This window comes from Delphinus delphis, chromosome 7, assembly GCF_949987515.2.
Source record: "Delphinus delphis chromosome 7, mDelDel1.2, whole genome shotgun sequence".
NCBI classification, from domain to species: Eukaryota; Metazoa; Chordata; class Mammalia; order Artiodactyla; family Delphinidae; genus Delphinus; species Delphinus delphis.
Window position 1 is genome coordinate 24,198,704 of NC_082689.1, and position 144,179 is coordinate 24,342,882.

At 38.0% G+C, this 144,179-nt stretch overlaps 1 protein-coding gene across 1 annotated transcript; it reads right to left on the minus strand.

The window, feature by feature from the left end:
* Window positions 1-5,840: 5,840 nt before the first annotated feature.
* On the minus strand, window positions 5,841-8,357 carry LOC132428777 (PC-esterase domain-containing protein 1B-like). The gene is given in 3 exon segments (XM_060017076.1): window positions 5,841-6,766; window positions 6,769-7,297; window positions 8,334-8,357. Coding segments are annotated over 3 exon segments (1,479 nt in total).
* Window positions 8,358-144,179: the final 135,822 nt, after the last annotated feature.

Consider the following 144,179-nt stretch of genomic DNA (forward strand, 5'->3'; position numbering starts at 1 on the left):
TCCAATAAAGATGTTAAAAACAACATAGAGCAAGCATCAGAACCAGATCAGATATGGTAGAGTTGTTAGAAGTACCAGACTAGGAATTTAAAACAACTATGATTAATGCGCTACAGGCTCTAATGGGAAAAGCAGACAACATGCAAGAACAGATGGGTAATGTAAGCACAGAGACAGAAATTCTAAGACAGAATAAAAAAGAATTGTAGATATAAAAAAATGCTGTAACAGAAATGAAGAATGCCTTTGATGAGCCCATTAGCAGAATGACATGGCTGAGGGAAGAATCAGTGAGCTTGATGATATGTCCATAGAAATTCCAGAACTAAAAAGCAAAGAGAAAAAAGGCTGAAAACAATATAACAAAATATTCAAGAACAGTAGAACAATTATAAAAGATTTAACACAGGCATAATGGGAATACCAGAGGAGAAGAAAAAAAGGAAACAAAGAAATATCTGAAGCAATAAAGGCTGAAAATTTCTGCAAATTAATGCCAGACACTAAACCACATATCCAGGAAGCTCTGATAACATCAAGCAGGATAAATGTAAAAAAAAAAAATCTACATCTAGGCATATCATATTGAAACTGCAGAAAATCAAAGATGAAGAAAAAAATCTTAAAAGAAGCCAGAGGAAGCACCTTACCTGTAGAGGAGCGAGGATAAAAAATACATCAAACTTCTCAGAAATCAGGCAAACAAGAAGAAAGTGAAGTAAAATATATAAAGTTTAGAGAGAGAAAAACAAGGAAACACTAACCTAGAGTTTTGTATCCTATGAAATTATCCTTCAAAGTGAGGGAGACATACTTTCTCAGACAAAAATTGAAGGAATTTGTTGCCAGAAGGGACTTACTTTACAAGAAATGTTAAAAAAAGAGTTTTCTAGAGAAAAGGAAAATAACATGTCAGAAACTCAATCTGTATAAAGAAAAGAAGAGCATTAGGGAAAGGATGAAAGGATGAGTGAAAGTAAAATAAAAACTTTTAATTTTTATTCATGATTGATTTAACCTATAACAGTTTGTTTAAAATAATAATAGCAAGAAGGTCTTCAATGTATGGATAACCTTGCTGTACCCATGAAGCAATATAGGTTTACCTGAAAGTAAATTGGATAAGTTGTAATGTATACTGAAAACTCTAGAGCAGCCACTTAAAAAGGTTAAAAACTGAAGTAATAATTGATATGCTAAAAAAGAAGAAAAAATAGAATCATAAAAATGCTTGATTAAAACCATGAAAGACAGGAAAAAAGTGGAAGACAAAATCAAGAACAAAGAAAAAGGGCAACAAATAGAAAACAGGTACAAATTGGGAAGATATTAATCAAAATATATCAATAATCACATTAAAAGTCAATGCTCTAAGTAAACCAATTAAAAGACCAATTAATAGATTGTGAATCAAAAGACCCAACTTTATGTCATATATAAGAAACCTGGTTTAAATATAAAGACACACGTAGATTAAAAGTTAAGGGATGGAGAAAGATATATCATGCTAACACTAGATGAGGCAAGCTGATGTCAAAGCAAAGAAAATTATCAGGGATAAAGAAGGGCATTGCATAATGATAAAGAGTCAATTCTTTAAGAAGTCATGACAATCTTTATTAGATATGCACTTAACAAGAGAGCATCAAAATACAGGAGGCAAAAACTGGTAGAACTTCAAGAAGAAACAGATGAATCCACCATCATAGTTGGAAACTTCAAGACCTTCTATCCGTAATGGACAGATCCAGCAAGCAGAAACTAAGTATACCATAGTTGAACTCCACAGAACCATAAAATAACTGAATATAAATGCCATGTACAGAATACTTCATTCCACAAGAGCAGAATAAACATTCTTATTAACCTCACATGGAACATTCACCAAGATAGACCACATTCTGACCCATAAAAATATACCTTAACAAATTTGAAAGAATAGAAAGCATACAATGTCTGCTCTCAGACTATAGTGGAATTATCCTAGAAATCAATTACAGAAAGATAGCTGAAAAATGCCCAAATAGTTGGAGATTAAAGAGCACATTACTAAATAATACATGGCTCAAAGAACAAATCTCAAGAGAAATTTTAAAATGTTTTAACTAAATGAAAATGAAAATACAATTTATCAAAATTTGGGGGATGTAGTGAAAACAGTGCTTAAAGTGAAATTTATAGCATTGATTGCAAGTATTAAAAAAGAAGAAAGATCTAATAATCAATAATTGAGGCTTGTGCCTTAGAGAACTAGAAAAAGAAAAGGAAATTGAATCTAAATGAGAAATAATAAAAATAAAAAATAAAATAATAAAAATTAGAGCAAAAATCAAAGAAATTGAAAATAGAAAATCCATATAGAAAATCAATGGAACTAAAAGCTGCTTCTTTGAAAAGATCAACAATAGCCTGGAAAACTAAAAGAAGAGAGAGGACAAAAATTACTAATATCAAAAATGAAAGAGGGGGCACCACTACAGACCTCATGGACATTAAAAGAACTAGAATAATTAAGGAACATTATGAACAACTCTACACCCACAAATTTGTTAATCTAGATGAAATGGACCAATTTCTTGAAAGATGCAATCTGTCAACATTCACAGAAGACAAAATAAACAATCTGAATAGGCCTAGATTTATAAAAGAAATTGAGTCAATAATTAATAACCTTCCAAAACAGAAAGCACCAGGCCCAGATGAGATCACTGGTGAATTCTACCAAACGTTTAGGGAAGAAATTATACTCGTTGTCTAGAATTTCTTCTGGAAGATAGAAGTAGATGGCCTCATTCTATAAGGCCAGCATTACTCTAATACCAAACCAGACAAAAACCTTACAATAATAGAAAATTACAGACAAGTATCTTTCAAGAATATAGATGCAATAATCCTCGACAAAATATTAGCAAATCAAATCGACAATGTACAAAAAGAATTTTACACTATGACCAAGTGGGATTTATTCTAGATGCAAAGCTGGTTCAACATCCAAAAATCAAATTAACATAATCCATCACATCAACAAGAAGAAAAATCACATAATCATATTAGTACATGCGGAGAACGCCTTTTACAAAATCCAGTCCCATTCATGATGAAAACTTAGCAAACCAGAAACTGAGGAGATCATCCTCAACTTAATTAAAAACATACCCAAAAATCTACAGTTAACATCTTACTTAATGGTGAGAAACTATAAGCTTTCTCCCCAAGATCAGGAGAAAGGCAAGGATATCCCCTCTAGCCACTCCTTTTCAACATCATACTGGAAGCCCTAGCTAATGCTACAAGACAAGAAAAGGAAATAGATCATATACAAATTGGGAAGGAAGAAATAAACTGTACTTGTTAACAGATGACATAACTGTCTGTAGAAAATCTGAGAGAATCAAAAAAAATACTCCTGGAACCAAGAAGCAATTATAGTAAGGTTGTAGGATACAAGATAAATATACAAAAGTCAATTGCTTTCTTATACGGGCAATGAAAAATTGTAACTTGAAATAAAAAACGCAATGCCATTCACATTAACACCCCCCTCAATGACATAGTATAAACATAACAAAATATGTACAAGATATCTATAGGAAGAAAACTATGAAATCTTGATGCAAGAAATCAAAGAACTAAATAAATGGAGAGATATTCCACATTCATGGATAGGAAGACAGACTACTGTCAAGATGTCAATTCTTCCCAACCTGATATAGATTCATTGTAATCCTAATGAAAATCCCAGCAAGCTATTTGTGGCTACTGACAAACCGATTCTAAAGTTTACACAAAAAGACAAAAGAATAAGAATAGCCAATACAACATTAAAGGAGAAAAAAAAGTTGGAGGACAGACACTTCAGGCAACAAATGGTGTGAGAAGAACTGGATCCACATGCAAAAAAAATGAATCCAGACACAGACTTTATACACTTCACAAATATTAACTCAAAATGGATCATAGACCTAAATGTAAAATGCAAAACTAAAACACTCCTAGAACATAACACAAGAGAAAATCTAGATGACCTTGGGTTTGGTGATAAATTTTTTTTTTTTTTTTTTTGCTGTAGACGGGCCTCTCAACGCTGTGGCCTCTCCCGTTGCGGAGCACAGGCTCCGGATGCACAGGCTCAGCGGCCATGGCTCATGGGCCCAGCCGCTCCGCGGCATGTTGGGATCCTCCTGGACTGGGGCACGAACCCGCGTCCCCTGCATCGGCAGGCAGACTCCCAACCACTGCACCACCAGGGAAGCCCTGGTGATAAATTTTTAGATACAACACAAATAGCACAATCCATGAAAGAAACTGATATGTTGGACTTCCTCAAAATTAAAAACTTCTCCTCTGCGACAGACACCACCAAGAGAATGAGAAGATAAGCCACAGACTGGAAGTTACTTCTAAAAGACATATGATTAAATACTGTTATCCAAAAGATACAAAGAAATCTTAAGGCTCAATAAGGAAAGGAACAACTGATTAAAAATGGGCACTTCATCAAAGAATATATACAGATGGCAAATAAGCTTATGAATAATAATAAATAAATATAATAAAAATAATAAATACATAAATAAATAATAAGCTCAATGTAATGTCCTTAGGGAAGTGCAGACTGAAACACCAAGATACCTTGTGCTTATTAGAATGGTGAAAATCCAAAACAGTGACAACACCAAATGTTGGCAAGGATGTAGAAAAACAGGAACTCTTATTAGTTGCTGATGGGATGCAAAATGGTAGAGTCATTTTGCAAGGTAGTTTGGCATTTTCTTACAAAACTAAACATACTCTCACCATATGATCCACCAACTGCATTCCTTGATATTTACTCAAAGGAGTTGAAAACTTATATCCACACAGAAACCTGCACATGAATGTTTAAAGCAGCTTTATTCATAACTTCCAAAACTTGGCAGCAACTAAGATGTCCTTCAGCAGGTGACTGGATAAACAGTGGTACATTCAGACAACACAATACTTTTCACCACTAAAAACAACCGAGCTATCAAGCCATGAAAGGACATGGAAGAAACTTAAAGGCAAATTCCTGGGTAAAAGAAGCCCATCTGAAAAGGCTACTTACTGTATGATTCGAACTATATAACATTCTAGGAAACACAAAACTCTGGAAACCATTACGGATGGGTGGTTGCGAGGGGTTGGATGGAGGAGGAATGAAGAAAAGGAGCAGACAGGAATTTTAGGGCAATAAAACTATTCTGTATGATACTATACATGTCATTATACATCTGCCAAAAACCATAGAATGTACAACACCAACAGTGAACCCTAATGTGTAAAATGGACTTTGGGTGAAACGATACATCAGTGTAGTTTCACTGAAGGTAAACAAATGTACAATTTTGGTGTGGAATATTGCTACTGGGGGAGGCGGTGTATGGGAAGTATATGAGAACTCTCTACTTTCCTCTCAATTTTGCTATGAATCTACAATTGCTCTAAAAAATGAAGTCTAGTTTTTAAAATATGCTAGGTATTTGATGAGCTCAAGAGTAGAAAATATGTCTCTAACAGAAAATAAGGACTCTTGTGTTAGTGAATGGAATACTTTTTTTAAGGATAAATATTATGTTGAAGCACAGATGAATATAATTAAGGAATGTGCAAGACAATTTGTGGTGAAAGCTTTGGGGAGTAAGTTCTATAAATGTATGTAAAAACTAATGGTGATACTGAAGTCACTAGAAACGTTTTGGTAAGTGTTAAGGTTCAAAAATGTTCCCTTTTCTTTTCAGGAAAAATGTCTAGGGAGAATACTGTTGGAAGACTTACAGTTAGGCAAGGCTTAACTGTATGTGTACTTTTTCATTTAGAGCTCATTTCTGCACAAACGTTAATTGGAGAATGGTGTGAGAAGTGGGGTGAAGGCTCTGGCAAAGAATGTGTGAGGTTGCTGACCGGTGAAAGTAAGAGGGTGAAGGAGTCCTTACCATCGCAGGGTTGCTGAAGGCCACGCTTGAGTGAGAGAAGTCGGGCAGTCTGTCCAGCCTATTGACTACGTTGGGAAGGAGCCCAGGTCCAGGTCTGGCTACTGGGGTCTTGCCTCTGGGTGTGCTTGGGTCCGTCTGTTGGTGCGCCTTCGCTGGCGTCTGCATGGCCCTCTGGGGCACTGGGGAGGGTAGGGAGGCGACCTTCTGCTCCGATGTTGGGTAGAGGTTCTGCGAATCGGGCCCACACGTGTCTCCCGGCCAACCATTGAGTTTGCTTCGCCAGTGTGTATCTGACCTGGCGCGCTGAAGAATCACTGGAGAATTGCCCACGCTGTGAAGATGAGTGGTAGGGCACACAGTTGCCTTGGCAGTAGGGCTGGAACGGAGGTCGCGCCTGGGGAAAGGGTTCCGAAGGTCGCCGCGGAGGCATGTGGACGTGGCTGGGAACCAGGACAACGGCTGTTCGCCCGGGTCACCTCTGCTGTCCCGGGGCTGCCTACCGTCCACCGGGCCTGGAAGTCCCCTGGTGGGACAATCCCTGATCCACCTGCCCACGGGGTAGCGGCGGGGGAGGTCCACGCCCCAGGCATCGGCCAGATGCGCCAGCAGCAGCTGGGAGAGGTGGCAGTGTGCGCGCTCGTCCCAGTGCACGCCATCTCGCTGCTGGTGCTGTCCTGCATGCCGGAAGTAGAAATGCAGGTCCAGCATGTCAAAGCCGTACCTGCTGGCCTCTGCCGAGCTGTAGAAGTGGGCCTCTATCACTTCTTCCCGCAGGCGCGCACCTCAGAATAGGTCTTCCGGCAGGAGGAAGCCCCGGAGACGACCTCCGCCATTGGCAGGGCCGTGTTCCACACCAGGAGGCAAGCCTCGGGTAGCACTTCGTCCAGGCGCCCGAACAGGTTCTCTAAACCCTCCAGGTAACTCCTCGGGAAATCCTGGCCGTACCTGGAGAGGTCCCGGAGGCAGGAGTTCATGACCACCACGTGCGGGGCGTGTTCGCACGAACACGTCTTTACGTACGCGGAGTACGCACGCACGAGGAAGTAGAAACGCACCAGGTGGTGGCCGGAGCAGAACCGGCAGACGTCGCGGTAATACGTGCAGCTGTGCAGGCGTTCCCACCCGCAGCCCTTCTGCGGCACATCACGCTCGAAGCTCAGCTCGCCCTTGGCCTTGAGCTGGCTGGAAAAGAAGAGGCAGCCCTTCTGCAGCAGAAGCACCAGGTCCTTGCACACGGCCCTCTGCATGGGGTCCCCCACGACGACCACAAACTTGTTGCGCAGCAGCTGCCGGACTTCGCAAGCCGGCAGGTAGGCCGTGGTGGGGGAGGGCAGGCGGGAGGCCTAGCTCCTGCCTTTCCTCGGGCAGGTCGGAGGAGAGCTCGGGGGAAGGGCAGAAGTGCACGGGAAAGAGAGGGCGGTGCGCAGTTGGGCGCGGGCATTACTGAGCGCGCGGGGGTCTCGGGCAGCGAGGAGAAAGGAGGCAGCGTGTTTGCGCCCTGAAGTCCGCCTCAGCCAAAACTGACTTTGGCCCGGGACGTGACCTCTGACCCGCGGAGGTGAGGCGCAGGACCCCCACGGGAACCTGCCCCGCTCAACTGCAGTGAGCGTTCTCTTTCAACGGATCCGTGCTTGCTTTCTCATATCTCGGGCTTGGACTGCTATTACGCTGCACTTCTGGGCACATCCAGTCCACTGTCCCTTCTTTGTTTTACCAGTATCTCAATAACGGGGCGCATCTGGGATGCCTCTTTTTGCCCCTGGCTCTTGCTTCCTGTCTGCGTTCCCACCTCTACTTGAGAATTTCTTTATTGCTGGCTTGGTTCTCCTTTTGTACTGCCACCTCCTTTACTAGAGGCATTTGAGGAATGTCTCCGCCTGGGGAGAGACGCCATTCCCAGCGGGAGAATCTCTCTGGGGACTGATCTACAGCCAGGATTTACAAGCAGTGATTGGCAGAACACTCGGGTCTAGTGCAAATAGTAGAGGGTTCAACTCTAATTTTTTTCTTTTAATTAAACTACTTATTGTCACCTCATTGTGGATTCTCATGCACTTGTAAGAAATAACACAGAGAGATCTTCGTATACCCTTTACCCACTTTCCCCCATGGGTAACTCCTCCTGCGCCATTCCCCTAATGCCTGGTAATTGCTAAACTGTCCGGATTTCGAGAATTCTATATAAATAGATTGTACAGAATATAACTTTGGGGGATTAACTTTTTCCCTCTACATCATTCTCTGGTGTTCATCCAGTGTGTCCACTTTATAAACCCTATACTGTTTTCTTCATTAGAAAATTAGTTTTCCAGTGGTACAATGTGTCAATACTCTGTTCCCTTTCTACTCACTGAGTACTGTTCTACGGTATGGACGTACTACAGTCACAGTCACTTCAACCATTCACCCGAAAGTATGTTGGGTTGTTTCCAGTCTTTGGCTATTACAAATCATGCTGCTGCGAATATTACTGTACAGGATTTTGTGAGAACCTAGATTTTCATTTCTCTGGGATGAGCCCTGAACTGTGATTGCTGGGTTGTGTGATGGGTGCAAACTTAGTGCTTTCAGAAATGCCCAGACTGCTTTCCAAAGTGGCTGTACCATTTCACATTCCCAGGAGCAATGAATGAGTGGCCATTTTCCTTCTTTAGGATGTAGATATGAACATCCTGGGTATGACCTTTCTGGTTGCATGAATCCTGGTCTCTTCTGCACTTGGATATGGATATAAGCTTGAAGTTGTATAATGCAGGCCTCCTTCATCTTTAAGCATGGGTGTGAGCTTCTAGCCAGTGCAACCTGAGCCTTTTCATCTTTGTAGGGATATGAACTTCCTTCGGAATAAATCCTCTCCCTCTAGATCCTTGGCTGGGGATGCAAACTTCCCAGACCTATTTTTAACCTTTTTTTTTTTTTTAAAACAGGTTAATAAACAATCCCCTCTTAAAATATATCTATGATAGTCAAGTTTATCAGCCATGAAGACTTTCATGTGAAATAGCTTATTTTAGAGCCTCTATACTTCTTATTTTATATATATATATATATATATATATATATATATATATATATATGGCAAGAAATCACCTGGTTTGGTAATTTCTCCTCATATTTTACAGAGTTATCAGTGGGATCTTCAAAGTCTTTTACCTTCACTACAAACAAAAGTATAGTTTACATTGGTGTAGCAATTTACTTTTGAACCCCTAAAACCAATAGTTTTTTTTCACTGCCAAGAAAGCAAATAGAAATTATTCAGTAGTGCATATAAGAATTAACTGAAATTTTATGTTATTTTATAAAAGCAAAGTGGTTATTTCTATATTGCATTTTAAATATTATAACTACATAATGGAACTAAAGTCAATTTAGAATAACTTACATAATCACCTTCTGTTAATATTGCTGTTACTTCATGGACATGCTGCCCTTTCTTTGGGAGAGATTTTCCTGCTTTCAGCATAAAATGGAGAAAAAAACTTTGAAACCAAGTTTTGGTGATATCTTAAAAAGTCCCTTATACTACATCTTAAAAACACATATGTATGGCTAAAGAAGTATTATATTTATTAGAATATCACTGTAGCTTTTATATGCCCAAATACTAATTACAGGAAACTAAATTTTTAATCTAATAAAATTAGAGGAAAGAGATCAGTTTCAGTTTTTTCTTAAGGAGCTATTTTTTGTTGTTGTAAATATAAAGAGCTTGTCTGTCTTCAGAGCACAAGTGAAATAAATACTGCCATTTAGCCAGTTAAATTTTTAAGAAGAGTTTTCATCTACTTGTTTATTCACATTGATTTTTTTAAAAAATCAGCTAATTGACAGGTTTGCACTTCCTTTTGTGTTGTATAAACACAACCTTGCAAGACATTGCTTTGTGTTCTATTCCCTACCAGAAGTTCAGAAAAATTTCAATTTAGCACGAGTGAATGTTAAAGCAGATAGAAAAGATGTGAACATTTACTTTCTTTAACTCATTTTCCAATATGACCATTTTTCAACTGCGCCTAAAATTCTTTATCAGTAATATAAAAATCTGAAACATGTTCAGTTTGAAGTATTATACCATCACATAGCTTATTTTATAATATTTTACTTTTTTAGTGTTCTTTGAAATTACAAATATAATAGATGACCTTCAAAACTTTTAAATAGTGAAGTAAAATATATATTCAAAGTCTTTTCTTTACTCTTACACATTCTCAAAGATTTATTATGTGTTGATTCAGACCTCTTTTTATACCTTGACAAAAATATGTTTAGATATGAATATATACGTTTTGTTACATAAAATTTGTCATTCTCCATATTATTCTGTAACTTACTTTTTCATGTAACTTTTTCATGTAACATTATATAATAAGTATCTTACCTTAGACCAAGTTCTCTAGAAAACAGCTTAAAGAAAAAGCTGATGTGCCAGTTTATTAGCAAGTGTATTCCCAGAGGAGTGAGAATGAGTCAGGGAAGAAAGGAGAACAGACATGATGGGATGCATCACTGGACTGGCCACTGTGGCCATTGTGGGTGTCAGTTGCAACTGATAGTGTGATCTCATGGGATCATCTTTCCAAAGACTGTATAAACTTCTCTGTTTCAGGACAGTTTTCCTCAGGATGAGGGGAGAAAAATGTATCTCCCAGTTCCTATCTCCCGTAAGTCAAAAGTTCATTCACTGCCTGGGGCATTCATTCCCCGCCCCCCCCCCCACCCCCACCGACAATTCCAGATTGCCAGTGTGTGAGCACCAAATGGATCCCCTAGCCACTCATAATTCAGCAGCCAGTCCAGTAATGCATCAGAGCTCTTCTCCCCTCTACTTAGGGAATTTGGGGACTTAGTTTCTCTGCTGTGGTTTTTCCAATGATCAGATCCGGTCTGCTATTTCTCTCCTAGTATTTTCTTAAACTGTCATCAGGATTTCTGTTTTGTATTCCACTACTGCTAATTAATTTTTTTTTTTTTTTAATTTCAGTGTTACCATGAGTAAGAGGAAAGTAAATTGTTCTCGTTCTTGAGCTGAACTCCATCCACTTAACTTTTTGATTCTGGAAATAGGTATATGATCTTGTACAATTAACTTCACCTTGCTAAGATGTTTCTGTTAAGACGGTACTGGTGGCAGGAAAAGTTAAGGTAATTTTCACCTCATTACGTTGTCTGACTCTATGCATCTTTGATTAGAAAGTTAAACCAACAACTTGTTAGCATATTATGTTAACAGAAAATTATTTCTTATCCTAGTGATCTTTTCAACCTTCTGATCCTCCAAATACCTTCCTGTCCTTCAGTTGTATGAATACACTAGTTTAAAAAGAAAGAAAGAAAAAGAAAAAAAATAAAGGTCATAGGCTATTTTGTGTGTGGGTGTGTGTGTGCATGTGCATGTGTGTGTGTCTATTTTGGGTCTGTAATCCAACTGTTTTGTCTTCCTCTTAGCTTTGAAGCTTGGGGTATGACACTGCTTTATTTTCCTACTTCCCTTTGTCCAATAGTAGATTTGATTAGATGTTGGCATCGAAGTATCATGGAATAAAAATTTCCAATTAAATATCAATAAATTTCATGTATTAACTAAATAAAAGGAATGACATAGATAAAGAGGAGATAAAACTTTCTTGAGATGGGCAAGAGGCACAGATAAATAAATGTTTGTGCCCCCTCTTCAAAGAAATAAAAATCTGAGATTAGGAAGACAGGCCTGAGCCCAAATATTACAAAGCATTGGTTGGTGGGGAAAAAGAATTGTACTGTATCCTAGATGTATGAAGATACCCACATCATGGTTCTACATGAAATTGTGAGTATTGGGCACATCCTGCTCTTAAATTACACTATGATAGGTTTACTACTAAATTCTTACGAGTTTAAAAATTAAAGTTATTCTGGGTTTAGGAGTTAAAGAATAAACCAGAGGGACAGTAATTAGTATAAAGAAGAAAAATGATATGAGCCTGAAGAAGAGACCAGGACTGAAGATTTAGAGAAATTTAGTATGATAAAGACATGAGCTTATTAGCCAGGGAGGCCTATACTCCTTCTCTTAATCCATTACTGGAGCTTCTGACTCTGCTTTATTTTTTTCACATTTACCACTACTGCCTGACATTTTATTAATGATTTGTTTATTATCTACCTATCCCATCATAATTTAAGCTCCATGAGAAATGGCTTGTTTCTGTTTGTTGTTGTATCCTCAGTTCTTAAGACCATGTTGGAATGTGGCTGGTTCTCAATAAATACTTATTGAATGAAAGAAAGAATGAACTATGGAAGCTCAGTATTAGAAGCAATCATTAAAAACTACTTTAAACACTATTGAATGCTGGAATTGCCTAAATAACACACCTGTTAAAGAATCATCTAGACTATGTCCTATGTTATTCATGTTTAGTTATTGGGAACCTTATGCTTTCCATGGCAGTCTGTTTTGTTCTCAGGAAATGGGACTGTTAAAAATGCCTCTCTCTCTGATTTTTTAAAATGATACTGTTTTATTTCTTGATTTAGTAAAGGACAGTGATAATTATTTTTCCATATGGCAGTCTTTAATATATTTGGATATAGTTTGTATACCATTACTCTCCAGAGTGGTCTTTTATTATAGGCTACAAATCTCTTCAATTATTACTACTAAGGAATAATTTCTATTCTGTGTTAGTACTTGGCTTTCTTCAAATAGGCGTAATGACAAATAAGAAAGAGCATTCAGAAGTATGTAACTGTGGCCTAGCAAGAATTTCTTTATATGGTAGTAAAGTGGATCCCTCTGGGAAAATGCACCCCTCCCCTTTCCTTTCAAAGGCAGTGAGCTTTTAATTCTAGGGTCCTCTGTCCTTGTAGATTCTTAACCCTGCAAACTCAGGGGGAGGAACTAAGGCAAGAGTTTCCTCATCCACTCGTATGTCTTTGATCTCATTTATGTCCTCTGCTCTTCTTTTGTTTGCTGACTGAGCAGTAATCTCAACACTGTCACATTCATGTTGTCATTTGCATCAGTTATTAAAGCCAGACCAGCTTTTGGGGTTGGTCCTAGTTCATAGGTCTCTTCTCCTATCCTAGTTAGTCTTCTCAGAGTACATCATGAGTCATATATGACATTCACATAAACCCAGTTTTCCAGGTGTGGTTTGATCAACACAGTCCCAGGTTTGGATTATCACCTCCCTTGTTCAATTCATTCTGCCTAAAACCTAATATGCTTTTCTCGAGGATCCACCACACTCATGACCCACATTGACTTTACCTTCCCCTAAACTGCCTGAGTCATTTTCAGACATCATAAGTATTGTCTCCCTTTCCCAAACCTGTGCTACTGGCTTTTGAACCTGAGAGCGAATCCCAAGATGTACTACTATTATATTTAGTCAGTTGTTCCAACTGGTCAAGATCTTTTTATCCCATTGCTACAGCCTGTCAAGATCTTTTTGGATTCTAATTCTTTCATCCTGGTTAGTCACTGTTCCATTCAGTAATCTGTAAACCATGCTTTGATAATCATTCGTTCTATATCTGCAAGTCAGTAGCAAAAATGCTAAACTGGGTAGTACTAGTTTTCAGTAGACTTTGGATGTAATTATTTTACCTATTATAGATCCACATAATTATCTTTGCTTGTAGGCCATCTCTGTCCATTTTGTCCAAAAGGAGCTCCTGAGCAGTTGTGGTAAACACCTTCCTAAAGTCCTTCTAGAGTAGGGTTACCAGGTTTCATGGGTTTCACAGCATTGTGACTTCATAAAGGTGTGCAAAATATTCTTCCTGACTCTCCCAATTCACTCTCCACCCTGTTTTGTGCTTCTGGAACCTGTCCTCCATGCACTATATTAACTGGATTCCATTGTCTGAGATTATAGAAGGGCAGGAGAAGAATGGGATTAAGGTATGAATTTCACCAGTCCCTCTCTTCATAGCCACAGGTCATCAGTGTAGTAATTAGTATAAGTGGCTTAGCTCTTCTTTTGTCTCTCCAGTGGACTCTCCTCCACCTAAAGATACAGCTACAACTCTCTCCAGGTTCTAGTACATGTTTCCCTTCTTGACCCTTGAAACTTAAGGGTCAAAGATGGCTGCAATGGGCTTGCAGCCTGTGTGGTCATACAGGACCTCATGCTTGGTAATGCTTTGCTGCTCCTGTCTTGAAATTCTTAGTGGATTTTGAATAAAGGGCTATGCATTTTCATTTTGCCCTTGACCCTGTAAATTATGTAGCTAGTCCTGTGTTGGGTGGTGCCAGTTCTCCACAGTTGCTTCACTATCCCTCTAAGTTTCCTTTAACCCTACCCCATGCTAGTATGAAGAGTCCCTGCTGTAAACTCACCTCAATTACCATCTGGTTGTGTGTGCCATTTGCTCCCTGCCAGGACCCTGACGTACAGAAAGAAGTGAGAGGAGTCTGATTTTGCTTTGTGAGCCTTTATTGGTTCCTAGTGATCATTGCTTCTTTAGGCTTCCAAACCTATTCATCTATATTAAAGATTCTGAAATCTTAGCTGAAATCAATGTAACTTGTATCTGTCTCTAATTTGTCAAACCTCCCTTCATCTCATTTTTCAAAATTGGATGGTATTTGCTTATCTCCAGTTTTATTACCCTTTATTGTTCTTGACAGTCCCTCAAATGTCATTGGCAATGTTTGGTTTAATGATCTAATTTGCAAGTTCCTTGGAGACCTTTAGAGATGATTTGAGACCAGAAGCTTACCTATCCTTCCCTAGCTACACCTCCAGTTAATTCCCTTTTACCAATCTGTTTTCTCTTTTTTTCAGTACAAAGAAGGGTTTGCTTTCTCTTTTGTTATTAGTCAATGTATTATTGGCCTCAAACAGAGAACATTCTCTTCTCTATCTTCTACATCAAGGCTTAAAAAGACGTGTGTGTGTGTGTGTGTGTGTGTGTGTGTGTGTGTGTGTATGTGTGTGTGTAAATTTTGCAGTTTATTGGGTGCTTAGACTTCCCAAATCTATCAATTCTCTGCCACCCTCTAATATGAATCCTTGTCTATGTTTCTTTCACCTCATGTTTTGAACATGTGGAGAGGACAAAAACATTAATACACAAATTCTGAGACTTTGGGCAGCCCCCATTCCCCTGTAGCTCTAAGAAGGAAGAATTCTTTATTATTCTTGCATCTTTAGGGCTGGGCTTTGGAAATTTCCATTTGGGTCCTAGAACAGAGAAAGATCAAATTTATTTTCAACAGAAAAAGTCCTAGAAAAAAAAGTGGTCATAGGCGTTTGAGTTTGGACTAAAACAAGTGAAAGAGTTTTAGGGGAGAAGTGTAAGAAAGAATCCAGAAAGGTGGTAGGTGTTAGGGAAGCAACTGCCGTCAAAATGGATGAGAGGTAAGAGAAGGTATAGGTAATTTTCATAAAGTGTCTTTTAAGAGAATTCCAAAATATCTGAATTACTTTTCAGTACTTTCTTGGAGGTTGCTGTGTTGCATACATCACCATCTCAGGCCAGCCACAAGAAGGGCCAGTGCTGTTTGGCTTTTATATGTGTCCCTTTAAAATCTGAGCTCAGAAACCAAATTGATTTGTATAGAATACCTGGAATTTTTCTTCCTCTGTAGCTTCATTTGCAGTTGCACAGTTAGAATTACATTTATGTGAACTCCTGGAATTATCTCAGTATCTCCTGGAATCAACTCAGTATTTCCTGGCATAAAAATCAAGCCTATTTTTTTCCTTAGTTAATATTTAATTAATTAAAATATCTTTGAGATAATATTTTAAACATTTGCTTTATTCCCTCTACTGTTTCTCCAAAAGTTCATACTTAGTTTTTTTGTATCAAATAGTGGAAATGCTCATGTCATTTCCAGTCAAGGGACCAACTCCTTTCACTATCAAATGAAGGAAAGTAATCTTACAGTGGCATTTACCAATCCCAGACTAAGTAGATGACCTGTTATTTGTAGTTGTTAGCCTGTTCTGTTGGCTAATAAAAAGTACCCAAGCTCTGTTTGGCCATTCAAATTATCTGTGCATGAAAATAAAATGCTGTTTTAACTGTTGTTTACTTTTAGTAAGCAGTGTTTCTTGCCTCAGAAGAGTAGCATCTAATAAGAGCATTATCACTATGTAACAATTCAATACTGACACTGTAGGGTAAATTGAAGACATAAAATACATGCACGGCTCATTTTATTAGCTAAGCAACATATCTCCACTAGAAAGATTCCCCTCCTTTTGTATCATCTACTTCACTTTCCTCCTCAAACTACTGGCGCTGTGAACCTTCATTCTAATCACTGATGCATTCTGGTTGTGCCTAACTCTTGAACCAAATTCCAGCCCAGTGTGCCTTTGTGCAAGTTGCTTAAGATGTTACTGTCTGTGTGCAGGGAAATGCCAGACTGGGATTACAGTTACTTTCTGTTTGGGTTTTATATTTACAACCTCTTTTTAAAATGAATATCCTAAATTCATTTTATTTTATATTCAGACGAAAAAATAAAAGTGTTTTTTGTGTACTTTTTCCTTGAAAATTGCATGTCCATTCATGTATTAAAGAATCTGAAAAACACCACTATTAAAACATTTGCTGAACTTTGTTTGACTCTGGAATTCCTAGACTTACGTTGAGAACCTTTTACACCTGCACATTTATTGTCTAGATTCCATATTAACATGACTTTACTACGTAGCTTTCTTCATTACATGGTTTTACTCTTCAGGAAAATTGTCCAGGATGTTACAGTTACAAATAACTTCGTTGTTCATTTTAGGAACTTACAGAAAATCCATTTATCCAAATATTCCATTTATCCTGATTAGAATAAATACCCTTTCTGAAGATAATATGGTATCAAAGGAGGGCTAACTCTTCAAGATTCTCTTTGAAACCATATCCATGCTCTACTCACCAATCCTATTATATCATGAATCTCTTGCAATCCTAATCAATCCCCAACTTTAACCAGACTCCCCAAATCTCATAAATGTCTTCACTTTGTCCTCCATCATCTTGAACTGATCAAGATGTTACTAAGACTGTCAGAGTAACCATTTTCCTCACCACAGTAAGCAATAAACTCAGCTCTGCTTTGTGAACAGAATATTTTGCAGGACCAGCATTTGAAAATCTGATCACAGAATACTCTTTTCATGTAAACTTATTTATATCTAGAGGAACCATTGTTTCAAGGAATACGCTTAAAAGCATAAAGGCTCATAGGATAGTGTAGGACAATTCAGTGCCCAAGAAAGTCTGGATCCAAGCTGTTAAAAATCACCTTTTCGGGCTTCCCTGGTGGCGCAGTGGTTGAGAGTCTGCCTGCCGATGCAGGGGACACCGGTTCGTGCCCCAGTCCGGGAAGATCCCACATGCCGTGGAGTGGCTGGGCCCATGAGCCATGGCCGCTGAGCCTGTGTGTCCGGAGCCTGTGCTCTGCAACGCGAGAGGCCGCAACAGTGAGAGGCCCGCGTACTGCAAAAAAAAAAAAAATCACCTTTTCTTCAAATTACATGATATTTCTTCAGGAAATTTTCCCTTTCAACATGTTTGTATATACTAAAAGAGGATAGCCCTTCCTTCATGTCTTTTCTGTATGGATAATTTAACCCCAGGGTACAGTTGTTCTTTTCAATCTTCACTGAGAGGAAATTCGCTTTTTCTTCTGTGTGCTCCCATATGTAGGGTGGTTTCCAAAAACTGTGTCCAGAATTTATTTGGAAAAGAAGAAGTGAGGTAAAGCTCTCTGAAAGGTCCTCCAATTGGAACTTTAAAATATCCATTAACAGGATAAAGAAGTTCTGATACATATATACAATGGACTGCTACTCAGCCATAAAAAAGAATGAAATAATGTCATTTGCAGCAACATGGACGGACCTAGAGATTATCATACTAAGTGAAGTAAGTCAGAAAGAGAAAGACAATACTATATGATATCACTTATATGCAGAATCTAAAATATGACACAAATGAACTTCTCTACGAAACAGAAACAAACTCACAGACATAGAGAACAGGTTGCTAAGGGGGGCCAGGGAGGGTTGGAGTGAGAATGTGGGGTTAGCAGATGCAAGCTCTAAGAATGGATAAACAACAGGGTCCTACTGTATAGCACAGGGAACTATATTCAAAATCCTATGATAAACCATAATGGAAAAGAATACAAAAAAATATATATATCTGTGTGTGTATGTATAACTGAATCACTGTGCTGTACAGCAGAAATTAACACAACACTGTAAATCAACTATACTTCAATTTTTTAAAATATCCATTAACAAAAGTGTTATAATAAGCCTCATATTAGTGAGACAACTCTTGGTCCCATAGCTGACTGGGACTTCCAGGAAAACTATACTGATTCTAGGCATCTCTCAGTTAATTTACCAGTGATCTGTTCTATAGGCTTTATATAGGGAGACAGATCTGGGAGAATACAGGTGATGCAGGACATTCCCTCTGCCTCATATCTCCATTTCCCCAGCAGGGTTCCCTGTCATCTGCTCTTTGTCACTTATTCATGTCCTTTACTCTGCCATCCCCTCCTCCACCTCCTCTCCACCAACCTCTGCATAAGATGAGATGGGCAGAAAACAGGAACTTGATTCACATTGTTGCATGATTTTACTATCTCATGATTAAAATTTAAAGAATTAAAACAAAAAATCATACATCTATACCTACCTGGACCTCAGTTTTCTCATTTGGACAATGGAGGTTTTTACAGCTGCTCTGTAGTATTTCAAAGGTTGTTGTGGTGATCAGTTTATAAAAGTGCTAAGAGTAGGGCTTCCCTGGTGGCGCAGTGGTTGAGAGTCCGCCTGCTGATGCAGGGGACGTGGGTTCGTGCCCCGGTCCGGGAAGATCTCACATGCCGCAGAGCGGCTGGGCCCGTGAGCCATGGCCGCTGAGCCTGCGCATCCGGAACCTGTGCTCCACAACGGGAGAGGCCACAACAGTGAGAGGCCCGCATACCGCAAAAAAAAAAAAAAGTGCTGAGAGTATAAAGCTTTATGTAACTGTAAACATAAACCACTACTGATATATAAACGTGGTGATAGGTACGGGTGCTACTTCACATTAAGGTAGAAGTAAGAGGAAAAATGGTTTGCTATTCTGGCCACTCTAAATATTTTCACTAAATTAATATGGCTTTCAGCAAAGTCTTAGTTTAAGATAACTACTGTCATTTATGTCTACCAGCTCAGCTTTAGGTTTGAATTTAATTCATTCAGACTAGAAAACTACAGCAGTGATCAAAGGCATAATTATAACATATTTATAGCCCATTATTATTGTAACATTCTGAAGTAAAGGGCAAAAATTCTACCCAGTGAACTTGTTCTTCCTGTTACTGACACAGATTGAGACATTTAAATGCTAAGACATGGATCCCTGAGGCAGAACATAAAATATTTATAATGAAGGGAGTATGGACCAATAAATTTCAGTTATGAATGTTTTTAGCCAGAAGAAATAATAAATAACCTTCCACAGGCTATATTTCAGTTTACATTTATTGCACCTCATCACATCAGATTTTCAGGAAACAATAATGATTGTATAATAGGACACTAAATTACTCTCATGTTTAATGAACGATTAAACTGTTAAGCTTTGATTAAGATATAAGAGCCTCCCTAATTTGACTGTGAAATGTGGTTTGCTTGGAAAGGTACAGTTTGTAATAGGACCAATAAAGAGATTGTAATTTATATGATTTCTGTTGAAAAAAGAATGATTTCAGATACAGGTAAATTTTGAAAAAGAAATATCAAACTCTTCGGTTTGGGAAAGGAGGAAAGGAGTAGCATTGAAATAATAGGGTGATGAATTATGAACTTGGAATGCCTTACCTCTAGTCCATTTAAACAGTTTTAAAAATTGGTAGGGAAAATGGCTTAAATTTTATCTGATTATGCATAGACTTTGCTAGGAGATATTACGGCACCTAGGAAATAATGCAGGATTGGGCATCAAAAAAGATTTAAATCAAGTCCTGTCTTTGTAGTTTATTAGCTGTGTGACCCTGGGCAAGTAATTTATCTTCTCTGAGTCTCCTGTTTCTTCATTTATGAAGTAATAATAGATATCTGGCATGGTTGTTGTAAGGATGAAGTGAGATAACTTACGTGTCTTAGCCTGTGTTCTCCAGGAAGCAGAACCTGAGTGCAGGTTGTTTGTTAGCATTTGTGATCCTGGGAGCTGGAAATGGTGAGGGACAGGGAAACCAGCCAAAGAAGGAAAGAGAGTCAACACCAAGATGAGTCGCTAGTGGACCATTGCTGTAAGTGCTGCTTGCTTGATCACCAAGTACTGTCTAAGAGCCTTCACATGAAATGTGAATCAGGACTGCCTGTCTAGAGGAAGAGTGAAAGAAAAATTTATTCATCAGTTTCCTTCCCCTGTTGGTCACCCATGGGGTGTTTATAGGCTGGATAGTATTCCCCCAAAATTCATATGTTGAACCCCTAACTCTCAGCATCTCTGAATGTGACCATATTTGGATATAGGTGATTAAGTTACAAGTTACAATGAGGCCGTTATGGTGGGCCCTAATCCAATCTGACTGGTGTCCTTATAAGAAGAGGCAATTTGGACAGACAGAGAGAAACACCAGGGATGAGTATGCACAGAGGGAAGACCATGTGAGCACATAGCAAGAAGGCAACCAAGGAGAATGATTTTGGGAGAAATCAAACCTGTCAAGAAATCAAACCTCGATCTTGGACTTCTAGCCTCCAGAATTGTAAGAAAATAAATTTTTGTTGTTTAAGCCACCCAGTCTATGACGTTTTGTTATGGCAGCCCCAGGAAGCTAATACAGGTGTTAATTCCCTCACACTCTAGGTTGTACATGTGTGAGTGGAGAGTAGGTTCCCTACCTGCCCCCAGCTTGAGGAGTTGACAGAAAAGCCCCGAGTGTGAAGCCAGAGATGGGGTCCTAGGGTAAAGTCTGTCTAGCTGCACTTGTGAGAGGCTGACCAGAGCCCTCACTGGCCAGGTGGTCACTTTGGTGTCTGGAATTAGATAAGTGAGACACAGAGTAAGTACCCAAGGAGGTGCACAGGAGGTATTAATACAATATGCAGAAACATGTTAAAGCTACAAGGTTTTTATGATAATAATCAAGGATAAAACTCCTTATTGCTACTTCATGGATTTATGTAGGATTCATTAGGAATATATATAATTTATGAACTCATAATTACATGAATAAATTTTGTTTTAAAGCATGTTTATGCAGAGCTCTTCTAAGACCAAAGGGAAATAGCCACATGTTTCCTTCAGAAAGCAAGCAAAATTTAGTCTTTATGAGTAAGCAAGCTATATACTTGAAAAGACAAAGCCTTAGATAAAATCTGTCATTGCTTTCATTGTTTTTGTATGTATGCATGAAATCCATTAACACCAAAATATAGCCTTCAAATTCCATGCACCATGCAAAGAATCCTGAATTGGACACAGTAGAGAGATGAGTGATTTTCTTGGTCATGTGAGGCATGTATATGGTTGTAAGTTTGGTTACATGAGACCACGAAAGCTTTCTGTTATATTTGTGGAGATGTTGGGAAATAGGTCCATATTTCAGGGGTAGTTAAAGGGTTTGTGGATTGGTGAAGTGAGAAGGAGTGAGAGGAAATGTGGTTTCTGTGGGTGAAGAAATGGAGTCAGGAGTCCTGTGTGCTCTGACATGTACGTGTGTGTGTGTATTGGGGGTGGGGGGAAGGTGGCTAGGACATGCTCATGCAGAAACCAGTGATTGAAAACTAATCAGTTTTGAATTTTTCGTGTCAACAAATCTGACACCTGACATGCTTCATGTATATATCCTGGTCTAAGAAGAAAAGAGGTTGAAATCCATCCTCAAAGATAGCATTGAGTAGGAAGTTAAACTGGTTTTCATCACAAATATTGTCATATTCATATCACAAATTGCCTAACAAATATTATCAAAATGTTTCTTGCTGAGGAGCCTGATAATGTTGGTAAGATGAAATGGGAACACTAAAATTGCAGGCTTTGCGTAAGTCATCATTTAATAGCTACCTTATTTACCTAATAACTACCCTTTTTACCTAATAGCTGAGAAGTAGAAAACAAGAGGAGACAGATGCGCTTGCTCACCCACTGTTTAGCTTTGTGTTCATCCCTGGCTGGATGCCATTTCCAGGTGTTTGGTGTTTAGCCAGATACTAAAATTAGACATTTGGTACAGCCCTTGTTGAGATACAGGGGTGGTGTAGGAAACCTTGTTCAATCCTTGGCCCTCAACACTGCTATTACGGCCTCTTTCCAGCTCTTTCCAGGGCTGTCAAATTCACCCACCAATTTAAAGGAAAATATAAATAAGATTGAAATGTGATCATAAAAAAAAAAAAAAGATTAGATCTCAGATGTTAAAGCAAGGTCACCCTCAAACTGCACTTGTTTACTTAAAAAGTTTAAGTTCTTTTTTCTTTCTTTGGAAAAACATGGAATTTGAATGATGCTTTTATCTTTTCCAGGGTTTGGTTTAAATCTTATTCTAAAAGTTCTCATAGATATATAACACTGTAAAGATAAAATCTGGAAAAGCAGAACCAGAGTTTCAGATATGAAAAGAAAATAAAAAAGGAGTATGCCTGTATGTGAATTTATCAGATTGTAGAATCTAATCTTCAGTTTTGCAGATCCAGAAACTCTACTTCGGTAGTATCCACAGAGGGTACTGCAGAGTGATGCTGCCTGACCAAATCCACAATAGAATGCTGTCTAGTATGCATTATAATGAATCTTGATTAATTTATCACTTACATTGAAAGGTTGGCATTTTTTTTACTGTCCACATATTATAGGATAAAATGATCTTAGCAAGCGCTCATCGTCTGGACAAGTATACCTCATTGCTTTGAGTATTTGTGCCATGTATTGGGGAAAAATTAAGAAAGGTGGAGATATTTATTGAATAAATGTGAAGAAAAGTAATAATAGTTCAAAAATAAAGGGTCAGAGGATTTCTAATTATGGCTGACCAGTCCTTCAGTTTTGCTATTGAGAAGTGGAGAGTAAAGACCCCTAATCAATCAGGTCAGTGAGGCTTCCCTGGCTGGCATCTCTCCACCATTATAGAAACCCCAGGGACAGCCATGGCATGGATTTTCTATGCTAACTATCAAAAAACTGTAAGGGCTCAACAATAACTACTGGGTGACTAGGAAGGGTCAGAGAAGCACTTGACTTGTAGCTTACTTTTCTTGTATCAGAGACTAAGTCTGGACACAGCCCTTTCACTCTCTCCCATCCCCAAAGTTAAGAAATGCCTAATGTCTGTGGTTGAGGGGAAGAAAAAGGGTAGAGGGGGAATTACATGTTTAATATTTTGATCTCTGCACTACAATTAACAGGGCTCTGCTTTAAGATCCCAAATATTAGCGGTGCTTATTTGCTCTCACACGTATTAGGAAGGGATGTTGAAAACAGGACAAGGGCTGAGAGATATAAATCCTTTTTGTGCCCCAGACCTAAATTGGAACCAAAGTCAGGCCTAAATTGGAACCAAATTCAGGCCTAAATTGGAACCAAAGTACCCTCTTTTCCAGGCTTGAGATATCTGAAAAGCAGGAATTAGCAGTCATGAAGGTTTCCCCAAGAGCAAGAATTTAAAGCCAAAGGGAGGTGGTTGGCCTTGAGGGGTATTTCGCCTCATACACGTGGAGGCCTGATAAAATGCCCCTGACCCAATGTACTCATAGATTGAACAGAATCCCTGTCCCCAGTTTTCTCTGTCAAGTGCCATACAGTAACTTTTAACTTTCTTGGTTAGCATTTTATCCTCCTACAATCACACCTTCCTTTTTCTCCACACACTTGTCTTTCCCTAGCTTTGTTAAAATTATTGGTTGATTCTAGTTAAGCCCTTACTTTTGGTTTTTGGCATGAGCAGCGTTGGATCTTTATTTTTTTTATTTATTAAAAGAAATTATTTTTTGGCCGCACCGTGTGGCATGCGGGATCTTAGTTCCCTTACCAGGATCAAACCTGCTCCCTCTGCTGTGGAAGCACAGAGTCTTAACCACTGGACCAGGAAAGTCCCAGCGTTGGATCTTTTATCATTATACTTTATACAAAAGAGTTTGGAATCATAGTTAAACATATTTTCACAAAATGTGTTCAATATATGTTTTTCTTCAATTTCCAAACACATTTTCAGGTGAAGTATTTTGAAATGTTAAAGCAGTGGGTCCAAGTGCTAATCTGAAAGAAGAAAACAACCCACCTCACCCAAACGACAAATCAATAAGCACATTATTTTTCTGTGTTTCCAGACATTTTAGACAATCCAGTGTATGTTCATTGTACGTTTTCAGATTCAAAATTAAACCCATTGCTTGAAATTGAGAGGTATTACATCCAAAAATACTTTGAGCCTGTTTTTTTTGAAAATGTAACGTACAATTTAAAAATAAGTTTACCTGTGTTTCCCAACTTTTCAGATTTCTTGTGAATCCTTTAGACAAACAGTCAGGGTCATACTGCTTGAAGCTTCAAACAGAACAGGGCCTAACGGTATTTACTGTCACTTAACACTGGCTACTGACTGATTTATTACTAAGGCTTTGTCTTTTTTATTTTTTCCATGCCACTTAATCAGATATTTTTAAAAAGGAATTTTGCAGTTCCATTCCCAGCATAAATAATGAATGCTTGCAAAGAATCCCAAATGTTCTGCCCTTGACTCTGTATAGTTTGTGCCAGAGCAATTATTGCAACACCTAAAGCAGCAGGAACTATTCACTTGAGGTTTGAATTCTAGAAACAAATCCACCGTATCCCTCTTAGCAAAGCTGTTGTCAGCCTCTGTGGAGCTCATGTTTATAATAAATAAAAAATAATAATGCCATAAATGAAATTTATGTCTCGCAAAGTAAGAACATTGTCAGTGTTACTCAATATCTTCTGGGTGCAGAGAAAGCCTTATTATGACAGAAGAAATAGTAAGAGTTGGGGAACAGAGAGCGTGTGGAGTTGAGAACCTCTCCGTGAGTATTTTAGCACCTCAGCTGAATTCATGCTTGCAGCTTCTCTCAAGTGTGATTTAACTCTTAACCAGTGTCTGGCTCAGTCTGCAGGCCTCTAGGGCAAGCCCTGGAGCTTCACTGACTTGTGTAGGGCCATCGAGTGGCTGCAAGTAATGGCGGCCCCTGTCTGGGAATCAGAGTCAGACAGTCTCCAGAAGCTGGTGAGCTGCTTCTGTTTGAAATCTCTTTTCTAAATGTTCTTGGACCAGTGATGCTTACCTCCTGAAACCTGAATCCAGGGTCTGACAAGTCCCAACATACCATGGCTCCTGATACCAACAAAGTCTGTACTCATTCTAACCTATTGATTCCCTGAACTTGTTCCCTGAGGCATAGAGGGAGCTAATTAAAAGAAAATGGAGCTTTGAAAATCTCTGAGAATCTCTCTGAGATGCTGCCACTAACCTTGGGAATTTGAATCACTGCCCAGCACGGGAGCTAACAACAAATCTTTCTCCATGCTGCTGAACTAGGAGTGAGATGCCTTAAAATGGGGAAAGAAAAATCATAAACCTCCCTGCTCTCATCTTAATTTTTCCCTAGGATTTTGAGGGAAGTAAAAGAAATTTGAGGGTTAAAAAAAATGTAGTTGTGCCTGTCTATATGTGTGTGTATTGGGGATAATCATGGTATTTATTTCCAGGGTGTTTATAAATATCAGTTAATTTTAAAAAATTTTTCTCTGTGCAATAAGGGCAATTTCTTCCATTTTATGGGTAAGTAAAAGGAGACAAAGATAAGTAAGGTAATTTTTCTTAAGTAATCTGAGTCAGCCAGAAAGACAGTTGGATGAGATTACAACTCAGAGTTGCTGACACTCAAATACATGTGGAAACCACTAGACCACATCGTTATCTTTCTTTTTCGAATCGACTATAACAAAACAGCACTTACATGCTTATAAAATCCTTGCCTGTTTTGTTCTGAGGTAGTTTCTAGGTAGATAGAACAAACAAGTCACAAAATCATTGCTAAATACTAGCCATGGTGGCTCACCCCTTACTTTTTAATCACACCATGACCATTGCAGAGTGGCAGAAAGATTCAGAGTAATTTTGAGACCCTAATATTTCATTGGTTGCACTTATGGCCATGTTCAGATTGTATCGCTTCCAAAAAGCTGCAAAGGCATTTTGCCAGAATGGCTCCTTCTTCCCAGGCAAGGGCCAAAAAGATGAGAATAGACCACAAAACTATCATTAGATGAAAACAATAGACTGGGACTCATCGTCCAAAAATCCTAAACTTGCTTCCCACATCAGATAGTTTGCTAGTAACCCATGGGTATTCATCGTTCTACATCTTCAACAAAATTATGGGTAAATAAAATTGGAAGATAGAAGTTTATTCCCGAATAACCGAATTAGGCCTTTTTCCAATGACCAAGAATGATTCACATTCAAGATTCAAAACTCTAAACCTCAGCTACAGATCTTAGCAGCATAGGGTAAGCCAGGAGAAGTTGAAAAGCATGAATCGATCCAGGTTCAGACTTTTGTATTCTCACTTTCTCCAGAGCTGGAGAGGTGAGAAGCATATGCTGCCATTCCAGATACACCAGAAAACCACAATGAACTGGAGGAAATGGAACTTTCACAGAAGATATACCAGTTATCTATGGCTATATACAAATCCCTCCAAAATTTAGTGGCTTTGTTTAAGAGAAGACTGATTTATTATTTCTCATGATTCTGTGGACTGGCCAGGTGCACCTTCTGCTGCCTTGCCTTGGGCCCTTCTGGTGGCTGTCCTTCTGCTAGAGGGTCAGCTGGAATGGCCAAGATGGCAGTTGGTGCTGGCTCTCAGCTGGGTCACTTCAGGTCTTCACGTGACTTCCTGTTTCTTCCGTAGTCTCGACTGGCTTCCTTACCTGAAAGTCTCAGGGAAGTCTTCCAACAGGGCAAAGGAAGAAGTTGTAAGGCCTCCTGAGGTCTAGACACCTGAACTACTCATCTCTTCTGCCACATCCCCTCAAAGTAAGTCACAGGACAGCCCATAGTCAAAGCAGTAGAAAAATGAACACCTGTAGATGGGAGAAGCAGCAAAGTCACATTACAAAGAGGCCTGCTTTCTAGGATAGGAAGAATTTGAGGCCATGAACCATCTACCACGTAAGATGTACAAGGGAAATGAGGAGATGAAACAAAGAGTTCTGCATCCTGTGTTGTCTTCTGGGAAGGCAGAGATTGTGGAGAATGGAATCCCAATTTAGCCCAGTATAATAAACACATCAGATTACACATAAATAGGGTGAGTCTTGATCGGTTTTGGGGGGAGATAGAGGTAGTGTAAATACTTCCTCATAGTGTAAATACTGCCCCCAAACTCCCAGGGTTCTTCAAATTTTTACTCAGATAATCAAAATTTCTAGCAGATACTACATTCTCTGTTTATAAACAAAACAAAAGAAACTGTGCTGAGGCAGGCCAACCCTACCATATTTTCAATACCTGTTTCTCTGGAATATTCAATAATATGAGAGGTAACGGTCAGTTAGGACAATGAGCTGGAAGGAAGCTAACACACATGCCCCAGGTGGTGTGGCTCACCAGGACAAACATTCCTGGTACAAAGCCTGCAATTTCAGAACTTGTCTACTAGCGGCTTTAATTTAGGATTCTCAAAACAATCTATGAACTAAGACTTCCATTGCCTTTTATAGGGTATAGGAAATGAAGGGTTTGAGAAAGAGTTGAGGCTAAAAGACTTACTCAACATTATAAAATAAAAGAGTAGAATTTAACTCAAGATTATAAAATAAAGTTGAAGACTCTCTGAACAAATGTTCATGAAAAGATTTTATTTTATATATTTAATAACTTAATATGGGGGACATTTCTATCAACCATAGCTAGTCTACCTTTTGTTTACTAGCCTCCAAAGAGTCTTCTTTTTTCTTTCACAAAAAAGGAAGAGACAAAGTAATTGAAAAGTCTACCTAGCAAAGAGAGTTTTAGAGTTTTCATGTGTAATTACTCTGGGAAGTTAAACCAGTTGGTTTACCTTTTAGAAGGCAAGTCCCTCATACTCGTAGCCTTTAATATACACGCAGATGACAAGAATGTTACAACAGAGAGACTGTAAAACCAGAAATAGACTATTATATGGATTTGGTCTGGGGAAAGCCACCTTATAAATAATACCACTTAAGAGTTCCAAACAGAAACTGCAAATAGTGTTTCCTAAGAAGCAAATTTTAATTAGTACACAACAGAAGAGAGGGGAGTATGGTGACAATTTAAAAAATATACATGTGCAATTAGCTTAGTAAAGCTGTCCTTTTAGGATTACAACTTGTCTTCATTCTTCTGGGAGAGAACAATTTTGTGCTAATGGAAGTTTTAGTTTTCTGTGAAGTTTGCATTTAAAGAATAGTGCAATAAAACCTACAAATTTTTTAGAAATTTATTATTGAATTTCAATTCCTGCACTGTCATTAGAGAACTTTCATAGTGATTCTTCTGCTTGAGCGATTCAATTCAACCTCTGTACCAATTTCTTTTTCTAAATCTTGGATTTATGCAACCTAGAATACTGCTAGAAAATATAAAAATGGTGGTGAAACAAGGAATACAATATAATATAATAGCTTTGTCAGGAGAAAAAATAGAGTTCTGTTTCTACATAGAGTTCCTGTGTGTCCGTGGTTAGATACATATCTGGGGAGGAGAGTGGTGGTGGGCCGGGGGTACTGGATAATATGGAACATTGGAAAAAAAACAGGGCTTCTTTCCAGACCAAACCTCAGAAGTGGGCCTTAGTAAATTGTTGTTTGACTTTTCTTTATGGGACATGCAGGTTCTTGCAAAGTATTAAATGAGAATTTAGAACTTCCTTATACTTTGTCATATTTTTCAAACTTTCTTTTCTGCAAGATCCTCCTACCTATGCACATGGTAAACTGAGTATCAATATTATGACCCTCCAGTATGTGTTATCTAGACTGTGAAACCCAGAAAGGATCTCAGCTAAGGAATAATATTGGCAGACAGAAAGTTGGTGCTCATGTTCTGTTATGGTTCAAGCCAGCCTGTAGCAGTGTCCTCTTCAGATAAATAGTTATGGCTATTATCTAGTTCAAAGAGACACTAAAGAAATAGTTAAAGATAAATCTTCTCTTTTGCCAACTTGGATCAATATTTAGTTTTCTACCTCTGAAAGGGAGAAAAAAGTTTAAAAATTTAAGAGATTTGAGGTTCTTAGTAAAGATATTATATATAAATTGTCACTTGCTATCACAAGGTGGCTCTGGGGAAGTTATGGAATCAGAATATCTTAAAATTAAAAAAGTAATCTCTACTATTTTCCAGAATAGGTAGCCACTGCTTGGTTAGATGGTATCATTTCCAGTGGTGTAATATTTACCATTGCAAGACAGCTAATTACACTGTTGGATAGCCTAAATCATCAGAAAGTCATTTTTCAATTGAATCAAAGTATGCTTTCTAATACTCACACTTACTGGACCTGCTTTTACCTAGTGGATTTAATAAAAATATTAATTTTTATTATAGCAAACATCTCTGTAACACATACTATTTTAAGTGTTTCACATATGTTACTTCATTTATCCCTCACAACAACCCTGGGAGTTAGGCACTTTTATCAACTCCACTTTACAGATGTGGAAACTGAGGCCTTGAATGTTACAATGCCCAAGGTCATACAGCTATTAAGAGACAGAGTTGGTATTTGAACCCAGGCAGCTAGATTACTAAATACAGGTACACATCAAACTGTTAACAACTGCCAACAGCAGTATTTAGTAATTGATATAAGGAAATACACACATCAGCAGGTGTTGCAACCAACAAGCTTTTTTTCTTTTCTTTCCTTTTAACATTCCCAGCATCTGCAAAGTCAGAATGCAATTAGCTATAATACACTGCAAAGAGCAGCTCAGTTATGATGCTTACTTTTTTCTTTAGCTGGCACTTGCACACTTGAGAACAGATGTCCTGACTTCCTTAAGACTTCTCCTTTCAAGACCAAACATCCCTAGCTGTTTAATAATATTTCATATTCAGCTGGAAAATATTTTTGAGCACCTACTTTTTCCCCCAGGAACATTGGTAGACATTGTATAAAAATAAAACACTCAAAGATTAATTTGTTGGGTAGCTTAAAGGTCTTGGGGGGAGAAATTAGTTTTAACTGATTATAGTACATGAAATAATTATGATGCATTTATGCTCAAGATTCTTTGGGAGCAAAGAGAGACTTCTAAGTATTACTGGGGCATTAGAGAAAGATTTCCAGTGATGGTTATAGTTTGGGACTTGAAGGATGGGTAGAAATAAGGTGGGTAGAGAGGATGGAGATACTGTAATAGCAGAAGGAACAAATGGGCAAATCTTGACAATATGACTGGTTATAATGTGGGTAGGAAATTGCCAGCAGTTTAATTTCTTGGACTGAAGAGTGCATCTAGGGGAATAGCTAGAGGAGTGATTGGAGAGGACAATAAGACTTTCTGTCCTAAACTGTGGTAGAGGGGAGCCTTTATAATAAGTTTAGTTTGTAAGTGACTTTATTCAACAAATATTTATTGAGTTCTTACTATGTACTGGCCTATGCTAGACATTTGGGATTTGTTGTGAACAAAGACATCATCCCTGTCTTCTTAATACTTACAGTCAATAGGAAAATAAAGACTGACAATAACAACAAATCTGGTACTAGGATAAGGGACATATGGAAAGCTATGAGAACATGTATTTCCGGAATCTAAAATGTCCTGGGATTAGAGTCATACTTCTTAAGGGAATAATCTTTATACTAAGACTAAAAAGGCAAACAAAACTTAGCTAGGAGAACCAAGAGGTGGAGGTTGATGGGGTGGGGAGAATGTACCAGAGAGGAAACAGAGCAGGGAGTATCTGAGGATCTGAAATAAAGCTCATATTGTCTTCAGTTGGATTCCTCAGAAGTAGATCTTGAGGCAGGAATTTGAGTGAAAGTGTTTTATTTAGGACATGATCAGAGGAGAGTGGAGAAGAAAGATTGGGAAGGTAAGAAACTAGGTACAGAATGTATTAATGACCAGGTTATCTCTTTGAACAGCTGGAGCTCAATCCCTCTGTAGAACCCTGGAAGACTGTGGAGAGCATGCCTCATAACTGTGATACCTGAGAGGTAAGGAAGCCAAGTTATTTATCCATCAGATTCCATCTGTAAGTGATTTGAAGGCTGTTCTTAGGGATATTAACTCCCCAACATTTCCAGATTGGCCAGTAGGTTGAACAAGCTCCAGGGAAAGCTCTCATGCAGTCATGGGTGCTTGCAGTAGAATGTGCGCACTGTAGCGTCCCATACTGAGTCCTCTGTGTTCTGTCAGTGGATCTTCAAAGTTGTTGGTCACAACTTAAGAAAAGAAAGACTTGCAATGGAAGAGATTGTGGGATAAGCCATAGTCCCTGCTGCTGTAGTTGGTCAGAAGCCCAAATAGGAAATATATCATTTGTGTCCTCCACCAGTTATTCTAGATTCCCCTCATCTTGTTCAACACTTCTTCCTGTCTGGTGGTATTACCCAGAACTTTTTCCCTTCATCGCTGAGCAGTCTGAGCTTTTGATTCTTCCTCCACATGATGCTGATGACCAGGTATACTGGTCAATTTGCCTCACCGCCATCTTTCAGAGCCCCCTCTGACTTGGGCTATAATGCATCATCAGTAAACTTCTGGCTTACCTCAACATGTAGAGCTGACCTATCAGGCTATAAGGAACGCCTCATGGGACCATATGTGTGAATGGAGGGAAAGGGTAGGCCTGAGCCACTTTTTCATGTTACCTTGTACCATTTGGGCCTTTTAGGACTCAATTCCCAGTTATACTCTTCTATGGATTTGTACTGTTTATGGCATAAGGGATCTGAAAATAACCAATTATGATGGGCATTTTCAGTTGCATTATCAATTGATTTCCCATGGACTTCCATTTAGCTTCTACTAGGGCCCATGCACTTTGTCTCTACCGGTAATATGCCAGAAACTGTTTTTTTTACTCATTCTCTGTTGTATATCAGATGACCTTGCTCAAAAAAAATCTTAGATTCCACACAGCATTCTTATCTATCTGGAATATCTGTAGAAAAATGGAAGCTTGTGTGTAAGGTGGCCAAGTAGAAGGTCTGCTTGCACTGCAGCCTTAATCTGCTGCAGAGCCCTCTCTTTCTCTTTCTCTGTCTCTAATCAAATTTGGAAGCTGTGTCCATATTACCCTATAAATGTAGAGGAGCAGTAGTTCCAAATGTGGTATAATCTCTATCTAAAATATAAAGAGGCCTTTTAAGTGTTATGCTTCTTTCTTAGTAGTAGAACAGGCAACGTGTGAGCCTGTCCATTAGCTTTGAGAAGATATCCAAGAATATCTGCAGACAATGAACTTCTAAAATCCTCACCAATACGTCAGGATCTTGAATCATTTTAAGGTTTATCTGTCACCCTCTGGTGCACGTGCATCTTACCAGTGGCACGTGTAATGTCACTTCCTACTCTTCAGATTCATCAATAAAATGTCAGTGTGGTGCTTGTGAAAATGTCAAGATTATCAAAGCTCTTTTGGACTACATTATGAGAGATCAAGGGCAGTAATTTAGGCTTTAAGCAAGACTGTAATATGTATTGTTGTCCACTCCAGGTGAAAGCAAACTGCTGTTGATCCTCCTTGTTTGATGGAGATTGAAAAGACCTCAGTTTGTAGATGAATAGCCTCATGGAACAGTCCCGGCCTGAAGGTAGTAGGAGCAAGGATGGCAGTGACTTTATGCAGACCTTATAGTAGGTCTTGGATAAGACCTGAGATGATTGATGATATCTTCAGGTGAGAGTCAGATTTTGCCTAAGGTCAGGAGAACATGTGGTAAAGAATTTAGAATTTACAGAATATTTTAGTTGTGAGGGAAATTCAGAGATAAGAGTGTTAATTTAGGTAGAGAGAAAAGTGGCTGAGGTGAGAATCCATGCTGTGAGTAGCAGCTGAGTGGGCCAGGAACTGGCAGAAGTAAGGACTAGCAGGCAAAACATTCCTCCTAATCCAAGGATAGCAGCTCAACAGAAGTTTCTATGATGGTAATAGCAGGAGGATTGATGGCCATCTCCGTATGGAGTGTTGTGCCTGGAAGTGTGGGCTGGAGCAATGTGAGGGTTGAGGGGTGTAGGAATATTGTGTATATGAGGAGAGGGTGTTCCCTTCCTGCCTCATCGTCAGATTTGCTTTTTATAAAGATCATTCAGACAGTTGCAGGTGATGGTTTCTGAGGACCAGCCTGGCTCCAGGAAGATAATTTAGAAGGCTACCGCAAAAACCCAAGTAAAAAGTGATGGGTCCTTGAGCTAAGGAAGCATAAGAGAGAATAGAGAGGAGTCTGCACATGTGAGAGCTATTTAGGTAAAAGAATCCATAGGTCTAGGTGATTGATTAGGTGTAAAAGATGAAGGAGAATGATGGCAAGGCAAAAAGTATAGGATGGCTTCCTAGTTCTGATTTGTTAACCAGGTAGAGGATGCTGTGAATCTCACTGTTAGTGAATGAAGCAAGAGGAGCAGATTTTGGAAGGTGAAAGGATGGAAGAAAGGTTCTCTTTTGAAAATGTTTATTTTGAAATGTCTTTGGGATATCCCAACAGCAGTGTCCAGTAGGCACTTGGCTCAAGCATTATGGATAGAGGAGACCTGAGCTGAATTTAACGCATGTGTGAGTTGTTAGAAGATATGTATCTATTTAAACGATGGGTATGGGGAAGATACTGGGAAAGACTAAATAGATGAGAAGAGCAGTGGTTGAAGATGGAGACCTTGGTCACGTCATCATTTAGGATATAAATGAAGAAATACATGAAAGCCAAAGAAGATAAGATCAAGAGGCGGAAGGAAGGTCAAGGAAGAGTAATGTCACAGATGAAATGGAACGTGATTTCAAGAAGGAAAGGGTTCTGGAGAATCTTAAATGCTAAAAAGAAAAATGAGAGACAAGAAATACCACATTGGATTTGATGACATGAAGGCTAGTTGTGACTTGAGCCAGCGAAATTTGGGGGAAGGACTACAGCACAATTAAAAATGCATGAATTGAAAAGTTATTCGAGGACCACAGCATGCTCAGAAATCAATTCCATGTGGATTAAGAGCTTAAATGTGAAATGTTTGAAACTTTAAAAAAAAATATGTAGGAGAGTGTTTCATGCCTTCTGGGTAAGGGCAGACTTCTTAAACAAGAAATAAAACATGCTAACATAGGAGAAAAGACTGATAAATTTAACTACATTGGATTGAAGAGTTTCTGTTCATCAAAAGGTACATAAATAAAAAGACAAGTGGTAAACTGGAGACACAATTTGCAGCACATTTAACTAACACAGGATTAGTTTCCTGTACTTATATATCTTTATAAATATATATATAACCTTTATAAATCAATAAGAAATATAAGCAACCTAATAGAAAAATAGATGAATGACATGAACATACATGAAAATGAGGAATAAATGAAAAAAATGAATCAATCTCTTTAATAATCAGGAAAGTGCAAGTTAAGAATATAATCAGATATAACTTTATACCCATTAGATTGACAAAAATCAAAAAATCTGACTACATCAAGTATTGGGAAGAATAGAGACCTGTGTAAAAATTTATATGCTGCTGGTGGGATAATAAATTGATATAATAATCTCAAGAAAAATGTGATATTTCTGTGAAAAGTTGGGCATTTGCATTCCCTAAAACCAAATAATTGTAGTCCTAGATGTATATTTTAGTTTGTAATACCTCCAAACTGGTTATCTCCTTTTGTATTATCAAATATTATAAATTTTTCAATGAATAGGCCATAGTCAATCAATGTAGACTATTCCTTTTGGATGCTTGGCTATAAAGGGAAAGAGAGAGATAACTTGTGGTTTATACATGATTTGCTGGTCTTTTCTGGACATATTCCTCCTCAAACATGGCCTCCAGTAGTGGTACCTGACCCTCTTGCCCCTGGTTTGTTCTGACTCCTATGTAGTGTCCACTGTCAGTGCTGTCAATGATTTCCTTAACTTTCTGAGCATCCCCTTCCCATTTTGTCTCACACGGAGCTTGCTGTTACGTTTTGGACAAGTCTGAGAATCTAGCCAGCATTAAAGCGTAGTTTCTATGGGGAAGAGGGATTCTGGACTTTTCTACTAACTGAAAATTTCAATAATAGATTGTGAGTAGTGGTGCCCAATTTACTAATTTCTAGAGCTTTCTGACATTCCTGGAAAATAGCTCATTTATTCAAGGCCTTTGGAATGAGAAAAATAATAATAGACAAGGATGATTCTATTGTTTATAGAATTTTTATATGTAGTGTTCCAAGTGTTCCTCAAATGTCACGGCTGTCTGGAAGAGATGCCGCAATAAGTATTGCCAATATCATTTTTTATTTTTAGTAAATATTCAGTAGAGGCTGAATCAATGCCCCATTAAAAACACTTTCAGAATTGAGTCTGAGTCATCTTGGTTTTTCTTCTCTAATCCATTTGTTTTCTAGACAGTGATGGAGTGGTTTCTTGATTGAGTGATTTCCAACCTTGACTCAAACTGACTATCACATGTTAAGCTTGTAGCTTGATTCTATCAGCTAAAGTGAGCAAAGTGAGAACAGCTCTATAGGTGGAAAATCTTCAAAGATCATCATCGTCAGAAGGCTCTGGTTGAACCTACAGCCATCTGTGGTACTGTGCTGTGTTAGTTCTGTGCAGTTTCAGAAAGGCTGCTGAGGCTTCAGAATAAGTAACGAGTAACATCCCAAGGATAAAAATTTAAAGAACATGTTACAGAATGCAGAGTCTGAAGTTTCCACCATTTGTGTATACTAAAATTTTTATTATTTCCCTTACATGTATACTGCACCTTTCAATGTATGAAAGTCTTCTGCATATACTTTGATTCTCAGAATCATCTTACGAGATAAACAAAGGGTTAAATCATCACTCCCATTTTAAAGATAAAGAAGCTGAGATTTAGAGATGGTAAATGACTTGCACAAAGTTACAGACCTAATAAATAATGGAGAAGGAACTTGAACCCAGCTTCTTATTTTGATTCCAAGTTCAGTGTTCTTTCAACTGTACAACACTACAAAGTTGTCAGCCAGATATGGTAAAATGCAGTTAAGATCATCGTGTTCTTAAATTTTAACTAGGTGTATTCTTCTTCTATACTCCATGTAGCTATGTTACAATGTTTAATTAACTGGCCATTAATTCTATATGATTGTTATCATAATGGTGATATAAATTCATTCTATTTAGCTTTTTAAAAATAACTCATAAAAAGGTCATTTATATATTTTACCCTGAGCTAGTCTTTGAATTAGGTTAATATTACTTCTCAACGGCAGGGATATCACAAAATTTCATCTCTGCGGTCTCTTATAGTTTAAACTTCTATGATGTGATTTTAAAAAATTGACTGTATATTTTATAGTAGCAGTATTAATACGAATAAAGACACACTTGTTACATGACTAAATAGGTGATGGTATTTCCTAAATGTTATGCAGGCATCATCTAATTTAATACAACAACCCTTTGGGGGTAGGTACTGTTATTGTCTTTTACAGGTAATAATACAGAATCTAGGACCCAAGTAATGTCTTAGTCTACCCAGCTAATAAATATACTAAGGTGTGAACAGTCAGTTTTATTTCTCTGCGTTCATAGCCCTATGCTCTATTGCAGAACTTTGATATTCATAAGACAAAAGTTTGAACCTAGGAAACTGGTATCGGGGAAGTTGAGAAGCAACACTTAAATGATACATACTAGAATTTTGTGTCAGGACTTCCAACTTCTGGGGTAATGCAGGCTTTTGGGTCAGACCCATCTTTACATGGGGAGCAAGTATGAACCTCACCAGGTTGTTATAAAAATCAAATCAAATAATGCATATGAAATATCTGATATGTAGTATGACCTCAGTAAAATCAGTTTTTTCTTGACCTTTACTTCCACAATAAGCCACTTAGAATACTTTTTGTTTAAAGAAACAGAAACTCCAATAAAATGAATCCAAGAAAGGAAATTATCTCATGAAACCAGAAGACTGAAGGTAGGCAATTCTGGGTGTAGCGAATTCAGAGCTTCAACAATATTACTCACCCATAAAAAGAAACAAAACTGAGTTATTTGTAGTGATATGGATGGACCTAGAGTCTGTCATATAGAGTGAAGTAACTCAGAAAGAGAAAACCAGATAGCGTATGCTAACACATATATATGGAATCTAAAAAAAAAAGGTCATGAAGAACCTAGGGGCAGGACAGGAAGAAAGACGCAGACATAGAGAATGGACTTGAGGACACAGGGAGGGGGAAGGGTAAGCTGGGACGAGGTGAGAGAGAGTGGCATGGACTTATATACACTACTAAATGTAAAATAGATAATGGGAAGCAGCCGCATAGCACAAGGAGATCTGCTTGGTGTTTTGTGACCACCTAGAGGGGTGGGATAGGGAAGGTGGGAGGGAGATGCAAGAGGGAGGGGATATGGGGATATATGTATACGAACAGCTGATTCACTTTGTTATACAGCAGCAACTAACACAACAATGTAAAGCAATTATACTCCAATAAAGATGTTAAAAACAAAGAAACAAAAAAACAATATTCCAGTGATCCAGATTTTTTCCCTCTTTTTGCTCAGCAGTCCTGTCTTGCTTTTTCATCATCACTGGATGTGTCCTCATACCAGGTATTCTGTGTAGACACAGCTACGTAAAGTAGAGATAGTTGAAATCTCTTCCGGGGCTTCTCCTTTCCTAGAAGACCAGCCGCAGATGAGAATTTTGACATATCCCCTTTGAAAACAGCATAACTAACCGTGCTAAGTAAAATTCCTCTTCGTGGGATGGCAAGGGGCTCAGTTTCCCTTAACACATGTTATCATATCCCTTAACAATCACGTGATTAGAATTGGGGCTGTATTAACCAAGAAGAAGGGGATGGGGAAATGGCTATGAGATTAGGCAGTTAAAAGCATATATACCACATCTGAGAAGGAAGTGGAGCATGAAGTGAAAATCTCATTTCTAGAGAGAACAAGGATTCTTGGATATTAATCAAGGTGGGAACTTCAAATAGTAGAATAATTTGTATTGAATAATTAGGGCTCAAGTTAAGGGCTTGATCACAAGGGATAAAGTCAGAGCCCAGGAACTAGTGCCTGTAACAGAAAGTGGCAGAAATCAGCAAGGCTGACTTGGACAAAGAATTAGTCCCAGAATCTAGGTGATAGTTGAACACACAGGTAGGATTCAGAATGGACTTAGCACTCTTCTCTGTCAACTATGTCTTTAATCTGTCTTCTTCTCCTGGCTCCTTTTGTTTAGGCAATGAATATACTTCTTTCTCCAACTCTTAAAAAAGTCTTCCTTGACCTTGTTTCCCTAGAATTCTTCTCTTTGGCTGTCCCCTGTCATTTTTGTGACAGCTCTCACTCCCATTTCCATCTGAAGTGCAGATCCTCTCTATTCATACATACATACCACATACCTTATCCGCCTTTTTCAACTCTGCTGAAGCTACTTTATGATGAAAATTAACATTGTCCTAATTTTCATTGCTGATGGTCACTTTCAGGCCTTTTTATATTCAATTTCTTTACTGAGCAAGTTTCTTCTGCCGTATTTAATATACTCTTCTTGGGAAAAAAAATCTGTAACCCTTCTGCTTTCATGACAGAGTTCTTTATGGCTGTCTCTGAGCTTCTCTGACCATTCTTTCTCTGTGCCTTTCTGGCTTTCTGGGCTCCTCTTCCTTAGCTCACCCCATACTATTTAGTGTTTCTAGGGTTTCTAATCCTAAATCCATTTAATTTTTTAAAAAATTTGTATACAATTTTTTTTTTTTTTTTTTGCGGTACGCGGGCCTCTCACTGTTGTGGCCTCTCCCGTTGCGGAGCACAGGCTCCGGACGCGCAGACTCAGTGGCCATGGCTCACGGGCCCAGCCGCTCCGCAGCATGTGGGATCTTCCCAGACCGGGGCACGAACCCGTGTCCCCTGCATCGGCAGGCGGACTCTCAACCACTGCGCCACCAGGGAAGCCTGTATACAATTTTTAAAGGCTACCTTCCAGTTATAGTTATTACAACATATTAGCTATATTCCCTGTGTTGTATAACACATCCTTGAGCATATCTTATACCCAATAGTTTGTACCTCCCACTCCCCCACTCCTATCTTGCCCCTCCCTTCCCCATTGGTAACCACTAGTTTGTTCTCGACGTCTGTGAGGCTGCTTCTTTTTTGTTACATTCACTAGTTTGTTGTAATTTTGATTCCACATATAAGTTATATAATACAGTATTTGTCTTTCTCTGTCTGACTTATTTTGCTTAACACAATGCCCCCCAACATGCCATCCATGTCACTGCAAATGGCAAAATTTCATTCTTTTGTTTAGGGTTTACAGTGTAATGATTTAACATATGTTTAGATTGTGAAATGATTATTATAAGCAAGTTAATTAAGGCATCCATTACTTCACATAGTTACCTTTTTGGGTATGTGTGTGGTGAGAACACTTATGATTTACTCTCTTAGTAAATTTCAAGTACACCATACAGTATTATTAACTATAGTTGCCATGCTATACATTAGTTTCCCAGAATTTATTCATCTTCTAATTGAAACTTTGTACCCTTTGACCAACATCGCCCCATTTCCCCCATCCCTGAACCCTTGGCAACCATCATTCTAATGTTTGGTTCCATGGGTTGGACTTTTTTTAGATTCCATACATATATATTTATATGTATTTCTCATGTATATATAAGTGAGATCATACACTGTGTGTCTTTCTATGCCTGGCAGATAATTGAAATAACACTTAGCATGATGTCCTCCACACTCACCCATGTTGTTCCAAATGTTCCATGTTTTTCCTTCATTTTTATGACTGAATAATATTCCACTCTATGTATGTCACATTTTCTTTATCAGTTAATCTGTGGACAGACACTTAGGTTGTTTCCATATCTTGGCTTTTGTGAATTATACTGCAATAAACATGGGAGATCACATTTCTCTCTGAGGAACTGATTTCATTTCCTTTGGATAGATAACCAGATGCTGGATTGCTGGATTATATACTAGTTCTATTTTTAATATTTTGAAGAACCTCCATACTGTTTTCCATGATGTCCATGCCAATTTATATTCTCACCATCAGTGTACAAGGGTTCCCTTTTTTCCACACCCTTGAGAACGCTTGATATCTCCTTTTTATTTATTTATTTTTTAAATTTATTTTTGGCTACATTGGGTCTTCCTTGCTGCGCACAGGCCTTCTCTAGTTACAGCGAGCGGGAGCTACTCTTTGTTGCGGTGCACGGGCTTCTCATTGCAGTGGCTTCTCTTGTTGTGGAGCATGGGCTCTAGGTGCATGGGCTTCAGTAGTTGCAGCACGCGGGCTCAGGAGTTGCGGCACACAGGCCCTAGAGCACACAGGCTTCAGTAGTTGTGACACGTGGGCTCAGTAGTTGTGGCTCGCAGACTCTAGAGCGCAGGCTTAGTAGTTGTGGCACACGGACTTTGTTGCTCTGTGGCATGTGGGATCTTCCCGGACCAGGGCTTGAACCCGTGTCCCCTGCGTTGGCAGGTGGATTCTTAACCACTGCACAACCAGGGAAGCCCTCTCCTATCTTTTTGATAATAGCCATTCTAACAGGTGTGAAGTGATATCTCACTGTGGTTCTGATTTGCATTTCTGTGATATTAGTGATGCTGAGTAACTTTTCCTATGACTTTTGGCCATTTGTGTGCCTTACTTGAATGTATTTGTAATTTTAGATCTTCATGATATTCTTTACCTGTTTTTGAATATTGTCTAGTGGACAGAAGTTAAAAGAAACAAGATAAGGAGGGAGCACTGCATTGTTAAAGGAAGAGAAGCCAGCTTTACCCCCTTTTTTTTGCCAAGGTAAAAATGGCTGTCCTGTCCTCATGTCAGTCCAGTTTCTATCATTTTATGTTGACTGCTGCTTAAATCAGTGTAAACTCATCAAACTGTTGTGATAGCATGGTGATGTAGCATGCAGGAGTAGTATGCCAGAAGGCTTCTCTTTATTGAAAAGAAATGAAATAAGCAATGACTGTTGGCTATCAAATTGATATATCCTGGTACCAAACCAAACCAAGCCTGGGGCCTTTTGAGGATTTCAGGGCTGTGTAAATTGTCTTAATTATAATGTGCTTCTTTATACACGTTTTTCAGAGGAGCTCATGTAGCCTTACCCACAACTTCACAATTAGCCTTTTTATGCTTATGTAGGACACAAAGAGTTGACATTAGGGTAGAGTGAGGAAATAAGGTAATCTAACATACTCAGCAGCAGCAGTGCTGGCTAAAATGGGGGAAAAAAACCTGCATTCTTCACTATAACTGTGGTACAGAGCTTGAGTCCATGATTTCTTTTCCCTTAACCTCCTTACTACTCATTCCAGATCCCACCAATAGGGTATGAAATATGCATAGAACTTGGCAGATGATAGCATTTAACATTTTGTTGTGTGAGAAATTATTTAGAAAAATTTAGCTAGACAAATTTCTTTATTATAGAGTAAATAATTGCTATTCAGTTCACATTGACTTATGGAAAAGTTTTGAATGAGCAGGCATTGTATGCAAAGATGCTCACATACTTTAGGGAAAGAAACTGTCACTAAGGCAAATATATTGTATAATTGGGTACAATATGTTTAGGAAATTTAATTATGAGTGTTAAATAAAAGTCTGTAGCTCTCTGTTAAAAGTATTGAACAAAAGTACCTTTATAGTGCTGATTCACTCTGCAAAGCAACCAAGGTTTCTTAAACCAAGAAGGGAGGTTTCTTATTACCAGAATAGGAGGGACCCTGTCCTTGCCCTAGGATCATTCACATCTTCCTGTTCGGGCTGCTTGTTTATACCATACTAAAATGATTTTTAGGTTTCTTGATCCAGAATCTATCCAGTAGCCCATCCTGCCCATCACTATTTTAATCTGGATCCCTGACCCCCTTAGCTTGTTTCATCATGACTAACTTGCATCTGTGTTCATAGTCAACCTCCAGCTGGTTGGCTCAAACTCTGTGTCATATATATCTCTTTTGATTGGATCTAGATCTTAGATGCCAGCCCAGATTCTTCCTGAATTAATTCATGATACCCATGGCCCCTGTCTATATGAACTTCTCAAGACATGTTCTCTTGTATGCCATACTTGCCCTCACATCGTTCTGGGCTGGTCCTCATGTTCTAGCCTAGCTTTTCTCATTTCCCTGGTGACTCAACAGTGAAGTAACAGGAGAGTTAAAGATGGGATTGGTTTGGGGAATGGAGTATTAGAAAGAGAGTAGGGGCAGAGTTATCCTGGAGTCTAAAAGAAGAGAGTTGTAACTGGCCAAGAGATGGGTGAACAAAACTGAGTATATTGGAGGTCAAGACAGTGTCCAAAAATGAGAGTAATGTTAGGGTAAGTTATCCAAGGAATTATACAGAAATCCAAATCTGAAAACGGGTCTGATACTTGGCTAACAGTTCATAGGAAAAAGTCAAGCAGGTATGATGTTTAATAATCTTTCAGAGTTATAATCTGTCAGAGTTTTTCTCTCACATATATTTTTTCAAACCTTTTTCAGAGTATAGGTCCCAGTTTAGGAACGTGAATCCATTGGTGATTGTAGTTATGGGAGAACATGAGCATAGAGAAGGAAGCTGGTTTCAGGGAAAATTGGATGCAAAGCAAAGTGAAACAAAACAAAAATAGTTCCTGAAATATGAAGGTATGGGAAGATCAGAAGCAATTTTGATTTTGCCCTAGTGAGCTATGGATCTAATGTTTCTTATGTGCCTTCTAAATATGGAAAGACTTGGTACTAGAGTTTGGAGGGTGGGGGAGTTGACTGTAGGATTAGACACAGAGAGGTGGGTGGATATTTCTTGTGAGTGGGAGCTTTTTCTAAGGTTGCCATTCTGAATCCCTGATTTCTCACTTCCACCCCATTCCTTTTTCTCCTGGGTAGATTGTTTTAATCATTGGAATTCCACTATGGGAAATGATTCTAACTGCTGTTGCATATTCCACTCAGGTTAAATTCAAGTGCCTCTCTGCTAGGTATGCCTCTACCTCATTGCCACCTCTTAAAAAAAAAAAAAGGATTTCAGAATTTGAATGAGTGACATTATTATAGGCATATATTTGACTCTGCTCTAATCTACAAAGGAAAAGGAATGCATTTATTCTTAAACTTTGGTTCTTTAATGGTTATTAGAAACAAATTACATGGGGCCATATCTCAGAATGGCCATGATGTATACTTTAGCATGTATATAACAAGTTGAAGCTGATTCATCTAAGTATATCCTGATTAGCATGGTGATATATCCATAGTTAACAAAATCCAATCCCCCAAATTCTTGAAATGTAATGTGGGTCTCTCCTAAATATTTTTTTTGAGAATGTGAAAGATGGGATTACACAGCTCACCATCTCCTCTTTCCCAAAATTCCTCTTCTCCAGCTACATAAATGGCTTAATCTCTCCTCTTTTCCTGCAAAGCCTTCAGCACCTACGAACTCTATTCTTAATTCTTAGTCACTTCTCCATCCCAGCCCTCAGAGCCTTTTTTTGTTGTTCATTGGGCAGCTGCATCTTACTTTATAGGTAGAATAAGTTTGCCTCTCAGCCCTGTGTGGTTCTTTTCCCCACTGCTTCCCCTAATCAGCACAAAGAGTTTAAGTACCTGAGTAGTAAGAACGAAAGAACTCTCTGAAAGTTTGTTATTTTCTTTATGCCTGACATGTAAGAGTTCAGTTCCTAAGAATTCAGAGTCTAAGCATCTAAAGCAGAGGTTGGCACGTGGTGGATGCTCAGTAGACGTTCATCGTATCTGAATAAAATATTTGAATATTTCACTTTTATAAGGAGGTAGGACAAATTCTGTAACTTCTTTGATCTTCAGGGTGAGGTGATTATTCTTCTTTCACATGTAAGTGTGACTGGCTCAGTGATCATGTTCCAGAGCCTGGCAGAGCTGAGTTCAAATTCTGCCTTAATGTTGCTTACTGTCTCTAATTTTCAATTTTTTCACTTGAAAAACAGGGTCATAACTGTAGATGCGTTGTGGTCTTAACTAGGTAATGAATGTAATATGTAACATTTTTACCATGCTGTTTGGTAAGTGCTCAATAAATATTAGTTTATTATTAAAATGACTTTAATAAATATGTAAATATAATATTGAGCATATGATTATTATATAATATTTTATTATTAATAAATAGTAACATGTTCTATAGAGGCAATTCTATTTATCTAGAGACTGTCTTAGGTGAGGTAACTTTAAAAGCCCTTGTATTGATTCATTATTATCAGAAACTTTAGTGAGACGTATTCTAAACAAGTTGCCTTATTTTTTGAGCGGATTCCTCTGAGCCCAAACCTAGTCCATTTCCCCATGCTGGCTGTTGATTTTCTCTCTGCAGCCCCTTTTCTTATCTGTGCACTCCTATTTTAACTCTTGTAGCTCAGGCCTTCATTGGGGTTGACATACATGTCCTCCTTTTGTCTCTTTCCTTCTCGTCTGCCCCCCCTCCCAATTCATTCTCTACAACGTTGTCAGAGTAATCTTTTAAGAGCCCAATTCTGATCGTGTTACTCTCCTACCTAAAAACCGTCAACTTCTTGACTTGCCAAGAGCAGCTCTCAACACTCCTGCCAAATTGCATTTGCAGCATGATTGTTCTTCTGCACTACATTATGCCCTAACCAAGTGGGATTAACTGCGGTCCTGAGCACACAGACCCCCTGCCTCATCTCATATGGTTCTGTATGCATGGAATACCAGGACTTTTGGTTCAAAAATTAACCCAGTCCTTTGTCTTGCATCCCAAAGACACCTAAACCATGACCAAAAGATAAGAACACTTTCTTTTTTTTGCAGACTCCATGGAAATAAATATGCCTCAGTAAATTAGTAAGATGCCGAGCAACCTGCATATTTACAATTTTCATGTTCAAATATTAGAATAGCTAATTAATTTTACATTTTGTGTGTTTATTTATATATATATATATATATATATATTTTTTTTTTTTTTTTTAACTGACACCCTAGTTAAAGGACAGAGTTGATGTAACCGTCAAAGTACTGCATTGTTTTCCTCAACCACAGGACCTGGCCCTGTATGTCATATATACCAAGAAGTTGTGACTATTCATTTAATTTTATAATTATATTGACATTCAAAGATGCCTTTGCACATTGTTTTTCATTCTTTGTGTCTATTTTTTCCCCCACTGTATTTCCAGTGTAATCACAGAGCCTATTAGCCTCTCAATAAATATTTGTTGAGTAAATGAATAAATAAATATGTGAATAAAAGAAAGGTACCTCAAAATAATGAACTTTTTGAATAGAACTATATAAATTATCTGATAACAAAAGAAAAATTAAGAAAACTTTAAAAATAAAGGTGCTGAGGGAGGGACTATTAATTTGACACACACAGTCACTACTTATTCTTTATCTTTGCCAAACGGAATGAAATACTTAGTAAGAAACCAATGACCCTTTTTTTAACCCATGCAAATTAATATTGCATACAAACTTAGTGTAAGAGTAAATTATACAGGAGCTTAAGAATATTGGGCAATGAATCTAAAAAACAAGTTAAGTTGTTTGATCTGATACCATATGAAAAGATGGTAACAGGATCCCATACAAGGAATAGATCACAGTCCAATTTTTATCTTCTTTCAAACCTAAATACGTCTTCTCAGTGTTAACTGCCTATTGATTTCAAAGGGTGATATGGAGTTACAAAATACATGTGATGAGTTGGAATGAATTAGACCCCAGCTATATATCACTCACTCTCTATGGGAGAGAAATTCATAGAAGTGCCTTAAAATGCATGTTTTACAAAAAGATGGCAACATTTTTTTCTCTGTTAAATAGGCTTAGGACACTCTTATGAAATTTAAATTCTACCACCCCAAGGACAACATTAATCTTCATTAACCCCCCCCTTTTTTGGGGGGATATGCATTTATTATTCAATATGTTTTCAGAGTTTGGCATCCAAACCTTACTGAAGCTTTGCATCATTTAAGTTCTTAATTTAGTGATTATTAACTTGATCGTTAGAAGAGGGAAGTAGAAAATGGGTATTAATGATAAAAGAAAATGGAGAAAATAATATTTGAAGTGTCAGAAAGAGTGTCGGAAGAGTAGATATTAAAGGCCTCTGAAACAGAGCTGTTGGGTGACTAGGATTCAAGTGAGTAGGCACTTATTATCTATGTGACTCTGCGTAAGACACTTAACAATTCTTTGCCTCAATTTCTACATCTATGAGCTAGGAATGGTATAATGAGACCCAGCCAGGGGTATATTGAGAATTCCACAAGATAAAATCACAACGTCTGGTACTTTTTATTAATGACCGAGACAGAGAGATATTTATTAGTGGGCTGCATTCGGTATCACAGAAGTACTTTTTATCCCTGTTTTATTTTATTTTTTAACTGGGGTAGAATTGATATATGTCATCAGTGTCAGGTGTACAACATAATGATCTGATATTTGCATATATTTCAAAATGATCACCACAGAAGTTTTATCTTGATATGTTTAATTACTTTTAGTAATGTACTATGATCCTCAATTTTAAAAATACTTTAATAGTTTTAATATTTAGTCTTTTTTTGTTCGTTTTTAAAAATTTCTGTTTACTAGACAACTATTTTCTCAGGTGCCACAGTGTGCCAGACAGTATAGTCAAAGTTGAATTGAGATGTAGGCTTTACCCTACTTAAGGAACAGACAGAGTACTGGTGGCACTAGAACATGGAAATTCACAATTGTTGTACAGTATGAAACTAGAATGAACAAAAGGTGGTGGAAACACAGATGTTCAACTACTGACCTCCTTTACCAGCATTTATTCAACAAATATATGTGCCAAGTGACTGCTGTGTGCTAGGGACCTTTCTAGGCTCTGGGAATAGATGAGTGAATGAAATAAATTTCTGGACTCACTGAACTAATATTCCAGTGGGGTGAGAGATGGTAAATACATAACCAAATAAATAATATAAACTGAGGTCCAGGTAAGTGCTGTGAAGAAAAACAAAGCAGCATTAAAAGACAGGATGATTGGAATTGCTGTTTTAGGAAGGGTGGTCAGCTAAGGCCTTTGTAAGGAGATAACATTTGAACCAGGACATGGGGAAGTGGAGTGAGGAAGTAAGCCTTGCAAAAGTCTGAGAGGAAGAGACCTACCAACAGTTAATGGTGGGTAAAAATGCCCCAGGCTCTTGAAAGAAAAAAGAAAAGGGAATGGTGCCAGTATGGTCTCAGTCGAGTGATTAGACATAAGATGGTTTGAAATAAATTGGGAGAGGTAGATGGATTTGCAGGAGAACTCATAGTGGGAGAGCTACATAACTCAATTTTTATTTCAGCCAACATGTGAAGAACAGTCTCTACAGGGAGTCAAACAGAAATCAAAGGCAGGGAGACTTTCTGGTTCTTCTTTCCTCTGGCTTTGAATTTGCTTTGAAGACCTGAGACTTCCATGCTGTGAGACTTTGGGAGATGGTGGTTGGCTAGCTCTTAAGTCTAGTTCCTGGCCACCTCCCTGACCATTTAGCTTTTCCATGCCCTCTCCTTGGGCCTTTTGCACCTCAGGTGTAATCCATTTGTGTTTTCTTATTTCTTTAGTGTAACAGACACTTCCATAGACTTTACTATAAGTCAGAACCTTCCTACATCTCTGTCTCATCTTCAAGTCTATCTTTTTTTTTTTTTACTATTTATTTGGTTGCACTGGGTCTTAGTTGCGGCAGGCGGACTCTGTAGTTGCAGCTCACCAGCTCCTTAGTTGCAGCAAGTATCTGGGATCTAGTTCCCTGAACAGGGATTGAACCTGGGCCCTGGGAGTGCGGAGTCTTATCCACTGCGCCACCAGGGAAGTCCCTTCAAGACTATCTTAATTGTTGTCTAAGACTTTGACTCTCTTGCAGCTGTTGTCATTTAACTGTGTCAAATGATGAGACATGTAACATTAAAGGTATAAGGTACATCTAAGCTGTTAGACGCAGAACTTGCTGTCCTTCGGTGTAAAAGTTTAATTTGCTGGAAATATTGAACAGCAAAGTAGATCACTTTAAAATATGGTCAATATTGTGGAATATTTTTATATATTCAAAGTCAGAGGAAAGAAGAACCAGAAAGTCTCCCTGCCTTTGATTTCTGTTTGACTCCCTGCAGAGACTGTTCTTCACATGTTGGCTGAAATAAAAATTGAGTTATGTAGCTCTCCCACTATGAGTTCTCCTGCAAATCCATCTGCAGTGTTTTTCTTCTCTTAGTTTGTTATGTTTATTTTATTCAACAAATATTCTTGAACACACAAGGCACTGTGCTGGTTGCTGGACCTGCATGTTACGTGGTGTTATCATTGTGGTCAGGGGATAGTCATTTTAAGGAAAAGACTTGGGATAATACATGAATGTTTCCTGAGGTTTTGGTTAACTATTTTTTTTCTAAGTTATATACATGTAATGCATGCATATATGTGTGCGTGTGTGTGTGTATATACATATATATGTGGGTGTGCTATGTATGTGTGTGTATGTGTATATATATATATATATATATAGGTGTATATATCATGTAATAAAATAGTTACTGTTTATTTAGCTATCTCTTTGTGCCAAGCATTTCCCTGACATGCGATTTAAACCCCTCGGTAACCATGCAAAATGTAGGTATAATTCATATTTTAAAGATTAGGAATTTTAATCTTTAGAAGTTCATATTTTAAAGATGAGGCAAATGGATCTAACTTGCCCAAGATCAGGAGATGAAAAAGTTGAAGAACCAGAATTCAAGTCCAAGTCAGTTTGACTCTAAAGCCCACACCAACTCCCCCAAAGCGTGCTAGTATTAGCAAAATGCAGACTGGATTTGGAGCAAATAAATTTACTTCTAAGAAAAGTAAAACCAGGCTTAGAAGTCTTTGCCATCAAATCACATTTCTGTTAAGTCGTTTAGCATTTCCCCAGAGATTCCAAGTAAAGAGAGGGTATTTCATTTTAAATGAACATGTATGGAGATTTATATCATTGACTTCAGTTTCTTTTGTATTCTGCAGTCCTAATCTGCATTTTCTTTTCTTTGTTAGTCTGTTACCTCTCTATAAATAAAAAACTGCAAAAAGCTGTTACACCACATTCAAGATAATACTCAATCCCCCGACTTTTACAAGCTTTTGTAAAAGTGTAGTAGTGATCTTGGTGGAAAACATCCTGGCTGGTAATATAGTGAACAGATGAGCTCACCGCTGGTATGCAAAGCTGCCGAATTAGCTGGTTAAACAGGCTGCTGAGATAATTACATTGTCTGTTTTGTGACACATTACACCGGTGCACTTGGGATTAACCTGTTCTCTTGTGTCTACTTCTGATCAGTTTTTTAGACAGCCTTTTATCTGATGAAGGAGCACAGACATCAAAAGAGAAGGGGGCGTGGGTGAAAAGAAAGGGCTCACATAAAGCTGAAGAGTTAAATTTTCTATTCAAATTTCTGAGCATATATCCCTTATTTCCATAATTTTAGTTGCTCTCTAGAGACCTCTGCTGGAAGTGATAGGTATAGATTTTCCTTTCCAATTTATTGTGTTTTACTGTGGCTAATATATTGTAAACTCAGTAACTAATTAAAGAATGAAATATCAAAGTCATGTCATACATATGACACATTAGATATAAAGCCTTACTCAAGACAGAACAATTTGCATTTTAAAAGTTTTGAAAGGCACTGTCATGCTAGAAGTACACTGTGATAGTCAATCAGCACACATTTCTACATTTATTAAGAGCCTACTATGGGCTTAGCAAGTATAATTTTCAGTTTGTTTGTTTATTATTTCCATATCGTTTTAATGCTGTTGAAGCCCAAGTGGAATTATTTATTTTAAAATTAAACGTGGCACATTATAAAAACAACAAGAACAAAAACTATCCCTAAAGATTTCTGTGGGCCTTTAGTTCTATGTCATCATCCTGAAGAGGAAAAATTATTTAGACATGATTATGTGGGAATGTGGTGCAAATAAGATTTCATCATCAGTGATAATTTAGATAGAGAACAATTAAGAGAATAAATAGAAAAACCTACCCATTAACAGCCCCTGGCAACTCAAATTGAATTTAAACAACTATGGAGCCTCTGGCTATAGGGAGATGCAATTTAAAGCAGGTATAATAGATTTTAACAACTAAAATTTGTTTGTCACACTGTACCAACTAAGATATTAGTTAAATGGGGCAAGAAATTTCCCTTCATGTTAATGAACATCAAATTTAACACCTGCTGTCCATTTTTTTTTTTTTCCTGTCTAAAATAACTGTGCTTGACTTGATAGGCCAGCATTCAAATGAGGTTCTTGCAAACAAGTCTGCAAGCTTTTGGGATGAAGTTTGCCTCAGCTGATGCTTCATCCTTTAGATATTTCCAATGTTTAGGAGAACTTAAAAATATTAGCATATTTCCTCCTTATAAATGCATCTACAATATAATGTCACGTGCAAAGGCTCTGCTAACTTTAATTGCAAATCTCTGTAGAAATGTTAGAGCACATGTTGATATGAGACCTCATTGAAAAGTAATATGTTTTCTTAAAGATTATTTTAAACATTCTCATCAAGAGAAGTAAAGTCTATGTTAATCATTTTTCCTGAGTCAGTTCTACTGGTTGTAGATGTGTCAAGCTTTATTTTCATTACTTAAATGCACACAAAAATGATAAAAAGTTTATTTCATGTTTTTATTATCTCTGCGAACACACAAGATTCTTAAAATATGTCTTTGTGACTCAGAGAGTCTCAATCACTCTTTATGACTTGAGTCTGAATATTTCTTGCTACTTATAATTTTAATAAATGTTGTGATAAAACAGAAACGAGTGATTGAGATAACCTTATATGGTGATAAACTTATTTTCCAGTCAATCCAGAAAAAGGTGATTTTTCCTTATAGATTTTCAAAAATATTATTTGCTGTGCAGCCATGACTTATAACCATAGTAGTCTAATTAGTACTCTGACAGTGGACCTACTACGTATCAGAGACTAAGACTAAAGGAAATTAAAATAATACTGTTCTCTTTTCCAAACCTTTTTGCTTTCATTTAGTTTCTATGTTTATGCAGAATTATTAGTATACTTATCACATAGATGCCTATTTTCTATTTATCCAGTGGGTATGAGTACAAATGATAGATGGTTTTGTGTAGCACTTACTGTGGGCCAGCAATATCCTAAAAAGTTTATGGTATATAATCTCATTGAATCCATCTAATGATCCGGTGAGATGGTAATTGTTAAAACCTGTTTTAACAATGAAGCTATGTGGCTTAGAGAAATTAAATAACTTGCTGAAATTAGCATGGCTCAAGAGTGGCAGCTCCTGGATTGAAACCCAGACTCTTTTTACTCTAAACTCAATTTGAGTACTAGGTTATACTACTTCTGAGAAATGAGCAGCATTAAATGTACTGTGTACAGACTGCACCTTTTGGAAGTTGGATAAATTTTGTATGCATTTCTCAAAAACGGAAGAGACTCGTGTTCAGAGTAGCATAGTCAGGATTGGAACTCTAGTTTCCAGTCCCTGAAGCCCCTAACCTTTCCACTTTAGTGGTGGTGGTGGTGGTGCTGCTGATAGCATAGGTTCAAGTACCCACAGGAATGAGGTGTTATTTCTACAACACAAAAAGCGTATAGAGAAGTCTTTGGGAAGATATTGTGGTGAGCAACTATGAAATAATTTGCTTGAGTTTGAATCCGAGAGTGCCACTGTAGTAGGTGTGCGACCAGAGAAGGCATATAATATCTCTGGAATTCTGTTTTTCCATCTGAAAAATGGAGATATTAATGCATACCTTAGGGAGTAGCTATGAAGATTAAATACAACACTAAAGTGCCTGGCGCAATGAAAGTGCAAGGTAGGTTCCCATCTCATCCTTCTGGCACAGTAAATTTTGGGAAACTTGACAGGTATACATGATGCAATTAGGTATGAAACAATGACAGAATGTTACATAATTGCACCTTGATCAAGTGCAACCCTGAAGTGTAAGAAAAATTCTGCAGTATGGAAGGGAGTTTCAAGGGAGTATTCAGGGAGAAAATGAGGCTTAAAATGAACCTTGAAAGATGGGAGGAGAATTTGTATGATTTGAGAAAAAGGAAATCTATTTTTCAAGGAAGACAGTGCTAGCCGAATTGTTGGGTATAGTAAAAGTTCAATCCAGTTACGAAAATACCATTCCAGTGAAAGGCTTTAATAAGATTTCAGCACCCCAGCAGATGACTCACTTATTTAAATACCCCACAATATTCAAAACTACAGAATTCCTTGACGACGTGACAGTTCACTCAATCTCTTGCAACTGGGTGTAGTATAATCAGTAGAAATTGAGGACACTTTCCTTGCAGTCAGTATATTGCCTCTTGAGTTAGCATTCTCCGTGGACCCCAAGACTGGCTACTACTCCTGTGATCTTCTTTTTGAGAACAGTGTTTCTGTGCTTTCACTACCCATGTACCAAGACCACTTTTGCATGTATTCATAGAGTAGTTCACCCCTTTTGCTCTGTCAGCCCTTTCTTTAATCTTTGCAGAGGCGGTATTACTTTCATTCTAAGTTATCAGTGGTTAATGTGATTAAATTTGTTCAAAAAGTCCTTTGTGAGTCATGAAGAGTAAAAGTGGAACAAATGTGGAACATCTCTCATTTATGTTATAATCCAGGTACTTTCATAAACTCTTCATAAGAGCTCATGTAGCAGTGGCCTTTTGGAGGGAAATATGTCAATAACTTTAAATTCACACAGTCTTTGCTTTAGCATTCCCTTTCTAGAATGTTATCTATAGATATATTTACAAAGGTGTCCACCAAAAAAAAACTGCAAACAAGCTAAAACATTAATCAAGATGGGAATGGGTGAATTAGTTGAGATATATCTATACGATGAACTATTATGTAACTATTCAAAATGAGTTAGGTTTGGAAGTGTTGATATAGAAAGACTGCTAACATATATTGTTAAGTTGAAAGAAAGTTCAGAAAAGCATGTACTCATTTAGATAACCAGCACCATTTACTGAAAGGACATTCTTTTCCCAGCTGCTTTGTAGTGCCACCTTTGTCATAAATCAAGAGTGAATTATATATGTAGCTGTTTCTGGACTCACTGTTCTGCTCCATTAGTCTACTTATCTATCTTTATGTCAATAATACATTGTCTTAAATACTTTATAGTAAATCTTGGTAGACAGTATTAACTTCTCTCTATGTCTTTCAGATTAGATTTGATATCCTTGGCTTTTGTGTTTCCTTAAAAATTTTATAATCAGTTGATTTCAACCTCACACAAAAAAGAAACTTACTCATTTAAAAATGTGGATTGCATTGAATCTGTGAATCAATAGAGGGGAATTGACACCTTAAGAATACTGAGCCTTCTCTACTGTGACTGAAGCATATCCTTTCATTTATTTAGATCTTTTAAAATTTCTCTCAATACTAGTTTGTAGTTGTCTGAGAATAGGTCTTATACAGCTTTAATTAGATTTATTCCTAGGTAGTTTATGTTTTTGATGCACTTATAAATGTTTTAATATAGTCTGACTAAACATTCTGCCAACTTATGGAGAGATTTATGATCATCAAAAGACATTAAAAAATGATAAGAAAAACCACATAGTGCTTACATGTAAGAATACAAATATATACAAGATCCTGCAAAATAATAACAAAATAATAGACAAAATAATTTCTAAATGGGCAAAAAATGAACAGAAGTTTCCCAAGAGGATATACAAAGGGCCAACAAACATATTAAAAGTTAGTCATTAGGGAAAGGAACATTAAAATTACAAGATACAGTGTGATACCTCTACACACCCACCAGAATGGGCTAAAATTTATAAACTGTTTCCAGATTAATACTGTCAGGAAAGATGTAGAACAACTGGAACCCTCACATTCACAGCTGATGGGAGCCACGTTTGGGAGCCAAAGTGTGTAGAACTTTGAAAAATTGTCACTGTCTCCTAAAGTTGAGCATAATAAATGGTATGACCCAGCAGTTATTCCTCTATATAAATATCCAAGTAATTCACCGTACGTACATCAAAAGACTTGAACAAAGTGTTTATATCAGCATTAAACATAATAGCCCAAACCTGGAAACAACCCAAATGTCCATCAACAGTGGTATATATACATAAACTGTAATATGTTTATATATTGTAGTTTAGCATATTCTATATACATCTCACTTCTATATTTCTATCAGAAGTTTCATAGTATCAATAATTAAGTAAATCAACCACTGCTGCATGCAATACATGAATTTTACAAGCATAGTGTTGAGTGTAAGTAGACTGACACAGAAGAACACAATTCATACAATCCCATTTATCCAGGCAAACTAACTTATGGTGTTAGGATTCAGGGTAAGAGTTATCTCTGGGAGGAAGGAGAGAGTAATATTTGGGAGATGGCATGAAAGGGGCTTCTGGGATAGTTGTAGTATTTTACTTCTGAGTCTGTGTGTTGATTACATGGGTATGTTCACTTTATCATAATTCATCAGCTATCTATTTATGAATTGTGCACTTTTCTCTCTATATATTATAATTTAATAAAACTTTCTAAACATATAATAGAAAATGGAGTTTTCTGGATACATACAAAAGAACCTACTGTTTTATTGATAACTAGAACTAGCTATATGGAGAGAAGGAATTTTAGTTTTAATTTTAGACCTTTATTTGTATTCATCCATTAGTATATATTGTTTGTATAATGTTTAAACATTTAAAAAGTTGAAATCTATGTAAAAATATCTAGGAAATCACTTGTATGTAATAGAATTTTAGCACTTGGATAGACTGGACTAGATTATCAATAATAAGTTTTCTTCTTAAGTCAATTGCCTTGTTGAAATTCACACAGTTACTAATAAATATTATAATTATATTACCTAAAAATTTTTAGATTAGACCAGTTTTTGGACTCAAAGTCTACTTCTAATTTTACTACAGCATAGAATCATTCTAAGATATAACAATTATACTTAATCCTTAGGTGGTTTTGATTTGTGTCCATAGCCTAAGATCTTATTTACCAAAACACTGAATAATTATAACTCTGCTCTTAATCTTGAAGAGCTTGGGTTTTAGAATTAGAAAAATCTGAACTTAAATGACTTCTTCAGTTATAAACTGTGTAATCTTGAGCAAATTTATTAAACTCCTTGAGCTTCAGTTTATTTATCTATAAAATAAATATAATCATTCTACCTTGTAGCCTTATTGTACAAACTAAATGGTAAAATATATTTCGAAACACTTTCTATAATGTTATGGAAGTGATATAATAAATGGTAACCATTTGGGTTCAATAGAGCTTGTGGTCTATAGCCAATATTTCATGATTTCTAATGTTTATCTGAATAATTTTTTTTCTTTTTGGTTTATGACAAAAAGGAGAGTAGATCCTTAAAGTTCTCATTACAAGGAAATAAAAACTTTCACGATGTATGGTAATGGATGTTAACTAGACTTATTATGGTGATCATTTCACAATATATACATAATATAATGACTCTGTTGCTTTCATCCTAAAATTTGACCTTAGAAATCATCATTCTTCATATGCTGCATTGAAAAATAAAAATAAAACAAAATTTGAATGCTCATAAAAACCTTAAGTATGCTTTCAATTTATCAACTATTTCCTAATAAGTGAATGTTAATTTGGACAACATTCATGTAGGGTAATACTTTATGAAAGAAGATTTTTAAAATCAATAAGCAGGATTAATTCAATTATGGAGGGATTAAGTGTGTTTATAATGTGGTTCTTACTAACATGTTGATTGCCCTATATTAGTAGTGGATTTTACTGTCATTCATGGAATTCAAGGTAACACTTCAGGAAAAAGGAGGGGAAAAGACATTAATGTTTATTTTTCAAAATTGTCTGGATACTTTATATAATTTATTGTATAATTCAAAAATAAAATTTACAGATTAGAGATTATTTCCTTCATGTTACAGATTAAGAAACTAAAGTTCAAGGAAATAAGCAAATTTGCCCAAAGCTATATAGCTAGGTGGGACAGGGATTCAAAGCCAGTTCTCTCTGAATCCATAAGCCAATGAATGCTTTATTAAAATGATTTGGTTATATGTGATTGATTATGTTTATTTTTTATCATTAAATTTTAAGGTAGATGGGACTTGTTAATATTTTAAATTTACATTTCATTTAATTTTATGTTTTTGCAATTTTTATACTTAAAATGATTTTAAGTGTTATAATAATGTTGCAAAAATTTAAGAGATTTTTAAAAAAATGATGACAGTCTCCTTCCTGGAGCAAAAAGACCAGAATGACATTTTCTAATGTAGGTTGGATTTTAAAACTGCACATGTCAGATTCACGTATGTAGAAGTGCATCCCAAACACACAACAGTTCTAAAATGCTTTTGATAGTCTAGAATCAACAGGAAGATTCCAATAATATAGTAACCTGATCCACATAAAAGCAACTGTGAAATCACACAAAAATTGTAGAATTTCTGGCTGCTGTTTACTTTTGTTAGTATTTGGACATATGTCTCAGTTCTTTCCAGAGTTTTATAATACGGTTTTTCAAGCTGGGCGTTATAAATATTAGGAGTCACTGGAAACATTTGTCCGTAGGAGAAGATGGTGGCTTTATCTTTTTTTTTTTCTTTCCTTGTCCCTTGGGAATGATTTTTAGTCTTTGAGTGAGAAATGTGACCAAGTGAAGAAAACAAACTCCAGGTGATTAGTGCCATTTCAAAGGGCCAGATAAAGGTGTTTTATTTCTTTTTAAAATATTTTCCCCCAATTTTTGGAGTGGTCAGTGTGTCTTCATATATCTCACACATTAAGATCATTTGAAGATTTTAAATTGTGTATTATTTTATTTAAGAGAACCATGTATTTCCATACTTGTGATTTTACTTTTCAAGCAGCTCACATAACGTTCTGAAAAGCCACAGATATGGCTTTATTATTTTTTTTTTCTTAAAGATGGGAGGCTGTGAGAATTGCGTCTGTTGCCTGCCCCTAGATCCTGCTTCCTTCTTTCTTCCTCTTCTTTCAGATTGCTGCAATTCATCATTCAGGACTGAGCTGGAAAGTTACTTTCTAGGAAGTTTCCCTGATGCCCAAGAAAGGCTAAGCTTCCCTTTTGTGCAGTGCCTTGCCACTTGTGCTTTTATTATAAAAATAACTCATTTATTTAACAATGAATGAGTGATCTTAATCACAGAGTCCTCTTAAGTAGCATCTAAATTATCTGAATTTTTGTTGGTTTTTGTATTGTTTTGTTTTGCTTCTTTTGAAATAGACTGTGGCCACTCAAATCCTGATTCACTGATTCTGTTCAGCTAGGTTCTTAAAATGAAGTTGTATTAAATGTAAACATGTGCATATAAATACACATTAAACATAAAGGGATATAATAATTTAAATTGCTCTGTCACAACCCCACAAAAATATGTAGACATTATTTATCTCTAGCAAAATAGAGCCCTTTACCCCTCTTTTTTTTTAAAAATGCTGTGTGTCTCAGGGTCAACATCAAAAGCAACCCTCAGTCCGCAGAGTTTATACTACAAACTCTCAGTTGCTTTTGTGGTACTCGTTAAACCTGTAAGACACCCTTAATTGTGTGAGATGCATGTAAACAACTATACATTAATGGGTTACGTTACTACAGTTTAACTGGGCTATGTTCCAAAATATACAAACTTTGCATGTACAGCTCCACAGTATAAAAATACTTTTCTGTTTATCAGGGTAAGTAGGAGATTGTACAGAGAAGTAGACAAATTATGAGAATTCACTCGAGTACAGTACCATAATGCTATGAATAGAAAGTTTGATTTATGATGAAAGCTTGGAAGAGAGACCTAGTGAAAACTGGCAAACAGAGGGGGTGGGGGGGAGTAGTGGTGAGGAGGACATAATAATAGACTGAAAATATTTGAAGGTGCTAGTGCCCACGAAGAGGAAAAAGTATTCATGTTTTATCTTTTCCTTCTTGTCTTTGTTAGAAGTGATTTCCAAACCTTTTGCCCTCCAGTCCAACTGGTGGCTGGATATTTTCAGTTAAATGTCTTACCATTATTGTTTCCAAATCAAAATTATTAGATCCCCTAAAAACTTTTTTTCCACACCCGATTTGCCTGGTTTTAATTTCCAAAGCTTTGGCTGCTTCTAATGCCAGCGTGATGCACATACTAGGAACCCACAAACTCAAGGAAGAGAGCTGACTTTTATGCCTCTATGTCTTTCGTGTCCAATCAGTCCTCAAGTCTTGTTGACTTTTCCTTTATGTTGTCTCTAATTTCCACTGAGTTTCTTTGATTCTTTGCCCAAGCCTCCATTTTAGTTCAGGTCATGGATATAGTATAACAGGCTTCAACATCTCCACTTGTTTCCTTCTCTAAGCCATCTTGCACATTTAATTGTTACTTGTACACTCTTTATCCCTTCAGGGACAAACATGGTGTTCTTAATATAGGAGACATTCAAAAATATTTCTAGGTTCAGTGAAGTAAAAATGTATAAAACATACAGGGACAAAAGACCAAAGTGAACAAAAGTTTTTCCTTTCAGAAAAATACCATGTGTGTCTGTGTGTATATGTGTATTTCTGTGTGTACATACACACACTGTTATGGAAGTGGATCCCTTAAGAGGTTGTGATACCTCCAGAAATAGAATACTGAAATACCTGAACAGTAGACTTTTGACATTTTGCAAATTATGAGGGAAGAAAAGATCTAAGCAATTGTAAGCTTTAGGTGTGGTGAAAGCTGTGCTGTGCTACTCTACAGTAGTGCTATTTAATAGAACTTTCCACAGTGATAAAAAGTGTCCATATGGTAGTCACTAGTTACCTGTGGTTATTGAACACTTGAAATGCTGTGAGTGCAACTGAGAAACTGAATTTTAAATTTTATTTGATTTTAATTAATTTAAATTTAAGTAGACACATGTAGCTAAAGGCTACCATATTGGACAGCAAAGATCTACAGTCAGAAGCTCTCCCAAGGATTATGGGCATTCATTAAGCTTTCCTTACGGCTTTTGTTGCAATCACCCCCAAGGTCCAGGTGGTTTTGCTTTCAGATAGCAACATACAGGGACCATCTTGATCTCAGTTAAAAACTTAGCCTAACACTGCATACATCTTGTATCTATACTATGTAACCTTATTTCTCTTGTTTATTCTTTCCAAAAATTTTTATTGAATATCTACTATATGACAGGCACTAATTTTGGTCATAGAGATACACAAACTTAAAATCCCTGCTCTCATAGAGCTTTTTTTCAAAAGGAGATATAGGCAAAAAATAAACATACATCAAGTAGTGAAAGTTTTGTGAAGAAAAAGCAAGGGGCTAATTAGTGACAGAAGATCCTACTTCTGGAAGAGTCATGAGAAAAGAATTCTGAGGAGGCAACAATTGAGACCTGAAGGAAAGGGGAGAGTGAGCTATGAAGATGGAGGGGGAAGGAAATTCTAAGCAGAGGGATCAGCACATGCCAAGTCCCTGAGAAGTGGGTATTCTTAGTATGCTTGAGGAGCATCAAGGATGATCCCAAGGTTTTCCTATTGAGTAACCAGGTGAATCAAGTTGCCATTTACTAAGTTGGGAAAGTCTAGAGGAGAACTGGTGTGTGGGGAAAATCAAGAGTTTAGTTTTGGATATGGTAAATTTGACATGGCCATTGGACATACAAGTGGAAATGTTCAAAAGCAGACCAAGTTCTGGGATGGAGATACGGATTTGTCTGCCATTGTCACTGAGATGGTGTTTAAAACCTTGAGCCTGGATACGGTTTCTTCAAAGGTGAGTATACAGAGGACTGGGTCACTATAATATTTAGAGGTTGAGAAGATATGGAGGGATCAACAAAGGAGGCTGAGAAATGGGACCAGAGAGTCTGAAGGGCAACAGAGTGTGTGGAGACTTGGAAGCTAAATAATTGGAGCGTTTTTAATGGGAGGGAAGAGTCAACTGAGAAGTCAAGATGAAGACTGAAAATTGTCCATTAGCTGTGGTAACCTGGAGGTCATTAGTGGCCTTGATAAGTAAGGTAGGAAAAAAAGACATGGTTCTTTTCCAGAAAAATCTTACTAATAGGCAATCAAGAAGACTGGTGGAATCTAGGGAAAGGGGCAAAAGATGTCTGTGCTTTCTCCCTCCACTTAACCCCATATTAGGTGATTTTGATTTCATCTTGGATGGCATAAAGGAATTCTTCCTCCAGAGTCTCCCTCCCTCATCTCTTCCTCTTCTACAATCCCCTCAGCCTCCACAGCCCTCAGCTATTTTTACAAAGTTCTGCTGATTCTTCTGCTCTTCCCCTGGCTTTGTTCCTTCCATTTTTCCCTCCCCAAACCTGGGTATAGAGACTTCAGGATAAAGCATCTTCAATACAGACAAACATTTCTGTTGTTAACATTAACTACTTCTTATCACAATCTCATGTATTATTATAATTTGAAAAATCTGTCTCAATTTTTTTCCTAACCAAAAAACAAACAAAAAAACACTCTTGTGATATTAGTTTGTTTTTTTAAATTACAATTTGCATGTCCCAAACCCAGTAATTTCAGTCTCCCTTACCCTGCTCCACATTTTTTCTTTTTGCTATTGCATTTATCACCTTCTAGCATATGCTATAATTTACTTGTTAATTGTGCTCATTGCTTGTTCATTTTCTTTTCTGCTAGATATAAACCCCAAATGAGCAGTGATTTGTTTCTGTTGTGCTCACTGATACGCCTGTTTTGGTCACTGACATGCTTAGTATAGGGCCTCGCTTGTAGTAGTTGCTCAGGAAATGATGCTGAATAAATGAATGTTCTGGTCTCCAGGAGTGGTGTGGGTTGTGCTATGTTGCAGGAAGTAGATGCAAGTGATGAAGGAGACATTATCTTGCCACAACTAATACATGGTATTAATTGATGTACAGAAGATTCCTTTATCCTGATCAATTCCATCTGCTCTGAAAATTGCACTCAGGTCATTGAAATAGAAGCTATGGCCTACTCTGTGATATCTCTGGAAGGGGTTAAGGTTTTTGCTGACCCCCAGAATACAAGGCATAGAAGAAGGATGGTGATACAGAAAAACAGATCCAGGAAGAGTAGTACAGTGGTTCATAACTTTGCTCAGATAAAAACTAAGAGGAAAACAAGACAACATAGACTTGTATTAAAGATCTAAGCCCAGAGAGAAGCCAAGCCTTCTTCTGTTATGCCTAGGATCAGCAAAAATCAGCCTGCTGGCAAGTCTTTTAACAGTTCTTTTATGTTCCAACTGAGGAGAAGCAGTGGGAATACTGATGGGAAAGTAATAGCCAGAATGTAGTCACGGGCAATCAACAACCTTGAAAATGTGCTGGGGTGGCCAAAGAGAGCTTAGATCTGTCCGCATAAGAAGGGAAGAATCTCATGGAGACAGGGAAATCGTGGGGTCTTACATGTATTTCTAAACCTTCTTGAAGTCTACAGCTGCTTCTTACTCTTTGACCCTTACTTTGTGCCTACTTTTAGATGATATTGAAGTACTTTATCCTAGAATAGGCTACTAACTCCTGAGGTGTTGACCTAGAGCAGCCTGAGCCTTGGTTAGCATTTTTGCTTGGCTGAGATCTACCCCGTCCACACTCCTTTAACTTGTTTTTTGGTCATTGCACAATGGAAATTGAAGTACCTACAGTTATGCTGTGAAACAAATGTGATAATGTGTCTGAGGCAGTTGTAGTTTGTAAGAAAAATTCAAGATTCAAGGTATGAGTTCAAGAATATTTTCTGAATTTAAAATACACTGATTTAATATTTCTCTACTCTTTAATGTTATATTTTCATATTTATATATATCTTTTCATATTTATATATTTTGTAAAGATTAATATTTAATACTAAAACATTTTAAATGTTGCAGAAGAGTTGCAAGTATAATACCAAGAGCTTTCCCCTGAACAATGTGATCTCCTAAAAACAAGGGCATTCCCCTACATAACCATAATATTAATCATTAAAATCAGAAAGTGATCTTCAGACCCCATTCAGATGTCACCAATTTTCCAGTAGTGTCCTTTATAGCAAAAGATTCACTTTACACATTGCATTTAGTTGTCAGGGCTCTAGTTTTCTTCATTCTGGAACAGTTCCTAAGTCTTTGATGATTCTGACACTGTAGAAGATTACAGTTTTTTAAAATGGTCCTCAATATGAGTTTATCGGAAATATCTTTATTAACTATATTTGCTTCTTTTGTATATTTTTGATGCTCTGGCACTGGTACCTCCCTGACTGGGGAGAGATTGCCCCTCCCAGGGTTGGTCAATGGAGATAGCAAGCAGTTGTCCCTGAGGGCATGTCTTTCATATGCAAACCAGCCTGTTCAGAGCCCTCACTAGGGTCTACCTAGTAGGGAGAACCACCTCCTCTATCTGGCTCTTATTACAGGAAGCAATATTTCTCTTCCCTAGTCATCCCAGGGTTAGGTATAAAACAACTAAAGGTAGCCCCTGTACCCCAGAGCTTGCAGAAATTATTTAAACTAATCAATCCCAAGCCTGCCTATTATTCCTTGCCTTACCTTCCCTGAAAAGATTGTAATAAAGGTTCCTGTCCATGCTTTCCCCTTGCTCCTATTGCTTGTGTTTAACCCTGGTGCTTCCCTGTGTGTCCCTGCATGACATGGCATGCCCCATCCTCTTAGGAATTATGAATAACAAACTGTCTTTTCAATGGCAGTCTCCTGTGTTGACCTCACCATACCTGAATAGTAATAAAAACTACAGTTAAAAACAATCTCCTCATGATTAGATTCAGATTATACTTTTTCTTTTTTTTTTTTTTGTGGTACGCGGGCCTCTCACTGCTGCGGCCTCTCCCGTTGCAGAGCACAGGCTCCGGATGCGCAGGCTCAGCGGCCATGGCTCACGGGCCCAGCCGCTCCACGGCATGTGGGATCTTCCCGGACCGGGGCACAAACCCGTGTCCCCTGCATCGGCAGGTGGACTCTCAACCACTGCGCCACCAGGGAAGCCCTAGATTATACATTTTTTTCTGGGTATGTCACAGAAGTAATACTGTGTTCTTGCCATTGCATTCTATCAGTTGTTGCATGATTTTGATTTGTTCCATTGCTGATGATGTTTACATTAATTGCTTGCTTAATGCCAGTCTTTTCCCCTGGAAAGTTACTTCTTTTCCTCTTTGTAAAGTGTTTAATGGATCAGCACTTTACACCTATGTAAATATTCTGTTCCTCATCAAACTTTAAATTTCTTCTTTATTTCTTAGTATCAGTACGGCCTTGGTTTTCAATTTTATTCAGTCATTTACTTTATGCACAAATTTCCAAGGTTTCACCAGTGGGAGCCCAGCTGACTTCTGTGTCCCTTTGACAAATCCCCATAATTTTCGGATCATTTTCTTACATTCTAGCACAACAAGGTATTCCAGGCTTATCTTGTACTTCCCTTGTCCCAGCACTGGTATCAACCATTTCCCCAAGGAGCCTTGGCTTTATGATCTGGCTGCTATAGGTGTGCTCAATTCAATTGAGGTACGACTGCTCCAAGGCCTCTCAGTAGGTAAGCTGGGAAATACTGTATGGATATGCCTGTTTACTACATATCATGTGTATGGTATGTACATATACCTGTAAATATATATAACATATATGCAAACATACATTTACATATCCTTCTGTTTTTATTTCTATCTATATGTACTGAAAACCATAATTTCAAACCAGTAACTCCAATTCCAGTCCAGCACCACTGGCAGTTTATCCTAGTTTTCTCCCTTTCCACATTTGTAACTCTTCCTCCTGATAGAAACATGATTCCCATTATCCTTAGTGTATTCACTTATTTGATCAATTTCCCTATATATAATCAGTGTCCCATGGCCACCGATGCCTCATCTCCCACATGCTTGCTCCTTAATATGCACCACCTCCATCACTGACACTGTATACCAATCTGTGCATGTAATATATTTTGTTTTAGGATTTACACCTATTGAAAAATCATACTCACTTAAAAAATACTATTGAATGTTGACCATGTTGCTTTAAACATCAATTGATGTGTATAAACATCATACCATAAATAAATGAAAACATGGTCTTCTTCAACTCTAATAGTACATTAGTGGAATCAAGATTGAGCCTTGTGATATTTTGTAACTTCAATAAAACTTGCTTTTAAACATTTATATTATTAAAGGTTCAAGGCATTACATTTGCCAACAGAAATGGTAAGAATCATCACATGGGTACACTTGGTTACATGTAGTACGTATCACTTATTTTATGGAACCTTATATTTTGGATTTAGTACATGATGAACATACCCATTTCTGGTTAATCAGTAAGTCTTGTGATAGACACTAATGGAAATGGGATGGTACTTTCCAAATCAAGGTAATAAATCCAAAACAGGGACATTTCCTTAACTCAGCATGGTCAGGTTAGCATTGGTGGAGAGTAGCCATCTCAATTGTGACGGCCGTTGATTTAAAGGGGATTGGCTGCCAAGAATACAGATATAACTAGATGCTTGACATCTGGCAGATCTCTTTAACTCTTAGGGTCTCTATTACCTTGTCTGTGAATTAAGTGTGTTGATATTGGTTACGATGCATTTGGCGGCAATAAACAGAAAACTGATTCATATGGTTTAAGCAACGTTGACAATTTATTATCTGCTATAACAAAAAGTTAGTGGTTTGGAGGCATCATCAGGATCTGGTGTGTGTATATGTATGTGTGTGTTTGTTTTCCTTTTCCTACTAGTTTCAGTATGTTTTCTAGTCCTTAGGCTAGCATCCTTCATGGCCACAAAATGGCAACAGTAGAACTAGGTATCCTATCATGATGAAACAACATCCAGTGGAATAAGAGGTACTTCTTCTTCCTATATAATTCTCATTATTATTGAGGAAACCTTTTTCAGAAGACCCCAGCAGAATTCTCCTATCTCATTGGATAAACTTGGATCATGTGCCCATGTTGAAGCCAATCATTGACCAGGGGAATCAGTGTAGGGTGATTGCCTTTACCAGTTATGATTCACTCTTTGGAACTGGGTCTGAGGCGTACCTCCTTTGAAGTCATGGCTGGACGAGGGAGGGTGGTTATCTGGGGAAAGAAGGGAAGAAAATGTTTGAAAGGTCATGATTGTTGGGTAGGCCAGTACTGTCTCCTGACATGCTATATTACGCAAAGTCACTTCCAGTTTTCTCCTTTTGTTACTCAGTTCTCCCACTTGAAATTCTTGTAAAGCCCTCAAGGGTGGGATCATGACTTTTTTTTACATATTTATCTTTAGTGCTTAGCACTAAGGTTAGAAACTCAGCAAATATCCATAGAGAGAATGAACAATTAATAATTCCTTAAATTACTCTATCTTGGCATTTTTATTGTGGTGGTGCCTGTTGATTTTAAGAGTTATCCTTAGGTATGGCCTCGCCTGGTATAGCCACCTATTCATCTCGTAAAATAATGTTTGGATGATAAAATTTATTTTATTTATATATTTCATTTGTATAAAAGATGTTGGACTTTTAAGCAGTGAAAACTACCTTCCAATTTTTCACCTATCTCTTCTAGTTGCTTAGGCCTAAATGAGGCATATGAGTGCATTTTGTTGACTGTGTCCTGGATTTATCTTCCACTAGTTGTGGTGAGTGAACCTTGATAAATATATAGCAGGTATCTGCAGCAATTGTGAGAGTCAATTTAGTTTGAATGTCTATCATTGCTATCCACTTGCTGAAATGGTACATAGATCAGTGTGGTTAAACACAGAGATATTACAGCACAGAAGGGATTAACAAATTCCCTGTTTTGCACTTAGAACGTATTGAATGTATTCAGGAAGAGCAATAACTGGTTTATAATTCTGGAAGTCAGGGAGAGTCAGTTCTTTAAGGCATTTACTTTTATTTATGTAAGAAGCCTTTTTACTAGGAGCTTCAGCTTCCAGGCATAACTAGAATAAATGAGGTTTTTTCTTCGTTAATTGACAAACTGGTAAAGACTGTAAAGAATCACACACAAAGTGTAAAACTTTTAATTATATGAAACTCTAAAGTTGTTTATGTCTACTTAAAAATGATAAAAGCTGGATAATGAATGGGATATTACAAAAATGTTCTAAAGGAAATTAACAAGATTATTTGCTTTGCCTGATGTTTTTTAGAGCCTTGTACAAAGGACTCTGCATCAGAATATGAGTCCCTGTCCAAAGATCATTTCCTATATTAAGAAAACCTTAGAAGACCACCAAATGTCTTTGTGCTCAGTTTACCTATTTTTAAGTAGCAAATTAATAATTATTAGATTGAATTTATTATGACAATAGCTACAGAAGGAATTTTTGGAAGAAAGTTTGTTATATCATTTTTTTCCAATAAAATATATTTTGAATGGTATCATAATAATAAAAAATCTCCATTTATCTCAAATATCCCTGCATGTATGATTGCTATAATTAAACAGTTTCTCCTTCTGAAATCAGTAGAAATCTAAAGACATAGACAAGGCAAACCATATTGAATATTTGGGACTACTAAAAAGAAAGGCTAAATTTAGTGAACTTTTTCCACAGTTTATTTTACTGATTATAGAATTTGAACTATTGACAAATGCTTCTTTAATAAACAGTTCTATTTTCTGGTACTTCTATGACCCTACTCTCTTTTAGACATCCTCTTACCTTTATGATTGTTCATTTTATCTATCTTCTGAATGTTCTCCTTCTTCTACCTTATCCATAAATAACACTGGTTTCCACACATTTAATTCTCTACACCTCTCAACTGATACATTCTCCCAAGATGATCGCACTCGCTCATGATGTTTCAAGTACCATCTGTAAACCTTTGGTCTCCAGCTCACTAGCTCTAGAATGAATCATTCCCCTGAGCTTCAGATCTAAGAGTCTCCTTAATATCTCTACCTGGATGTTCCATAGACATCTCAAAGTCAGCATATCTAAAAATTGATGTTTCTTCATAACCCCACCCCAACCAAGTATTCCATTTGTGTTTCTAGTTTCAGAGTTTGTCACCACCATCTTCTCAGTCGTTCAAGCCTGGTACATTCTCAATTCCTAATGTCTTCCTCAGTCCCACAGTCAATCAATCAACAACAAATCTCACTGATATTTCTACCTTAACATCACTGGAATTTATCTATCCATTTCTTTTCATTCCATTGTCCCTGATTTATTTGGAGCCATTGTGTTTTCCCTGGATCAATGCAAACTACTTTCTAATTGATCTTTTTGCTTTCATCCTGAGAGATCTTAATAGAAAATAGTTTGATTGTGACATTTCTGTACCTAAAACACTTCAGAGTCATAACATAAAGCCAAATAAAGAATGATGTGTAGGGTGTATCATATTCAGTCTCTGCAGCCTTATTCAGTCTCATCTACTGCCACTTCTCTCCTCAGAGTTTAAGCTCCAGATGAACTGAATTTCTTAGAGTTTCTTCAATACACCATGCTTTTTTCTTCTCCTCTGAGCTTTTATTATATAGGCTCTAATTTTACTTGGGACATTTTACCACTTGTCTCTTTATTCAGTGCAGTCTTATTTACTGTTAAGGTATCTACTTAGACATTACCTCTTTTAAGAAACCAACCTGGAGGGAGAGACCTTCAAGATGGCAGAAGAGTAAGACGTGGAGATCACCTTCCTCCTCACAAATACATCAGAAATACATCTACATGTGGAACAGCTCCTACAGAACACCTACTGAACGCTGGAAGAAGACCTCAGACTTCCCAAAAGGCAAAAAACTCCCCACGTACCTGGGTAGGCAAAAGTAAAAAGAAAAAACAGAGATAAAAGAATAGGGATAGGACCTGCACCTCTGGGAGGGAGCTGTGAAGGAGGAAAAGTTTCCACATACCAGGAAGCCCCTTCACTGGCCGAGGTGGGGTAGTGAGGGGGAAGCTTCAGAGCCACGGAGGAGCGCACAGCAACAGGGGTACAGAGGGCAAAGTGGAGAGATTCCCACACAGAGGATCGGTGCCGACCAGCACTCACTAGCCTTAGAGGCCTGTCTGCTCACTCGCCGGGACGGCTAGGGGCTGGAAGCTGAGGCTTGGGTTTTGGAGGTCAGATCCCAGGGAGAAAACTGGGGTTGGCTGCGTGAACACAGCCTGAAGGGGGGCTAGTGCACCACAGCTAGCCAGGAGAGAATCCCGGAAAAAGTCTGGACCTGCCTAAGGGCAAGAGACCATTGTTTCAGGGTGCAAGGGGATAGGGGATTCAGAGTACCTCCTAAACAACCTCCAGAGATGGGCACGAGCCGTGGCTATCAGCTCAGACAACAGAGATGGGCGTGAGATGCTAAGGCTGCTGCTGCAGCCACCAAGAAGCCTGTGTGTGAGCACAGGTCACTATCCACACCTCCCCTGCCGGGAGCCTGTGCACCCCGCCACTGCCAGGGTCCCATGATCCAGGGACAACTTCCCTGGGAGAACACATGGTGCACCTCATCTGTTACAACGTCATGGCAGCCTCTGCTGCCACAGGCTCACCCCACATTCCGTACCTCTCCCTCCCTCTGACCTGAGTGAGCCAGAGCCCTGTAATCAGCTGCTACTTTAACCCCGTCCTGTCTGGGCGGGGAACAGAGGCACCCAGGCGACCTACACGCAGAGGTGGGGCCTAATCCAAAACTGAACCCCAGGAGCCATGCGAACAGAGAAGAGAAAGGGAAATTTCTCCCAGCAGCCTCAGGAGCAGCGGATTAAATCTCCACAGTCAACTTGATGTACCTGGCATCTCTGGAATATCCGAATAGACAACGAATCGTCCCAAAATTGAGGCAGTGGACTTTGGGAGCAATGGTAGACTTGGGGTTTGCTTTCTGCATCTAATTTGTTTCTGGTTTTATGTTTATCTTAGTTTACTATTTAGAGTTTATTATCATTGGTAGATTTGCTTACTGATTTGGTTGCCTCTCTTCCTTTTTTGTTTTAGATATATATTTTTTTTTCCTTTTTCTCTTTCTGTGAGTGTGTATGTGTATTGTTGTTTGTGTGATTTTGTCTGTATAGCTTTGCTTTTAACATTTCTCCTAGGATTCTGTCTGTCCATTTTTTGGTTTTTGTATAGTTTTTAGTGCTTGTTATCATTGGTGGATTTGTGTTTTGGTTTGGTTGCTGTCTTCTCTCTGTCTTTCTTGCTTTTATTTTTTTAAATTACTTTCTAATTTTTTTAAAATTTTTTATTTTAATAACTTTATTTTATTATTATTTCTTTCTTTCTTTCTTTCTTTTTTTCTCCCTTTTCTTCTGAGCTGTGTGACTGACAGGGTTTTAATTCTCTGGCCAGGTGTCAGTCCTGTGCCTCTGAGGTGGCAGAGCCAAGTTCAGGACATTGGTCCACCAGAGACCTCCCGGCTCCACATAATATCAAATGGTGAAAGCTCTCCCAGAGATCTCCATCTCAATGTTAAGACCCAGTTCCACAACGATCAGCAAACTACAGTGCTGGACACACTATACCAAACAACTAGCAAGACAGGAACATAACCCCAACCATTAACAGAGAGGCTGCCTAAAATCATAATAAGGTCACAGACACCCCAAAACACACCGGTCCTGCCCACCAGAAAGACAAGATCCAGCCTCATTCACCAGAACACAGGCACCAGTCCCCTCCACTAGGAAGCCTACACAGTCCACTGAACCAACCTTAGCCACTGGGGGAAGACACCAAAACCAATGGGAACTACTAACCTGCAGACTGCTAAAAGGAAACCCCAAACACAGTAAGTTAAGCAAAATGAGAAGACAGAGAAACACACAGCATATGAAGGAGCAGGGTAAAAACCCACCAGACCTAACAAATGAAGAGGAAATAGGCAGTCTACCTGAAAAAGAATTCAGAGTAATGCTAGTAAAGGTGATCCAGAATCTTGGAAATAGAATGGAGAAAATACAAGAAACGTTTAACAAGGACCTAGAAGAACTAAAGAGCAAACAATGATGAACAATAAATGAAGTTTAAAATACTCTAGAAAGTTCCAATAGCAGAATAACAGAGGCAGAAGAGTGGATAAGTGACCTGGAAGATAAAAGAGTAAAAATAACTATCACAGAGCAGAATAAAGAAAAAAGAATGAAAAGAATTGAGGACAGTCTCAGAGACATCTGGGACAACATTAAACGCAGCAACATTCGAATTATAGGGGTCCCAGAAGAAGAAAAGTAAAAGAAAGGGACTGAGAAAATACTTGAAGAGATTATAGTTGAAAACTTCCCAAATATGGGAAAGGAAATAGTTAATCAAGTCCAGGAAGCACAGAGAGTCCCATAAAGGATAAATCCAAGGAGAAACAGTCCAAGCCACATATTAATCAAAGTATCAAAAATTAAATACAAAGAAAAAATATTAAAAGCAGCAAGGGAAAAGCAACAAATAACATATAAGGGAATCCCCATAAGGTTAACAGCTAATCTTTCATCAGAGACTCTGCAAGCCAGAAGGGAGTGGCAGGACATATTTAAAGTGATGAAAGGGAAAAACCTACAACCAAGATTACCCAACAAGGATCTAATTCAGATTTGACAGAGAAATTGAAACCTTTACAGACAAGCAAAAGCTAAGAGAATCCAACACCACCAAACCAACTTTACAACAAACGCTAAAGGAACTTCTCTAGGCAGGAAACACAAGAGAAGGGAAAGACCTACAATAACAAACCCAAAACAATTAAGAAAATGATAATAGGAACATACATATTGATAATTACCTTAAATATAAATGGATTAAATGCTCCAACCAAAAGACATAGACTGGCTGAATGGATACAAAAACAAGACCCATGTATATGCTGTCTAGAAGAGACCCGCTTCAGGCTTAGGGACACATACAGACTGAAAGTGAGGGGATGGAAAACGATATTCCATGCAAATGCAAATCAAAAGAAACCTGGAATAGCAATTCTCATATCAGACAAATAGACTTTAAAATAAAGACTATTACAGCAGACAAAGAAGGACACTACATAATGATCAACGGATAAACCCAAGAAGAAGATATAACAATTGTAAATATTTATGCACCCAACATAGGAGCACCTCAATACATAAGGCAAATGCTAACAGCCATAAAAGGGGAAATTGACACTAACACAATCATAGTAGGGGACTTTAACACTCCACTTTCACCAATGGACAGATCATCCAAAATGAAAACAAAGAAACACAAGCTTTAAATGATACATTAAACAAGATGGACTTAATTGATGTTTATAGGACATTTCATCCAAAAACAACAGAATACACTTTCTTCTCAAATGCTCATGGAATATTCTCCAGGAGAGATCATATCTTGGGTCACAAATCAAGCCTTGGTAAATCTAAGAAAATACGTATAAGTATCTTTTCCAATCACAACGCTATGAGACTAGATATCAATTAACAGGAAAAAAATCTGTAAAAAATAAAAACACATGGAAGGTAAACAATACACTACTAAATAACCAAGAGATCACTGAAGAAATCAAAGAGGAAATCAAACAATACGTAGAAACAAATGACAATGAAAACACAATGACCCAAAACCTATGGGATGCAACAAAAGCAGTTCTAAGAGGGAAGTTTATAGCAATACAATCCTACCTCAAGAAACAAGAAAAATCTCAAATAAATAATCTAACCTTACACCTAAAGGAACTACAGAAGGAAGAACAAACAAAACCCAAAGGTAGCAGAAGGAAAGAAATCATAAAGATCAGATCAGAAATAAATGAAAAAGAAATGAAGGAAACAGTAACAAAGATCAATAAAACTAAAAGCTGGTTCTTTGAGAAGATAAACAAATTGATAAACCACTAGCCAGACTCATCAAGAAAAAAAGGGAGAAGACTTAAATCAACAGAATTAGAAATAAAAAAGAAGTAACAACTGACACTACAGAAATACAAAGGATCATGAGAGATTACTACAAGCAACTCTATGCCAATAAAATAGACATCTGGAAGAAATGGACAAATTCTTAGAAAAGCACAACCTTCTGAGATTGAACCAGGAAGAAATAGAAAACATAAACAGACTAATCACAAACGCTAAAATTGAAACTGTGATTAAAAATCTTCCAACAAACAAAAGCCCAGGACTACATGGCTTCACAGGCGAATTCTATCAAACATTTACAGAAGAGCTAACACCTATTCTTCTCAAACCCTTCCAAAATGTAGCAGAGGGAGGAAGACTCCCCAACACATTCTACAAGGCCACCATCACCCTGATACTGAAACCAGACAAAGATGTCACAAAGAAAGAAAACTACAGGCTAATATCACTGATGAACATAGATGCAAAAATTCTCAACAAAATACTAGCAAACAGAACCCAACAGCACATTAAAAGGATCACACACCATGATCAAGTGGGGTTTATCCCAGGAATGCAAGGATTCTTCAATATATGCAAATCAATCAATGTGATACACCATATTAACAAATTGAAGGAGAAAAACTATATGATCATCTCAATAGATGCAGAAAAAGCTTTTGACAAAATTCAACACGCATTCATGATAAAAACCGTCCAGAAAGTAGGCATGGAGTGAACTTACCTCAACATTATAAAGGCCGTATATGAGAAACCCACAGCCAACATCGTTCTCAGTGGTGAAAAACTGAAACCATTTCCACTAATCTCAGACACAAGACAAGGTTGCCCACCCTCACCAATATTATTCAACATAGTATTGGAAGTTTTAGCTACAGCAATCAGGGAAGAAAAAGAAATAAAAGGAATCCAAATCAGAAAAGATGAAGTAAAATTGTCACTGTTTGCAGGTGACATGATACTATACATAGAGAATCCTAAATATGCTACCAGAAAACTAGTAGAGCTAATCAATGAATTTGGTAAAGTAGCAGGATACAGAATTTTAATGCACAGAAATGTCTTGCATTCCTATACACTAATGATGAAAAACCTGAAAGAGAAATTAAGGAAACATTCCCATTTACCACTGTAACAAAAAGAATAAAATACCTAGGAATAAACCTACCAAAGGAGACAAAAGACCTGTATGCAGAAAACTATAAGACACTGATGAAAGAAATTAAAGATGATACAAACAGATGGAGAGGTAGACCATGTTCTTGGGTTGGAAGAATCAACCCTGTGAAAATGACTATACTACCCAAAGCAATCTACAGAGTCAATGCAATCCCTATGAAACGACCAATGGCATTTTTCACAGAACTGAAACAAAAAAATTTCACAATTTGTATGGAAACACAAAAGACCCCAAATAGCCAAAGCAATTTTGAGAAAGAAAAACAGAGCTGGAGGAATCAGGCTCCTGGACTTCAGACTATACTACAAAACTACAGTAATCAAGATAGTATGGTACTGGCACAGAAACAGAAATATATATCAATGGAACAGGATAGAAAGCCCAGAGATAAACCCATGCACATATGGTCACCTTATTTTTGATAAAGGAGGCAAGAATATACAGTGGATAGAAGACAGCCTCTTCAATAAGTGGTGCTAGGAAAACTGGACAGCTATGTGTAAAAGAATGAAATTAGAACACTCCCTAACACCGTACACAAAAATAAACTCAAAATGGATTAAAGACCTAAATGTAAGGCCAGACACTATCAAACTCTTAGAGGAGAACATAGGCAGAACACACTATGACATAAATCACAGGAAGATCATTTCTGACCCACCTCCTAGAGAAATGGAAATAAAAACAAAAATAAACAAATGGGGCGTAATGAAACTTAGAAGCTTTTGCACGGCAAAGGAAAACATAAACAAGACGAAAAGACAACCCTCAGAATGGGAGAAAATATGTGCAAATGACAAAGCATTAATCTCCAAAATTTACAAGCAGCTCATGTAGCTCAATAGTAAGAAAACAACCCAATCCAAAAATGGGCAGAAGACCAAAATAGACATTTCTCCAGAGAAGATATACAGTTTGCCAACAAACACACGAAAGGATGCTCAACATCACTTATCATTTGAGAAATGCAAATCAAAACTACAGTGAGTTATTACGTCACACCAGTCAGAATGGCCATCACCAGAAAATCTACAAACAATAATGCTGGAGAGGGTGTGGAGAACAGGGAACCCTCTTGCACTGTTAGTGGGAATGTAAATTGGTACAGCCACTATGGAGAACAGTATGGAGGTTCCTTACAAAACTAAAAATAGAACTACCATACAACCCCACAATCCCACTACTGGCCATATACCCTGGGAAAATCATAACTCAAAAAGTCATTTACCACAATGTTCATTGCAGCTCTATTTGCAATAGCCAGGACAAGGAAGCAACCTAAGTGTCCATCAACAGATGAATGGATAAAGAAGATGTGGCACATATATACAATGGAATATTACTTGCCATAGAAAGAAACGAAATTGAGTTATTTGTAGTGAGGTGGATGGACCTAGAGTCTGTCATACAGAGTGAAAGAAGTCAGAAAGGGAAAAACAAATACTGTATGCTAGCACATATATATGGAATCTAAAAAAAAAAAAAAAAAAGGTTCTGAAGAACCTAGGGGCCGGACAGGAATATAGACGTAGACGTAGAGAATGGACTTGAGGACACAGGAAGCAGGAAGGGTAAGCTGGGACAAAATGAAAGAGTGGCATGGACATATGTGCACTACCAAATGTAAAATTGCTAGTGGGAAGCAGCTGCATAGGACAGGGAAATCAGCTCGGTGCTTTGTGACCACCTAGAGGGGTGGGATATGGAGGGTGGGAGGGAGACGCAAGAGGGAGGAGATATGGGGATATATATTTGTATATGTACAGGTGATTCACTTTGTAATGAAGCAGAAAGTAACACACCATTATTACACTCCAATAAAGTTGTTTTTTTTTTAAAAAAAGAAACCAATCTGAAGCTTTCCCTCCTATTCCCAGCTGAAGGCTTGTTAGATGTCTCTTAATACCCTGTACCTAATCTTTATTAAATATGTATCTTACTGTATGAATGAATGATTTAATGACCTTTTATCTTAGAATTCTATTATAACAAAGAACTATTTAATTAGTCTGTTCTGCTTCTTCTGACATTTATGTGTCGAGATGGAACAATAATCACTAACTTAAAGGAACAAGTATATTATACTCAGATTGTATTACAGAGTGTCAGATGACACATTCATAGCAAATAATATCCCTGTTCCATGTTAATCTGTTGGAAGGTGGATTATCAGATATTGTAATTCCTCATTATGGTAGTACTAAAATATTTTTGCATTTTATTCATCTTGTGACTCCGGTGTCTTAGGAAATGTAGTTTAAGTTTACATTTAAAAGATTTTTTTAAGTAGATTTCATTCTCAAGAACTCTTATGTTTTATTTCATTGTAGCATTTTCTTATGTACTACTGTACATATTCTCAATCAAAGTGAAAACATAGTGTTTCTCCTTTCTCCTATTTTGGTAGTTAGTCTTTGTTATGGGTACTTGAGGCTGAAGTCAAGGTCTTCAACATTTAGAGTGAAGTATGATGACTTTTCTTTTACAAAGAATTCACAAACACTCAAGTATTTTCTGAAAATTCAATTTTGATTCTAAGCATTTAAAGCAAGAAGGTTTGATTCTTTTAAGCATACAAATTTTATTTTTATTAATTCATAGCGATGTTTGCAAACTTTTTATTTGCTGTCTTGGGTATTTGGAGAGTTGAATGCCTTAGTAATTTCTCATTTCTTCTCTTTTAGTGGAAAGTAACTGTTTCTCTTTGGAAGAGACATATGTTCCCAATATTTATTGATGTAAAACAAACCAGCCTGTTCTTAGTGGTGTAAAACAATAACCATTTTATTGATCACAGATTATGTGTCTCAAGAGTTCAGAAAGGGTGCAGATTGGGGCCTCAACTGGGAAAATTCAATGAAAGATGATTCGATAGCTGGGAGGTGGATTCATCTCTAGGCTTGTTTATTCACATGTCTGGTGGTTGATGTTGACTATTTTGGGGGACCTTAGCTGGAGCTGTTGGCCAGAGCATCTAAATAAGGCATAAACATGTGGTATCTGCACATGCGTTAGATTGGATTTCCTCATAGTGTGGTGGCAGACTTTGAAGAAAGATCATTCTTAAAAAAACAAAAAGCCAAGGTGGACACGCATGGCATATTTATGACCTAGACTCGGAAATCATAAAGATTTTAAGGTACTCTTGTTTCAGTGTACTCTGTTGGTAGATGTGCTCACAAATGTCAGCCAGGTTTCAAGGGGAGGGGACTAAGACCTCACTACTAGATGTCATGTTGTAATAGAGCATGTGACATGAGCTATATTGCAGTGACCCTCTTTGGAAAATACAATCTGTCTCAGCATACATTCACAACTTAGCTTCTGGCAATGACACATGTAGTACTGTGGTTCTCTTGAACCCTTAAATTTTAGTTTTGTCAAAATGACATTTTAAAAATATTGTCAAGCCTTCATTTAGAATGATAAAAGTAATAGGTATTCATTAAGGATAAATTGAAAAATAAGCAAAAGTAATAAAGCAGAACTATGTGCCATGATTTACTTGTCAATAATTCTCTGACTTCTAAGGATCTTTTTTTTCCATCTGTTGCTTATTTTAGATAATGCTACAATAAATATTTTAAGACTTTTTTTCATTAGTATTTGACTATGTCTTGATTTCCGTAATATATATTTCTAGAAGTGCAATTACATCAACAATGGGGAAGATAATCATTGTACAGAAAAATAGCCCTCAACTGTAGTCAGTGTATATTTTCATTCATAAATTGATTAATAGTATGTTGGCAGTAATATGGGCATCTTATCTTGGCTATTCAATAGAACAGTCTTAATCTTTGTTGTTTATCAAATCTTAAGAGTTGTAGTCAAAGGACAGTACTGAGAGTAGAAATAGATAAAGGCATCTGTTTAGTATATAACTAATCATTCCTGTAGTCACCAGTGATTGCTCTATGGGAAACATACCATTGACCCAAAGGAATAATTATATACTAATTCTGAAGCATAGCGTTCCTTAACTCAATTTTGAACTAACTGCAACTAAAGGGCTTTTTAAAAAATACTATTTAAACCTCATTATTTGAGCATTATAGAAAATTATAATGTAAAACAGCCATAACTGTAAAAGTTATAGAATCTTTTTAAAAAAGTTTTTTCTTAGTATTTTATGACTGTTACTTAAATGATGTATTTTTTTCATAGATGTCTTCAACTATTCTTTATATTATTTTACAGAAGGCTTTATATTTTGATAAAAAAGAAAGGGTCACACACAGCATTTGTAGTTTAATTTCAGTTGATTTTAGGATTTGATAAATCATATGAGGCAAAACTGACCTAAAATTGCAAGTTGTAAGGACAATTTTAATAATGCTGAAACTTCATGAGAAATCTATTGGCTTACTCCTGACATATCAGAAAAATAAAAAATAAAAGATGGAGAAGTATTCTGAAGCTCATATAGAATAAAAATGTCCCAATAGAGGGAAAGTATTTTTACTGTTCTAGCTACTGTAATGTGGCTCAAAACAAAATCAGTATTAAACTTAGGAAATGCTGTGTATAGTATATAAAAATATGCTTTAATATACCAGGTTCCACTCTTAAAAACAAATAATGGAACACTGCACCCAGAGTTTCTTCAGTAGGTACATGCATCACCTCCCCAGTCCCCCTAATGCTCCAGATGAGACATCATAAGATCTGGGTTCTCACTGTGTGACTTTGAGCAAGTCATTTAACCTGTTTAGATTTTAATTTCTCAGCTGTATTATGAGGAAGTGGACTAGAGTGATCTTAACCTTCTAATAGATTTTGTGATCATGGTCTGATTTGTAGTTTCATAGGAAAGTGGAAAATTGCCAATCTGGAGTTCATTAAGAAATATCAATATTAATTTCATATGCATAGAAAAGAATGAAGAAACATTTGACCCACATTCCTCTGTAGCTTGTCTCAGAGGTTCCTACCTGAGAAGTGGTTTATGTAATCTTCTGATCATTCCACCCAATTAGCTATTTATGTGGCACTTAATACTAGGGCCTAGTTTCCTGACAAGGAAAGGAAAAAAAAATCATCGCTTACATTTTAACAGTATTGCAGGCAAAGTCCAAAGAGTTGCTTACTCGCAAATAACTTGAATTTTTTACTCATGTGTGCATATATACTGAAAACTCACTTCTGTAGCAGTAGAACTAGAGCTCGTATTTAGTGAAGAAATCAAGTATCTTATAACTTCTATCATCTGAACCCAGGAAAGGTTCTCCGGTTCCCTTGGAAGAACCGATGTTGTTACAAAGTACAAATTCTGTGCAGGCCTTCAATCATTGATGATGATTCTTTAGGGGAAGGGAAAGAAAACAGGAAGAAAACATGAATCTCAGAAGAAATGCAAAAAGAGATTATCTAAAAATTTTTGTGTGTGTGGGTACAACCTATTTAATTATCAATATTTTTATTTTTTAATAAGGATATTTCATCCATTCATTCTTCTTCATGGAACAAGTTGTTAATATGTGGACTTTAACTTGTAGAACTAAAATGGAAGAGGGATTTTTTTCAAATGAGTGAAGTTTTTATTTATATAAAGTGGATATAAAATTTGAAAATTACTCATGTATTTTAAATATTAAGAGCTGCTACACATTCACTTGCAATTTTTTAATTAGCATGATTATAGTTAATTTTTTATATCTTAAGATTTTCAGTGTAGGAAAGAAAGTGGGAACAAAATTTATAAAGAAATGGTTTAGTGACTTAAATTTAATAAAAATTCCAGAAATACACTTATCAGCTTTCTGGCACTAAATTTTGCCTGAATCCAGAAGAAGCCCTGTGGTCACAAAAAGAGACATCTTTGATTTACACCCTCTGACTGCTTGTGCAATCAGCATCACTAAGACAAATATAAAATTATCCCTGTAATTGTATTGCTATAAAGAATTTGTTTTTCGCATGTCCATAGCCTACAGTGAATGTATCAAGTACCGTACTAAAGAAGTATTGTGAGGTACTGAGCCATGACTAATTTATTACCTGCAGAAATGCCTTAACACTTAATAAGGTGTTAATTGCATTCAGGTGACACAACTGCAGTTGGAAAGATAATTTGGTGCACCTTATCTGAGCTGGTGGAAGTGCAGAAAGCATTCAGGTTACACTGCACTAGGAAGGGCAATTTCTTGCAACTTATCAGCACTTGATAATGGACACTTAGCCATCTGACTAGTAAATGTGTTTATTCTATCACCATTAATGAAAAGCATTTCAATTAATAATAGGAGGTGGAAATTTTGTTCTTTAATGTTTTCACTTGCTCTCTTTTAAAAAGGTATCCGTGTGATGATCTGGAATATAAATTGTTTATTTAAACGCTTCTTATCCCCATCAGTAAGTCATTTAGGAGCTTTACTCTGTGTCTACCCTGAATGACACCAACATATTCAGATAGAAAATGAAAAAAATTCAGTGAATCATCCATACATTTGTAAGTTTCCAGAAAATGAGGATATAATGGCTGAACTGGGGTTATTGTTTGTAGCAGAGAGCACCAAATGCAAGATCATAGGAATTTGAGTTGCTGTGAAAATCTGCTGTCTTTCATTAGCTTGATTTGTCACAGATGTACAACTGAGACTGTGCTAAGACTTTAGTCCCTGTGCAAATTTCAAATATTGTTTTCTTAGTTGGGACTCAGAATCACCAGGCATGTTTACACGCTGATATTATTCAAGATCACAGACTATTAGCATTTACAGTAGATTCATATGTTCTAAACCAAAGTAAGTGAACACAAAATTTGAAACGTTTGACTCCTAGAAAATCATTGCAGGCTTTTAGATCCATGCTGGTTTATCCTTTTGTTCTTCACAGTTTAGTCTCTGGAATAAAATGCATAGTTGATATTTTCATTTTCATCAGTTTTATTTTGTAGTTATAGACACAGTATTAGCATAAATATATGAGTTACCACATAAAAATAATAGCTAACATTTATTGAGCACTAACTCTGGCCTAGACATTTTTAGCCTTATGTGGATTATTTTATTTAATTCTGCAGATAACTCTATGAGGTAGATAGTTTTCATCTCCAGATGAGGAAACCAGAGCACAGTATAGTATGATCAGTGTCACATACTTAGGAAGTGGGGCTTACTAGAAATTGGAGTGAGGCCACCTTAGATTCTGTTTTTGATGGCTCAGGATCAAATACCTAATAACTTGAATGAGTGAAACTTGAATAAAAATTGTTTCATTTCTGAGCCCATGCCTATGAGATATATTGTCCTTTTGTGAAATCAATTTCACTTATCTTATTTTTTTGTCTACTTGAATTATAGAATTGAATTTGGCAGTACTGTAGAGGCCTTACTTGTGCAAATACCGATGGAATGGTTAGTGGCACAGTTGCACCTGCCTGTTGAAAGAAGCTTGGCCCTCCTTAAGCTTTAAGCAATGGTTAACTTAACTAATTGGTACTTAAAGGACTTTTTTAGCCATAGTATAATTTGCAACATTGACATGAAAGCTTGACTCGTTTAGTTTTGACTTTATTTGGCTGATGTTGAATTATCTACTTGTATGTCATCAACATGGTGTTCATCAGATATTGTTCAAGAGGTGGAAAGTCCAGGTGAAAAGAGAATAATGTGGGAACCAGTGGGGAAAGTCATTTATCACTATTTTGTGTTTTTTCCAAGGCTTTTGGATAATGGGGGGCATTTGAAAAGAATTGAAAAAAGTTATTAAAACTTAGGGGATTTAAAGGGTCAAATACATTCCTGAGTGAGGGAACCCATGCTTTGGTGCAAACCAAATAGTCTTTTCTAATCTTGTTCCCTTTCAAACCTCCCATATTTTTTATGAATATGACATGTAGCTAACATATATATTAAGAATTGCTCTAAGAGAAAAACAAAGTAATAAAATTGCAGCTGGCAGCCTGAGATCGGTGGCAAACAGGGTGGGAGGAAGGTTTAACATGAGTGAGGAACACTGTACCAGGATGTAAAGATGTGGTCCTTGTCCTTAGAACTTTCCAAGTAATTACCATGTAAGGTAATATACAGACACACACACATACACACTAACTGGCAAACAAGGAGGTAAAGAAGCCCCATTTATGTAACATAAATAAACAGCCTTAAGACTTCCTGGAAGGGGTAGTTAATTTCTGGGTGGGTGATGTGGAAAATCTTCATGAAGGAAGTAATAGTTGAGCTGGTCCTTGAAATATGGGTAGGATTTAGAGGCATCCCAGGTAGACGTAATGGAGCTAGAAAAGACATAATGGAAGCAGTGTATGAGATTCATTGGATAGAGAAATGGGAGTTAATGAGGATCTGGATTATGATTTTGACAGTAGGACATGGAGAAAATGAATTAAAGGTAAATTATGAAAGCAGAGTCACTGGATAGCTCATGCACACTGTGTGAATGGCCCTTGGTTTACAATGGCTCCAGATTTGGATTCTCAGGCCTGGAAGTCCTAAAAACTAATAATTTTACCAGTTTAGCCAGAAGTAATTCAGTTCAGAACAACTGACAACCAAACTCATACACACATGCACAAGCACATGCACACACACACCCTTGACAACTTGCAAGGAAAGAATGTCACAGAGGAGGTAAACTAACGAAAGTTTGCTTAAATTCTGTCTTGTTAGGGATATTTAAATATGTAAAAATTATCTCACCAGCCTTCACCTATTTGTGGGTTCAAATAAGTCATTTTATTGTTTGATCAGAATACTGCTGTCACTTTAACCTTAACCCCCACTTGCATGGTGCCAAGACCTCAAGCACTTACTGTCTCTCCCCTTTTATGACCTCTCTCTAGGAGTCCCTACAACCTATTTCATGACTTAGTTAGCAGGAGCCTTCATCTTAGTTTTCAGTTGTATGACTTTGGAAAGACTCTTTGGTTGCTGCTGTGGAGGTGAATTTGCTCAAACTGCCACTTTCAATTTGCCTGCGGGATTGCCTTTGCCCGGGTGCCTGCTGAGTTTGCTCCTCCATCATTCAGAACCCCCTTAGACACTGGCACACTACACCAGAGTGCTACCCTTGGTTTGCCTCTGCTACCTGCTACCTCTTGCCCCTGCTGCCACGAGCTGTCTATTACTGAACCTTCACGGTTGTTCTGGGACCCACACCTTATCTTCAGTCCTGCTGTAGGAAAATGCTATCACTTTCCCTGTGTTTCATTCCCATATTAGAGTTGGCTTAGGCCTGATGGGTAAAAGCTTTCTAAAATGGTTTGCTTTGTTCAAAACACCCACCCACCCACACGCACTCCACAACACTTTTTCTTTCCCAGGGTGCAAAGCCAAAAGGTTGGCCCAAATTAGCTAAAAACTACCCCCAAACTACCAGTGTCCACCGACTCTTCTGTTAAGTGCAGATCTTCAGCTGACTTTTTAACTCATGGTGGGTCATTTCCAAATACTTTCCTTTTATCCCTGCAATTTAGCTTCTGTTACCTGCCCCAGATTTGTCACACACCAGTAGCAGTGCGACCCATTTAGAAATTAACATTAGATGCTCTTATATCTCTGTAGCATGGTGACCCATTTAGAAATTAACTTGTGTGTGCATTGTTCTTTTGTTTGTTTTGTTGTGTTTGATCTCTGCTGCAGGAAGAAGACCTCCAATCTGTTCTTGAGATGGGGTTGCACATTAGGAAGAATGGAAATTATTCAATATGGGAAGGTAAACAGAAATGTGTGTGTCTAAGACCTGGGTCCTTTGTGTCCCTAAGGAAGGTATACAGGCCCTTTTGAGTTTCTGAAGGCTGAGATCTTGAGATTCTGATAGATAGTTCAAATTGTTACCATAGAAAAGGAAGAGGTGGGCAAAAAAGCAAAGTAGTTTGTCCCTGGGATGGAAACACAAACTTGGGAAGAGAGATAATGGTTTCAGGTTCAGTCAGGGCAGAGGTCTACACCTATGCTGGATGAGAGGTGGGACTGAGATGAGGAAGGTTATGTACAGGACTGAAGGGACAGGGTGCCTTGATCTGCAGCCTTGGGAGCCAGGGCATGGGTTACATGTGAGTAAGCTTGGTTCAGAAAAAGTAGGGATACTGGGCAGTAGTCTTCTCTTGAAGGACCAGGCTTGCCTGGGCAGGGTTTTTCTTGGCCTCAGAAGTGCAGATCTGGGCAGATAGTGGAGAACCAGCATCCAGTCCCTGCCCCATGAAGCAGCAAAGTACAGTGGCAGTGATAGCAGCTACAGTCTGAGAGATGCCAGGGCACCTACCTCTTGAAAGTGGAAGTACCAAATTACCTTTTTGCACTGGCTTAGTCCCATAGTACTTCAATGATCCAGATGTAGAGGTAGGAACTTTAAGGTTACTTGACTGCCTCTCAAACTGCTGGGTGACGTCTCAAGCTGATATCAATTTAATGTGAAACATAGAGACATAAGGCACTGCGTGCCTCTGGACAGTATCAGACCGCACTCCAAGCACCCACAGAAACAGTGGAGCTGGCAAACAGACATGGTGAAGATGTTGATTGTGGTCAGGGTGCATAGGCATTGTTTATGCCACACACCAGGTGTATCCAGCTCTTAGCTTCAACTCATCTAGGATCCCTGATTAAATCCTCATGATACCCTGTATGTATGGCATTATCTCCATTTGTTTTGATGCCTGCCTGTTATATTACGTTTATGTGGAAAGAGTTATCAGAGAGATGACTAATTGGAGAAGTTTTGATGGTCCAAACGGTTAGCATAATAAAATCATGATAGATGAATGCATCCCTCTCTACTCTCAGGGGATGTCTGCCAAGATATTTAAAACAAATATTTACTCTTGGGGCACCCTCTTCCATCAACAGTATTGTAAAATTTGGCAAATTCTTACTCTTTAATGCTCATGTTTCTTTATTCTAACCTTCTGATTTACTAGCACTGAAAATAGCTCAGATAGTTAAGAAATTAAAGATTTTTGAGAATTACCTTGAACTTCATAACTAACTTTGGGGCATAGCCTGGTGTAAGCAACGTATTTAAATCTATTTATTAGGCAGAGTAAAATGTAGAAGGCACCTATGTTTTGTGTACTATAAATTTCATTTTGGGTGTTTTCCTGACTCTCCCACCAAAATAGTTCCCTTTATCCTGTCAAAAGTTATTCTGAAGGCTCATGTCTGAGTGGTTGTATATATGGTTCAGCAGTTAACAGGGATATAAAAGTCAGGGAAAAAAAAAAGGGAAAGGTGCTGATTTTTCAGGGAAGGTAATTGGTTTAATTTTAGATATATTGAGATTGAGATTCCGGTGGGACAGCCAAGTAGAATTACCTAGTAGGTGTCAGGAAGTGTTAAGGTACCTGTGCATTTTGAAGACATTCAAGCAGGACTTTGAATTGAAAACTGTAAAATACAAGACAGCTGAGGAAGGGAGTTAAAGAGAATAACCAAAAGCCAAGGGGCAGAGCATTTTAAGAGGTGTCTTGGAGGATAGGCAGTGGCACTCAAGCAGCATTGATTTCTTCTCCCAGTTGACTTTTTCTCTAACTCACTAGCCAAATTTCTGCAAGCACAGCAGCACCAGGAAAATGAAACTTGACAGCCTTCACATTAAACAATTACCGCTTCTGGTAAATCAGTTGAGCCACCTGTCATGGTTTCCTGCCCAGGAGGAGCGATAATCCCAGTCATAGAACAATTCAGGAGCCTGTTAGAGCAACACTGTCACCTCATTTTCAAACAGTTCTGGCTCCATATGACAAAATCCATGACCAGAAATGGTTTTCAATGTATAAAGTCACCTTATCTCATCCAACTACCACAGTGGGTCCTATTGAAGATTGAGAAGAAAGTAAAGAATAGGTGCTTTGCAAGGAGAGCTTTTATTTTTTAAAACTATGACATACTTTTGATAGCACATTTTGATAGAACTAAGTTAAAATTCATAACCAAATTATTAAATTAAACACACACATATACACACAGCACACGGCTTATCAGCTAGTCTCTGGAGTAAATCTCACCAAAGGTCCTATCTGTTAATTAGACAGGCCTTCCAAAGGATTCACCTACCGAGCAACTCGCTTCCTATATCACGAAAACTAAGAAGTTGCTAGCGTTGCGATTTTCCTCAGCAGGTTTTTAAAGACTCACTCTTTGTGACACCCTTTATGGTTAATAGAGCCCATAATTATTTCATTACCTACATTAAAACCTCAGACCCCATACTAGGCTTACTGTGTCACCAACTGTTATAGACAATATTTGTATCCCCCTAAATTCATATGTTGAAATTGTAACCCCCAATGTGATGGTATTAGGAGGTGCAGCCTTTGGGAGGTGATTAGGCCATGAGAGTGGAGCCCTCCTGAATGCTATTCATGTCCTTATAAAAGAGACCCCAGAGAGCTCTTTCAGTTTTCTGCTATGTGAGGACACAGTCTTCTATGAACTAGAAAGTGAGTCTTCAACAGACACCGAATCTTCCAGTTGCTCTATCTCAGACTGTCCAGCCTTTAGAACTCTGAGAAATAGACGTTTGTTGTATAAGCTACCTGTCTATGGTAACTTGTTAGAGCAACTCAAATTAAGGCACCACCCTTACTAAATAAGACCTCTTATTTAGTGTTTCTATTTTATTCTTAAGTATAGCCTAAGTCCCAGGAATGAGTTAAGGAAATGCTCCTGATCTTCGTGCATACTTCCCTAAAGACTTTGTTTTCCTGTCTCCCTCTACACTGATAATTTCTTTGTTCACATTCTTTCAGGTACATCACTTGTTCTGCATTATCTTAAATGTAGCCAAGTCCTTTACTTGCTTTTATTTTTTTTAATAGATCGTTATTGGAGTATAATTGCTTCACAATACTGTGTTAGTTTCTGGTGCACAACAAAGCGAATCAGCCATATGCATACATATGTCCCCATATCCCCTCCCTCTTGAGCCTCCCTCCCATCCTCCCTATCCCACCCCTCTAGGTGTGTATATCTTCGGTTCTCTCAATCAGATTGTAACTTCTTTAAAAACTAAGATTGAAGAATCTCATTTTTATAGTCTTTATAGTTTCTAGCTAGGTATCAAGTATGAAGTAAAAGTTCAGCAAAAGTTAAAGATGAATCAGAATAAATTCATGAAACATAAGCTCAATTTATTTGCGTTCAAATTATTATATTTTATGCCAGGAGTTGCCCTGAAATGCATTTTGATATATGAGCTCATTAATCTAAATATAAATCTGAAATGGTATAGGAATAGTCACTATATGATTAGAAAGAGTCACACATACAGAGAGTTACTAACACATTAGGTACTCCCTGTTTGGGGTGAGTGTGTAACAACAGTGATGATTAAAACACCCTCAAGATTGCTGTGACTATCATTCACTTGCCTTGTAGAAATAAAAATGACTACACAAAGGAAAAATATGAATTACTGACTGAGGAACTAAAATTTTTAAAAGGTAATGAAAGGTAAATCAGTTTCTGTTAAGTGTAATGCTTGATTTGCATATATGCCAATTCGGAATTTTTATAATTAAGGACCTACCCATCCTTTCTTGTCCATTTGTAATTCAGGATTTCTTGACACCTGCCAAATTTCTGTATGTTATTCTAACTTAAAATAGCCTATAACTAGGCTTGGATTTAAGTTCAAAGTTTATTATCTGTTAGGAAGAGCATAATTAAAAGCTAATATTTTCGAACTTCTCCATTGAACTTCAAGATTCGTTTCAAGATACTTCCACAAAATGAAACTGACAAATCTGTTAAATATGTGTCTATCTCGACACTTCCTAATCCATATGACTCTAAGACATGGAAATAGGAGTACAGAAGGTTGTCCCATACTTAGTGTCAATATCTAGGATAGATTTTTATGATTTGGGATCAAAAGCTCTGATGAATGCAAAACACACATTGCTAACTGAAGTGTGAACTTGCTTTGAGAATTTCATCAGAATATATTTTCTTGGTAATCTTCCCATCATCTTAAAAAAAGTCCTTGATTTTCCACATTCACTTCTGATGAAGCCAAGAACAGGGCAAGTAAGGCTGGGGAGCTGTTTGTTTTCAACACACAGGTTGCTCCAGTGAGTAATGAAAGCCTGATATGAAAGTATATAGAATACTTGCTGTGGTCAGGAAGTGTGGCAGAAGTTGAGACTACATAGGTAAGAGAAACAATATTGTGAATAATCTTGTATGCAAATGAGTTTGAATTTATCACATAGACAGTTAAGAGTTGAAGCAGGGAAATGCTATAATTTGCTCTAGCAGCAGAAAGTCTAGTTAAAACACTATATCTAATAAAATTATAAAGAATAAAAGAACAAAGAAATAATACTGTACAACATTCAAGACAATTCTTACCTCTAGGGAGAAGGAGGATATAGTCCAGGAGAGGGGCACATAGGTAGATGATGCAAGTCCATTGTTCTAGTCTTGGGTTAGATGCTGTTCCTCGTAGTATTATGCTTTAGACTTTGAGACGTTACATATTGTATCTTGTATGGGTCAAACATCATGCTATAAGAAGGAAAGTTAGATGGAAAGAATTATAAAAGAAAAAACCTGTAAAAAGTTTGTGCATGATACAATAAGGGCTGGTGTAAAACAGGGATATTAGTAATGGGGATGGGTAGGAGAAAGGCTGTTGAGTGTGGAAAGGGTGGGAAATGAAGGAAAAGAAAAAGTTAGATATGACTTCTAGAACACTAGCTCAGGAAATCAAATGAAAGAGAAAGACATTTAGTTGCCAGAACTTGAGAAAAGGTCTTCCCTGTCTTTTAGAGTCACATAGTAAACATGACCATCTACTTGACCTGGATAGAGAGTTAGCCTAAGGTCCTGTGAAACCTCAGATGTAAAGGCCTATTTAACCCAGGTAATAATATTACTCCCACAAGGAAATATGTATACGTAATTTTACAAAATAGTTGTAGCATTGTATATTCCCATCTACTGCATTGAGAATTCTAGTTGCTCCACATCCTTGACAACACTTGGTATTATCAGTCTTTTAAAATTAACTCTTTTAGTGGGTTTGTAGTGGTATCTCATTGTGGTTTTAATTTATGTTTCTTCTATGTCTAATGATGTTGAATATCTTTTCACTGATTGGTCAGTCATATTGGCAATTCCTATTATTTTGTGTGAAATGGCTATAAATCCATTCACTTTTTAAAAATTACTGAGTTGTAAAAGCTCTTTGTATGTTCTGAATACAAGTCCTTTATTAGATAATGAATTCTAGCAATCTGTGGCTTTACTTTTTGTTTTGTTTTATGGTTCATGGTGTGTGTGTGTACATAAAAATCTTTGCCTAACCCACGGTTACAAAGATTTTTCTCATATATTTTCTTCTATAAGTTTTGTAGCTTAACTTTCACAGTTAGATCTAGAATCCATTTAATTTTTGTTTATAGTATGAGATAAGGTCAAAGTTGTTGTTTTTCATACAGATATACAGTTGTTCTCATTTAGACAAGGCTAGCTTTGGCACCTTGTTTAAAATCAAATACCTTATATGCATGGCTCTGTTTCTGGACTTCCTATCCCAGTCCCTATATCTCTAATTTTTGCTACCACATTGTCTTGATTACGTAGCTTTATAGTGAATCTTGAAATCAGGTAGTGTAATTCTTTCAACTTTGCTCTTGTTAAAAATTGCTTTGGCATTTCTAGGTCATTTGCATTTCTATATAACTTTCAGAATCAGCTTGTTAGTTTTGACAACACTTTTGGAAATTTTCATCAGAATTGTATTAAATCTCTAGATCAATTTGGAGCAAGGATGCTCTTTTAAAATGTAAATGGGGCTTCCCTGGTGGCACAGTGGTTGAGAATCTGCCTGCCAATGCAGGGGACACAGGTTCGGGTTTGAGCCCTGGTCTGGGAAGATTCCACATGCCGCAGAGCAGCTAGGCCCGTGAGCCACAACTGCTGAGCCTGCGTGTCTGGAGCCTGTGCTCCGCAACAAGAGTGGCCGTGATAGTGAGAGGCCTGCGCACCGTGATGAAGAGTGGCCCCTGCTTGCCACAACTAGAGAAAGCCCTCACACAGAAACGAAGACCCAACACAGCCAAAAATAAATATAAAAAACAAATAAATAAATAAAAGTTGTATTCTAGTATAAAATACTTTAAAAAAATTTTTTTAAAAATTAAATGTAAATGATTCTGGAAAAGGTAACAACAAATTACAAGGATTATAGTGACTGTATGAATGAGTGAAATTTAGCAGTAAAAGCAGACAAAAGTCTAGTGTGAATTTCATCCCATTCCATATTTTCATTATTTTGCTTAGAGGTAACCTCAATTTAACCTTAAAGAAAAATTTCCTCTAAGAGAATAACCAAAACAAAAAACTGCTCTATACCCAAGATCCCAGCTTATAATGAAGTATGTTTTACAATCTTTTCCCCTTTATTCTAAAGAAAAACCACACAGGATATCTTTTTACACAAAATGCCTATGCTTGTTTTAAAAACTACCTTTTCAATGTGCAAACAGACCAGCATTTAGAACTACAGGTTACAAGGTATTGGGGAAGTACCTTCCACTTGGAACCTCATCCTTTCTGCGTACTCAAGCACCTACTGATAAGCAGACAAAGGAAGTGTTTTCTTGATTCAGACAGTAACACATCAGAAGAGTTGAAACCACTTTCAAAACTACTTCACTTGGAAAGGTATTTTGCCCCAAAGGAGTTTTCAGAAAGCCTCCGAGGGCAAATGCACAGAACTCTAGCTAGTAGAAAATTTTCTTTGACCTTTTAAAGGGCTCATATTTTCCTTTATCTGCTTTTGCTTGTTAATCATCTAGTTATTTCTGTTACCTGTTTTGATATTTAGTATGTTCACATGGACAATGCTTTTATTTAGAACAAAATTTTGTAACACTTTTAATATATATTAAATGTAGATAAGGGCTACTCAGCACCCTTATTAATAGAACGATCCAGCATTGATTTTGTCATGGAATTGAGATGGTTACTGAATGAAGAGGGATTTACCTACTAGTTTAAAATATAAGCTCTATACCTAGACACATGGGATTTATTTTAAGATTTACTCATTTTACTCCGTACTTTCAGAAACATTCTTTTTGCCTTAGGGTACTTGGTACTCACTGCCAAAATCAAGATGGTACTTGTAAAGGTTTCAACTCTCACTGGAAGACAGGAGGTATGCAAACACTGTCTCTCAGGGTTGGTTTATATCCCTACTCACAATTCAACTTTTTCTTTCAATAATTATTGTCATAATATTTTCAGTTTTAACTATAATAGCAGTGATCATTCATTTATTTCCAGAAGATATTTTCTAGACTATACGAGGTAAGTCGATTCAAATGCTAAGGAAACTTTAGTTTTATACACATGCTTGCTTCTTGTGCACTTATCATCCATGAAATTCAAGCAAGTCTAAGAGAGAATCTGAAATCAACCCCCCAATCGCCACCAAAATTTGTTAACTCAGTCTGAGCTCAGAGGAAGACAACTGGATTTTCGTCACAATTTTTAGTGTCTCACAAATTCTTGTTTATATATATATATATATATATATATATATATATATATATATATATATATATACACAAACAGAGAGAAAAAGACCTTGCTGTCTTATGTTTTCAGGTGTTTTTTTAATTTAATTTTTTCTAGTTTTATTGAGATATAATTGACATACAGCACTATATAAATATAAGGTGTACAGCATAATGATTTGATTAGTATATATTGTGAAATGATTACCACAGTAAGTTTAGTTAACATTCATCATCTCCTATAGATACAAAAAAAAAAAAAGTAAAAGAAAAAACGTCTGTTTCCTTGTGATGAGAACTCTTAGGATCTACTCTCTTAACAGCTTTCAAGTATACCATACAGCCATGGTAACTACAGTCATCATGTTGTACTTTATATCCTTATTTATCTTACAACTGGAAGTTTGTTATGTCTGCAGGTGTTCTGTTGCAGATCACTTTCACACTTTTGGAGATGCTAAATTGTGCTCACTCATTAATATACCTACACACAAATTACCCAGTATCCAATACATATCTGTTTCTCATAACTCACTTGGGAGGATAGGACATGAAAGGATGGTGACCACAGCTGTTGCTGGCTCTGTGCCCTGCTCTCCCACAGCATTTGTCCCCCCTGTGACCACCACCACTCTCTGTAGCCTCTAGAGCTATTAGGGCCATGATTCCCGTCTCACATGCACTCTAGGGAAGGATGAAAACTCTCACGGTTGATGGATTTCCACATGCCAGGTACTCTGGGTGGCATGTCTTACACGTGAGTCAGTGTTCCCCAATGCTAAGTACACCCCTGGGGGTACACAGATAGTTTTAGGCAGAGTGACCCCATCATTTCTTGTCTAGACTGAAATACTTTTGTAAATAAAAGAAAAGGTATTGATAATTACACCGGGACAACAGGAATAAACTGTTCAGGCAACTGAACGATGTGGTTCCCTTACTTTTAGGAGCTATTGATTTATCTTTATGATACTATTAATGATACATGATAGTGTATAATAATACAAAGTTTTCTTTTTAAATACATGTGTTTAAGGGAAAAATAACAGTGAAATAATACTATTACTGTTAGATTCAAAGTTTTAAAATATTATAAGAAAGACTGAGATTTGGGGACTGCTTCATTAATTTATTTAATCAATAGACCTGTGAGATGTATTAGTGATTTTTTTTTAATTCATAAGGAAAGTGAGGTGGGAGAAGTCAAGGAGTTTGCTCAAGATTATACAGGTAATAAATAGGTGACTTGGTATTTGTATATGACTAGCAAATCCATGGTTTTTTTTCCTTAATAGGAGCTGTGGTTTTTATTTTTATTTTACCCAGTGTCTAAGACTTTCCCTTTTTCTTTTAAATTGAGAAGATGTGGCAACTTTTCAAGTCTGGTTTAAGGTGGATTTTGTGTAGTTTAATGTCTTTTTGATGATGATGGTTGGGATTTTTATGGGTCTCAGATCTCTTAGAATCAACAGGCTCCCCCAGACACACTTCCATCACCTCAGCCTCCCCAGTCTTCTCTGGTGTCCAACTGCACGTAAAGATGCTTCCCTCTCTGGCTGGCAGAGAGGCCTGTTTTGGACCTTGAATTGTTTGCTTAATCATTTCCTTATCCCAAGGACTCGATGCCTGATGCGAGCCATTGTTGGGTGCCTTTCTGATCTATACAATTTGATAAAAGCATCAGCACTATTTGATGCTTGAATCTGATTTAATCATTTGAAAAACCTCACCTTTATTACACTCCATTTTAACCCAGTAGTCTTCAGTCTTTCTAATCAAATATATTCCAATTCACTCAAGAAAACACAGTATTTTGAATGCCTCCATATCCCAGCCCTCTTCTAAAACTTTAGAAACATTGATGAGTGAAACAGACAAAATGATACAAAAAGCCAGTGAGTAACCAAAGCCAAACAGAAAAAGATATTTGAACACAAAACACACAACCATGTCTATATTTTCTATATATGTTGATTTTTATCCATATATTAAATATTAGTAAAGTCTAATTTCTTTTCTTAGACAAAATACATATAAATCTAAGTTCCGATTTTTTTCTCCCTCATTAAAATGGGTGATTTTGCACATCCTTTGGCTAAGTGCATCCCACTTCACAGACCACTTTTAAGTGACTGCAGAAACCTAGTGGCTTCAATGGCCGATACCATTTTCTCCTGAAGTGTGTATTTATGCTTTACATCCACCTCTCCACCACTGCCTAACTTTTCTTGTTTCAAAACTGAAACTGGGGCTTCCCTGGTGGCGCAGTGGTTGAGAGTCCCCCTGCCGATGCAGGGGACACGGGTTCGTGCCCCGGTCCGGGAAGATCCCACATGCCGCGGAGCGGCTAGGCCCGTGAGCCATGGCCGCTGAGCCTGCGCGTCCGGAGCCTGTGCTCCACAATGGGAGAGGCCACAACAGTGAGAGGCCCGCGTACCGCAAAAAAAAAAAGAATCCGCCTGCCAAAGCAGGGGACATGGGTTCAAGCCCTGGTCCAGGAAGATCCTACATGCTGCAGAGCAACTAAGCCCATGTGCCACAACTATTGAGCCTGTGCTCTAGGGCCTGCGAGCCACAACTACTGAGCCCACGTGCCGCAACTACTGAAGCCCTCACACCTAGAGACTGTGATCTTCAACAAGAGAAGCCACCGCAGTGAGAGGCCCGCGCACTGCAATGAAGAGTAGCCCCTGCTCGCCGCAACTAGAGAAAGCCCGCGTGCAGCAACGAGGACCCAACGCAGCCAAAAATAAAATAAATTTTAAAAAACAAATATGCAGTGAATATAAAAAAAGAAAATTTAATGAAAAGGAATATCATTCTTACACACCATGCATGTTTCAAACTTAAAGGAGAAATAGATGCAGGAAACAAACGAGAACCACCTAGTTCATTGATACTCGTTGCTAGTGACTCCACAGCAAATTTTATTGATCATCCTTCAAGTGCAAGCCATTGTGTGAATAATCTTGTGGACTCTGCAGAGGACTCAGCCAGAATCCCTGTCTTTTGAATGAACTCTTTTATCCTAGGCTGGTCTGTTGAGTTTAGACTGCTCTCTCATAATAGCGACACTTCGGATTTTCAGACATTCCTTTGGCTAGTCTCTTTGCTCATTCTGAGACTCTCAAGAGGCGATAACTGCTTTTCTATTTATTTATTTTTAATTCATGGTCTATAAATACACCTGGTAACATGACTCACCAACCACTAGTTATCCCACACAAAGAGACAGAATTGTTTGGGGCCGCAAAGATCTGGTTTTGAGGGGGTGCTGTCTGGTTTCACAGCCTCAACTCCATTCTCTTTTCACTGGAGTCTTTCGAGGACGACTCTGAACAGCTTTGCACAATGCAGTGGGGCACGGTTTTGTGCAGAACTTAGGGCAAAGGGAAAAAAAGAAAAACTTCCCTATAGTAAATTGGCAGAAAAACGTTTCTAAAGGTTACACACCACCCACACATTCCTTTCAAATGATCAAAGACTTACAAGAGGTCATGGAAGGAGAAAAGAAGGGGGGCGGGTGGAGCCTGGAAGAATTTTTTTTTTTGTAGTTCTCTGTATTGCAAGTCTTGCTGAATAAGGGACAGATTAGGACTCTTGTTACTCTTTTGGAAGATTTCTAGACTGAAGGGAGCAAACATTAAATTGAGTTGGTGAACCGATATCTTGAAAATAAACAAGTATGCCTGTCTCCTTCCTATGGAACAAGTATGCCTGTCTCCTTCCTATGTCTCATTCCAAATTCAGCCCCGTTTTTGTGTATTAAATCTTTCAAGTATTCGTTTCATTATTTTTTTAGGTTTATTTTTCATGGTCCTTTTTACTTCCTGGTTTCAGCAGAATACACTCAACTTGTTATCTTGATAGTTCTGGCCCATCCCAAAGCAGGAAGTATTCAACATGTACAAGAAATCTGTTTGGACATGATTTCTTTATCCATTTGTAGTTTCTAAACTTAAATTTAGCCTTTTGATTTTTTTTCATCAGTTAGAGTGACATGCTCCCTCATTTAGGTTTTTATAGTAATATATACCTTGGTTAGACATTTACTCATAATATACATTTTACTTGCTGGCTTCACCCTAGGTATTGAAATCTACTCGTGGGAAGCAACTGTGTCTTCTGCATCTTTGCATCCTTACCTCCTAGCAAACTGCCTGACAGGTATGAATACTCAATAAATATTTGTTGAAAGAATTAATAGATTTTTTTTTTTAGATTTGCAAAAGCTCAAGGCATACATCTGTGGTTTTTTTCTTGACACCCTCTACCAGGTGCAAGTGGCTAGAGGCCAGCATTTTCACTGTTGTTGTTTAATCCTTCTTTTGCCATTTGGTGCCCTGCCTTGCTTCCCAGTTTCCCTGTTGCCTTGGTCCATACACAAACAGAAGAAGATCTGAAAAGATACAGAAAAGATATGAGAAAACCCCTAGAAGGTACTTCAGCTTTCAACTAAAGGAACTCTTACACCAGGTTTGTACTTGTTTCTAATAAATACTCTGATTGCATAATGCATATGATAACTTGCTCATCTCTAGGATTGTATGAGTGGTATGCCAAACAGGGGACTCTCTGCTCTTCTCTCCAGTAACAGGGTCTGTTCCGGCCTCTGGGCTGCTGCCTTCTCCACTGACCTCTAGTGTCTGGGCTGCCCCTGACTCCAAGCACCTTATCTGATATGAATTCAGGGCCCTTTTTTGACCTCTGGCTTCACGGTGTACCCTTAGTTTACCTAGAGTTTTTACTTGCACCTACTTCTGGCCTGAAGTTCAGAATATACTTCCTGTTGAGGTCAGAAACTTGCTTTCCAGAGCATGGCTGGGTCAGAGTCCACATGCCTGCTGTGAGCAGTCTGACCCATGTGGAAGATCATGACAGTCTGTGCATAATCTCTTAATTTGACACCTTTCAACACAGCCCAAGTTGGATTTACTGATTCATCTACTGGTTTTTGTTTTTTGTTTTTTGTTTTCGGTATGCTGGCCTCTCACTGCTGTGGCCTCTCCTGCTGCGGAGCACAGGCTCCGGACGCGCAGGCCCTGCGGCCACGGCCCACGGGCCCAGCCGCTCCGCGGCATGCGGGATCCTCCCGGACCGGGGCACGAACCCGCGTTCCCTGCATCGGCAGGCGGACTCTCAACCACTGCACCACCAGGGAAGCCCATGTTTTGTTTTGTTTTTTTAATTAAAATAATTTTTTTATCTCCTCAGCTTAGAATTCAGTTTGGAATATTATAGAACATAATCTTTTCCAAAATATTTTAAAGCAGATTTTGAAGGTATGGCCTTACTTATTTGCCAGAAATACATATTTTTCTGTATTGTTTACGAAGACAATTGTAGTAGCCTTTCTGTTTCCCCAAATTCACATTTTTCCCCTTTGAATGAAATCTTGAATGTTAAAGTTCAGTGATTTTTGTTCCCAAAGGAAATGTCCTGTACGTAAAAATGTTTCTATTGTGTCTTTGAGAGATTGCCAGCACAACATTTCACAACTCATTTTGTACTAAATGTGTATAATTTGAAAATTTATTTTAAGTGCAGAAATATAAAGAGTGCTTCTTAGGATGTATATGTATTTACACACAGAATATATATATATATATATATATATTAGGGTATATATATATGTACATATACACTCACGGATATGTAAAACTGGTATGTAGACTTATAAAGGACACATTTGGGGTAATCGCAGTGTTAACTGTAAATACTTTGGGGAGTAAATATTGATTGTTTTGCCTACTCAAAAGAATTTCTGCTCAACTCTGATGATGTGGTTCTGATGGTGGCTGCCGATCGGACTCACCTCTTCCCCTGGTCACAGGGAGAGCTGTGATTTTGGCTGTTCTAAGCAGAGTATACTATGGCAATTGGTCTAGGCATGAGTACGTGACCCATGCTGAGTTGCCCAGGTTCCTTTCCTGACTTTGTCTAACCAGAGTTAGTGGTGCAGCCTTCTTATCGTCTCTGGTTACAAGCTCTTGAGCTGGGAACTCTGAGCTGCCCACGGATGCGTCCCGTTCAGAGCCAGGCTGAGGGACTAAAGCTGACCCAGAGCAAGGCAGGCACGTGGGAGAGAGAGAGAATCCAGAAGGCACTCTGTTGTCCCCAAGTTTTCTCCCCAGTTATGTCTGTGGTTTTGTAACATAAGCCTATGGATTCACTTTTCTCTTTCAGCCTTTTAAAAAAAAAATTTGTTTTCTTCTTTTTTCTTTTTTGCATTTCCTAAAGGTTCTACCCTTGGCAATGTCTTGATTAGAATAATGAAGAAAAGGCTATCGAACTTGTATTTTCCTAAGCAAAACTCTTGCCCAAGAAAGGAACACATGTTTATTGAAATCAAAATTTAGAAATAAAAATAATATATTTCATTCTTAACCTATACCAAATGATAAGCTCTGTCTTTAAAGAATTGTTTGGGTTTTGTTTTAAAATCAGTTCCTTTTATTAGACTGGGGTATAACTTTTAAAATGCCAAGGCTTTTAAATACATATAAATGTTTACTTGTGTTAGATACTACTTCTGCTTTGAAGAATCCTGGTTCGTTAAACAAACAAAAGAAATTATCCTGTTGAGTCTCCTGAAACATTCTTTTGGATAACACCCACTTTATATATGTCTTACACATAGAAGCCGTTCCTCTACAAGGGTAGTTTCCAGAATGTCATCTCAGACCTTGTAGGTGTTAGAACCACTCATCTTTATGGATGCTGATGAAATCTCTTTAGCACACATGTAACTAGAGTGTAATCTTTGGGTCAGATGAATTTTGCCAAACTTTTTATGGCATTTCAGGTTCAAGCTCCCCTTAGACAATACACTCCCTGGACAACTTCTCAGGATGACTCAGTTTTTATAGGCAGCAACTGGTATTCAGCAATCCACTGAGTCCAGATTCCTAGATGATGCGTCTTTGGTGTTTTGAGACTGGTTTGTCCACCTTTGCTAACAGACCAGCTTAACTGTTCCTGACTCATTACTCAGCTAAGCAAGTGCAGAGGCTGAATGGCTCTGACGTTGTCCATTAGTCAGCCGTGTCCCTCTCTTATAGAACTCTCAGTGTATGCCTATGGGATTCTGAGTGTTTCACAACTGTCAGCGCAGATGTCTTTCGTATTGTACATGGACTCATTTCAAAATATGATGCAATGAAAACTGCAGTCTGGTGGGGAACATTCTACTTTCTCTTACTGAAGGATAGCTGTGTGATAACCAGGACACCAAGCAGGATTCCTGGGTAAGTTTTTGTGAGCAAGCAGACGTGTTGGTTTGAGATGGATTCTGACTGGCCTCCACCTCTGCTTATTCCTCCAGATTTTTAAAAAATGCCTACATTAAGTTGCATATGTAGTACCATTCTTAGTAAAGATGGATAAAAATGACAAACGTAAAATGTATATTAAAAATTCTGACTTTAAAGTGACTTCCAATATTATCTACTATATATAAAGCTCCTACTTTCTAGTTTGAATCATAAGGTTAAAAATAGAATTTTCCAGGGTAAATGCTTAGTAAATTGGTTACTTATGTCCTCCTACTTTCCAAAAATATTTTAGGAACGATGTGAAAAGCTACAAGAACAATTTAGCTAATAGAATAAGGGTAAAAACTTATATTAGAACCCCAGAGCTATGGCACTTAAGAATTCTCTAGAAGACATATAAAAAGAGAAATCCAGTAGATTCCCATTGTTTTCAGAATCTGTACAGGAGAAATTAACATTTTGTCGACAGGCAATGGGAGAGTAGAATGGACAGTGAGGGTAGACAGAGGTCAGTTCTGATCTCTGTCCTGCCTTTCACTCATCATTTACTTTGGACAAATTGTAACATACTTGAGCTCTGCTCTGTTTATCTGTAAAATGGATACTTCCCTCCTCATGAACATCTGGTGAAGAATACAATGAAACCAAAAAAGATACAATGCATGGATGTTTTCAGTAAAATCATTTACCTCCTACCATGTTTCTAAACTCTAAGGTGAATTTATTGCAAAGTTTTTATATAAAAGTTAGTGATCAACATTTTAGTAGGCATGTTGTCATCGACATCAACACTTGATTAAGAAAAAACGAGGGCTTCCCTGGTGGCGCAGTGGTTGAGAGTCTGCCTGCCAATGCAGGGGACACGGGTGCGTGCTCCGGTCTGGGAGGATCCCACATGCCGCGGAGCAGCTGGGCCCGTGAGCCATGGCCGCTGAGCCTGCACGTCCAGAGCCTGTGCTTCGCAACGGGAGAGGCCACAACAGTGAGAGGCCCGCGTACCGCAAAAAAAAAAAAAAAGAAAAGAAAAGAAAAAACGAGGGTACAAAATTAAAGTAGCTCTCTGTGAAGTCATTTCTGTGGGGGAGTTAGAGTGAGTTACTTCGAGATGGCACCCTCTGGTTATCTCAAGGGCAAAACTTTGAGACAATATGTTGAGAGGTGTTTAGCATGCACTGTAGACTGTTCCTCACCATTATTTTCTATTTTTTTATTTTTTTTTTGTGGTACGCGGGCCTCTCACTGTTGTGGCCTCTCCCGTTGCGGAGCGCAGGCTCCGGACGCGCAGGCTCAGCGGCCATGGCTCACGGGCCCAGCTGCTCCGCAGCATGTGGGATCTTCCCGGACCGGGGCACGAACCCGTGTCCCCTGCATGGGCAGGCGGACTCTCAACCACTGCGCCACCAGGGAAGCCCCTCGCCATGATTAATTGCTTCAGACCAACTTTTGACAAAAGCTAAAAGGTTGAGACTGCTGAGGTAGAAAAACTTTTCCTTCAAATGAGATGAGTTTTACAGAGAGTACTTACCAGCTTTATTTTCATTCCCTAATTCTCATAATTGATGAAAATATGAAAGTGAACCATTAACATTCCCACATTTTGTGAGTAGCTTGGTGTTTCTGTCACCAGCTTGTTGTTCCCATCCATCAGAGGACGTCAGCCTTGAGTCTCCACTATGTCCAAGAACAAGTCTGTTCACATACTTTGGTGGCCACGTTAGTGCCATCACCAACAAAGTCACGTACAAATATTTGGTGTCCACCACTGCCATTCAAGGAGCATGCCAGCCTAATGTCTTCCTGTGCTTCTAAAGATGGACATCCTTGGGGGTCCTAAGAACTTGCTTTATTCTTTGCAGATCTTAACTGCTTCAGTGTCATAGTGTGGTCTGAAGAGAAATGGGAAGAATGCTGTCTCTCTCAGCGGGGCTGAGACATACTATTTTGTCTAATTCTACTATTGCTTTTCTTCCTAAGTACCCTGGCCCATAACCCCATAGTTCATTGGATCACTCAGCCTTACATCCAGCCAAGGAACACGGCTATATTTTTACTAAACTGAGAAATTTTTACCATCTAGCAGTCTAGCATTTCCCCATCTTGTGACCTCCTAGCTTCACTCCCACCCCAGAAAATGAGCTCATGCAAAAAGGCCGACACATAAACACTGCAATGTGTTGCCTTTAAGCAAGTCACTTTCCAGAATAACTTGAAAAATAGGCATATTAGAGACTGGGTGTTACTAGAAACCATGTAACTTCTCTGGAAAGCCATAAGGTACTTCTCATACTCTTAAGAACTTATTTCACTTGACAGTATGAAGTGTGCAATGTCTGCTTGTGATAAAACTTAGAAATAATGTAAGATCTGGGTATTAGAATTTGGGGTACCTTCCTCCTCCGTACTTTTTAACTTGTGAAGTGGATTTTAAACTGTGTTCTTCAGACTCCCTTTAATGGCAGGGGATGGGAGGGGGAAGTTTGTGGTTGTGCTTCCTCAGGCTTTAACATGAATGGTTCTTATCTGTTCCGCATCTTGGGCTTTCAGATAAACCTCTTGTTGAAAACAGGATTGCTCTACTAAAAGCAAGCCAAAAAAACAAAGAAACAGAAAATGCTTAAAAACCGTTAGACTGAATGGTCTTCAAAAATTGTTCTATGGGCGCCTCCTATGACTGTGAATCAGCTTGAATTTGGCCAACCTACCAATGCAGATGTTTCCACATCAGTAAAATCCAACAAACACTTGAATGCTTATGCTTTTTCAAGCACTGGGGTTGACACAGAAGGGATGAATTTCTGTGTCAGAAAGCCTCCCTGGGGGACAAATGGTAGATAGAAGCGATGTAAAAACCCAACAGAATGCACCTTACGTGAGGTGTGCAGAAGGGGCTTTGGGGCTTGCTGTTATATGGCACGCTCAACCTAAAGGCTTACCTGGCATATCCCTCGGCAATAACAAAACCCCAAACGTTTAAAGACAAAGGGTACAAAAGGAAATGACATTTTATAAGCTCTGAGGGTGAGAGAGATTGTTCAAATATTTTGGTCGTGAAGGAGTAAGGTTTTGACAGGTGCAGTGAGGAGAAGGGTATTCCAGGCAGGGAATGCAAGAGCGGAGGTAGGGACATTTGGAAGCGAATGAGTATTCTAGAGGGTTGAGTGGTCAGAGACAAGAAATGGTAATGGGATGGCCAGGCAGGTTGGGATAGGTTTGTAGTACAAATGTTATGTTGGTGAGTTGGATTTTATCCTCTAGCATGAATAGGGAGGAAAAGAAATTTAATTAGATTTTTTTTTTTTTTTTTTTTTTTTAGGAAGATAGGTATCCTGACACTGTGAGGGCTGGATTAAGTTGGGAGAGATTAGAGGAAGAGAGACCAATTAAGAGATTATTTAAATTGTCTAAACCAGAGAGAATGGAGCCTGGAACTAGGGAATGGTAATGTGCCTTTTGATTGGAGAAGTTAGGTTTTGATGAAAGAGGCCAGGATTATATTTCATCATTAATAAATTGCTATCAAATTTTTTAAAAAGCCTTTGTTTCCATTATGAGATTGAGTTGAATAGGCAATTCAAAAACTGGTGGGAAATCGTCACACAGTTGCTTTCTGTGCTTTAAATGTATCTGGGCAATAGGTAGATGCCTCCAGCAAAGTACTGTCTTGGTATAAGGGCACCATTTATATGTATGTATGTTCATAAATGATTCTTCTTCTATCCACAACCCAGGGTGACCTAGAACTAGCACCTGAAACTGCTTTATAGACATATCTGAGAGTGAGTCCTCAATTCTATTAGCTGGTGAGATAAAAATGAATATTTAAATACGAAAGAGTTTGACTTTTTAAATTTGCTACATCTACAGCTGGACCTTTTTTTCCTTACAACTGGCTTTTCCAACTAGATGAATATTTAATGTGTGTCCAAAAGAGACCGAGGATGTCAGTTCCCTTCAAGTGGCAAGGACTTGGGTCTTTCACGTGGGTTTAATCTCATTTTAACACTGACTTGGTAAATTTTATTGAAAGCATTTTGGGCACGAATGGTGGTTGTGTTGGTAATGCTAGTGGTGGTTGTTTTCAGGGAACATTTAATCTAATTGTTTTAAGCTTTAAAGAGTCAAAATTATGATTTGGAACAGATTGGGAAATAACTGTGATGGAGTCCCGTAAAGACCTCAGCACTATTTACAGTGATTGTATAACTAAAAGGAGAGTAACTGGTGTTTGAAATGTCAAAAATGACAAAGCAAGAAAGAAATCAGAGGAAGAGCAATCCTTCTTTCAGATTTTCTATTGTATTCTTCCCACCGTGTTCAGGAAAGGAGCTCTGTAAAGTGTACGTGATGTGTTTATTAGCAAAACACTTTTTGTGTCTCCTTTAAAAATGTGTTATTATATCTGAATTTTTGTTCCTGATATTGTAGGGAATATGAGACTACCCCCTTTATAAGAGCAAATTTCTAGCTAGCTTAGCTCTTGACATTCCCCTTGAACAGTTTTTCCCAGTTGCCATGCTTCACCTTGTTTGTTTTTCTTTCTGGAAAAACTTAACAAAAAATGTCCGATTCTGTATCTACCAACTTCTCCCTCCCCCACTAATTCCAGCTGCATATATGAACAAAAACTGATTGGCTGATAAAATGCCTTGATGCCTTATAAAAAGAGATTTTTTCTGATTTTCTGAGAAGTTCTTCTGGGATGTATTAACTCTTCTATATCTCTGTGCTTCTGGTTGGTTTCTAGACAGTTCAATTAAAAGTCAGGTTTATCATGTACAGCTAAGCATCTTCAAATGATTTTATACTTCTTCTCTAGGAACAGCACCCCATTCTTAGTTTCCCTCAACCACATTCATGATAATTCCTCTCTACTTCATTCTGTATCCTTTCTTATATGCGACTTCCCAGAAGCAATCCTTTTATTTTGTTTCTCATTGCAGCAATTGCCTGATATTTTGTTATGCATCACTGTCAGCTCAGTTTTCCCAAGGTATTCAGTGTATGGGAGACAGAAGACGAAACATTCTGGAGACAGCACTTATTGAAGTAGGCACAAGCTTTAGTGATGACTTTGGTTTAAAAATCTCTTCCGGGACTTCCCTGGTGGTGCAGTGGTTAAGAATCTGCCTGCTTGGGCTTCCCTGGTGGCGCAGTGGTTGGGAGTCCGCCTGCCGATGCTCGGGATGCGGGTTCGTGCCTCGGTCCGGGAAGATCCCACATGCCGCGGAGCGGTTGGGCCCGTGAGCCATGGCCGCTGAGCCTGCGCGTCCGGAGCCTGTGCTCCGCGACGGGAGAGGCCACAGCAGTGGGAGGCCCGCGTACCGCAAAAAAAAAAAAAAAATAGAATCCACCTGCCAGTGCAGGGGACATGGGTTTGAGCCCTGGTCCGGGAAGATCCCACATGCCCCAGAGTAACTAAGCCCGTGTGCCACAGCTACTGAGCCTGTGCTCTAGAGCCTGTGAGCCACAACTACTGAGCCTGCGAGCCACAACTACTGAGCCCACGTGCCACAATTACTGAAGCCCACGCACCTAGAGCCCATGCTCCGCACTAAGAGAAGCCACCACAATGAGAAGCCTGTGCACCGCAACAAAGAGTAGCCCCAGCTCGCTGCAATTAGAGAAAGTCCACGCACGGCGACAAAGACCCAATGCAGACAAAATATATATATATTAAAAAAAAAAAACTCTTCCAAACAAAGCTGCCTCCTGATACAGTTTTCGGAGAAGAGAAGTGAGCTCACATTCAAGTACACTGTCCACGCACACTGTCATCAGTATGCCATCTGTACACATCAATGCCCATCCCCACGCCCACACCAGGGTCCTGTCACTGCTCCCCTCTGGTGTCTGTCTGTCTCTCCTCCTCTCCTCCCTCCATTCTTGACCCTTGGCTTTTATGCCATCTTGATGCCAGAGTCCCTTTCTGATGCCTCGTCCAGGAAGCCGGAGTCCACATTATCCTTATGGGTTAACAGTATGTTTGTGTAAAGGAGATAAGGTCATAACTTAAACGGGAATCTTCCCCCAGATCCTTGATGTCTCTGGGCAATTGTGAAACTTAATCAGTATAATAAAATTCAATTCTGAGAATTCCTATATACAGTATCACAGAGATTGATGGATACTCAATAAATATGTGCTGATTGAATGAACGAATGGATGGATGAATGAGTTTGCTGGAAATAATCCCCACCATTCTTCCTCCCACATTCCATTTTTTAAATTCCACTGGAGGGAGTTCCCTGGCGGTCCAGTGTTTAGCACTCCACACTTTCACTGCCTTGGGCCTGGGTTCAATCCCTGTGGTAGGGGACCTAACATCCTGCAAGCCTCGAGGCACAGCCAATAAATAAATAAGTAAGTAAGTAAATAAATAAATAAATTCCACTGGAAAATGAGTGGCAGAGATGGAGACACGGGTTAGAGGAAGTGTCCTGTTCTTCTCCATTGGTTTGTTTTGTTTCCTGTATGTCACCATGTGGCACAAATGGAAATATAAAGGAATCCTGGATTTTTAAGGTTCTCTCTCTGCTTTCTGTTGCCCAGATATAAAAAACCTTCAGTAATTTTGTCTTCCGGCTTTAAAGAAGCCCAGTTGGGTACATGAAGGAGAGAAATTTAGGTCTTGTTTTAAGACTTCTGATAATGCAAATCGAAAATCTACTTAACACTTCGGTTGATGGCAAAGATGAAATAGTCAATTTAGGAAGGATGGAAGAAGAGGTAAAACTTATGTTCAGGTGTTTTTTTCTTTTTGACCTGCTGCTTCTGCTGCTGAGAACAGGACTTCTGGAACACTGATGACTGTGTTCATTCTCACAGTGGTACTGGGCTGGGCTTTGCACTCTGCAAAGCATGTTCACACACATTTCTCTTTGGTTCTTATAACAACACAAAGAGCCTTATCTCCTGCCACTCTCCCCTTCCGTATAGCCACAGGAGTCTTCTTGCTGTTCTTGGACCACTTCAAACTCCTCCTTGCCTGGGGCCTTGGCATATGTTATTCCCTTGTCTTGGGATGTTCTCTCCACCCCCTACCTTCCCACCGTCTTAGCGTAAATATCATTCCCTAAGGAGATATTCTCTGACCTCCCAGATTAAGCTACATTTCTGTGTCATTTATTTATTTTTAATTTGTACTCCTTGCTTTTTCTTCATGGTAATTTTTAGAAATGTAGTGTGTCGTGTAGTAGTGTGCATATTATGTGTATGTTTAGACGTTTGTCTTCCTTTCTAAATAGATGGTAAGCTGCCTGAAAATAGTGGCTGTACCTAGCACACCACCTACTACTGTCTCTGGTGCATAGTAAATGCTCAGCAGATGTTGACTAAAGCAACATTTGAGTCCCTGCTTCAGCAGTCGGGAAAGTGAGACTCAAGTTACTTGATTTACCCACCCCCTGTCATAGGCATTTTAAGAGGTGGAAATGGAAGTAGATACCACGACTTCTGCTTATAATTTAACGGCAGGGCACTTTCTCTCATTTTTTCTTTAACAGCAGTCCCTGGTATCTCCATGAAATAGTTATTTGGGCCAATATCTAGGGTGGGTGAGCAGGTGGAAGTGGTGAGAAATACTGGGACAGACACCAAACTGGTGTCTCATTTTCCTATATGTGTTTCTCGGAGGTGTGTATCTTCTTTGCACAGACAGATATCAGTTGGCACGACAAAGGGCTCTCAATACGCCAACCCAAAGAAATTCCCACTGTTAAATGCTGTTCACATGGTTTGAGGAAGACACTCCAGGGATTTTGAAAAAATAAGATTTGAATTTCCAGAGTTTATTTGGGAAAAAATTTCCGAGGATCACGAAGGGTAGCTTGAGTAACACCTGTAGAACCCAACCTATATTGCCAGATCTATTTTTGTTTATATACCCGAATTATTACTTCAGAATACCTAATCATATTGTATTTTGCAACTTCCAAATTCTGATCAGTAGGATTGTATTTTATTCATTAGTGGTTGCTAAGGGTGTGCATTTTTTTCTAAGTGTGGCCATTCTCCACGGCAGCTCTCAACAAATACCCTCCAGCTGAAAGTGGATGTGTCTGGCATTAAAATCACTAGCATTCAGGCTGAATCAGAGCCCTGTGTTTATGGGTAGATCACCTCATCTCTCATGCTGCCATTAACAACTTGCATTCCTGAGAGATGGAATAAGCCATCTGAGTCAACAGAGCCTCAGCTATTTCTAAACATCAGTGTGGCCTTTTTGATGAATTTTCTTAAGTATTTATTAAACCTAGTAACATAATTATAATGTTTCTTTAAGTTCTAGCCATAAGATCTAGACATATCCCCCTTTTTAACTTTAGGTGCTTTTGGTCTTCTGAATTCTATTTTTTTATTTTTAAATCTCAATCTGAGACTACTTACCCAGATATCTGCAGCCTTAAATTTTCAAGGGATTGTGTATTTTAATTGTTTATGTAGGTTTATTATTTTGTGAGGTTCCGGGGGCGTGGGTTATCTTTTAAGCTTGGGACCATCAATTCAAAATTTAATTATTAAAAGAGATGTTAAACAATTTTGGATATTCTAGGATTATCAAATAATCCAGAACTGTTTGGAATCTCAAAAATGTAGCACTTGAGATCAAACTTAAATAAAAGGAGGTTTTGCAAAGGAGAAGAGGAAGAGAGAATTCCCAGCTGGTGTCATATGGCCTTAGTCAGCCACAAGAATGGTTTGGCTCGTTCAAGAGTCTAGGAGGAGTTAACCTGAGCTGCAGCAAAGCTAAGATCCATTGAAAAGGTGAAGTGATGGCCAGATTATAGAAGGATTTGTGTCAGTGTTACCTATTTTAAAAAAATTATATTAAAGTGTAATATGCATAATTGTTTTACTTTTATGAATTGAATATTGCTATTGTAATTTAGTTTAGATATCTCTCTTAGAAAACTGTGAGGTCACCTAAGTTGTTCCTCTTCCTTGGATGGCATGAACCAAAAGGCCCCTGTGTCCCATGGAAATGGTGGGAGAGGTAGGTCTGTGAAGGAGGAATGGGGATATTTTGCAAAATCCTCAAAAATCACAAGCTCCAATATTGAAGGATTTGTAAATTCCATGGAGCAAGTTCCATACAATAAAGACTTTCATGAAATGCAAGAGCCCACCTTGAGCAAGGGCAGGTCAGTGACCAATGCCTCATTTCTGACCAGAGCCAAGGGGAACCAAGTGAGATGGCTGGCTGTTTGGACCTTTTGGAGGCTACACAATTAGCATCCTCTAATTCAAATCCAGGGAAATTTTCACAAGGTGGTGCCTATTTGTCTTTGCGATGCTAGAAACAAGTATAGTGCCTGGTACTGAATTGGAACCCGCTATATATTTATTGAGTGGATAACTTAATGAAGACTTGATTTGGTGGCACTACAAATCCATTTGCAACGTCCCTAATCAGCTTTCTGTCCCATCTACTTCAGCAGCTATTTTAGCCTTTTTCATCCTTCTGAAGCCCAGTGCTTTGCGATTTTGATGCTCACTCTTATTTCCTCCCTCACTGAAGAGATAGAAGTTGTCAGCTGGCAATCATCCATACTAATCATTTCTCTTTCCCCAGCACCCTCATTGAAAGGCATATTTACATCTAAAGCATTGTTTTTCTTTTTCCGTTTTCCTTACTCATGTTGAAGAACTCTTCTGGTGATCTCACCTATTTCTCAGAGACCTTCTTCCATCAGTCAGCGAATCCATCACCATTCTCTTTTTCCCATACTTTCAAATTTTCAAAAATCTTCATTTCATTTATAATCTATTAGGGATAAGAAATAAAAGATGAGAAAATAAATATATATGTTCTAAAATTTATTTAAAAATTGTGATGAATAATATGAACAATCCTCTCTCCACTAACTCCATGATTTTATGGCAGAGGATAGCAGGAGGAGCTTACTGTTGATTGGGTGGTCTGAGAAGAAGACCCTTCCAAAGGGTCTTCCAAAGACCCTAAGACCTTCCAAAAGCGGAGTCAGTTATGCAGAGAGAGAGAGAGAGAGAAAGAGAGAAATGGAAGAAACAGACTGAATCAAGGCTCTGAGGTAGGAACGAATTTCACATATGACAGCTCCTAGAAGACAGTTGTGGCTGGAAAGTGGCACAGGAAGAGTTAGAAGGTCACCCAATAAGCCATTTGGTCAAGGAGATGAGGTCAGAGAGGAATGCAGAAGCCAGATCATGCTAGGTATATAAGGCAAAATGAGGAGTTTGGATTTTATTCTATGCCCAAAGCAAGGCCAAGATCCATCTGTGTTGTAAGAAAACTACTTCTACTGCAACATGGAGAGGAGGTGGAGGAGAATGGGCAAGACTAGAAGCAGGAAGGCTGTTTTGGAGACTGTTGAAGAACTCCAGGTAAGAGATGGTGATGATCTAGGCCAAGGTGGAGTTGGATACAAGTAGACACATATGGGGGCCAGTTTTGCATCTGTGATCTCAAGAAGCAAAATGCTGAAGGAAGCCATGCTGGATTACCTAGCAGACCACCTGAGCATGGGTTCTAGCACACTTAAGCGGATGTATCAGAGCCAAGATGAAAGATAAAAAGGAAAGATGGAGAATATTAGAAAAATCTAGAAAAAAGGCATTTGAAAATGTAGATGTAGGGTTGCTTGGTCTACTGGCTCCAATTGTCTTGTGTTCTTTAATTGAAGTGAAACCGCTGGAACTGCTGTCCTCTGAGAGTTGCAGAAAAATAGAACAAGGTTCAGGATTACCCCACTTTTTTCATAGGCAACCTGTGTCGCGGAACTAGTAGCTCTTTTCCACCTGGCTACTGCAGCAAGCCTGCTCTCCTTAGAAGTGGAAGCTCCATTGTCTATGGAAATGTACACATCACAAATTTGGGAATCTGACATGCTCTTCTAAGAACGCCCTCCTTACACTCTCCTCTGAAGGCGGCCCCTAGAGGGCCTCCAGCAAGCATTCAGTTGGAGAAAAAGATGCATTCTCGCATTCTCCCATTCTTATAGGCCCCTCCCCCAGATGCTAAAAATGATTCTCTTTGAGGCTCCCACCTCACTTGGCCTCTAACAGTGATCACTGCATTTTGTATAGGCTAATAACTTCTGCCCAGACTTCACTTCTCAGTTGCCCTCTTTATTCCCTCTTATATATTATGGATGGGGAGAGGGAGGACAGGGCAGTAGTTGATTTTAGTAGGGCTGATTCTACTCTTTCTCATAACAGCTCATAGGTGTTGACTGGGACATGCCAGTCAACTGCTGACTGCTCTCTTTAGAATGTGGGAGTATACTGAATCTGTTGTTTTAAATTATTTGCCAGGGGCTTCCCTGGTGGCACAGCGGTTGAGAGTCCGCCTGCCGATGCAGGGGACATGGGTTCGTGCCCCGGTCCGGGAAGAGCCCACATGCTGTGGGGCGGCTGGGCCCGTGAGCCATGGCCACTGAGCCTGCGCGTCCGGAGCCTGTGCTCCACAACGGGAGAGGCCACAACAGTGAGAGGCCGGTGTACCGAAAAAAACAAACAAACAAAAAGACAAACAAACCAAATTATTTGCCAGTTCCTGGGCAATAGGAAAATTTCTACCCAACCTATTCTTAGGTTTGTTTTGTTTATTTGATTTTGTGATTACCAAAGCCAACAATCAAGAACTGAAGAATAGTTCTAAACTCTCCTGCTACCTTTGTTGTCCCTTGGACTTTTCATGGCTTAAAGCTGGACTATAACTGGGTCTAATATGTTTTATGTGCTTTCTCTGCTGGCCATGAGTACTTCTTGAATGGTCCTCTGTCATTTCCTCTTTACCAGTGGGTTTCTATTCATTCTTGGCCTTCTTTCTAAGGATCGGTCACTTTCTTAGGTGGCTCTGGGCACATCAGTGTTATACTGAGATATTTCTAGCTAGTGACTGCCTGTTTCAGGGGCAGGTGTGGTTGTCAACTTCTTTCACTTGTTTCTGTCCAGTTTTGGGGGGCTTGTGATACACAATTGGAAGAATAGGTAGAGGGGCAGAACTGGAGAAGCAGGAGGAAAGAAAAAGGGGAAGAAAGTGATAGGAAGTTTACCAGGAACGGAGTTTCTGGGAGAGACTTTGGAATTTAAATTGTAAAAGACCCAGATACATCTCTGGGGTGTAACAGATTTGGAGAGAAGGAAAATAGAGGGTTTGGTGAGATAGTGCTATGGGTTATGAGTTAGATTCACAATGATGGTTTTTGAGTGATGAAAATAAATGTCTTAATGCTTTTAGAACTACTTTTTGTTGTTGGTCCAGTTCTCAGAACTTGGGTTTGTCCTAGGCTGTGCTATGTCAGTCTCTGATTTTATTGTGGTTATACAAAAGAAACATAAGCTGATAATTTCAAAATGTCTGCTATTATATCAAAAGAGGAGAGACCTGGCATCAATGGTCCTGTACTTAGCAGAGCATCTTAACAAGGTTTTCAGTCTGCAGATATAGACCATGCTACTGGGTTTTCTCTGTTTTTTTTTTTTTTTAAGAAGGCAGGGAGTGAAACCTAAATTCCTTTGCATAAGAGAGTAGAGAGAATAGGGAGGCTGAGGAGAAGGGGAAATGAAGGGTCTAGAGAGCCAAAGACATGTGGGCAATGAGCAAGGTAGAAAGATGGACTGAGTCAAAAAGAAATCTCTCTTCGCCCAGGGAAAATCTGATGCATTGTTAGCACAATGTTGTCAAACATTCAGTTGGTATCTGTACCGTCCTGCACTCTAACATCTCTCTGCTACTCAAAATCATTAGGAAAAATTGGTTACCAGTGACAGCATTTTGTGAATAGTACTTTGGGGGATTTAATGAATAGAGGCAGTGTCCACATGGGGTAAAGCTGCAAAGGAATGCGATAGGGGACACAAAAGTACAGGAAACAGAGGACATTGATAACTGAATGAAAGCAAAAAATCAGATCAAGAGGTGACCAGGAGATGATAAGCATTTCAACAAACTCTATAGGTTTGTGTATGCAGTGAGGGAGGACAGGTTTCCCACAAACTCTGAGGTGGGTAGTCATGCATTCTATTTAAATATTAAAGGCAATGGTGATCTCAGATGACAAGAGACCTTAGAGATATGCAAGTTGACAGGAACCTGAAGTTCCTAAATAGATGACTTTAACTCGAAGACCTTGGCTTTTGATGCTGAAAAACTATATAGTTAGTTCCAAATTTGCCACGTGCAAATAATGGATATTCCCTGACAGCTTTCACAGTACATTTGCATTGTAGCATAATGTATCAGTGTCCAGCACAGTTTAGAAAAACGACAGTCTTTTATCTGTGGGCAGAGTGGCTTGCCCATAAGTGAAAAAAAAAAAAAAAAAAAATCCCATGTTAGGAGGTAGAATGTGGTATGTGGAGTTTCTTTCGGCTTAATGTTTAGAGTACAACAGACTTATTTTCCATAATTCAGTAGGAAAAAAGAAGGCTAATGTTTCAAAGAAGACACTAGAAAACAATTAGTAGCTATTTCTTTGTGCATGAGTTCTGTGTGGAGTTGTAATCACAAAATTCTAGAGCTGGGAGGAATTTCTGTGACTGTGGGAGGGACTGCTAGTGACCCACCCAATACCCCCTATTCTGCCTTACTAACAGAACCCAGTTTCAGTCATGGTGGCGATATACCCAGGTGAAAGAATATACTGTCCACCCTTCCCTTGCAGACAGGCGCAACCAATGAATCTTAAGTAGAAGTCATTGGGGAGAGGGCGGTGCCTTCCTTCCACCTGGAACACAGATAAGCTGGCCAGAATGTCAGTCGTTATTTTACATCCATGAAGATTCAAGGTACACAACAAGGATGATGAAACAGAAGAATAAGGACTGTGGGACACGAGGAATATTGTAAAACTGTAATACCTGCACCAGACTTCTTTTTCATGAGACAAAATTAACTTCTCTTTTGGTTGTATCTTGGTTATTAGCCACTGAACACAATCCTTAACTGATACAGTGATTATTTTGTACAGCTTTTGCATTTTGTATGTAAGGAGGTACAGAGAACTTAGCCCAGTCCCATCTCAGTGTAATTCTTGTGATATTATGTGGGTCCAATACGAAATTGTAATAGAATTTGTTATAACATAAAATCTCGTAGGTATTTCTCTCTTTGAGACATGTTTATTAACTGAAGTCAAAATTTCATATCAAATACACTCAGTCCAAAATCCCCTAGAATTTCCAATTTATAGTTCCTTTATGGGAGGCACAGATTAAGTTTACAGCCCTCCTGGAGTGAACTCATGAACACTGACTCACATTCTTTGTTCTTTCATTGATCAGCGTGTATCGCTTCCTGCTGCCATGGTTCAGGTTCGGCTCTTGTTTCCTTACACTTGGATAAATGTAGCAGCCTCCTGGTCTTTAACCTTCTCCCTGCTAATTCATTCTATATGTTTTCTAAGATTCCTTTATAACGGAATATATCCCCCCTTCTGCTGAGAAACATCAATAGCTCCGCATTTACGATTGATTAAAATCCAAACTCCTTAGCCTGGACATTCTGGGATTTTCTGTGCAGTATGGTGGTTCTTTTGTCTTCAAACCTTTGCTTGGACTTTCTCCTTTACCTTTTAACTTACCTCCCAGTTCCAACTGTCTCTCAAGGTTCAGGTCTATAACCAACCCAAGGCCAAGGCTCCTGTCTTTGAATTCTGTTTGCAATGAAGGCCCTTTAACTGCTTCAAGTCAGCTGATGTGGCACCGTCTTCTCTGGGTTCCTCACATCTCCCTACAGTTTCCTTTCAGCTGTGTTTCTCAGAGTTTACATAAACATTGCATTCATTAAAAGCTGTAATTTGGATGATTTGAACCATTTTGTCATACTCACTGCCTAACTTGCTTTAGTCTTAAGGGGAGAATCATATTTCCTTGTAGAAGGAGAAAAAATGTATATATATATGATGGACCCAGCTGAAAACTTAATAGAATTAAACTAAACTGCCCATTTTTGTATAATATAAATTATACCTCAAATGTTAGAAGTATCTTAGAGCTGTAAAATGCATAATCCTTGCTGACTTACTGAACTGATGATATTTTGGTTCTTTTTTTTTCTTTTTTAGCAATGTGTTCTTAATTAAAACCAGTAGTGAATTAGCCCTGCAGAGGCTTGACAAAAGTGGGTGTGTCAACACATAGCTTTCTATACGTTATTTGTACAGTGCAAAGCTGAAAGAATGCAGAGGACATAAGGTTGGGGAAGTTCAGAGAGTGGGAATCTCAAGTGTCCGTCATGTCCTCAGGGAGGGGGCTTGGGTTGTGGGCAGGGCATTTCACCTGTCTGGGGTGAGGTCCTACGAGGTCTTCTATAGCCTACGTGGGACTTACTAAGTTTCTTGTACCTCAACATCATCACCCCAAAACTCCAGGAGTTACTGTGTATCATTGCCACAACTACCTTTAATGCACAAGGTCACCTGGCCCCAATATCTCAGCTTCTAGTACAATTTCTAGTACAAATCAGAATTGAGTGGCAGTACTGCAACTATGTAGCAACAACCGTAAGAAAGTAACAATGAGTTAACCTGTGTTACAGGGCTTAACAAGAATTGAACACCATTGGTTGGCATAGGGCTTATCACAGTTTGAAACATAGTTATCCTCTTCTGTTCACGCTATGGAGTATGTGTGTTTATGCAAATTTATAAATAATATATAACATAAATATACATATATGCATATATATGTACTTTAAAGAGGGTGAAGAATATCCAAAATACCCATATGTAATACCCTAAGCTACCTGTGTGTGCATAGGCACCATGTTATCGTAATAAATTGTCACGTTATCTTCATTATTATTTGCTCCTCTGGGAGAATATAATAGCAAAATAGCTACTATGAATGGGGTAGCGTTTTGAGTTATAAGGCCGTTTATTTTAAAATGACTCTGAAGATTAATTTCCCTTACTATCACCTGTTATTGTTTTGCTCAGGTTTCTATATGACAGAAAAATACAATAAGTTAGATTTGAGTTAAAGACTCTGGTATCAAGTCAACTGAAAATCAACATATCCTGAGAGAAAGTAATAAATCTGTGAAGCAAATTTAGAAAGCATGAGATTTTGTGCCCTCTGCTAAATCTAGAGGCCTTAAAGGGATTCGCTTGGTCTCTTGACTAATAAGTGGGCCAGTTTGTTTCTCTATAATGCTTATCTCATCTAGTAACTTCTCCTCATCGGATTCTGAGACCCTCTTTTTGGAACACGGATTATACTGTTCCCTCCAGTGTATGTTGCACTTAAAGAAGACAAAGCATGTTCTTTTGGAGACTATATGTATGACAAACATTCATATTATCAAGGAACAAATGTAGGCACTGTTAAAGTCTTTCACATAAGATTTACTAGAAGAAAGACAGGATAGGGAATTACAGAACTTGGTGGTAATGCCAGATTTTGCCCAAGACTTTGTGTTGGAATTGAGAGGGGTGAGAATGCCTTTTAGGGTAGAATATATAAATTGGAAGAAACAACAATGCTGTGTGTGGGAAACAAAGTGAAAATATTTGGAATATTAAGAATGAAAGAAAAATAGTTTCACTTTTGATTGTTGGGGCAGCACTCAGAGCCATTCAGATTTAAACCTTATTTTGCTATTCGTATTTGTCACAATGAAGAAACATATGGGAGCTTCGCATAGTAGAACCTTATAGGTTAAGTATCAGATCTGTGGAACTATCCTTTCTTTTACCTAGTTATTTGAATTTTTAAATATCTTAAAGGATCTTTTATTAAAAAAAAAAAAAACTTCTGGGCTTCCCTGGTGGTGCAGTGGTTGAGAGTCCACCTGCCGATGCAGGGGACACGGGTTCGTGCCCCGGTCTGGGAAGATCCCACGTGCCGCGGCGCGGCTGGGCCCGTGAGCCATAGCAGCTGAGCCTGCGCGTCCGGAGCCTGTGCTCCGCAACGGGAGAAGCCACAACAGTGAGAGGCCCGCGTACCGCAAAAAAAAAAAAAAAAAAAAAAAAACTTCTTTAAGCTCTTACCTTTATCGAGCCTAATTTTTGCATATGAATTCTTTATTCCCTTGCATTGTATTTGTCATTACCATCTACTGATAACCAGATGTCACTTAGAACACAGAATGGAAGGTGGAGCACCTTGAAACTTGGGAAAACCTGGTAAGTTACCTTCTTTGCTGGAGAAAGAAGGGTGAGGTGACAGAAGCGGTTCAAACTTCACAGCTGGAAGGAAGCACAGAGAGCGTGAAATTTAGACCCTCAATTTATAGATGAGAAAACTAAGTAAAATACTGTCACACAGGTAATAAATGGTAAAGCCAATAATTAGAATTATAAAATCTACAGGATTGTAGTTGCTTAAAAATAAAATATCTAAGTGCATTTTCTTGTCCAGAAAAGGGACATCCTTGTGTGGTGGGCAGAGACTTAGATCAAATTCAAATATCTGATCTGAGCACCGGCCCAAACTGGCCAGTCACTATGTGACTGCTGTGTGATCTTGTGCTGCTCTCTCTGCCTCTCTGAACCTCATGTTCTTCATCAGTAAAACCAGTGCTGACCTCTCATCAACATCTGAAGCATCTGAAAAATCAATGACTTTGTGTTTATTTATTCTTTCATTTATTTCTTCAGCAAATATTCTTGAAATACATATTATGGTGTGTGAGTCAATGCTAGGTATTGTGGGAAAGAGAAAAAAAATACAGCCTTGCCTTTAAGGAGTATACAGTGTCTTGTAATATATAAACTATATAAATGATTTATTCAGTATTAAAATTTGAGTTCTGTGTGCTTAATAAAAGTAAAGTCCTAAGAAATGCTCAAAGAGGTTAGAGAGGAAAGCGATAATTTCTCACGAGGGAGACAGAGCTTAGAAGGCTTCATGGAGAAGCATTTTTTTAAGCACTGAAGGATGCATGAGATTTCATCAGATAGAAGTGATCTGGGTGTGGAGAGGTCAGGAAAGCACCCCAATCAAAGGGAAAAAAATACCCAACATGATTAAAAGATGCAGGGAGAGAGAGAAAACGTGGATTATGTTCAGAGAACTGACAGGAGGTCAGATGATTGAATTGGTTGTAGCATAGACTTCATGAAAGGAAATGGGGGCAGGTAACACAGTAGAGAGGTAGGGGCTGGGACACAGAAGGTTTCTGACTTCAGGAGAACTTGAAAACATGAATCTCTTGGGCTAGCTAGATACAGAAGTTACAGAGATGAATAAGACATGGTGTCTGCACCCAGGAATTCAGACATTATTCAGTGGGCAGCGGGGAGCCCTGAAAATTAGTGAACAGGAGTAATCATGAGCTTACTGATCATGACTGATCATACGCTTCAGGAAGGTGACTTTGAAAGCACCATGTGTAAGATGACAAGAAACGAGCCAGGAGACTGGATGGGAGGAACCCTGATATTCAGAAGAGGGAGCCCTGGACCTGGCTTTGCTTGGTGGCAGTGGAATTGAAAAAGGATGAAACAGTTTAGCCCAGTGGCCCTTGAATGTTTTGCGTGACAGCCCTCTTTGAGAATCTGATAAAAGCTGTAGACGCGTCACTCAGAAAGGGTGTCCATACATGGGTGTGCAGTTTTGCATGTAATTCCAGTAGGTTTACAGACATTGTGAGGCAATTCATGGACCTCAAGGTAAGAAATCCTGATCTAAAAAGAGATTATGGAGGTTGAATCTATAGCATGTGTGCCATGGAGTAGGGAGTTGAAAATGCCTCTGAGGTAATAAGCTTGGCTCTTTGGGAGAACTGCAAAAGTCGGGATATCTGTAAGGTGAGTTTCTTGAGGACAGCTGTGATCACCTCTTACTCTGTGCCCTCCACTCTTGGGAGCTGTTTCATGGTTTGTTTCTCGCCGCCTTCTACTCGTCTGAACCCTCTAGCAAGAGAGGATTGGATTAATTTTAGTGAGTGGAGAACCACTGCTCTAGATTTAATACACTTGAACATACGCAGACACATTACTTGTGACATAGGACTCAGGAATATGCGTATCTCGTCCTTATCATATTCATACAAGTCCTTGCATACCTTAATAATTGGAGATTAATTTCTCCCATTGGTATTCTAAACATGATGAATGTATTCAGTATTCATGTGGCTCTGGTATAAAATTATATGGAAATTCTAGTACAATTTCAGTAATTAATGTCTGCCAATTATAAAGGGTTACAATTATAGCACTCACAGGGACTTACGTAGTATATGAAAAATATACAAAAAATCAGAGAAATTAATTTCCTATACCCAGTTATTCTGGTTAATTAAAAAAAAAAACTAATTACTAGGTAACCATAATGTGAAGAATGCTAATAAGTGGTTGAAAAAGAGGACCACTTTTTTTTTTTTGAATTTCAAAGAGAAACATTATTTTTTATTATCATTTGTTTGTATTGTGGTAAGAACACTTAACAGGAGATCTACCCATAGAGAAATAATTTAATTTCAGATAAAAAGAAATATGAAAGAATTTAGAAGGCTGAGTGAGAATGAAATAATTTATAATATCAATTTAACACTAAATATATGTTGTTTTCTCATATTCTGCTGTGTAGACTGAATTTCAAAATCAGGAATCAAATCTATGTAGTTGCTCACATCGGACTTGAACAAATAAATAAGGGTCTGAGTTATTGCTTTTCCAGCTTAAAAAAAAAAAGAAATTTAACACTAAATATAAACCATGTATCATTATGGAATTTTTGACGTGATAGACATTTGGGTCCACTTTGTAGTTCTAACTCATAAACCATAAAAAATTTGGAACTGGAAGAGGCCTTCCCTAGAAATCTCCTAATCCAAAAACATTTCCCCTTTGCAAATAAAGAGCTGAATTACAGAAAATTTTGTTATTTTCTCAGTGTTCAGTGACTTACCAGAAGAATGAGTGCCCTGAATTTGGAAGGAACCCTTTATTTCACCATTAAGTCAAAAACAATGATCCTGACAAATGGTGCTCTTATGAAGAACTAAGGTGGCCAGGGGTATTGAACAGTTCTCTAGTTCCTCAAACAAGAGCTCTCAGTGAGGCAAAGTATTTCTGTTTTTCATGTGGACTAACTTTTTTCAATGTAATAGATAATAATTAGGAGCATTAGATTTCTATAATCCTAACGTGTATGGAATATTGTTAATGAAGTATATAGTTGCATTATACCTTGCTAAGTAGATACTCAGCTTACTCAAAAGTAATTTTATAAATCCTGCTGAGTTCTCTTTCTGTCTATAGGATTTCTCCATATAGTAGCAAGAAAGGTGTTCACTGTTCCCATACCAAAGAAAGTAGTCCCAACCAAAATGTATCACCATATGTCAGACCTAATAGATATAATGGCAAATTTAAAAAATGATGGAACCTGGTCATCTTATTGCCATTGACAAGATAGACATTATATACCTTCTTGTAAATAGGCAGTTATATAACTACAAATGCATAAAATGCTGCAAAGGATAAGCTTAGAATGGAAGATGGTCTGGTCATTGGTTTTTGCCACTAAATAAAGAATCTAAAAGATTACCTGTGTAGAGCCTCTTATGGCATTACCTCTGTGATGTCTTTGTCTCTGGTGTTTGTTTTCTGTCCCTAGGCTATTTGTTTTAGTCTTCCTAATTTGACTTACAAAAAACGTCATACTTGGTCGCAGCTTGAAGGGACTTAGAGGGTAGTTTTTTTCTGAGTATTCTGAGATCAACCACATCCGAATTAGCTGTGGCTGCCCCTTACGGAGAGAATACCCAGACTCCCCGCCTCCATACCAGTTCAGTCTAAATTAGGGGTTCAGTCTAAATTAGGGGTGAAGGGAGATGGGCAGTGCAATTTTAACAAGCTTCCCAGCTGATTCTTACACCTACTAAAGGCTAAAATTGTAGTTTTAGACCAGCAGAATCTGTATCCTCAGGGGAATTGTTAGAAATGCAAATTATCCATCTGTCCCAAGACCTACTGAATCAGAAACTGCTGGGGTGGGGTCCAGTTGATTCTAAAGGAAGCTAAAATTTGAGAACCACTGATTCCAGACAATCTATCCAATTTTTAACCTAGAGGGGAATCAAGGCCAAGGTGAGTAATTGGCTTGTTCACTTTAAATATGAGTTAATATTATGAGCAACAACATAAATCAAAGCTGTCCTTTTAGAAAACTACTTCCTGACTTGTTTAAAACTTGAACTAGACCAAACATATATTGTAATTTTCTATTCCCTTCATATTTGTAGGTAAAGAGAATGAGGATATTATAGTGGTGGTAAGGAAGGAATGACTTTTGAGTTTATTTTAAGATGTTTGCATTTTCTTGAAGATCTTTGAAAACCGTGTTCAAGACTGAAAAAATGAAAGAATAACCTTCAATATGCCTGAAATGCTTTGCATTTTTACTGGAAGAAAGACTCAATTTAAATCTGAAGGATTATTTCTAGTGTTTATGGCACGGCAGAATAATTCATATAGTTTGTTATTGGAAATTAGACTATAAAATGTTCAATATTATTCAAGTTTTGAATAGGAAGTATACTTTGTAAAAAATTTTATGATTGCCAATTCAGACATCAGAGCTGGAAAAGAACTCATTTAGTTTGTAAGGTAGTGTCTTTGCCAAAACAGAGGCTGTGATTAAAACAAGGCCTGCTCACCTGCATAGTGAGAGATGAAATTCTAGTTAAGCACATCACTGCCACTGAAGTTGACACTTTTACAGTCCCCCCTTTTTAAAAATACAATTGGCATCTGGCCCACAATAAACTCTGCGAGGGAAGGAACAGAGAACCTTGGAGCCCATCCGCAAATGCTCTGCTTTACGTGTCTTGTTTCTTGTAATACTCTCAAATTTCCGAGTGTCAATGAAAAAAAAGGTTCCAGGGGAGAGATGGTCCAGCCTTGAGGTCCATATCCTGTCATTGATTTCTATGCAACGTTCTCATCGACTTCAATGGGAGTTCTGCACTTGGATCAATGTCAGGATATGGGCCTTTACGTTTAGATGTGAAAGTGTTTTAATAGTGGGTAGTGATGAATTAGGGTGAAAGACACAAAGAATTGGTTGGAAACTTTCAGACCTATAAGCTACCCTTAACCATTTAAAGAGTTATTATTATTATTTTTTAATGCAGCGGGACATTTGTGTATGTTGATTTTGGCCCCAAAATGTCCCAGCACATTAATGCAATTACTTGAGTCTATTCTGGTTCTTCTTTATAAAGTGTGGAAAGTAACTCATTAAGTGACCACGTCATGTGGATTAAATTGTCTTCTGGCCCAATATGTGACTGCTTTCCTGTCTTGACTGGGGGCTCATGGTAACATGTACCTTCAGGATCTTATGATTCAGAACATCATTATACCCCTAATAATTTAACCGAAAACACCGAAGTTTAACCATTTCATCCCTCTCTTTGGATCTCAATATATTCAGTCAGATAAGAAACTAAAAAAAGGATACTAAAAATAAATTTTGACCACCCCTTATGGTAATACATTCTTAGTACTTAACAGTCATAACCAATAGGGAAGGTTTTCTTTTAGCAAAGTATATATACATACATACTAAGTTATCTATATAATATATACATACATACATATAGGTAGTATATATGCATATAGATGTGTGCATATACATATACACTATTTTATATATATTATATATATAAACTATATATAATACATATATTAGGGTAAGTGTCTTTTTCCATTGATGAAGCAGAAGAGCATTAAAAGACATAAAGAATGTGTGCTCTAAATCTCCATCTAATTGAAAAGGTTAATTAAAAATTTCAAGCCTTCTCTCTTCTAGGCCATTATGTCAGTTGATGCTTTCTTTACTTGCCTCATTTGCTAATGGTCCTTTTATGTCTTTTCTATTCCCTTTCTTCTTTCAGCAAGTTATGTTACTATTTGTGTTTATTATAGAAATTCACTGAACTAAAGCCTTAGGTTTCCACTCTGCGCACACCCGGAGCATCCTATAGTCATTACAGGAGAGCACCTAATACTGCACTGGAAGCCAAACATGGATTCTTCACTGGATTTTTTTTTTTTTTTTAACATCTTTATTGGGGTATAATTGCTTTACAATGGTGTGTTAGTTTCTGCTTTTAACAAAGTGAATCAGTTATACATATACATATGTTCCCTCTTCACTGGATTTAATTATTTCACTAAGTCACTGTTCTCCAGGTGATGAGTGTTAGTTTTATTCATTTATTTTTTTGAATTTTATTATTATTTTTTATACAGCAGGTTCTTATTAGTTAGCCATTTTATACATGTTAGTGTATATATATCAATCCCGATGTTGGTTTCAAATGTTCTTGTGGCCTTCCATTGAAATCAAGATCTAGTTATAGACATCTGTTTTTCTTTCTGACCATCATAATCTCCTCTTGCATGATCATCAGTTTGAGAGAGGGGCAAAAGTTCAAAGTTTTTTATTTCAATTGTGTCAAAACAGTCATCCCTGTAATGCTCTCATTCATAGAGCAGTGTGCAGTTCAAGTTGTTGCTAAAGTTATATGAGTCTGCTCTTCAAATCTCATCTACATTCTGATGCATGGCAACATGGTTATTTCTAGAACAGATATGTTTAAAATAAATTTAATGAGTAAAGACTTTTGTGGGAGAGAGTGATATATGATTTTAATTCTGTACTTTAGAGCTAAAACACTGGCACTTATGCTCCCATCTTTCTTTTAAATCTCCCACTAAACATTTCAGATTCTTACTGCCAGGGTTGTAGAGATTAGTTACTGGAAGAGTGCATATGTGGGAAGGGAGGAGGAAGAAGCCTATGCCAGGAAAAAGCAGGAAAGAATATTTTTGTTAATGTAATGGCTGATGAACTCATAATGACAGCACTACCTAAAGTGGGTACAGAATAGAGAAAAAATGCTAATGTCAATTGAGATATATAAAATGTAGGCATTGCCAAATGAATGCTTTCTTTGGGTGTATAACCGGAGTTTTTACTAGTTACTATCAATCTTTTTAAAAAATTGCTTTGATCTGCAAGACCCTCTGCATAATTTTTTGCACAGCTACTGATAGGTTAATCCTGACATAGACCTCTTCTGCAGTCTCACATAGCCAGCTTCCTACCTAGCACTATTCATGCACCTTGCATAAAGACCAAATGAGGCATCGGTACACAGATCAGCATGATAAATCCAATAATTGTCATGACACTAATTTTAGGCAAGGTGAATGCCAAATAGCATTTTAGGAAACGATGGGGAATAGTTACCAGATAGAAAAAAGGTAAACGTTATTTTGCTTTTATTATTAAATCTTATTAATCCAGTATTCCATTTACTTTTTCAACATTTATATCCTTTGACTTATATGTATCATTTTACACACATATTAATTAGTGATTAAAGTTGTCACATCAAATAGATTTTGAAAAAAATAATTAACATTCGTCACATGTTTGGGATTCTTTCATGAAGGAAACACTAGTTGTTTTACTGCTTTTAAAAGTGCAGGCTCCAGAATAAATTAAATCTGTAAGTATTTCTTTTAAACTTTCCAAAACTTCAGGTATACCATATATGATTTTTTTTTTTTGCACTAGTAGCAGCACAGATATGAACTGGAAGTTTGTTAACTGAAAGCCTAAATAGCTAAAACATGTAAAAATTAATCTGGAAGGTATCTTTTCATAAAGTTCACAGATTGAGCTTTTAAATTCACTAATGTAACAGAAGTATTTTTACCAGTCTTCTTTTTAGTGCTCTTTCTTTTCATCAATGGGAAAAAAAAAAAATCTAAGACTTGTTTCTGAGTGCCTTGTACATTGTAGACACACAATAAATATTTTGCTGAATCAGTGTTGATTCAAGAGTTCTCCAGAAAAGTTAGCTGTTACTTAAAGGCCGAGTTAGTGGTTATTATCTGCACAATTTTAGATTGTGCTTTCTTGGCTACATACATGGAAGGATTAAGCTTTCTTCCTCCCCCCCCCACCTTTTTTTTTGATATAACTGATCAATGTGTAAAGCTTCCTTCAGGGTCAATGCAGACTCAAACTAGTGTCATTTCAAGTGATAATCCAGTGAGATTAACTCCACAAAGAAACAAAACAAAATAGAGCATGTGTGTGTGTGTGTGTGTGTGTGGTATTGTTTGGGAAAGAGAAAATGCACTTAATTCTCTATTCTGAAGCTGAACAAAACAGTAGCTCATAATACAACTTTGTGGGTTTACGCCCTTTGCTACTAACCTCAAAGGTATATTTGTGCTCGTGCAAACCAAAGTTACCAGGTCCCATTAGTTGGGGTCTATAACAATGGGTGGCATTTGCTAAGTATAGCCCCACCCAGTAATTTTTCTGGTGCACAGCTGTGTCTGGGAGCACAGCTGTGCTTCCCCTGAACCCTCCAACATTTTACTATGCAGCTGTGGGAGCTGCTTAGGAAATTGTTAGGAGGCAGCTGCAGAGGCTTCTGGTTGTAGCATCTTCTGGAATCTGACCTGAGTCAGGATTCAGTGGTGACTGTGTGACTCTTGTAACCTCCATATTCTGAACACACACAGATGTGTGCTCTGGAATTTGAAGGAAAAATCTTAGGCCTAGGTTTCTTGTGATATGTTAGCTACTGTAGTTTCATGATGGGTCTCACTTAAGTCTCAAAATCATAATTTTATTAAAATAGCCTCCAGATTATGTTAGTCATAATCCATAACCTGTGTGATTCTAACTGTATTTGGGGACTGGAGAATTTCCCTTTTATCAATTATTTTAAATTATCAGCTCATGTATCTTTGAAAATTAAATCATATACTTGATATTATACTACACTAAGTCAGAATTTACTCCCTTAAATTCTCTGCTGAATACTGATTTATTCTTATAATTTACATTTTCTATTCCTATTCTATTATTTTATATATTGACTAACTCCTTTCTCACAATAGCTAAAAAGGTCTTTGTGAACAACTGTTATATGCTCAATATCATACCAAATTTGGTAAAGCATATAAAAAAAAACTCATTCTCTAACTTTAAAGACACCCAAGATATAAGCATGAAACATGTTACTGCACTTGATTAAGGCCAGATTAAAGCTAGAGATGAAAAATATAAGAGAAAAACCACCATTGCATGTTTAAAACTTGAAAGAGAAGGTAGGAAAAGAATAGTACTTTAAACATTAGGTCAGTTTAGGGAGAAAAAAATGTGAAATTGTCCTAGCAACTGAAAAAAAGAACTTCATGAACATGCTTTGAAGGTGGGGAAGAAATTTGACATATTCAGTAGACAGAGACGGGTTCTATGAGGTAGACAGGCACGATTAAGGAGCTGGAGATTCAGATCAGATAGGTAAGAAAGAGGTAGGTTATGGAGAGTTTAAATGTCATCTCATTTGATGCTGTGGAAATTGGAGGATGTTAACGGTTTTAACTTTTAAACAAAAAACGTGCCCAAATTAGGAAGGGCACGTTTATGTGAATTATGTGACTTCAGACCCTACCACCGGGCCAGATTCAAAGTAAATACTCAGCTAACACCGAATAAGATGTTTCTGATAAATGAAATATCAGAGACAGTCCTAAATATAAATTGAATAGTGAATTTAATTAGTGTATCTTTCAGAGTTCCAGCAAAAACCAAACACATTCAGTGGTGCTGTTTAAGAAATGTTTTAATGCAGCTACTCTTTAGAGAAGAGCAGCCAGATTTAAAAGACCCAAGTGTGGTTGAGGCACCTTTGGCCTAACAAGAAGAGGAAGCCATTACCTGTGCAGGTCAAGGGGTTAGGGGCAGAAACAAGAGTTACTGAGCCCAGCTGAGAGCTGGAACCAGCAGGAGGAGGTGCTAACAGAAGCTGTGGTCTAAGTAGCCACACCAGAACTGAGTGAAAGCAGGAAAGAGGTGACAGGACTGAATACTTTAACCTCTCTCTTCCTGCACTATGACCTCCTGTTGGTAACATTCTTGGCCAGACCCAATCAGGAGCATGAGAGCCAGGGAGAGTAGGTGATGCGTTTTGTAGAGGTCAGCCTCCCAGGGCACGGAGCAGGGCTGAGATGGACAGAGAATAGATCTGGGGGCAAATGGAGAATGATCAGCATAAAGTGTTTAAGATTTTTTTTTTTTTTTTTTTTTACTTTATTTCCAAATTTGGAGATAAAGCTTTTGTCTAAAATTTGGGTTACATAAACGGTATTCATCTTCATAGTTTATATTTGGCTAATTGAAAACACCCTTTTCTTTACTACACCAGAATGCTCTGCTTATAAAAATGTCTTGACATGTTGTGTTAAAAGTAACATGGCGTGAAGTCATGTTCAGACAGTTCACAAGAAGAGATATTCAGATGGCTAATAAAAATACGAAGAAACGTTTGACCTCATTAGTAATCAAAGAAATAAAAATTGAGAAAACCAATGTGATCCCATGCTTTTTTTTTCCTTTTTTAAAAATAATAATGGTAGTTGTTGCTATTTATTAACCAGTTATTATGAATTGGGCACTGTGCTAAATGCTTTATTTTATTTATTTATTTATTTATTTATTTATATTTTGCGGTACGCGGGCCTCTCACTGCTGTGGCCTCTCCCATTGCGGAGCACAGGCTCCGGACGCGCAGGCTCAGCGGCCATGGCTCACGGGCCCAGCCGCGCCGCGGCACGTGGGATCTTCCCGGACCGGGGCACAAACCCGTGTCCCCTGCATCGGCAGGCAGACTCTCAACCACTGCGCCACCAGGGAAGCCCTAAATGCTTTATTTTAATTTTTTATTCTTTGGCTGCGCCGCGTGGCTTATGGTATCTTAGTCCCCCAGCCAGGCCCTTGGCAGTGAGAGTGCAGAGTCCTAACCACCGGACCTCCAGGGAATTCCCATTCCATACTTTTCTGATCAAACTGGAATGACAAGAAAATAGGTAGATTCTTAGAACTGCTGAGAGTGTAGTCTGACAGAATTGTCCTGTATTGATGGTGGAGAGAGTGAAGCTGGTACACTCGTTCTGGAAATCCATTTTCTGATTTATAGCAAGAAGCTTAACTAAATTCATTTCTCTGCCCTAAAAAATTTTACTTAGTGGAATTTATCCTAGGGAAATAAGCATGTAAATATGAATGTTTACTGTTATTGAAAATAGCACATATTAGAAACAACTGTCAATATATGAATGATTTAAAATGATGGATCTTATAGAATACTATAAGAGGTAGAAGCTTCTTTGAAGGAAATTTAGCAAGACATGTTAATTATGTAAGTACAAAAAGTAGAGAAAAAATTTATTGTTTAGCAGAAAAAAAGGAACATGTAAAAATTATTGAAGACCTCAAAGAACTTCATATAGATTATGAAGATTATGTAGATTTTTGTAGTTTATATAAATTATGTCTAGCAATATTTACCATATTAGAAATTAAAACTGAAAACTTTTTTTTTTGTGGGGGGGGGGTTGTTTGTTTGTTTGTTTTTGCGGTACGCGGGCCTCTCACTGCTGTGGCCTCTCCCGCTGCAGAGCACAGGCTCCGGACGTGCAGGCCCAGCGGCCATGGCTCACGGGCCCAGCCGCTCCGTGGCATGTGGGATCCTCCCGGACCGGGGCACGAACCCGCGTCCCCTGCATTGGCAGGTGGACTCTCAACCACTGCGCCACCAGGGAAGCTCTGAAAACTTTTAAAAATGTGAGAATACACAAGCACAGTCGTTAACTGTCAGAGTGATGCCATTACTCATATGATATAGTTTCTAGAAAATTCCACAGTACATTTGTGACAAGGTGAGAATGAAAAGGGCAAACGATGTCTTTATATTATGAAAATAACTTTCATCTTGTGAACCCCCTAAACAGTCTTGGGGACTCCAAAGGTCCGTGGATCATACTTTGAGAACTGTGTGCAGGTCTAGAGTGTTTTACCACTTAAGTTGGCAAGACTTGCACCAGTTCCCTATCCAGAGCCCTGAAATAGCACGTGTAATGGTCAGTCTCACTGGGCAGGTTTCATCTCAGATTACAGTAGTGTCACCACTTTAATTATGTAACGTCAGCAGTTAAATTTCTTCTACCATTGTTCTTACATGTTTTTAAAATTATCATGCAAGAAATAACATTATGAATTTATTTTCTTGCTCAAAAATCAGGAGGCTGAGTCTAACATAGGTTTATTTCTTTTGCTTATTTGTTTAGCTTAATTATATGAAGTATCTTATAAAGACATGAAAATGAAATCCCCCTTCCTTGGTACTGTAACATATTGCCCCTATTTAAAAGAGTAACAATATAGTAAATCCAAGTTTCCAAGTTATTGTAGCTCTGGAGGATACAGCTGGCTTCTTAATAAGGCTAATCAATGGCCCCTATTTGGTAAAGTTAACAGCTAGCACCCAGTGAGACAGAACTAATACTGAGATGTGAGCATACAGACGATCTGCTAGGATTGACGTTATATACTGGTTTGGATATATGCAGAGACTGGGAGACAAAAGCCTTCTTAGCTATTGGTGCATGTTGAATAGAAATGCCTGAGCTGGCAGGCATTTACTGAGTGCCTGCAGAATTCAGAGACCTTTGAGGCTGTTGGTTGAATTTTAGATTGGGGAGAGGGGTCATAGAAAGAATAGAAAGACAGGGTTCTTCTAGATGAGTTCAGGCTTCTTACTGAGTAGGTGCAGGTAGGATCTGAAGAGAGGAAACTTAACCGACCTCAAAATGGGAGTTTAAGAGGGCCTTCACTGAGATTTTCGGAAGTCATAGCAATGTAGGAACATCATAGCACACAGGTCACTACTGAACAAAACTGCCACACAGAATTTATTTTTCAGTCTTCTACTGCCTCTCATCTTCCATTGCCCTATTGCAGTCACTGAACAAAAGATCTCTTAAGAAAAATGCCATGATCACAATAGCTACTGTTTGTTGGGTCCTTGCTGTATGCCAGGTCCTGAGCAAGATGTTTTATGTGAATTATTCATACATGCATTTTCAGAACAACTATATGAGATAGCTTCTACTATTTCCTCTGTTTCTCATATGGGAAAATTGAAACACAGAGAGTTTAAGTAATTCACCTAGCGTCACACAGCTGGTGAGTGGGGGATGCTAGAGATTTAGTGTTACCCTAACAGAAGGGTTTGTGTTTTTAAAGAAGAGCGAGTACAGAAGGTAATATTTTACCTAAAAGAATCACTCTTGGGGCTTCCCTGGTGGCGCAGTGGTTGAGAGTCGTCTGCCTGCCGATGCAGGGGACACGGGTTCGTGCCCCGGTCTGGGAGGATCCCACATGCCGCGGAGAGGCTGGGCCCGTGAGCCATGGGCGCTGAGCCTGCGTGTCCGGAGCCTGTGCTCCGCAACGGGAGAGGCCACAACAGTGAGAGGCCCGCGTCCCACAAAAAAAAAAAAAAAAAAAAAAAAAAAAAAGAATCACTCTCTAAAAGAGGGATGTTAGGCACTTTATCCCCCTTAGCTGGGACAAACATGGGATTTTTGACAGTAGAGAAAAGTAGCTTTCTTCTGGTCACTTCAAATCACAATGCCTCTGAGGACCTGTGGTTTGTAGTTATTAGGAAACATAATCGATATTAACCTGAGACACAAGTGAAGGAGAATATTCTAAATACCTTTAGTAGAATATGTTTTAAAACTGCAAATGCAAACCATTTGCTGCACTGGGATTCAGAGAGAGTCCAGAACAATAAAGTCAAAGCGATAACTGTAGTCTCTCGGAAGAGGTTATTGAATAGGTTTGCAATTTTATTTGCTTAAAATTGCTCTGATTCCATTGTCCTTTTGCATGTCACATGAATAGCTTGTGTACCAGCAAGCACTGCCTAAGAAAAAGATGGCACTTTGAAGTGTGAACTCTTTATAACAGAAAACACCATGATCACGGAATAAAGAGGATTAAAAAGTAAAGCACGTTTTGAGCCAGAACAAAAGAACAACGCATGGCATGCTTGCACCACCTTGTGGAATAATATATACTCGCATGTCTTTTAGGAACGTGAAGCAATTTTTTCACATATTTAAATTTTATTTAGAAGAATCAGATGAATTAGAATAGCAATATAATTTTAAACTACTAGAAGCCCATTGTTATGTTTTCTTAGTTATTATGTTATAATTGAGATACATTTATGATGCCCCAAAACAATATTATATGCTTGTATGCCTTATTTTATTTTGGTAATTTAAGTACTACTTGTCATTTAAATAATAATGATAATAAAGTAATCTTTCCTGCCCTTCCCCCAGCCTGCACTTGTGAAAGGGGTGTTAGTTCAGGTGTCATTTAAGACAACACAAGCATAAATTATTTCACATATAATCTTTTATGTTCAATGAATAATGCATATTATGATCAGTATCCAGGGTTCCAGGTGTTTTTGTTTTAATATTAATATGCATTTTAAAAATTAATAAATATGTGTATTAAGGTTCTCTATACCATTCATAATACAAGCATGTAAAAAGAAAGTGAAATGTTAACTGATTGATGGAACTTTCAAATTTGGAGACAGCTCAAGACACAGTTTTCTATTAATTTTGCTTCATTTTGGTCAGACTAAACATTTATAGAATTTAGGTAAAGAATTAAGATATGCATTATGTTAATGACAGACATTGTTATTACACCATGTGTTTCTGAATTTGAACATTTTCATTTAAATCTAAAGGGATGGAATCAGATGACACTATATCCCAAGTCAAATGAAGAAGGGAACTCTTTTCTCCTTTATTTCGTATGTGTAAGCTATAATAACCCTATAAACAGCGAATGCTCCCGCGGCTAAGAGCTATTATATTCCAATCAGATATCTTTTTATAGACATTTAGACATTAGAGATGAAAATAAGGTGATAAAATATCATTTGCTCCTAATTAAAGTGCCCTATTTAAATGACAATAGAGAGATCCTCTTTTATAATCAGATCATGGGAGAAAATTCTTTAATAAGATGGTACTATCCTATGTGATTTGATTAATAAATAAGCCACAGTCTGTTCTAGATTTTTTTATAAAAGGATCGTCAGACTCAGAGTCAATCTTTAATCTCAGGGTAGGTTTATCCTTAGCTTTCTGCTGCTTTTCCACCTAGTCCAGGTGGCATTCCCCCAGGAAAACCCAACAACTATTTTAATCTTAATCTAAATGTGAATAAAAGTACTGTGAAAATAATGAAATAATGCATTTGAAGGTAAAATGGCAGGAATGTGGGGATGAATTGCTGTTTTGAATTTCAAATAATTCAAACCATCAGAAGTAGCATAGTATAAAGAAAAAGCAGTTTGAGAATGAGCATGCCTGGATTTGAATCCTGATTCCAACCCTTACTAGCTCAGTGATATTTGGCAAATATTAGAGCCTTGGTTTTCTCTTAAGTAATAATAATACAGACACAACAGGGTTGCTGAGAAGGAAGAATGAAATAGCATCAGTAAAGCAACGAGTGTATACAAAATAAAAGAGGAAGCAAGGAACACATATTGAACATTTAATCTTTCCTTTCAGTAGAATAAAAGACATTGACAGACTACACTATGTATGGGCTGTGAGCTTAAACTCAATGAAATCTTTAGGTTAAAATAGAAACGCAAGTTAACTTAGACTTAATGAAGTTAGACAGTAGACTTCGAAGACGTTCAATACATTCAACAAATGGTTGATTTCGTTTATGTCCCTTTCATTTTACAGGACAGTCGGAACAATTTATTCTTGCTGGAATATCTAGATGCTGAAGCTAAAATCTGATTTGTAAGTTAGAAACCCAGGAGTCATTCTCGATTCCACACTCTTCTTTATGCCTTGGTAGAATCCATCAGCAAATGTGGTCAATTATATCTCCCAAACATTTCTTAAATTCTTCTAGTTCTCTCATCTCCACTGGTGTGTGCTTGTCCGGGTCACCTTCATCTTGAGCCTGGAATTTTCAACAGTCTCCTAACTGGCCCTCTATCCTTTCATTCTTGCCTCCTCCAATCTGTGCTTTCATAGTACAGTCAGGGTTTGTCTACTTCCCTTCCTTTCTCCCTGCAATCCTTCTCTTTGCACATCTATTTTCCTTATCCTGACCTTCAAGGTATTGCATCATCTGTCCCTTGCTTACTTCTAGGACCCTGCCCCAGACCACCAGCCCCTCTCCCGTTATACTTTTTCACATTGGCCTTTTTTCAGGTCCTTACCTTGTTGACCTCTCCCTGCCTCAGGGCCTTTGCCTTGAAAGCACTACCGCTTCTTTTTGCATAGCTAGCTCTTTTTTATTCTTTATATCACTTTCTCAGCAAAGCCTTCGGATCCTCACCCCAATCTAGTCGTTCCTTCTTTACTCTCACTTTATCTGTCTTAGAAAGAGCATCGATTATGTGCCAGCAGCTATTCTAGACATGGGATAAATCAATTCATATGACAGACAAATATCTCTAATCAAAAGTAGTTTACATTCTAGTATAGAAAATAAAATAATCAAATTGTATAGTATGCTAGAAGGTGGTAGATGCTTTGCAGAAAAATAAAGCAGAGAATAAAGTTGAAAAGTTCAGGAGTGAAAATTGCAATTTTAAGTAGTATGGTAAGAAAAGTCCTCCCTGATATGAAGACATTTTATAAAGATGTGAAGGAAGAAAGGGAATGATACAGATAACTGGGGGAAGATCATTCCAGACAGTGGCAGGGAAACTATAAATGCAAAGGCCCTGAGGTGGGCATGTGCCTGGTATGTTTGAGGAACAGTGAAGGGCCAGTGAGTGTGGAGTGGATTCAGCTTTTGATTCGACACTTACCACAATATGAAAGTTAATTAATCCTTTTCCCCCCCTTGTCTCTCTTTCTCACTGATCTCCATGAGGGAGGAGTGATTTCTTTTTTAATCTCTGATGTATCCAGTATCCAAAGCACTTGACACAATGCCTAACACATAGTAGACAGCCAAGAAAATTGTTTGATGAATGACTCTTCTCTTAGGCTACTGATGTTGAGAACAGATGACTCAACTTGGACATGAGGTGGAGTGCGGCTGCTTTTAGATTTGTGTATTCCTATGGAAAGATGTTAAAGTTAGAGAAGGAGATTATGGTTGATGCTGCAGAGCCTCACCAGAAACTTACCAGACATGGGCAGGTCCTTCCAGAAACAATTACAGGTAAAGAACTTGGCTGGAAGCCACCAAATAATAATGAAGGAAATTGCACGATCTTGAGAGCAATTGTAGGCATTGTGATGAATTATTCCTCCCTACCTCAAAACTATTTCTGTTTATAGGATGAGAATGGATACCTGGAAGCAATGGACTTTCCCTTAGGCCTGGCCTAGAGAGAAGCTGAACTTCATTGTCCTTTGGTCCTCCCTTTTCTAGCTTCCATTCTCTGAGCCCATCTTTATCTCCTTATGTTGAAACATGTCTGACAGTGTGTTTCTTTACTGCAGTTATATTCTTGTTTCTGTGGATACATGCTGGTCATCATGATTTAATTTGCAAAGAGGCTAGTCTTTTTACTGAATTGTTTTCTGACTTAACATGAAAATCTCAAAAAATGATGCTTTACGGTAGGCACTGTTTTAATATAAGGTCAGCAAACTTATCAACTGGAAAGAAAAAAAAAATCTAACCGTTTAGCTGAGGATACTCCTGATGGATGATGACCCGGAATTTATTCAGTGGGTTCTCAAATCCAAGAATTGGATTAACCTTGATATTTGGTAATGAGTTGTCATGATTGGAATGATAAATAAATACAAGTCTTTTCTACCATGTAGATTTGAGTGGATGCAGAGAATCCTAATTTTGCATTCAGGATTAGAAACCCCAATATTAACACTCTTCTCAAAATTTCTCACATCATCCCGCACTAATTCAGTGAGCATTCCTCTACAGTCTGCCTGAAACGGAGCAGGACCCTATGGTCCTACCCCCCCACCCCCATGTCCTCAGCCTACTTTTGTCTGTGGAAAAACTTTAGCCAAAGAATAAGTTTAATCAGAGAAGTGAGAAAATGCAGAAACAGGAAAACAGTCAAAAGAGACCAAATAATAATAGTTTAGTCATTGAGCATAGTCAAGGACCTTTAGTTCCTCCTTAAGGGCAGTAGATAATATTCTGAGCCATATCCTGTGAGCTGTCTTATAGATACTGAAACTCCCACCAGGTAGAAGAAGTTAACTACATGATGACCAGGCTGTAGCCATGACATAGGCTGCCACAATTCTGAGAATTGGCTTCAAAGAAATGGGAACAAACTGACCCTGGAACTGAAGACTAACTGTACCTAAAACGATCAAGATGATGCTGGTCAGACCACCGATGACCAATTTCAAGATGACTGTCAGAGCTGACTGTATTGTTTCTGCATGCGGCCCCCTCCCTCTGTCTATAAAAGCTCTTGCCCCCTGATTGTCCGGGCGGGGGTCGGGGGTAGGCATCAGCGCCCCCACTGCCCCGCTTGTCAGCTTCCAAAATAAAGCAAACTTTCCTTTCCACCAACCTGGTCTCTTTATTGGCTTTTGAGCGGTGAGCAGCCAGACCTCACTTTTGGTTACATGCCTTGGTTGGTCTTCTGTTCCTTAGCTTTTCAAGCTACCACCCCTAATGTTCTCTCTTTCATTGAAGACTTAGCTGGTTCGAGCTCATTCATTCTCTCAGTTTTATCTGTCATTTACCTCAAGGCCTCCTGAGATTTATATCCACCAGCCCTCCTTTCTTTCTGGAACTGTAGTCCCATATTTTCAGTTAGTTGTATGTTGTACATGTTCACCAGTTTCTTATTTTCAGGTACTTCAATCCCAAACTGTCCCACCAGACTTACCATTTCCCCTTTGAAATCTCTCTCTTGCAATCTTCATTTCCATTTGAAGATCTCATCATCAAACCTAGAAAATAATACTAGAAAATGAAGAAAATGATCATCCTTCTCTTTCCCCCCTTCACATTCAGAAGTCACTTATTTACTTCATAAATATTGAACACTTGTGGCTCTGGGGGTAAAATTGTTAGCAAAACCACCTGCTTCCTGTCCTCATGGAGTTTATCCTCTGTTCTTGTCACTCAGCTCTTTCTATTCTATATAAAGATAGCAACACATCCTCTCTTCTCTGTCTTCATAGTCACTGCTGTGGTTTGGGTCTCAGCATTTCCTGCTTTGATAGTGAATAGCCACAAAGTTGGTTTCTGTGCCTCCATTGTTTTCCCTCCAATCAGTCTGCATTGCTGACAGAACCTCCTGTTTCTTTAATGCATGCAGGTTTGCATCACTGCTTGATCCTCACTTAAACCTCTTTGTTGGATCTCCTGGACTGACAAAATAAGGTGTATAATCCTTAGTAAGACATCTTTGCCCTGACTTACCTCTCCATTTGCATTTCCTTCCTCTTTCCTTCTCTTGCACCTGCCTCGTGTTCCAGGCACATAAGAGCTTTTAACCATATTCTGATCACATGACTTTCATGCTCCTGTTTGAAAAACCATCTGCACTTTTCAGGGTTTCGTGAACACTGTTTAGAAGACATTCAGTGTCACCCCTTCTGTGAAACCTTTCCTGATTTCCCATGCTTCCCCATTTCAGGGCTCCCCCAGTCCTTCATGCATTGCTTTTTAGGACTTGACTTTTATTTTTTGTATTACCCACATCTGTAATACAATGTTTATTATTTCCAGTTTTAGCTTCTTTAAAATGAAGCAAGAGGTAAGAATACTTTTGAAATATTCCAGTGGCAGAGTCCTTATAGATTTTTTATGTTTTTTTTCCCAAGTCTTTTTTGCATTGTATTTCCACTGTATTGATATTTCCCTTAGCAGGTCACCTTTATTTAAAGCCTTTCCAAAGCAATTAATTGGGTTTTTTTCCCCTAATACAGTAGTTTTTAGTATATTCAAAGAATTATACATCCATTACCACAGTCAATTTTAGAAGATATGCATTACTTCAAAAAGGAATTCCCATATCCATTAGCAACCACTCTCCATTTGTCCCTAAATCCCTAGCCCTAGGCAACCACCCGTCTATTTTCTACCTCTATGGATTTGCTTATTTTGAACATTTTGAATAAATGGAGTCATAACTTTTATATGATTGGAGTTTGTGCCTGGCTTTTCCACTTAGCATGTTTTCAAGATTCATCCATATTGTAACATGTGTCTGTATTGCCTGCACCTTTATGGATGAATCATATTTCATTGTACAGATAAGCCATACTTTGTTATCCATTCATTAGTTGATGGTGTTTTGAACTGTTTCCACTTTTGACAATTATAAATAATTTTGCTATGAACATTTCTTTATGAGCTTTTGTGGTTTAGTCTTAATAGAAATAACTCTTTCCTTTTGAACTCTTATTTGCATAGCGGTTAAGAGCAAGCATGGATTCTAAAGTTAGATTGTTTGTGTTTAAATCTGCAACTTACTATCTGTATGACTTTGGAAAAGTTTCCTAGATTCTTTGGGCCTCAGTTTTCTCACCTCTAAGAGGGAGATAATAATACTGTCTACTACATAGGATGGTTGTTAAGTGGATTAATTTATATAAAGTATATAGAACAGTGCCAGGAGCATAGGAACTTCTCTATAAATATTTGCTAACAATGTAATTATTTATGTAATATTTATTGAATTGCATAAGTCTAATAGCGGGTGCAGCTGGTAAAACAAGGTTGGGAATAAGCACAACTGATTGTTGATAAACTTAACTTGTGGGATTCGTACTAGCCGGGATCACTCAGTGTGCAATCATATCAGACACTACTGATGGAAATGGAAATTGTTAATTAATGTGAACCCAGTGGGCCACTTAAAGGAAGGTCAGTTAAGAGGGCTTCTACCTTATGGGGAATGCTCACAAAGACAAGGTTAAAAGTTAGAGCTTAGATGAAATTGCAGGTGGATCCTTGCATTGCATCTTATATACTTTATCATTTAATCTGGTTAGGCATTGAAAAAGGAGAGAAGCACGCATTCAGTGTGGCCTAGAAGTGTCTAAGTTTCCTCATGTAAGACCACTAATAAGACCACTAATACCAACTACATCAATTTTGTAAGATTGTTGTGAGGTTGGATGAAGATGTGTTGTGAAATCTGTGAACTGAAAGTTATTTTTTAACTTTTTTGAGGAATAATCACAAATATAATTGCATATATTTAAAGTATACAACATAATGATTTTATACACAGACACACACACATTACAGAATGATTACCAAGATCAAGATAATAAACACATCCATACCTCATGTAGTTAATATAGCTAACTCTTTTTCGTGTGTGTGTGTGTGTGTGTGTGTGTGTGTGTGTGTGTGTGTGTGTGTGTGTGATGAGAATGCTTAAGATCTACTCTCAGCAACTTTCAAGTATATAATGTATTATTAACTACATGGATTAATCTGGAGCGCATTATGCTAAGTGAAATAGGCCAGAAAGAGAAAGGAAAATATTGTATGGTATCACTTATATGTGGACTCTTAAAAAAAAAAGCTGATTTTATAGAAACAGAGAACAGAATGATGGTTGCCAGGGCCTGGGGGGCAGGGGAAGTGGGGTGATGCAGATCAAAGGGCTCAGATTTTTAGTTGGAAGAAGGGTAAGTCCTGAGGATCTTATGTACAGCACGGTGAGTGTAATTCTGTAGCAGTGCAGTACCGTCTATGTGAAAGGAAAATCATAATTTGAATTGTTGTTTGAACATTTGTGTATTTGTTTGATGTGTAAGTGATTTGGGTCAGGAAAGTAAAAACCACCCTAGGTCTTTACTATAGAAAGGAGGTGTAATGTAGGGAATCTGAAAGGGCGGAACTTGAGAGGAGCTGGGCCAACAGTCTCAGATACCTGTAGCAACGAACACGCGTACATCTCAGGAAATGACCCAAAGCCTTGGGCAAAAGCTCCTGAGCCCTCTGACCAGACCACACCTGCCCCAACTGCGACCTGAGAACAAGGGTTTCTCTTTCTTTTCTGCCTTCCAGCTCTCACACAAGCTTCTCTCACTGAAGGACTCTCCCTGGATCCTTGCTGGCAAAAGAATCTGGAAATGTAGTTTGCAGGCTTTATACTCCTTGCAAGCTCAGGAGGAGAGCTCAGAAGGCAGGGATGGTACTGGGTGTCAACAAGTCATATCCAGCAGTGATTGGTAGTTTGAATTTGAAAATATTTCCACTGACATGTTGTGCTTGATCGAGCCTTATGCAGACTTTCCTGTTTTTCTTGTATTGTGTGCATGGTCCAGAGGGCTAAAATGATGAGTGAGAAGCAAAAGCATGGCTTCTAACAATGCACACACGTTTGAAAATTCCATTTGAGTGGCTTCCCTCCAAGATAATGGCTGGAGAGGTCAGTATTTGGGGCTTAAGTGAAATGGAATATTGCTCAATTTAGTGACCACACAGAATTAAAAGAGATGTCAAATATTTTTGAAGTATCTTGACATGAAACATTTTGAATGAGGCAAGAGAGAGTGGAAGGCACATTTACCAAAGTAGAGGTGATAAGTTTATAGATAACAGTTTTGTGTATATTTTGAAATTTATTTAAGCACAATCTTTTACAATAATGTTTGAAGTAAAGTGATTGATAATACATTAAACATGATGTATATGAAGCTGTGTCTATTCACCTGTCTGTATATGTTGGATAGATTATTTTCTCCTCCATCTCCTGGGACCAGGAGAAAGCCCCAAAGACCCTTTGGTAGTGCTCATAAAGGCGGAGGAAGAGATGCCAACTTTTTTAACATAAAACTGTCCCAGGATCTTGGCAACATCAAGGGTCTAAATGCCCTGTGGGTCTTTTGACCTAAAAAGCCCAAGTTCAATTCGAGTGCAACTAAAAAGAGCTGAATGCCTAAGTCAGTGTGAGGCTGAGAGAAAGATGAGTGGGCCTGAGGTGGATGGTAAAGCAGTGCAGAATTACAGGTAGGAAACTGCACAGTGCATTGCCCCAAAGAGAGTGCTAAGCATCAGTAACGTCACACAATTTCTTGAAATATTTCCTTATTTCCTGACAGATTTTTAAAGTATGTATAGTCACATCACAAACTATTTTCAAAAATAAAAAATTTTCTGAAATATAATATACATATTTTTGTATGTTGATGAAAAACCATATATTTATTATCTGAAAATTTAAAATAAGCAGAATGATTATATTTATGCACTTTAATTAGTTCCTTAATTATATCTGTCCCTAGTAGAATGGACAGGATGCATAAGTTTTCATGCATCTAGAATATTGCAGCTTGGTACACCCTGTGGCCACCAGGCATAGCAGTCATCACCCCATGACTCTGGGTGAGACATTATCTGTTCCTAAACATTTGTGTCCTAAGACCCTGCATACAGTCCTTGAAAGGAAAGCATTATGTTGAGTCTGGAATAATTTGGGAAAAGAGAGACCAGTTATTACTGGCTGTCTTTTGGATTTTTTTATGTATTAAAATAAGAACTCTTTATTCCACATGATGTCACATACTACTAGATGAAACCATAACTGTAGATGGAAGTACAAAGTAGAAATCTTCCAAACTCATCCCAACTCTGACTGAGTCTCAACTGGATTCAGATACTGGTCCCACTACTTATTTGTGCAAGTAATTAGTGCCTCAGTTTTCTCATCTATAAAATGGAATTTCTGTGAAAACTGTTGTGAGGTCTAAATAAATGTAAAACATTTAGAGCCAGGCAGAGAGGAAAAGTACTATCAATTACTTTTATATTATTTAGAAAACTTTTTCCCTCCAATTCATTGTTGAGATTAAAGACATTGTCCTATAGTTTCAGAGGTGTTCTTAAATATCTTCAGACATCCGTTGTGATTATATCACAATTTATTCAGTGTATTGTTGAAGGACATTTGGGTTGCTTCCAGGTTTCATTGTTTATAAATAGAACTGCTGTGAACATTCTTGTTTATGTCTTTTGGTAGAATGTCCATTCATTTGTCTTGAATAGAAACTCAGGAGTTAAATTACAGGGTTAAGGGGTAATATGTTTGTGAAACTTTATTGAGCGCTTGAATTCTTAAACGTCATGTCGTCATCATCATCACCACCACCAACAACAACATCATTACCATCATTGCTAACAATTTTAGCTGGTCTGTTTTGCCAATGAGTTATTTATTTCCCCCTCTGTTTTCTAAGGCACACTTTCCTAAGTCAGAGAGATATCATGTATGTGTGTGATTTCAACACTTTCTCCTCTCAGTCCGTAACCTACTGGACCAGAGGTCACATCAGATTCAAGCTGGGATGTCCATATTCTGTTTCCAGAAGCTGGAGTTGGGACTAAGAGAGAGCTGTTCACTCTCTGTGGATCTGGAACATGGAAACTTGCAAATGCAAGACAGACATTATACCAAATAATTAGAGAGGCAAAGGCAGTCAAGGTTTAGAGAGAGAAGAATCAACCAGTTGTAGTAAAAGAAAGACATACTTCTTGGATTCCTGAGAATTTTCCATTTTCTCATTCAAGTCTCTAATTGAGATTAGTTTTTATTCTATCTGTGGATAGTCTGAAGCACTTCTGTGTTCGCTGAATAGAATGTCCCTTTTTCTACAAGCTTGCTAGAGGGAGTGTTTGATACCAGTAATCGAGTGTTTTCCTAATATCATTTTGTACTGTATCATTCCTGGGTTTAGCTGTGCCAATAATTTGGAAAATTATTTCTATTGGATCAACTTGTATTCCTCCAATATACAAGCATACATAGCTAATGGGACAGTCAATAAATAATAGAAAGGTAATAAATATTCTGATATCAGCAGTGCTGAAGCAAAATATTCTCCTTACAATGTCACTAACATCATGGTTTTATAGATAACAGAAGAAGGCTTTATTTTATTCAGAAGGCCTCGTGCTCTGATGTCTTCAGCTAGAAAGGTAACTCTTGTGAGTTCTAAAGGTCTCTTTCTTCTCTCAGTGGGTTTTACCATCCTGTCCCTTTGCACCAATACCCCTCCATCCACACATATAGTTCTGATTCTGTAGCTGGGAACTTATGTGTGCTTTATTACACATACCCAGAGTCAGGGTATTTCTTCCCAAGATACATAGATGTTTACACGTCTCTTAACAGAAATTCAAGCAAGAGTGTCCCTTTGCAGTTTGTTCTGTTGGTCCATCACTCCCATGAGTTAGAGCTCTCAGAAGTAATAAGTAATTGGAGCCTGTGCTTTAAGAGTAGTGTTTTGGAGAGATGCTGTTGGAGGTCAGGGTGCCTGACATGGAGAGCTGGTGGAAAAGTTATATAATTTAACTCTTCATCTACCTTCTACCTTCACTGGTCCACTGACCTGACTTGAAAAATAAATTTGAATGCCTACAGATACTATCTAACTCAGCCTTGAAGAAGCTAAAGGAAGCCTCTTATTATTTTGTTTTTTCCCCCACCGTAGTCTACTTCTAATTGTATACAGTGGCCTGAGGGGTGGGTACAGGGGTGGGGGGGTAAGGGGTTCGTAGTTCCACCAGACAGATTGAACAGATGAATTGAACAAGTTAGCATCTTTCACCCTCATCTCCTTGTTTATCCTAATCTTTTCCTTCACCATAAATTAAATGTTTTACTTTTATGAGAATTTGTTCCAGAGCTCGAACAACTAGACACCTTGGTATCAGAGGATCTAAATTTCAGGATGGATGTGAAAAGTCACATTGGAACTCTCAGGTTCAAGGAAATGTCTTGAAAGTCCTTCTTTATCGTGTCCTCACCTGTTGCTTCTCTCCACCCTGGGAAAGTGTCAACCTCAACCCAACTCCTGTCTTCTTTCACTTCCTAATCTCACCTTTAGTCTCTAGTTTCCTGAAATATGATGATGAATCTTCCACAGCCCCTGAGTTCCTGTGTCTCAAAATATTCAGCTACTAGTAGATCAGCTAAGACCAAATGGCTGCATGCAAGATCGGTGCTCCAGGTAGATTATAAACAGGCAGACCAGGCACCTGGTTAGGGGCATGGGAAAAGCTGGGTCCCTCAAACATCAGACAAAATGTAAAAATTCCTAATAATAGCTAATGCTTATTCAAGGCTTACCATGTGCCTGGTACTACTCTAAGCACTTGATATATAGCTTAACTCTTTTAACCTTCCCAGAAGTCCTATAAAGATATACTATTGTTACCCTCAGGAAACAAAGGCACCGAGAGGTTTATTTCTTGTCCAAGTCACGGAATGAGTAAGTGGAAGCAGCAGAGCAGGAATTTAGACTCACGCATCTGAATCCAAAGTCCAGACTCAATCTCACCTCCCAAATGAAAGAATTTGATATTTAAGGGAAAAAAATCATCTTGAAAACGTAAGATGTTTTTGAACGAACCCTTATTTTATAGCCTAGAATTTTAATTTTCAGCATATCATGGATGTGTATAGGGAAAGCACTAAAATCTCTTTTGTGTTAGGGCTCTAGACTTTTTAATATGACTTTGGGCCACTTTTAGGCTGTGAGGCTTTGGGCAGTGTATGTCTCTGAGCCTCAGTTTCTTGTTTTATATAATTGAGATATAATAGGCGTGTCCTATAGTCGTATCTGGAAAGACAAATTTAAATTATAATGTACATTATAAGTACTCAACAAATGGTAACAATACCTGTCATTTAATGAGTGATTATTAGGAGACAGGCAATTCCTACCTACACATTATCTCAGATAATCAAATGGAGGGACACTAGCTACTGCAAAACACTATCAAGTTAAAAAAGTTTAAATCCCTCTAATAGGACTCAAATGTGAATGTTCCTTTCTTTTTCCTGGTTGTCTGTTTGTTGTTGTTTGTTTGGTTTGTTTTTGTGTTTATTTTTTTGGCAAGGCTTATTACAAGTACAAGACTTTTGAGTATCACAAAAGTTTATAACTTAATATCATTCTTAGGAAGAATTATACCTACGTTGCTGACCCTTAAGAAAACAGAAGAGAATACCATCTGTATGTCAGCATTAAAGATTAAAAACTTTGTACTAGGGGCTTCCATGGTGGCGCAGTGGTTGAGAGTCCGCCTGCCGATGCAGGGGACACGGGTTTGTGCCCCGGTCCGGGAAGATCCCACATGCTGCGGAGCAGCTGGGCCCGTGAGCCATGGCCGCTGAGCCTGCGTGTCCGGAGCCTGTGCTCCGCAACGGGAGAGGCCACAACAGTGAGAGGCCCATGTACCGCAAAAAAAACCCCAAAAAACTTTGTACTAGGCAGTACAAGTGGGTAATTTAATTCTCTCAGAATGTTTATGTCTGGTTTTCTTATTGCCCAATTTCAAAAGGATGCTGTGTTTTAAAAATGAATATATAGAAGTTTCTTGATTTCCCTTTACAGTAAGTGATTTCCCTTTACAGTAAGATGAACATTTGATGAAAAGAAATGGGATTTTCTGAAGTACATCTGACACAATTTGCTTCCAACTGGTAGGTATAAATTAATGTAACAAAAGGCAATAGTTTTTTAAGTCTTACCTAAAATTGAGGTATCTAACCTTGTTTCTTTTTAGAGACTGAGAGAATATCTACTGAAGGTAATGAAAACAGAGTTACTGTGTTCCCTCGCGGCATCATTCTTGGAGCCTTGACATTTGAATTCCCAAGTTAGCTTTTATTTTTAACAGTTGTTGAAAATATACATTTTTAAATGCCAACAACTTAGAAGTAGTTTCCCTTTCCCTAGCAATATACTGGTGGCATTCAGTCACATGGTTCTTCCTTCCTGTTAACCTAACATGATTGGAATTGTTGTATATTGGGAAAAAAGAATTCCATGGTTTCTAATGGGTTAGGCCACTAAATGATTCAATCAAGAATATGTGTGCGGGCTTCCCTGGTGGCGCAGTGGTTGAGAGTCTGCCTGCTGTTGCAGGGGACATGGGTTTGTGCCCCGGTCCAGGAGGATCCCACATGCCGCGGAGCGGCTGGGCCCATGAGCCATGGCCGCTGAGCCTGCGCATCTGGAGCCTGTCCTCCACAACGGGAGAGGCCACAGCAGTGAGAGGCCCGCGTACCGCAGAAAAAGAAACAAGGTACTTTAAGGACATAGGTACTTTAAGGAAGCTAATTTATTGTTCAGTCTCTAAGGAGGAAGGTATAAAAGTGAAAAGCTTTCACTGTGAGCTTGCTGAGAGTTCAGATGTAAATTATTTCACATGACAGAGGTTCATAAAACTGTAGATGGTATAGAACAAAAATCAGTGAAGAAAAAATTGAATTAAATGAAGACCAGTGGCAGCACATTAAATTGTATTAGGATTAACAAGAGGGTTTTCCTATGGTTTAATAAAGTACTTTCCAAGTTTCTATGACCTCCTGGATGTACTTGTACAGTAAGTGCAGAACAGGCATGGGAATGTGACAGTCCTTCATATTTGCATTAATGCCAAAGACTCTTAGAAGTTAATGAGAAGGAAATGTTTGAAAAGATTTCAAGGTTATTCTCATATATTTATGAGAATATTTATGTATAAGGTTATTTATTTAGCATGGGACTGTATCTTAACAACCACAAGACAAGAATACAGATTACCTTGATTGATTTTTTTTCACTTGATTTTTTTTTCACTTTTCAGGCTACCATTAGTCTTTCTTTTTATTTGTACCATGTCAGAGTTTCCATGAATACAGCATCTTTTTTTACCCCATAGTTTTATTTTCTTTTAAGTTGGAAGTAAATGGAAATATATATTTTTTTCCTCTCTGGGTTTCCACTAGGTGACAAAACCTTGGATAATGAGGATAAAAATGAACAAATACTATAATTGTCCTTAAGAACAATATGAGACATGGAAAAGAATGGTCATGGCAGCACTGTCGGTAATATAAAAACTGGAAACAGCCCCAATACTCATTAATATGTGAATGAATAAATAAATAGTGGTACATTCATTTTACTATATAAAAGTGAAAACCACTTAATACACAGCAACTTTGTACATCAATCTTAGTATCATTAGGTTGAGTCCTAAAGCAAGTACCAGAAGGTTCCCTTTTTCAGAAGCCACTTTTTAAGGATTGTAAAAACTTTAAAGAGCCGAGATTCCTGATGCCATCATTTAGCTGCTACGCTAGCCCTAGATACCTAGGTTTGACTTTCTGATTGTGAGATAAATAACACCCTCCTTTTTCTATAGTCCCTATACTTACTATTATTAATTTTTGGTATTTACAAGTAAACACATTCCTATTTGATACTTTTTTTATAGTTTTCTTTCAATGTTATGAATTTTTCAATTTGATTAAATAATGATTTTTATTTATTTATTTATTTATTTATTTTTGGCCAATGGTCTTTGTTGCTGCACGTGGGCTTTCTCTAGTTGCAGTGAGCAGGTGCCACTCTTCATTGTGGT